Genomic DNA, 118,264 nt, shown 5'->3' with positions numbered 1-118,264 from the left:
TTTGCATAATAGCGACTTTTGTCTATCCCGAAATATACCACTTTTACTTCTTTACATTTTTTGCTATTTTGTATAAAAAATTATGCATATTTCAACATTTTTGATAAGAATCTTATTCAGGATAGCATAAGGAACCTACAGTTGCGACAAGATAAAGGGACAGATAATCCTAACCGGCTTATGTAGGTGAGATTCTTAACGTGAGCTAACTCGGAGTGCATGCAAATTCGATTTGGAGCTGAAGTTGGGAGACGCCATTCAGTTATCTTGAATCAAATTCGTGAAATTATACAAATTTTGTATTTAAACCAAAATATCAAGGATTTGGATGAACTGACAGAAAAGTGTTATACGGGTGAAATGTAGACCAGAATGTTCTCTATAATTTTTCCATAGAACATGATCTCATCGATTACTCAGAAGCCAAGATAATCGAGGTTTTTTGTTTCTTAACTCGTTTTTTCATCCAGAGTGCCCCAAGTAGTCATTTGTTGAGCTTCAACTATTTCAAAGAATTGTTGTATTTTGTGGGACTTTCCATTTAAAACCATATTTTAAGTGTCTTGGTGGAGTAGAGGCAGTCAAATTGGCATCTGAGTGATTTCAAAGCGTTATTATGGGAAAAATCAATTTTTTCACACTTAAACGGCAAAATCGGAGTGATAGCGTAGTCTGAGTGGAAAATGATGTATGGACGAAATGTAGAGACAAATGTGCTCTATAATTATGTTGAAGTAATCATCAAAATCGGTTCAGCGACAGTCGAGATAATTGAGGTTATGTGATATTGAAATTGGTTTTTCGACTGTGGCGCCCCTGGTGTTGGTCCCACGAAGTTCAAATATTCTAGAAAGTTGTAGCATTTGATAAGATCTTTCGTTTAAGCCTTCATTCATCAAAATCGGTCACATAGAACCGGAGATATGATTTTTTGAATTTCGTGAACTTTGACCCCTCATATCTCCGGTTCTATTGAAACCACAGCGCGCATACGCACCATTTTGGAAACGTCCTAGACTGGACTACAACATACTAAAATTTCATTAACTTGCACAATGCCGTTTTTGAGAAAAGTGACTTTGAATTTCGATGAATTTTGATGCTATCACAGCGCCACCTGTGGTGACTTTTTGAACTTCCATCTGAAAGTGCTCATCGAGACGAAACCAAAAAGGTAAAATTTATGTCGCTATGTTAATTAGAACCGGAGATAGAGGCCGGTCAATGTTCAAACTTTGACCCCTTATAGCTCGGGTCAGGGGTTTTAGATCGACTTAAGGTTTTTTTTATTTGATAGGTATAATCAACGGCTACAACATACTAAAATTTCAGCCCGATGCACAATGGAATTTTTGAGTTATTTAACTTATAAGATTTAAAAATTTTCTTTTTAATAATAGCGCCCCTAGCGGTGGTTTTATGAACTTGCGATGTTAGAAGAGGAAGTGGCATTTCACGAGAGCTTTCCAAAAAGCCCTCATTTTTTAAATTCTGACAATTAGAACCAGAGTTATGGCCATTTTAAGAAATTTTTTTTGGACCCTTATAGCTCGGGTCAGGGGGGTCGGGGGACCTAAAGTTGGGTATTGATGGAAAGCTCTAAGGCCCAGCTATAACATACTAAAATTTGAGCCCGCTGAATGCCATAGGGGCGGAGCTATTGAGAAAACAAAAAAAGGGGGGTCTTCAAAATGGCGGAAGGAGGAGTGGGGGGTGGGGGGTCAATGCACCAAGTTGCAATTTTCACCCGATATATAACCTTTGCCGAAAACCGCAAGTCGATATCTTTTTTAGTTTAGGAGCTATTAAGCTCCAAAGAGCGGCCGGCCGGGAACGTAAATTAGCCACATATATATTCGTGATCAGGAAGTGCTGAAACACATTTTGGTCAAATTTGAGGTCGATCGGACGACATGAAATTTTGTTAGGATTATAGTAGGTGAGATTGTTAAGAATCTCACCTAATATTCCCTGAAATTTACGTTTATTTTAAAATTTATTATATTTCTGTATTGTTGATCAATTATAGGCATTAATGCCACAATTTTTTATAAAATAAAGTTATGAGAACTGAGAAATCATGTAATGTAAATAGAGCCTTTAGTGCAGATTTCCAGGCTTTACGTAGAAGAGTTTAGAATAACTAAGATTTTTTTTTGTAAATTATTTTGTTCAAGGAGCATAACCATCAACTCAATAATTTTTTATGATTAAACATACAAATCACGCAAAAACTCGAAAATTTCGAGAAAGAATTGCGATTTCTAGAGAAGATTCTGCCATTGTTCTTATAGTAAAACTGAAATTATTTGCCGCCGTGCCGAAAATAAAGGAACATGTTTAACAAAATTTGAAAATGTAACTGATGTGAGCATTACTGAAAGCCGTAAAAATACCCGGTTTAGAAGTGTTGCCAGACGTACAGAGTTAGTATCCAAGCGAAACCATATCTGTTGTTTGACTTTTGTTAAGAAGGTGTCTACACATTGGGAGCAATTTTCGTCAAAAATTGCGTTTTTGACAGAAATTTGACGTTTCCCCCTACAACGCTGCAGGGAATTTCCTTCAAAAAAGCAATTTTTGACAAAAATTGCTCCCAATGTGTAGAGGCCAGAGCACCCCCCCGAGACTTAGAAGTTTCAGTGTGAGTTCTTCTTTAATCTTATTTCAAATATTTTCGTTATTTTTTAAGTACCTGTAAGGTACCCCCTTATTCATCAGAGATGGCGCTTTAACAGAGTTGTAATTAGGGGTAAAATATTTTTGTATTTAATTTTACTTAATTTTTTTTACTCAGTGTTTTTAGTTTATTAGAATTATGTTAGAATATAACCTAAAATGACTCCATTTTGCTAGGAATATTTTCCCACTTTCTTTGTTTCGTTTAGGATTATTAACCCTCTAACAGTGTTATCTTTAATATGCGAAAAAAAGTTGTAAGGAAATGTTTTCTAGGATATTTATGAGCCAATAAAGTAAAAAAAATCATCCATTCTTTATTATCTCTTTTAGTTTAGACGCTAGGTGAGAAAATATTTTAAAAAAAATGAAACTCTTTTTGCTTTTAAAATTCACATTTTTACTTTTTTCAAAATTTTTCAAATAAAATATACAATGTAGAATGACATATCTTTAACTCTTTCGTCTCCTTCGGGACTATGGGTACCCATGGAAGCAACAATTTTTTTAGACTATCTAGAATCGATAAAAATCTGATTCTTCTGGATAATTACAAACTATAAAGATGTCCAAATCTAGGATATTTTTTGCAGGATCCTAATTAACTCCTGAGCTTAGATATTTTTGGTCAAAAATCGTGAATTTTCGATTTTCTGCTTCCTTGCAGATATTGTGACTTTTTTGATATTTCTAGACCAGAATAAGGAAAAACCTCTCGGGGCCATTAAGTATGATAACTAGCAATTACAGATTGCATAAATTCGAAAAATATTTCTTTCTTAAATTTTCAAAAAACTTGTTCAAACTTTATGGGTACTCTCGTCCACAAAACTCTAGAGGTCAAATGTAAGGTTATCCCGCCAATGCCTGCCATTTGCTTTTTGACACCAACCTTTTATCAAAATTCCAAGCGGGAACTACTTTTTTGCCAATATGGCTGATAATTTTGACATTTGGCAGCGAGGCAGATTGCTTTCGGGGAAGTTTCTCCTATTCTTCCGGATTTTGGTGAATTCTGTTTGTCCAAGAAGTGTTTTTTTGGCTCTTGAGAAAGCTTAATATGTCTACAATAACTTCGTGTTGAAGGAAATGTGTTTTAAAGTGTTATTATGTGAAATATTTTGAGGAATCTGTTGGCAAGCAGAAACTTGGTGTCTTCTTGACCACTTCCTGGACATCCCACAAGATACTGGTCAATAATTCTTCTTGTTTTAGTGATCAACATTGTAAAGGAGTCATTTAACACGCAAAAACAATTCACAAAATTGATATTATTGGCTTTTGGAAAATTGAAGTTTGTCTCCTTTTCGCTCTTTTGGGGACGAGAGTACCCATGAGTTTTCCAATTTCCCAGAGGCGGACAACATTCTTTCTCTACAAAAGTATCATATTTGATCACTAAGACTTACAATAAAGTGAGTTTTACTGAAATTCGTTCGCTGGATATGTTGTGGTTCGGAAAGAGTTAAGTAAAAAATAAATTTATTTTACTCAGATAACTTTAAACCGGTATTTTTCTTGGAATTAGAAATGAGTTTGTTCTGTACAAATATTTTTTGTTGCTTTTCTCTGACGTGTCACACAAAACTGGGGATAGCAACTAAACGAAGTCAAAATGAGATCAAACTTTCAAAAGATGTTAGTATACCGAGGACATTATAGCACTTTTAAATAAATTGTAATCGCAGTAAATGTGATTTTTGTGAAGATCGTCTCGAGAGGTCTTACCAGTTAGAGGGTTAAAGTGGCGATAAATTATTATGGAACGCATATGAAATTACAAAAATAGGGCATTGCTTTTTAACCAAAGTTTAAATATCAGCATGAAGTGTTACGTTTACTGTAATGCTAACGAAGTACAAAATCAGTGATATTATAATCGATAGATAGAATCATAGTTTGTTTATTTATCAAAATACTTACATTTACCCAGAAGTTTTGTCAAATTGCAAAAACCTAGGCGAATCTGAAGCACGAATCATTATGTGGATCCAGCATGACACAGAATTTAAATATTTTGTCAAAAACTTGAAAATTAGGTTTGAGTAGGGTATAAAAGAGACTTTCTAATAGACAGTAAATTTATTTTAAAAATAGATTTTAATAAATACATTGCTTTTTATAATTATTCTGAACAATTGAATGCCTTTCAAGCTTAAGTCCATCTAATAGAATTTGTTTCTATAACACAAATCAGCAAAACACAAATGATATATTCATATGCCTTTTACCAGGATCTCTTATACCGTATGATATTGCATACAATCCATTCTGATGGTCTGTTACCACTTGAAATAAAAAGATGCTGTTCATCGTGACATCTGAGGAAAGAAACGATCACACTTAATTAGTGGTGCGTATTGCTTTCCATCAAAAGATGTGGTACCAATGTATTGTAGTAGGACTGTTGAGCCTAGAGGAGTTGGGGAGAAAGCCCGTCTCGACAAAGACTCTTCTAAGCCAACAGTACCAATCATTGTCCAGTTGGGGTGTAACTTTGAGAGGTGTTGTAACCACAGCTAACTTCAAGTGACGATATCGCTCAGTCGGTCTTCACCAGTGAAGTGGGGAGGACGCCAGATTCGTGGCTCTTTTTGAATGGGCAATGGGGGTTCACTTCCGGAGATTAGCGATGAAGGGTGCTCTAGCATGTTCTGGTGTGGACCCGTAGCAATTTTTGCTGCGGTTTCATACCTGGAAACTTAAGATTGTTTACAATAATTTTCCAATCAGTATCCAAAAATAATGAATTATCCAATTTTCAATTTATTTTTTTTTTTAAATTCAAGTCAATTTAATTTCATCTCATTTCGTCTTTTTACTACCCTTCCCATGCGTCCATCGCCGTCTTAGCGTTTATTCCAGCTTCCAGGACTAAACAACAATGTCATTGTTAAAGCTGCATTGGAAATAAGCCAGACATAATTGAGAGAGAAGAAAAACCACTTCCAAGCCAAATGCTTTTTAGAAAAGTGGCAAAGTTTCCAATGCTGAAAAGCTCGAACTTGTGACTAAGATTCTAATTCCTCAAAAGTACTTTGAGATCATTTACCAGTTTACAACCAACCGATTTATTATGCACCTAGAGTCGCCCAAAAAAAATTACAGAGACACAATACAATTTCGAATAAAATTGTATTATTGGTTATTGGTGGGTATTAGTTATTATTGAGTTATTGGTTCATAACCGGTTTACGTACTACCGATATGTAACCAATTGATACCGGTTTTTTTTGTCAGAAATTGAAAGACTTTCAACGAGCCCTCACATGAACCCCTTTGGTTGGGAAATATGCTCTCTGGAGCCATTTAGACCTTTGATCTTGGAAATCGTCTGAAAAAATGGCCCGCGGGACAGGTTTTTACTTTTCTCTCTGTGGAGTTCGAAAAAGGTGTGTCTAATTGAGGTTCTTAACAATCTCACCTACTATTTCTATATTCGGGAATTCTTAAAAGAGACAAAGCAATCATGTTGAGTGGATAGTTTTCGGAAACAAACCTAAATATATATTGTATGAATTTGAGAAGATTATGGAGTAAAAATTATATCTTCTGTGACGATTGATAGTAATTATTTAAAAAAGCAGGACCGAAAATTTTAACGCTTGTACTTCGAGGGCTTCACTTTAGAGTCACTTTCCTAAATAATATCTTCTGGCCAGACGTCGAGGCTGCATATAGCTTTATTTTTGTTCAAAAGTGAAGCTGAGAGCTTCAGGCGACTTGCTTACACTTCTCGCATCTGAGATCTAAGAGAAAATTTTCAAAAAAAAAAAAAAAAAATCAAAAACTTGTAAAAATCCGGCCTTTTTCTTTATAGTTTCTTTAACCCGAATTGTTTTTATTTCTTGTAATAAAAAATAGGTGTGATTAGAAGGAATCACACCTATTACTAAATATATATTTAGAAATTTACCACTTTAAATGAATGGATATATAAAAAAGTACTCAAACGGTCTATTTTTGACAAATATCAATAACATTGATTTTTAAGAAATAAATTTCAGTAAAAGCGAAATGTTTCTAAAAACTTACTTATCTCACAAAAGAATTAGCAGTCTTGTTTTAAAACTAAAACTCTTCGTTATATATAAACTTAAAGATGAGATCCTGATTGAGAGGGCTCAAAAATCGATATTTTATTGGCCTTACTGATAATAGTTTCCTTTAGAATTGTACATCACAAATTTTAAAGTAATATCTATATATTTTTTCAAAATTACGCTTCTGAGAAACTCAGTATGGCCCTAGAAAAGCTCAAAAGAAAAAAAAACTAATTGATCGATCGAGTTGCTTACAAAACCATTTGAAATACTATAAAAACTCTTCAGTGAATGTGAACTAAAAACATTTAGAAAAAATGTTTTTGTCGATCGATGTTTTTTGTTATATATGAAAAACTAAAAAATTTAATTTTGAGTTAATTAATTTGATCCACATTGAGGCGAATTAATATTATTTAATTTTTTTAATATCTTAGTCCAGTAGTTTTTCTCTAATCACTAAAAACAACACTTTAATTATTTGTGAAGCAGATTTCTGTAAATGATTTTTAATCTTGCTCTTCTAATATTTTGAATATTACAAACTCACGTATAAGGTTTATGAATAAATTTGTAATTTAAGTGGCAAAAGAAAAAAAATTGATTAACGAGGGTTTGAATTGAATTGCTTGCCCCCCCCCCACGCTCCCGACTAAATCGAAGTTACACGTAAGCTGAATAGAAACAAATGAAGAATGTCACAAAATGAATTAAGGAAAGTTTATCACTATTAAAAAATACAACAGACTTCTTGCGACCCCTAATTCGTCTCTGGGCACAAAAAACTTTTTGCCGATTTCGCAAAATTTGACCAAGTTTCCCATGTTCTCTCTCACTATATTTTTTGTGTACATTTACAATTCTTATACCAATAAAAGCCCTATTTATCTGACGTATTATGAGCCAAATCATTAGGGTAAGCACGTATTAATAAAAAACATATTGGCACAATACCTGTGGAATGACACCTCCAGAGAATTTCGCTGGTCGCCGTTGATGCAATTTTTCACAAATACACCTATTTTTTCTCACTTTGCAGCACAAAGAAATATATTCAAGAGTTTTTACACACCTTTTCACTGGGTTTTACGGGACTTTCTTCAATATTTTCCCGATTTTTCCACAAGAACTGCGCAAGTTAATTCGAGGAAATTGCTTCGCGTGGGAACTGTCAGAAGAGGTTTTGATTGTTTTTCCGCCAGATTCGCTAGTAGTTCGCTACTAGTTCTTCGCGCAACCGCTCGCGCCGCCCTCACGCTCGATTTTTGAATTCTCTATAGAGAATTTGCTAAAATAACGACATTGACAGGGGGGTGGGCCAGAGCATATGCAGAAGAACCTGTAATTCTGGAATAATATTCTTTGAACAGATGTACTCCTGTTTAATATCACAGGATATGACATAACAAAATGTTAGATGTCCCAAAAGTCAAGAATTTTGTCCTTGATACATAATTAAGAACGTAAAACTTAGTAGTGATAATTTTAATATAGTATGGGGCTACGTTTTGCGAAGTGGCGTATGGTCTGTATATGGAATAATAGGCAATATAAACCAATATGTTTACAAGGATATCTTTGGACAAGACATGTATTACAAAATCGAAAATGATTTGCTTTTGGTTTTTAAGTTTTAATCAAGCTAATGATCCCAAACACACTTCCAAAAGTTTTTAAAACTGGTTCAATCAGAACAAAATTGACCTTCTGGAATGGGCAGGATGCTCTAAGGACCTCAGTCCTGTTGAATTTAAAGAAAAAGATTGACCACAAGATAAATCTCTCGAATGTGATTAATTTGAGATAGTTTTAAGTAGATATCCACACTACATGAAATACAATCACATTTGAATAGTGTCAAATCCTGATTTCCTTAATGATCCTTTGTTGTCAAGCACTCATTTTTTTCGAAAAGTTACTTAACTAAGTACTAATTAAGCCAAATTTAATTTTCAAATAGAATTCGTAAGTTGTTAGAAGCCGAAAACTATCACTTCTTATAGGGTGTGCTATTTATATTGTCCTCTTTATATGTGCCATTTCAAGAATTTTTTGTTCGTACAGTAGAGTCTCGTTATAAGCCATCGCTCTATACACTAGATCCCGGCATTATGCACATTTTCGGGACCGAAAAAAACGCGCGAAATGGCATTATGCATCGAGAAAATTTGCATACCTACAGGGGTTTTCTTTTGAATAAATTGACCGTTGAACGAATTTCGCGCAGAGTAAAAGTCGGTAAAAGTAGTTCAAACAAAAAGATTCAAATGTTTCAACTAATTCAACAATATAAATGCATTAACAAACAGTACATGCCCAGAGTTTTTCAATAAATGGTTAGAATAATAAAAAAAATACCTTAAAAAAAAGAAATTAAAATTTTGTTCTGAAAAAGTAGCAAAATGTTTTCAAATTTCCCGCGTCGCACCATAGTATGCATTCAGGCGTATTTCAAAAATAATTTCATAAATTGACCCCCGATGGTAGGCAAAATTGCATAATTGTGTGTGCATAATTCCGTCAGGTGCATAATCCCGAAGGACTTCCCACCCGGCAAATTCTGCAGAATTCTGCAGAAATTCGTCAGATTTGAATTACTAACTGCCGAAAAATCTGCAGAATTTCTGCAGAATTTTGTTCTAAGGTGGATCCGATCGTTGTATGAAAATTCTGCAGAATTTTCTGCAGAATTTCTATAGAAAATTTTAAAATTATCGGCAGAATTTCTTTAGAGTATTTAGATGATTTCTACATTTCTTCTACCCTTTCTAATGTTTCTAAACATTATTTGAACTACATAAAAATATGTATTTCAATTTATTTAAAATTCAATTTTTATTCAACAATTTTACGTGAATACTCTCTTTTTTTACAATATTATTATAATGTTATAATACAATATTATTAAATCAGCCATAATAGAAAATACGAAGGGGAAGGAAATGGTTAGAAAACACGAAAGAAATTCGCGATGCTCACGAAGTCGCACGACTATCCCGAAGCCACACGAAGTATCCGATTGAATGACAAGAAACGTTAAAATTTCAAAAGTGCAGAATTGCAGATCGAAGTTTTGCTGGGTTAATGCCGGGACTGAGTGTAGTCCACAATTTATCGACCGTTGATTTCAAAACACTGATTTTAAGTTAGGTTATGTTTTTTAGTATGCGACATGCATAATTATTTTAATATTTTTGGCAAACTTTATTAAGTAGTTGTGATAACTGTGATGCACAACGAAGAGAGCAAGGACAAGTACCACAATCGCAAAGAAAGTGGAAGCCGTCGAGCAATTTCAAAACTAAAAATCGTTGATAATTTTAAAAAATTACATGGACTATAGTGCGACCCAAGTGCCAAATTTGAACCAAATATGGACTATAGCGAGACTCTACTGTACTAAATTTCTTGATAGACCTTTCAGGTTTTTCATATTCAAAATGTATTTATATACAAGTTCATTTATTATTATTACTTTCATCATTTAACTCTTTCGCGTCTTTAGGGTCATATATGACCCGGGGAAAAAAGTTTCTTTTTGGCTATTTACATTAATTGAAATCTAACTGGAGTCTTGAGAAAATGAGCCAAGAATCTTACATCCTTCTATTATGATGTCGTGCACGAACAGATAGATTTCAATTAATGTAAATACCCAAAAAAAAACTTTTTTCCCCGAGTCATGACATTACCCTAAAGACGCGAAAGAGTTAAAAGCATTATTTTTCGAAAAACAAAGCATACATGGCAGTGTCCGAAACTGTGCTATTTATCTTGTCACCACTGTAAAAGTTTGTATCAAAGAAAAAAATATTTGAGAAGTCATTAAATTAAAGCTATTTGAAACTTGAAAGTGTTAAAAAGTGTCCCGAAATACCACACGTTACCCTACTCTCTATGCGTGTAAGTTTGATGAATATAAATAAATATAATGAGTAATGTGACCATGTCGTTCTGAAAGAATTAATTTCTCTTTGCTCATTTTATTACAAATATTTTTGTTGAAGAAACTAAAGAAACATCTTCTGAATTGAGATGAAAAAGATTGAAGACCGTTACTTTGGCGGGAAATCGAGCATGTTTAGAATACGTTTAGAAAATTTGTTATACAAAATAATTTTATAGCACACTTGTCCAGAAAATTATTATTGGTCTGTCATGGATTCTTATCGTATTTTTACGTGAGAGCTGTGCTATTCCCCATCAATTTTTCCAACAAATTAAACGCCTCGTCGTCTTGTCTTTCACCTTCAGTATGTGAAATGCTTCGTGATAAGTCATATCAAGTGATTCCCGTCAATTTCAACTCATCACTCAACTGTTAAATATTGCACTGTGCAAGTTAGTTTTTTTTAGTGGCAATTCTAGTGATAATGAGGTTGTTTTTTGTGATAGTTTTCTTGTCTTTGGGGTTATTCGGTGGGGCTCTTGGTCGGGGCATACCCTTTCTCAAGCAGTCACAATCTCCGGCAGACTACAATGGGTTGTACATGAATACGGATGCTGTGGATGAGTTAATTGGCAAAGAGCAGTTTCGGAATTGGGTCTTCCAGCAAAAGAGAGCATCCTTTGTTGAATTTTACAATTCTTTCTGTGGCTTTTGCCGTCGTTTTGCCCCACATTGGATACAGTTGGGCGAGAAGACAAAATCTTGGAGGGATATTGTGGCAATCTCAGCAATTGACTGTTCATCAGATGAAAACAGTGACGTATGCAGAGATTTTGAGGTAATGTCCTATCCCACGATAAGATACTTTCCGCCCAATTATGAAGAAGGCCCCAAGCAAATCGGAAAATCAGTATTCCGACCAGACCACGATACACTCAAGCAAGTGTTGATAAACTTTTTAATCAATGATGACCAAAAATTGGCTTCGTGGCCAGATCTTGAAGACGTAACAGCAGATAGTGCTGCAGAACTATTTACAAAAGCCCCTCAAAACATCAAAATTGTCTATGTGATCCTGGAAAATGTGCAGGATGCCAATAAAAATACCACAGGAGCTCAAGTGATCCTGGATCTTCATGGACTCCAAGACACTTTAGTCAGAAGAGCGTCATCCTTGGACTTTCTACATCCACAGTCAAGCACTAGACCTGCACTTTTTGCCATCCACCGCGAAGATCTAGCCATTGAAGAACTTTCCGGAAAGGACGGAGAGCCCACAAGGGAGATCCTCAGAAAGAGTATTCTGGCACATTTGCAGAAAAATAATATAGCCATTCCACAGACATCCCCATCAATAAATTTGCAAACTGAAGAGACTGCCATTCGAGACAAGGACATCCCAGATTGGATTAAACACAAGCAAGACAAAGCTATCCAGGACAAAGTGGCCCAAATGAAGGATGTCGTATTTCAAGCAGATCTCGAACAGGCTGTAAGATTTAGTCTCTTTCATGAAATTCCACGATACGGAACCATTAAGGATGAACGACTCCTGGCCCTCAAACGCTTCCTCTCAGTCCTCAGTCGATACTTTCCATTTGGGGACAATGGACGCAAATTCCTCAAAGACCTGGAAACATATGCAGCTCAAAAGGAACACTCAATCTCAGGCGAGGAATTTGAGAATGAGGCAAAAAGGCTTGAGGAGACAAATAGGCCAGTATTCTCGTCATCAAAGTTCGTAGCATGCTACAGCGAAGTAGACGGTCTCAGGAGATACCCATGTAGCCTATGGCTTCTATTTCACCATCTAACAGTAGCAGCAGTAGATCAAAATATCTCAACAGATCCCTTAGAAGTGCTTCATGCCATGCACGGATACATTAAGCACTTTTTCGGATGCACAGACTGCAGCAATCATTTTCAGGTGAGTCAGAAATATATTTTTCAATTGCGTGCCTTTTTCGACTGTTTTCTTTACTGCCCAGGATCTTATTACAAATTGGAGGAAATGAACTTTAAAATTGCTATTTTTGCTGATAAAAATTTCTTGTTAAATTGACGACTTTTTCCAACCATATGCAAAAGTCAATTCGTATACAAGAAAAAAAATACAGTGGGCATCAAAATATAAACGCCAAATTAATTCGGAAAAAAATATCCACGGAGTAGTTATTTTTTTATGCATCTACCAAACGATTTACAATTTAAATTTTAAATTTGTATATAAAATTCTCCCAAAAATTCAATCTTTGCAAATACCTGTCGATCAAGTACGAGCTTAAAACCTTTTAAGGACGAGAAGGTCAAAAATTAAGGGTCAGAAAAAAACAATTTTTTCTAACTTTTTAGAGCAAAATACAGCATTATGATTTTTGGGTCACGGATGACCCAATCGTCCTTAAAGGGTTAACTCCTCACCTTCTAACATAATTTTTTTATTCATATTACACAGAAAAAAGACACAATTGTGGAAACTGCTCCCTTGTGGAGTTCGAGCAGTTAAAAATTTCATAAAAGAGTTTGTAAAAGTTTGTGAATTCCTACTGGAGACCAGGGCAGAGCATTCTCATACATTTTCCGTACAAAAATGTGGTATATTTTTTCTTAAGTGGTTTTTTAGTTTTGGTATAAAACCAAATGCAATCATTTTAAAAATTTTACCAAATGAAAGAGTATCTAATGTTATGTTATTAGCACAAAATTTATAATGATTGCACGAGGATAATAATTCCTAAAACCTTTATGAAAAATACGTAAAATTCGCAATTTTTTGAATTTTTCTGAAAAATTCTCTATCTGTAACACCAGTAAAATTTTAAATTCAATAAAAATATAATCTCTGTATATGTGGCTACCATTTCGTGTTATATTTATTTTTGTGGGATCTAAAGCTTAAAAATTATAAAGAATTTAAGAAAAATGTACCATTTGTGAATTAAAATGTTCCATCCGTTAGTTAATCATCATAATGGATCCTAATGGAGACATACGAAATGCTCGAAAATTCTATAACCCACTAAAATGTTTGTAAAAGTTTGTATTTTTTCACAAACATTGTTCGTAGCATGATCATTTTGCAAGCATTTTTTGTTCTTTTACAAACATTTGGTCGTAAAATTTTGTTTGTCTTGTAAAACTTTACGAACAACTCACAAAACTTTACGAACACGTTTTTGTGTGTTTACGAACATTTACGAAGAAATGTTTGTTAAAAGTACAAAATGAGCTCGTAAACCGATCATGTTATGATCAATGCTTTTGAAAAAAGTTCAAAAATTTACGAACTTTATTAAACGATTACCGAGCATTTCGAAAATCTGCAGTAAGAATTCACAAACATTTACAAAAAATGTTACGAAACATTTTTTTCATAAGTTGTTCTTAAATCCTGGAACTCAAGGATAGGCTAAAGACCGTAAGGGCACTTAAATGTAATCTATAAGATTGTCCTGTAGGGGAATTTTGTATTTTTCGTGGCTTTGTCACGCGTGAGTTCGAAACCTGACAATGCCAATCGAGCTTTTATTTGTCATTTCATATGAGTTCGAAAATGCAATTCATTAATTTTTTAATAAAATCTCTACGTGATGATTTTATGAAAATACAGTACGTCTTGGTTGATTTGATTAACAAAATTCATTGTCATTTGAATTGCCAGAAATCACAAATATGTGACTTCTGACAATGCCACGTGAGCTGAAATGGCAATTTTATGGTTACAGAATCGCATTTTCGAAAAAGCTCTGCTAAGATTCGAACCCAATTTGTCATATGGCGCAGTGCCAGAGCGTTACAGAATTCCCCTCCTGGAGTAATAGAATTAAAGAAAAATGTACCAAGAGCAGGAGTGCGAATACTACCCGTATCTACGAAAATCTTGTCCACCGCAAAAAAAATTCTCAAAAATGTCTCCGAAAATCAAGTTAAAACGGGTGAATTTTTAAAAATAAAATCTAATAAAAATTTTAAAAAATATTGCTCAAAATATTGGTTAGGAGTGTTAACTTTTCTGTCCTTGAAATTAACTTCACTTTGAACACTATATCAGTGAAAATCTCCCTGAATCTATATTCCCTGATATATTCGGGGAAGATTTTCTTCCCCGAATAAATCGAAGTTTACGATATTACCTACGAAATTAAAGTCCCAAAATTGCAATTCCAAAATTTGAATCCGTAATACGACAATTATTGAGAATCGTCATAATAAATATGGTGGGGTCATCACTTGTAAACGTTATAACTTGCACAAATCTTGAATTTTTACGTAAAACCTCACAGTAATACTACGGAGAGAACATTCGAATAAAAACTAATAGCACAGAAATCGTCGTACGCGCGAGTAGATATATAAAAAAATTATGAAGATAGGGTAAGTGTGCCAAATTTCGGCATAGTTGCTTGAAAGCGCAAAAGTCTCAAGTTTTATATGTAATATTCTTAATATAAATTGATTTTTTTTATTTCTTCTTCTTAAGGAGTTTTGCTTAAAACTTGTAGATAGTTTATCGTCTTCATTTTCTCTAAAATAATTCTTAATACATTTTAAAAAGAATGAAAATGTAGACATAACTTCAGTGCCCTATTTCGGCCACCTTCATTCTCATAGTTTCTTGCCCTTCGGGAATTCTTCTAATATCTTTTTCACATCTTTTTGTTTCTCGAAGCTACATTTTTTGTTATTTTTTGCATTGTATAATCTTTAGAGTATGCAAAAACTAAAAATGTATGGAAATCCGAGAAATAAAAAAGGTGACCGAAATTGCAAGCTGGCCGGAATTTGGTACATTTACCCTATCTTTTCTAAACCAGAGATATTGCATACTACGGACGGCCGGCCAGACCCGAAATTGCCGGCTTATGATTTTCGGCATCAGGGATGTTCAAAACATATACACTGTGAATTTCAGCTCGATCGGAGCACTTTGAGAAAATCCGAGGATTACAATAGGTGTGATTAGATGGAATCACACCTAAATCTGTGCCAGTTTTCAAATAAATAATTTTCCTCAATTAAATAAAATGAATATAACCGCCACTTGTTTTTCGGGAGATGCACGCCCTTTTAAATTGACAGATCGTCGGGAAAAAATCGGGAAAGATATTCTCTTCCGTTTGTGAAAGAACATTTTTTTTATAGCGGCCCACGGTGGTTGGACATCTAAAAAGAAAGTTTAAGATGTACTCACTAAAAGAAACCCTGAGATTCGCTGATCATGGAACTCTATTTTTTCACTTCCTTTCAGTGTAATTCATCACTAAACACTATTCAATCCAGTTCTTGTCTAAAAACGTCATCCTCCTGGCCTTAAGAATAGTTCACTAAATTTTATTCACTCTGGAGAAAAATTAAAAAACATATGCATTAAGGAAACTTGATTACATTTCAATTTTTGAAGTCGCTTCACTTTTTCCTTAATAAATGTTTTAGCGTGTACTTTCCGTAAGTTTAGCTCTATGCGTGAAACATATTTCGAAAAATCATAAAATTAGCATTTTGTGGTATGATCTTTGATATGATTTTTCAAACTTTGGAGTAGAATGATAGCTTTTCGAAAAAATGCTATTGCTATTTGTTCAGGTTTAATAAACTTGTTCAGCTGTCCAATTCACAGTTACAGTAATCGCGAGTTTAAACACTACGGAAAGTTCTTTTCTATTGAAGCACATTTTTAGTTAAGTTTATTGAAAAGAGAACCAAGATGACCATCAAAACAGAAAGGGGAAAAATTAGAGGAATTAGAAAAATTCAGAAGATATAAAAATTTACCATAGGGTCATCGATTATCCAAAATCGCTATCTCAAGCCATTTGATTTCTATCCCGAGAAAAGACCATCGCAAAAAATGGTGAAGGAATTTCTTTTGGCGTTAAAGGAGTTCGGTTCGGAGTGAGCTTCATTGCACTTGATTCCACGATAATAATGCATGTCTAGAAATCTCTTTCCGGGAAGATCTAGTTCCTAAATGGAATGTTGTGACAGCATTTTATTATTGTGAAATATTGATGAAGACTTTCCAAATTTCAAAGTTTCAAAATTAGAACAAAAATCAATTTTCTGGAAAATATTGGGTGGGAAAAAATTGTAATTATTTGAAGAAGTCACGCTGATTTGCATTTCAACTGCACACTTATAATTTCTGTTGATAACAAAGTGTTTTCACTGCAAATGATTTGTGGTGATTGGAAAAGTATTACATAAATTTACCCTACTTTCATTTTCTGTTTTTCTTCACAACATTCACTTTCAGTCACAGCTTTTAAGTTTTTTTCCTAATATTTGCTAATCACACAGATAAGAAAATTGAATAATAAACCAATGTCAAGGCTGACATACAACAATTAAAATTATTAAAATATTGATAATTTGGAAAATAATACAAAATTATCTTATCATTTGTGTCTCATTTTGACCTAAAGATTTTCTTCGAAAATCGTTTAAATTATTTGCAAGTTCATGCACAGTGCGTTTATAATGTGACTTAAACTTTTTAATCAAAATATAGCCAAATAAAAAAATATATTTTGCTTTATTTATAGTAAGAGGAATCTTTTTATTACACAAAATACTGATAAAGAAGTTAAAGTTTTAGTCGATGTTTAAAGATCACGTTCGCAACTTACTAATTATATGCTTTTCTAAGTTGAGAGAAACAACTCAGCATTTTTTTCTTTACGTGCTCTTGTCTCTGAAGATTTCTATACGGATATGTGAGACATTTTGAGAGATGGATAAACGTGATACTTTGTGCAAGGAATTGCTAGTTCCTACATTGATATTTGCTAGTTTGAAGCTTTCGTATAACACGTTTAAAAAAAGAAAGGGAAGGATTGACTTAATAACATCCTTTCGACACACTTTAACAAAATGCCTTTTTAGAACGTATGAATTACAAATACTAGTTTCGGAGATATCTCGTGAAATGTGTACGAAAACAGGGAAAAATTTACACAAAAACCAGTCGCATTTTTCAGACCTAATGTCACCCCCCCCCCCCCCCCTGATTTGAAAGATATTTGGGAAGTTAGGGTTAGTGTACCAAATTTCGGCCAGCTTGCAATTTCGGCCACTATTTCTGTTTATCAAATTTCCATGAATTTTCAGTTTTTGCATACTATAAAGATTATATCGCTCCTTGGAAATTACAAGGGGCCAACTAATTTTCGGCCATTTTTCAGGAGACAGCATTGTGTAAATAAGTATCTCAATTTAATGACTGAACAAAAACAATTTATTTCTTTTCTATTTGTATGAGCACTAATAATAAACATCGAAACTTTTATATTTTTACCTTTCAACATATGTTTTTTAATGAGTTAGCTCCTTGTCGTTCTAAATGATGTGCAAATTTTGCTGAAATTAGAATGACAAGCGATCAACTTGCTTGAGCTAGTCCCGTTTCACAAAAATTTGAACGATGAATATATTTTGTGCCCCTTTACTTCAAACAAAATTCTGCAAGTAATCAAAAAGCTTAAAATTTTGAAAAATTTTTCTAATAACGAAATTTAATGACTTATATCATCTGAAAATTTATTAAATTGTCTAAGTGCATTAGAATTTCAAAATCTCAAAAAAAGTGAGTTGACCCTTGTAATTTCCAAGGAGCGATATATATACAATGAAAAAAATAATAAAAAATATTGCTTCGTCGAACGAAATATTGTAAAAAAGACTTTGGATGAATTCCAGAGTCTATGTCTACATTATATTATTCATTTTAAGATGTATTAAGAATGAATTTAGAGAAAATAAAGACGATAGACTGTCCACGGGGTTCCAAGCAACACTCCTTATAAAAAAGTAACAAATAGGGTAAAGTGGTACAAGTTGGACAATTTCGCGGGTACATATTGGACAAGGAATTTTTTTCCTGATAAATAGAGTACTACATTTTAATTTATATTATTTTATGCAATAGTTTTATTATTTGAATCCTTGTGCTGCAAATAAAGTGAAAATCTATTCATATTAATAAGATTTAACGTATAAAATTCTTAGCTCAATTGACAGTGTAACGTTTCAGCATCGAAAAATTTCATCGATCGACCACTTTTTCCAAAGTTACAGAATTTACCCCCAGTAGGGGAATTCTGTAATTTTCGTGGCATTGTTACGCGTGAGTTCGAAATGTGACAATGCCAATCGAGCTTTTTTTGTCATATTATATGAGTTCGAAAATGCAATTCATTGAATTTTTAATGAAATCCCTTTACTTGATGATTTTATGAAAATACAGTACGTCTTGGTTGATTTGTTTAACAAAATTCATTGTCATTTGAATTGCCAGAAATCTCAAATATGTGCTTCTGACAATGCCACGTGAGCTGAAATGGCAATATCACGGTTACAGAAGCGCATTTTCGAAAAAGCTCTTCTAAGATTCGAACCCAATTTGTCATATGGCATTGCCAGAGCGTTACAGAATTCCCCTCCAGAATACACTTGGTTCAGGAGTTTTTTTTGAAGAGACACCCAGAATTAAGCTTTCGTTCACCAGAATCATACACAACCCAAAGAGTTGGTGTTATTACTGAGAACATCACTGAGTGGTTTGAGAAAATTCGTGCATACTTAGAATCCAAAGGTCTTCTGGAACTCCCTCCTTGCTCTCACGAGTGAAGAAATGTTGACGATTAAAGAGGAGAGACAAAAAGAAATCCTGAAGGAAATGGCTGAGAATGAGAAGAAAAAGTCGCTTGAAAAGAAAACTAAAAAAAGAGGCTATGTAAGAAAAAAAAATAATCGGACTTCAGAAAAGAGAAGAACAGAATGAAAGAAAAAGAGGAGAAAAGCAAGAAAATTAAAGTGTCCAAGAAAAGATTTAATAAATAATAAATTTTTAAACCTGAATGTTTTTCTCAAATATATTAATAAAAATGTGTAAAGTAAAATATATTTATGAATGTGTTCAATACGTATTGTCCAAATCAGGGATATGACGTTTCCTATGTTTCCCATATGTTTCTAGCGTGCCAAAAAAAACTTTTGAGTTTATTAACTGTTTTCGGTCATTGTAGATCGAATTAGCAAATAATGCAAATACAAAATAAAAACCAATTTAATATAGAATGGGCAACCGAAAACCCCAAATTGGCAACCTACGCAATTTTGGAGATATCTCGTGAAATGTGTACGAAAACCGGGAAAAATTACACTAAAACTGGATGCATTTTTCAGAGCTAATGTCACCCCCCTGGTCCAAATTATAAAATACTTCTTGTGAAATTTGTACCAACACTGTCCAAATTATATTGTTCTGCACTCACGTTTTTTTTTTTAATTTTAGAATTTTTCAAAACATTTTAAGCATTTCCATGAAATAGTGGTATTCTAGAAGAGTTAAGGAGCAAATTTATTTATGATCTCAGGAGGATAATATATATTCAATGTCTTGAATCTTCTGTCAAAGTTTAAGTCTCTGGAAATTATTCCAAATTATATCACTTTACCCTAAATTCAATTTGTATTAAAAATATTACATTTCAAACTTGAGACTTTCGCGCTTGCATGCAACTACACAGAAAAAAATATTTTGTAAAATTGTTCGTGAATGTTTGTGAAATCCTATGGGGCAGTTACGAAATGCTCGTGAATCGTATAACCCACAAACAAGTTCGTAAAATTTTGTACTTTTTTCACAAACATTGTTCGTAAAATGATCATTTGACGAACATTTTTTGTACTTTTACAAACATTTGTTCGTAAATGTTCTTAAACACACAAAAAAATGTTCGTAAAATTTTGTCATTTGTTCGTATTTGTTCGTAAATTTTTGCCAGACAAACAAAAATTAACGAACAAATACGAACAAATGACAAAATTTTACGAACATTTAGGAACAAATGTTTGTAAAAGTACAAAAAATGTTCGTCAAATGATCATTTTACGAACAATGTTTGTGAAAAAAGTACAAAATTTTACGAACTTGTTTGTGGGGTATATGATTCACGAGCATTTCGCAAGTCCTCCATAGGATTTCACAAACATTTACGAACAATATTACAAAATATTTGTTTCTGTGTATGCCGAAATTTGGCACACTTACCTTATAATGTTTTCATTTAGATTAATCGGGAAGCTTTTTGGAATAAATGAATAACTTGATAACATTTTTTTTTTTTTCAGGAAATGGCCAGGAAAAATCGCATGTTCTCAGTGGCAAGCCAAGACAATGCCATCCTGTGGCTATGGTCTGCCCACAATGAAGTTAATAAGCGACTTTCCGGTGATACCACTGAAGATCCTGCTCATCCCAAAATCCAATTCCCAAGTGCCACTGAATGTCCTCAGTGTCGACGGGGCGATAATGCCTCCCACAATGACGAAAGTGAAATATCGTGGGATCGCACAGAGGTGCTTTTCTTCTTGCGACGCATTCATGCTGTCCAGAACATTAGTCGTCTGGGCGTGGATGATGAATCTGCCCTACCAGCCTCCCTGGATGTCATTCGTGCCAAAAGATACGTGAGTAATGTGTTCTCGGACATTGACATGCGAATGGGTCTCCTGCTGTACGGTTTTTGCATCTGCATGCTCCTAGCGGCAGTTAGATTGTTCCTCAAACGTGGCTATAGGAAGAAGATGTACATTCACGATCTCCTGGGCAAGGTCTAATGGACGAGACTGCGGTCAATTTGTGCGACATTCGCATCTTATCGAGGTCAAATGGATTAACAAATACATACGGAAAGTACATTGACGTAACAATTCCTATTCTCTCATCTCTACAATTTTCTCCCAACACAGATTTTATCTGCATAAATCAATTGATGGCACGTTTTGTAGAGTAATGAGGTACAATGGTTTGGATATGATGACTTAGCCCTCGGTAGCTAATTTACCGTGATTAGCCTTTATTGTACAACATTTCGTTTAACTCTTTTGCATCTTTTGAGACTATGACTACCCAAAGGAAAATATGGATTTTCAGCGATTTTTTTTTGTCTAGAACCGATAAAAATTCAATTTTTGTGGATTATTATAAGAATGTTCAATTCTAGAATTTTTTTCACAGAAACTTGAATAATTACTGGATCAAGATATTTTTGATATAAAAAAAATCGTGAGATTGGGTCATTACGAACCGGAAAGAGTTAAACGAAAGATTTAGGGTAACTGTGCCAAATTCCGGCCAGCTTGCAATTTCGGCCACATTTTTTGTTCCTCGAATTTCAATAAATTTTTAGTTTTTGCATACTATAGAAATTATAGAATGCAGAAAATAACAAAAATGCAGCTTAGACGAACAAGATGATCTGAAAAAGACATTGAAAGAATTCCGGAAGGGCAAGGAACTATGAAAATGAAGGTGGCCGAAATAGGCCACCAATGTTATGTCTACATTTTTATTCATTTTAAAATGTATTAAAAATAAATTTAGAGAAAATAAAGACGATAGACTGTCTACAAAATTCCAAGCAACAATCCTTATAGAAAAGTAACAAATAAATTCAATTTGTATTAAAAATATTACATTTCAAACTTGAGACTTTGGCGCTTGCATGCAACTATGCCGCAATTGGGCACACTTACTCAAGAACTTGTAAAAGTGGAATGGCGCAAATGTAAATCATTACGAATATATATTCAGAGGACACGAACTTTTAACTTTACTGAAAACTCTTTAGAGCAGAAACGAAAAAAAACAATAAAATAATTTAAAATAATCTCCTTTGACTACAGTCCAATTAGTCCAATGGCTCTCCAAATAATATAATTCCATAGCAGAAGTGTCTTTTTGAAATTGAAAATGTCATAGCAGAAATGTCTTTTTCTAATTTAATAAACGCTTTTTTTATTTTTTTGTACAGGAAAACATTCTTTTAACAAACTTTTACATACAGCCTACGAGCTTTTTTCTTTCAGATCAGCAAATACAGTCAAAATTCAAATTGATATACAAAGAATTTTAAACGCGTTTGCCTTATTGGATTGGACACTGTATATTGATTTTAAATTAAATATTTTTCTTAAAAAAAGGAAAAGAAGATTACTTAAGAGACAATATTGTAAAAAACAAAAGAAGTTCAAGGGTTTTCTTTAATTTTTATTCAATTTGGCCTAAGTTTTCAACTGAGAGCTTAAAAATGGATGAAAAAAATGGATGAAATGGATTAAAATGAATAAATTGGTTAAAATGGATGAAATGGTGCAAGTGGCTTTCATTAGAATCCTTGAAAACCTGAGTATGAATCGTATAGGGGAAGGTTTTGAAGGTTCGTATTAAAAAAGGAGTTCAAGATTTAAGATTTTTTTACTGAATGCCACACAAACCGAATCAATTATATCACTATATCAAAAAAATCTCTTACTTATTAGGTTCATAATTCTGCCTCACAAAAATTCCTGGAAGTCCTTGGATTTTCCTCTACAGGAAAATGAAAATGTAGCGGCATTTTTTACGAAGGTACCCTGATTAACTCAGCTTCGTACCACTTTTTCCCACCTCTGTAGGCCTCATTTTCCCCGAAAACATTACACCGGACACAAAAATTTGGGCATCACTACTTAGATGGAACTTTCATCTACTTGTTTTCACCATTTGTAGGAGGTATCACGCATTAAAAATCAATTTTAAGCTTTTTTTTCTAACACATATTTTTTGACACTCGGAAAACCATTTTTTCCCTGCATTCTGACAGTCAGTTAAGAGCTCGGTTAGGTGTGATTCACTTATAATCACACCTGTTATAATCCTCGGATTTTCTCTGACACCTCCAATGGGTCTTACAGAACATATTTCGGATATAACTGATTTCGAAAATGACCAGCCACCAATTTAAAACGAAATGTGGGAAGTTCCACTTTAAAACAAGGAAAATTTTATGAAAAATACTCGAAATACATCGAAGTGGCAATAAAGAATCACATCTACCATAAACAGTCTAGTTTCATCACTGCAGAAATCAGAAACCAGCAATCACACCTATTGTAATCCTCGTATTTTCTCTAATACTTCGAATCTGTCTTACAGAACATTTTTTGAACATTAGTGATTTTTAGAATTACCAGTGATTAATTTAAAGTAAAATGTGAAAAATTCCGCTTGAAAACAAAGCAAATTGGATGAAAAATTCTCAAAACGCACCGCATGGTCAATTAAAGAATCACACCTACCATAAGCAGATTTAGGGCAGAATCACATTGACAGTAAAATGCTCACCGTCACCGTCAAAGCCCTCACCGTATTTCGTTAATTTACGCATTTTCATTGCAATTCTTACGCAAATTTTCCATTACGATATTACCTTGTCTCATACTCGGTGGCACTAGGTGAAAATAGTATAAGAAAATTGAATAAATAAAGCGAAAATGCGATAAACGGTAAGCAAAACAAAAAACTGTAGGATTTTTTTGCTACAGTTTTTCGTACAGTTTTATTGCTCACCGTTTATCGCATTTTCGCTTTATTTATTCAATTTTCTTATACTATTTTCACCTAGTGCCACCGAGTATGAGACAAGGTAATATCGTAATGGAAAATTTGCGTAAGAATTGCAATGAAAATGCGTAAATTAACGAAATACGGTGAGGGCTTTGACGGTGACGGTGAGCATTTTACTGTCAATGTGATTCTGCCCTTAGGCTTAATGTTTGATTTGACAGAAGCGAAACAAAAACATCTGATGAAGTCTCACTTTGCTGTGGAAGTGCGTGTTTTTCTTCGAGATTTTCTTGAAAAATGTTGTAATATTACAATTTTCTTGTCAACTTGTTCAGTGGAATCTCTGGATGGGTCAAAATATCCAGAGCGGCATGCACAGTGTGACCCAAAACAGTTTGGAATTCTCAGAGTTGGTGGTCAATAATTTTGACTGATATTTTTATGAACCTGCAGAGAAGGCAATCTTTGTGAAATTTCCTCCGCCCACAAAAACGACCCCCTTCGAGCGAAAGATTTTCACGGTAAATATTAACCCTGATAAACCCTCTATAACCTGGAACGTTGCTTTTCTTCGAAAAGACTCTTGAAGCGTGAAAAAATGCATAAAATAATGCACATCGGAATTACGATTTTAGGCCCATTTTTTATTTTTGCTTCTAGAACCCAGGAAAAAAGGCCTAGGCTCCCAAGTTTGTCGGGACATGTGAGATATGGGATTAACTATAAGAATATATGACCATGGATGATATTTATTTAGTAACTTGGAAAAAAAATCAACATTTACGAACCTGCGGCGTTACGAAGGTGCAAAACCTTCCCCTATATTATTTTACCGTGTATTTTAACATATGTAAAATTCAGAAACATTTGAGACCATGAAGGGTACCGCTATGGTCGCCTTGGGATGGATTGGCCCCTTAATATAAATCTACAAAACATAGGATTGCGCCATTCCACTATACAAGTTCGGTATTATCATTTGGCTTATCGTAATTAAAAGGAGTCCAGAATGAAGAAAATTTTAAAAATCAGTTTTGATTCATTGAAAAAAAATTAATCGCCTTTAGAATTATGCATTTAAATATAAAATTTCACAAATTTCTTATTGCAGAAATTCATTTTTTTATATTTTATTTTAAATATTTCGTTTCGTCGCTAGGTTATGCAATTGAATAGAAATTCTCACGAATGTACAATCCGTATTTATAATACCTAAAATCTCGTCATGAGATTCTGGTGCAAATTATTCACATTAATCCTCAAATTGCTATTGACCGTGTAAACAGACGGAATTCCCACGGGAATTCCCATGAGATTTTCCATTCCGGATGGGAATTCCGGATGGAAATTCCCATATTGAACTGTCAAATTTTTACCATCCGCTCTATGCGCCTCTGGTGGACTTCAAGCGCAACACAAAAATGCTCCGAAGATTTGAATTTCAAATTTTGTTTTTTCCGAATATAAATAACGGAATGTGTATTTAGAAGATATTTCACGTACTTTATTTTATTAAAGTGGCTTTAATATACCACAATGATATTATTAATAATATCTATTAAATACATTTCATGGAAAATCTTTTAAAATTTCTCGAGAAATGATTAGAAACGTTGTTATAGCGTAAATATCTTGTCAAAAACCCCCAATTAAAGTGGATAAATCAACGACAGGCTTTGGATATCTTTGCTGATAGGACCTATTGATTAATTTTCGTTTAATTGTAGTGCTGATAATTTAAAATTTTATAAAGTGTTGGAAGAAAATGTATAAAATATCCCTGGGTGACCAAGCAGTCAATTCATTCGGAACAGAGATGTTTACAAAAATTAGTTAATTGTATAATAATTGAATACAAATTGTTTTAAAAAACAAGAAGACTGTAAAATATTTTAAAATTTTATTTCCAAAAAAAGTAAACAATAAAAAATATTGAAGTAATATTTTATATCCGAAAAGGCAGTTAGTTTATGGTTTCTGGCTATAATTTTCATCAGTGAACTTCGATAGTTCTTACTATTCTTTGTATTTCCTTATCTACATTATTATTCTTTACATTTTTTAATAATGGGATTTATTGAAAAAGATAAATTTTGAATCTGCCTTTCCAATCATTTAAACCTCTTCTGAAATGTTATTGATGAATATTTAATTTAATCCAGAAACACTAATCCTTTCAAAATTATTATAGTACTATTATTATAGTAAATTATTATAAATAATTATTATAAATAAATATTATAATTATTATAAATTATTATAGTAAATTATTATAGTACTATTCGATTTCAAATTTGCTTTTAAAATCAATGTTTTGATCACTACAGGAGATTTTACATGTTTTTTCATATATTATTTGCTTAAAAACACTCCAAATTAAATTTTCGGAATTCTCCGGAAGCAAAAAGCTATCTCGAGCGAGATAGCTTTTTTCCATTTTAGAAAATTGAATATTTCACCCTCCAACGGAAAATTTCCATTTGAAATTCAAAATATTTCAAGACATTCGGGCAGTTTCGTGCACTTTTGCAGAGGGCGCTTGTATAGCAAATTTACCATTTGCTCGTGGGAATTCCCGTGGAAATTCCGTCTGTTTACACGGTGAAAGAGATCACAGCATTGCTGAATTGATCCAATTGACTGACACACATGTAGGTTATTATCACACGATAAATATAGAGTTGATGTAGAGAAGAACCTGAATTATGGTTATATCAAGGTCAATTTCGAAAAAAATTACCAATTGTCTAAAGACCATTTGACCTTACGATGATATTACAAAGGACATAATTGAATAATCTCACGAGTTTATCAGTCATTTATAGTCATGAATGGAAAGAAATTCCATTAAGGGAAAAAATATTGAATTACCCGATGAAACACAAAGAATAATAAAAGAGTAAAGAGATATCAACATTTTTTTAAAGAAAAAAAACAGTAAAGTAATAATTCAAACATTTTATTGCTCGAACTCAAAGAGAAAACTATATTTTCTCAATTAAACGAATGTCTAACGCAAGAAACTTATATGATTACACGAATTAAACTTAGTAAATATTGCTAATTTGTGTATTTATATCAGCAGTAAAATTTATTTTATTTCTATTGAAAAAAAATCAAGATAACAATTTTGTATACTCAGAGATTGCCCTTATTTTCTTGCTTTCAAACATTAAAAATAAAATCAATAGGTAATTTATTCCAGAAAAAAAGTTAATATATTGTAAAAATAAAACCATAGAAAATTGTAAAAAAAAATGTCATGAAGAATGCCGTGGTTAATTATTAAAAAGTTTATTTTCACGATTTTTATTTATTTGTCTTTGAAAAGGAACAAACACAGAGAATAAAGTAAGTAATATCAATATATTTCACTCCTAAAAGAAAATGGATATTACAATTGAATTAAATGCACTCAGAAATTAAAAGAATCAACTATTGTGAAAATTTTGCACATTCTTTTAGTGTAGTGTAACATTTTTATAATATTGGGAATTTTATTTTTTTTTAATTCATTTTTTTTTTTGAAGAATTTTACAATACAAGATATTTTTGATAATATATAAAGATGTAAAAAAGTGAAAAATCTGAATTAAAGCATATGATTCAATGAAATTTGTAAGCATATCTTTCATGAGTTTTTTTTATTTTTCTTTTTGATAATATTGCACTATTTACGTGTTTTTTTTTCACAGAGATGATTTTGAAACAAAGACGTGCATATTTGATTTTTAAGCAGAAATTCTTCAATTTATCGATGGAATTTGGATCTTTATTTCTATTTCTTACAATGACTTATTTTTTCATTTAATGTAAATTTAATTTTCAAAATATTAAATATCGATAAAATGAAGATTTATGAGAAACTTTACTTGACTCAGCAACAATATTAGATTTCCATGACTTTATTAACCCTTTTAAAACAAGGAATCGAGGAAATAGGATGGAGAATCTGGTTTTGTCGCAAATGAGACAGTGAGGTAAGTGTAAACGTTACCCCAATTTGTAGGATTTTTTTTCAAACAGTAGAACATATTTTATGGTGTTAGGAATTCTCAAATTAGAGAATTAAATTAAAGTGGAAAAGAAGTTTGTGGTTTAACCAAGTTTTAATTAGTAAATTACAAAACCTTATCTGACATCTTTGCCACCCTGTCTCTCTGGAACGGAACTAATCATACATTAAGTAAAGTGTTCTATTTAATTATTTACTTATGGCCTTCTCTCCCGAAGTATACACTTAAGTGTTAATCTCTTTGAAATGATCGAGTTGGGTAAACTTTTATAGTATCACTGGTTTCACTTTATGGAACGGTATTTTTGGATCACTCAGTTTAGAAGGTATGATTGTTCGTCGCTTATTTTGGCTATAATAATCGTCCATTTATGTTCATGCACTATCATCGTTTAGCAAGGTTAGCTAAAATAAAAAAAAATACCGTAGGGCAGACCTGTGCTCGTTAAAAGTCGTGTAATATCGGAAATTTTGTGTTGATAATTTTAATGGAAATTACAGATAGCCATACTGGTAAACTAATCCCGCTCATTCACGGTGGCATGATAAATATTTTTGCGCCAAAAAGACATAACAGACATAAAAACTCATATAGACAGATATTGTCTTCTTGTTATCTTTGTCGGAAGACGGATAGCTGTTCACTACACATCCTTTTACTTGAATCTTGCAGAAATACAAAGAAATTAAATGCAAATATCACTTCAAATGGAAAGTTCTTAAATCGCGCGCAATTCAACAGTGAGAGAGAGATAGAGACACAAATAACTCACTTGACAAACGTCTGGCGGCGCTGCGGTTGCAAAAAATCTCTGAAATGCGGCAAAATATTTTCTTCTCAATTTTATCCTTATTAGCGGGTCGTGTCCCTTCTTGTAATATGTACTTTTGCATTCCTTATTAACCAAAATAGTGTTGTACAAAAGGGGTTTTTCTCAAACCTATCCTGAATTTTGGGACAGCTCAAAAGAATATGAGTCTTCCAGCTCAAAATTTCATCCCAATGTTTTTGTTGTAAAATCGACAATTATTCACAATTAACCCAAATAACTGTATTCAACTAAATTATTAAAAGGATTTTCTTGTGAAAATGACTTAATTCTAAGGAATTCAACAATTTTCACGTTAAAAAACCTCTCATTTTCTCTATGTGAATTTTTGCGGCATTTCGAAGAATGCCAACAGGCACCACCAAATTCACTTCGGCTTTTCTTTTAGCTCAGGCCTGCCGTAGGGAGACATATAATGTCGCGGGGATCTCAGTGCAGTAGCGCAATATGCAAGAGCGTTGGCTTTTCGGCGGATAAATCCCCGGCTTGACTCATTGTTGTTTTAAGTTTGAGTCCCCGTGTGATGCAAAGATCTGAATGTTTCAATTACACTATTTATGCTGTAATAATAACATAATATAATGCATCGCCTTCGCCCAACAACATCGGGAGCTTGGAAGAAGCATCCACATCACAAGAAGGCGCTCCTAGGCGGTCTACAAATGGACTTAGCAGATTCTTTCACTACGGGATACAATAGACTCTCGCTAATTCGGCTCTTTTAAGATCGAACTACTTTTTAATTCGGGCAGCAGTTGAATTTGAAAAAAATGATTACCTTGTCATACGAATATCTCGATACTACGATTAATAATTCAAATAATAATGTCACGAATGTTTCAGCACCGACCGTATCGTATCTGCATTTCTTCTGATACAAAAAAAAACAAAGATATAGAACAACGATTTAACCCAATTTTTTTTTAAGCTGAAAACAAATTCCGGAATTGTGTTTAATGTTGAAAGAAATGTGCAAAACCGATTTATTATGGAAACAAATGTTTAAGTATGACTGAAACCGAAGACGATCCACGCCTTGGTCTTGGACGACCTTGAACTTTTCAAACGAACACAAAACGAGGTCCCCGAAGGTCAAATAATCAGTTAATAAAGTTGAGTCAAAGTCCTGGGTATGAATTCTGAGATCATCAGTTATTCACGTGATAAATTCACCACTCTCTGTGATCTCCTTTTATAAGGACTTTGTAAAGCTTTTGCAAAAACTGTCATATGAATTCTTATTTTCTGTGAGTGTTTCACATGAAACTTTTTGTGAAAGCCTTGCAAACTCCTTGCAAAGGGCAATCTAAAAGCCGTGAATTTCTCACGTGAATAACTCACGCATCTCAGAATTCATACCCTGGTTCCGTTTTGCCATCAAAGGAGGATACAAAGACTCAATTTACGAGAGTAAGTCCTGTATGATTCACTAGGACCAGGGGCCAGTCAAGCCTAATAAAAAGTGAAGATATTTTTGACTTTTCCTTGATAAAATTTTGCAGATATTGCACCGCGACTTAAACAAATTTCCTCGTAGTTCTTGTATTATTTTGGCGAGCATTATGAATTATGTATTTTTAGATAGCTTTTAATGCACAATTTCGAAATATATCAGACTGATAAGTCAATTCTCTTTACGAAAAAACTTGCCAATAGTCTTCAGTGCCTCTATGCAAAAACGTATGAAAAAATGAAATGTCGAGAGGCCCCTGCTAGGACAATGCGCAACCCATTCTGCATTGTTTTTTGCAAAATGTGGTATCTTAGTGATCGACTGTTCACCGTACTGGCTCAACTTATTGTCTCCTATAGCTTTTTAATGGTCGAGTCCGGTAACAAATTGAAAAGTTCGATCATTAGAGAGAACAAATATCTGCTTTTTTTCAATTTATTACCGGGCTAAAAGTAAACAGGTTAAACGGATCGAAATATTAACTTCAGATCTTTGGTGATCCCCAATAAAAAAATATATTTTTAGACCCTTTTCTCCATATTCCCTTCCAGAATCATGTTTTTTGGGTTTTCTGGAAAATTTTTCAAAGACTTTCTTCAATTTTTTGATATTTTTATTAATATCTCAAAATTAAATATGAGCCTTAACTCTTTCGTCTCTTTTAGGACTCTGAGTACCCAAAAGAAAATATGGAAATTTTGAGCAAAAATAATTATTTTAAACTGTTTAGAATCGTAAAAAATCCAATTTTTGTGGAGATTCTAAACTATAGGGATGTTCAAATCAAATATATTTTTTGTAGGACCTCGATGTATTCCTGAGCTAAGATAGTTTTGATCAAAAATCGCGAAATTGGCTTACAGCATATGCTGCGGTCCCAGAAGTTTTAAAGGAAAAGATTTAACTATATTGCAAAAGTGAATGCACAACGGACAAAGGTCAACAATAGATAATTCATATGGAGCGTCGTGAGAATTGAGAATATGCAAAGAGAGCACATTCTAGGTAATTAAAAAATCTTAAAATGTAAGACATAATGAATAAAATGAACTCGAGCCTGAGGACTTTATTGGCACAAGGTTCAAGGGATTTAGGATTATTTCAAGGTTATTTGTTCAAGTCTTTTCTGAACAAGGTACAGTAAGGGCAGAATCACATTGACAATAAAATGCTCGCCGTAGTCTCACCGTATTTCGTTAATTTACGCATTTTCATTGCAATCCTTACGCAAATTTTCCATTACCGTATTACCTTATCTCATACTCGGTGGACATCTAAGTGTAAATAATATAAGAAATTTAAGAAATAAAACGAAAATGCGATAAACGGTGAGCAAAAAAAAACTGTGAGAAAATAATCGTAGTTTTTTTGCTCACCGTTTATCGCATTTTCGTTTTATTTCTTCAATTGTCTTATATTATTTTCACCTAGTGCCACCGAGTATGAGATAAGGTAATACGGTAATTGAGAATTTGCGTAAAAATTGCAATGAAAATGCGTAAATTAACGAAATACGGTGAGCATTTTACTGTCAATGTGATTCTGCCCTAAATTTGAAATATTGTAGAATGTTGCGGAATATCACTATCCCAAGCGTGCGCAACATATTTCCTGCGAAGTTCAGATGGCCTTAAACTCGCTTCATAAAGCGATCATATCTAAATTTCGCAGGGTGTATCTCCTGAATAGTAAGACAATGCACTTCACTTGCACGGATTTCTAATTAAGCTGCCAAATGTAAAAATTAAAACTGGTAAAGTTAAGCTGTTTAAAATTTAGAACACTTTTTATTTCTTTTTAAATATATTTTCAAGTTATTTTTATTTTAAATTGAATTCGAATCATTCAGTTATCATTATGAACTAGTCTCTAATGCAGAAAAAATGGTCCCAAACCCACATAAAAATGTCACTATTTTCTAAATGAAAAACGAAGATGAATAGGTTACCAGAATTTATTTTCTTTTGATTAATTCAGATAAAATTTATGATCATCTTTCCCCTTTATATTTGAGACTGAAAATGAGAATTAGTAATTTATGTATTATGTTCTTGTTGCTGAGTATTTTGTAGTAATATTTTCTCATTTATTTTGTTCTAATTGAAATGAAAAGAAAAAAATGCGTATACGCATAAAGCAGATAAGATAGAAATAGATGCACTTTTATTCACATTCAACACAAAAAATATGTGCACACTGATTTGATTAACTATAATACTAAATAATGCCCATTAATATTGCATCATTTGCAATTCAACAAACATTATATTATAACTTTATACTTTACTGAAATTGAACACAATATTATTGGTAATTTATTTGCACACTTTTCAAATATAGAATTATCATTTTTTTTCTCTTTATTTCCATTTCTTTTTTTTTTAATACACTATAATAGCAAGTTTTGTTTTTTTCCCTACGACAAATTCCCGCTCTTCATAAATGGTATTCAATATTCCTTCTTCTTTCTCTTTCCATTGCAAAAAGGCATATCGACTGAATATCTATATCTAGATGATTTTGGTCTAACAATTCTTCAAAACACAGATTTTTATTTTATATTATTTTAATTTTTTTTTGGCGTGTACTGAAGACCAACAAGATGTGTTTGTCTAAAAATGAATTAATAGCAAAACTTTGTTAAAAAAAAAGTGATTTAGAGATAAAAGTGTTTTTTTCTTTTTAAATTGCTGCTAAGCATAAAAGTGTACACAAAACATTTTCTGGGCATTGATACGAATATTGCAATAAATGATGCTGTGTTAATGACCATGACAAATATACTTAAAGAATTTTGTTAAAGCAGAATTAATATTTAAAAAAAAAACGTGTTTTAGTAATAGGAAAAACCGGATAAACACCAACAATTCACCAATTACTTCTAATGTATGTACATTACATCCCTTTTCTTCTTTGCTTCTTTTTAAAATTTAATTAGTCACACATGTAAGAAGAAATTTAGATACCCAGAAAGCCACAAAACAATGATAAGAAGTATCAATGATGGAAAAATGGCAAAAAGCAATGGGGTGTAAATTGTGGTAATACCTTACTGTTTTAACTGCTCATCTCTGAAATGTCACAATAAAAATGAAGGGAATCAGAGCAGAATTGTTTTTAGCCGGAATGCATGGACTGGAAGAGAGAAGAATTTTTGGACATATTGTTTTTAGACACTCATTACTTCATCCCCTTTCTCGACTCCCCGGCCACTTTCTTTGGCTGATGGTCCAAGAGAATGTTATTGCTCGAATCGAGAAATGTATGCCTAGAACTATCGTATTTTTGACTTACACGTGCAATATCAACTCCAGTAAGACTCTTGACGAGATCCGGCACTTTGTTGACAATCTCAAGCACCTCACCAGTAAGTTTAGATGCCCCAATTTCACCACCACCAGTTGACACCATTGTGATTTTCTTTGCCTGGGACAGTGGAGCAGCAACTTCGGCGGCAACCTAAAGAATAACAGAAAAAAGCCACAAAGAATACATCAATATTGGTCAAATAAAAGTACACAAAACTGACAAATTGTCGTGTTCTCTTATCACCCAAAACAATTCTATCATTCATCAATTGATAAGTTCATTTATAGTGTTAGATATTCGAAAAGAAGTGATTGATAATGATTTTTCAGCAAACTAGAAAGTACACCAAAGTATAACAAAATTATTGTGCAAAAAAATGATTTTTTCGCTACAGTAAAATGGGCATTATTTTGATAAAAATTGTCAAAGTGAAATCGAATTTGGTCCGAAAACAAAATCAAATTAGTAAAAAAAAAATTCTGGCACCAAAATCGTGAGAGTTAAAATCCCGAAAAACAAAATTCTGAATACCCAAAATCCCGAAAGCCAAAATCCCGAATAGAAAAAAATTCGAATAGGTCAAAATCCTGAATGTCGAAAACGCCAAAGCTGTAATTCGAAGAAAGCCAAAATACAGAAATCCAAAATCCGAAAAGCCAAAATTCCGAATGGGTCAAAATTTTGAATGCCGAACACGCCAAAGCCAAAATCCCAAAAGCTAAAATACCGAACGCCAAAATCTCAAACGCCAAAATCTCAAAAGCCCAAATACGGAAAGCCAAAGTCATAAAAGTTAAAATCTCGAAAACCACAATTCTGAAAACCATAATCCTGAATAGCCAAAATCCCGAAAGCTAAAATCCCGAAAAATCCCGATTAGCCAAAATTTCGAATCGGTCAAAATCCTGAATGTCGAAAACGCCAAAGCTGTAATTCCAAGAAAGACAAAATCCTAAAAGCCAAAATCCCGAAATCCAAAATCCGAAAAGCCAAAATCCCAAATAGCTAAAATCCGAAAAGCCAAAATTCCGAATAGATAAAATCCCGAATGGGTCAAAATTTTGGATGCCGAACACGCGAAAGCCAAAATCCCGAAAGCCCAAATACGGAAAGCCAAATTCATTAAATTTAAAATCTCGAAAACCACAATTCTGAAAATCAAAAAACCCGAATAGCCAGAATCCTGAAACCTAAAATCCCGAAAAAAATCCAGATTAGCCAAAATTTCAAATGGGTCAAAATCCCGAATGGTAAAAACGCCAAAGCTGTATAAATCCAAGAAAGCCAAAATCTCAAAAGTCAAAATCTCGAAAAGCCAAAACGTAAAAGTTAATATCCAGAATACCAAAATCCCGAAATCCAAAATGCCAAAATCCCAAATGAGTCAAAATTCCGAGTACCAAACACGTCAAAGCCAAGATCTAAAAAACCAAAATCTCGAAGATCAAAATTCCAAAATCCCGAGCGCCAAAATCCCAAAACTCAAAATCCCAAATTTCTTAAAAGTGTCATAACTACTCCCACGATTGCATCCCCGGTTGGTAGAGGCAGAAGTATTTTTTCTTGTGTTTGGGGAAATTATTTCACATTATCCTCCGTATAATTTCATTTCTTTCAGAATTTTGACCATTCGGTATTTTTGATTTATGGATTTTGGCTTTCAGGATTTTAGTTTTTCGGGATTTTGGTGTTCGGGATTATGGCTTTTCGAGATTTTGGCGTTCGAGATTTTGGTCAGCACCGTTTGGTAGGATTCTTCCCAATAAGCCCTTGTTTCTCTAGTATATAAAATTAAATTCTAATTGTACAAATACTACTAGACTCATTTAAAAAAATCAAGTTTATTATATATCAAAATTTAAAAATATTACTGAACAAATTTGATTTTTGCCGGACCAAATTCGATTTTTTCATAGAACAAAATTAATTTTTAATGGCGCTGATACACCTTATCAATTTAGTGAAATTCAATCAATTAAAATTTTACCTCTTACTCTAAACGAAAAATCTAGATAAAACTCTCTTTCTGTCAAATAAAAATTGTAAATTCAATATCAATTTTAATTTTCATTTGACTGAAAGAGACAATTTATATCTGAATTTTTCCTTTGAAACAGAAAGTAAAATTAAGTCGATTGAATTTCACTAAATTGAAAAGCTTTGCCCGCGCCAGAATCAACAAAATTTGATTTTATTACTGACCAATATTTGATTTTTGACTGATCTAATTCAATTTATTATACTGTATGAATTTGGATTTCTTTCTAACCGAAATTACCATTTTACTAACCATTTCAACAGTTTAACTGCCTAAACCTTTTTTTTTCACTGGAAAATTATCAACATTTTTATTTAGTTAAAAAGTGATTTTTTACTGTGTAATTTCAGTAGTCTTTGATCGAGTTTAGTCTCATAATTCATTTACAATTCTGGCTCTAGAAAAAGATATCTGAACATTTTTTAAACCTACTCACGAAATTTGAAACGGTTTTTTAAAAAACTTTGAACACGAAATTGTGAAAATTCATTGTGCTAAAATTCTATTAAATTCTATACGAGGTAAAAGCTTCTCCGACTTTGACCAAGTTTTTATAAACGCGTTTTTTTTTGTTCTAAAAAACCGACCGGCTTCAATTCTTATTCTAGTTTCACGATTTCGATCGTCTTTATCACAATCTTTAGGAGCATAAAATCGAAAATTTTGTCGAATATCTCGAAATAGCCATTGTCGATTCCTATAATATTTTTAGAAGTTAAGATCTCGAATGCACTCTCCATTGCTTTTTCCCAGAGCTATTTACCTATAAAAGATGTTATCATAATCGAACTGTACCTTCCGTATTTAGTATCGATCGATATCTATAAACTTTTTACCTTCTAATGGTCTCCTATATTAAAGATATTTCAAATAAAAAACCAAAGATAAACAAGAAGATCCTACACTTAAGAGAAATCCGAAAAAGTTAAAATAACTTTCCGGAAATGTTAATTTTACCCTGGAGTATTGATCCAAAATCGGTGTAAATATTACCCTTTTTAGGTGTATTGGGGGTTAAAGTTAACCTTTTTCATGTTAATTTTACCCTTAAAAAGGTGTAAAATTAACATTAAAAAATGTTGATATATTTTTACACCTAAAAAGTGTTAAAGTTCTGAGGAAAAAAAGTTAATCGCACCCTCTTTTTTTCTTAGTGTACTGTCTAATTTAGCTACTATTTCTTCCTTAGTACGCCATCCGATTTGGCCCTAAAATCGAATTTTCAATTATAGAATCAAGGACCCATGAATCAAAAAAGCTTTAAAATTACACCTTATCTTTATGAAATTTTCATTAAAAATCCAAGCAAAATTTTGAATATAAAAAAAATTACATACCTTTGGTAGAGTGTCCATAAGCATATCAACCCTGCAAAATAAATAAAAAACATCCACCGTTTGAGTATCAAATAATGACAACCTATAAAAAAAAGAAACACATTGAAAACTTACATTGCAGCTTCGCGATATTCACGCCAAGCTTCAGCTTTCTTAGCCATTTGCTCAGCTTCTGCTTTAGCTTTGGCAGCAATGGCAAATGATTCGGCTTCACCACGAATGCGAATCGATTCAGATTCAGCTTCTGCTTCGAGAACAACACGATTTTTGTTAGCTTCTGCCAACTTTTCTAGGCGATACTTCTCTGCCTCAGCTGGACGTCGCACCGTAGCCTCTAGTTCCTTTTCACGACGCTGCATTTCCTGATCCTGCACAAGAATCTCCTGACTTCGCTCCACCACTTTAATCTGCATCTGTTCCTCCTTAATGCGCTGTTTCGTCTTAGCTGCTTGCAATTCATATGCCAATTCAGCTTCAGCTTTCTTTGTCTGCACTTCGACATCGTAAGCAGACTTTTTCAATTCAAAGTCACGCTGAGCTTTAGCAATTTCTGTGTCATTGAGGAAGCGAGATGCCATCCTGAGATAATACTCAATTAGCCAACCAAATCGAGATTATCTTTTTTTTTTTTTGAGATTTACCTCTGTTCTTCAGCAATGGCTTCCTTTATTTGGGCATCACATCTTGCCTCAGCTTCTCCAATACGTGCATCTCTCTTCACTTCGGCTGTCCTTGCCATTCCCAAGCTTCGCAAATATCCCTAAAAATTATTACAACATCTCTTACATCCCTCTTTTCGCAATCACATTCAAATTGCTTCTCGATTAAAATTAAACTAATTCTAATTTATTTATAATTTTATTGAATTCATCAAAATCTATCTATTCAAAATATTGCAGTATTGCCTATGCTTAAAATTTCATAAATAGTTACCTGTATTAAACAGCTAACGCATAGAACTATTTAATTGCAAAAGATGCATATTACTTGCGCAAAAAAATTTTAAAATAAGCCACAAAAATTCTATTTACAATCTAGACAAAAACAAACTCAAAAAATTTCAAGTCTCTGCAGACATTACATTTTAAATATCATTAAACATACCTTAGCACCCTTTTTAGTAGGCAACAAATTAAGGAAAGAAGTAATTTCAAAACGAATTATTGGAGATTAATATATTATCTAAATTTTTCTAAAATAAAAATTATGCCACTAATTGGACAATTTATTACACAAATTAGAAAAAAAATTGAAAAGGAATTATCATGACAAACTATGCAACAAGGTAGCTTCATAGATCAAAAATTTTGTATAAAATTTGAAAAAAAAAAAACAAAATATATTTTCGCAGAACACAACTTTCTCGGCATTTTAATAAAATTAAAATTTTATTAAAATGCCGTGTTTGTTTACCATAATTAAGTTTTTGACATGGTATAATATATTAATTGAATCTTCAGTAATGTTCTATAACCTGAATAAAAGATCATCAACACGATCTTCATTTCCTTAACTCTGTGTTTTATCACAAAACCTCGAAAAAATGGCGATGTTTCTATTGTTTGCAATTATTTTAATACCCCTTTGGCTCATAATTTAGAAAAAAAACTTACAATCAAGTTAGTGATAACAACATTTGAAACCGGTTAAATTGTGTGTAAACCGGTACGCATTCAAAAACCGTGATGAAGGAAAATCATCATCTGTTTATTTTGCCCATACACACAGAAAATGGAAAATTCTTAAATAGAAACACCTAGAAATTTAATTTCAAATCCGATCCAATGAATGCCAATGCCCTAATCCTAAATCTTTGATCATTTACTTTTAATCGTAATTTGCAAATCTCAAGACATTTTTCATTTTTCAGCTAATGCTGAACTTAAACCTCCGATCTTTTAACATCAAAGAGATAAGAATTTCAGTCCATTTCATTGGCAAAGAGCTTCTGAAGTTAAACGCCTCAAGGATTCACGTCCAATTTAAGTTCCCGAAGTCTTATAATATTCTTAAATTTAGAGTCAAAATTTTTCTGTGTGTATAGTAGTTTTAACGCCTTAAGGGGTTACGTGGGCCACGATGACTAAAGAACTGCATATAATTTCTTTAAATTTTTCTTTCAACATAATAAAAAATCTTTATTTGAAGCTCTTAAGCATATAAAATTATAATATTCCAATATTTGAACTATATTTTCTGATATCTTCCTTTAAAAAAATTAAAATTCCGTCGTTGGGACCTAACTTTTTAAAGACGGTTTTTGAAAAACCTTTCCTTTGCGATCGACAAGATTATATTCTAAATAAATTCATCTGAAGTCAAAAAACTAAGTATATTCTGATAACTGATTAGTTCAACTCGTATCATCACAACTTATTTTACAAGGTGAAACGTGCAAAATACACCGAAAGTGGTATTTTTTGTACAAAAATCTCCGAAAAAACTAAATTTCATTACTTTTTCAAAAATTCACTTTTCAAGTACGAGTTTAACTCAGAAAATATTTAGTTTTTTGATTTCGTATGAAACGACTTTGGGAAATCTTGTCCACCGCAGAGCAAGTTTTTTTTAGCAACGTCTCTGGAAATCAAGTCCCAATGGCTGAATTTTTAGGATTTTTAAATGAAAATTTCACAAGATATAGTTTTAAGTGTTGCACTTTTACATCTTTAATGGCCTCTACACACTAGACGAATTTATGTCCATATTAAAGCAAATTTGTTACGCTCTTGTAAGAAAAACACTTCAATATGGACATCAATTTCTCTAGTGTGTAGAGGCCATAAGAGCTTGAATTAAATATTTTTATGTTGAAAAAAAAATAGAGAAAATGTTTTTAAGGTGCTATACTAATTTAGAACTTTTTTAGAACTTTATTGTTCTCAAGTGCATCTGCATTATCGACATTTCTTTGTGTTGGTTCCTGTTTGAACTATTTTCCTGAGTCCTAACCATATTCTAAAACCATTAAAAAGTCATAACAGGAACAAATACAAAGAATAGTCGGTTTTGTAGAAGAACCTGAGCATAATAAAGTGCGAAAAAATGTCAATTTTTCATTGGATTAGCATCATGATTGCGTCTTTTTGACCTACGTAAGCCCTTATGGCCTCTACACACTGACACTAGTGGAGCAATTTATGTCCATATTGTAGTAAATTCTCTAGCTTTTGTCGGAAAAACTCTTCAATATGGACATAATTTTTTTTAGTGTGTAGAGGTCATTAGAGACGAGGGTCTCAAAAATAGGAGATCAGAAAGAAAAACATTTTAGAGAAAATTTATATTTAGATGGCCGTTTTTTTCATTTTATAGGTCACCCAAGCGTCCTTAAAGAGATAAAGAGCTTTTAGAAATCCCAGACTAATAAGACAAGAAGTTAAAAAAAGGGAAAATTTACAAGAAATCCGGTAGGAAAATAAATCAGTTAGTGATTAATTTCTGTTGTATGCAGAATAGTTTACACATTGTTCAACTTTTTTCGGAAAACTGTCGTAATGATTAAGAAATCTGCGCAAATTTGTTATAAACTTGGCATAACATTCAAATTTGAAGATTTTACATTAAATAACAAAACGTACTATTATAAATACTATTGTAGAATTTTTAATAAATATATCAAAATTAATTTTAGCAACAAATTATTTAATTTGTAATTTACTCACGATTCTTTCGCTAGTACCAATCTAAAAAAGAACCCAAAATTTATAGAAAAAATTATTTTTTTATCGTGATTTTGACCATCAGTTCGGATTAGAATTTATGAGTGTTAGAAAGCAGTATTTTAGTACCCAAAGGAGAACAACATAACATATTTTCTCACTTTTCAGTTTATTCAAAAGAAGGTTGCAATAACTAATGATTATTTTATTAACCTTTAAACCTATTTTACTACAAAACATGCTTAATATTTTGAATCTGAAACTTTAAGAAATAAAACATTCTAATTTTTCTTTTAATATCAACTTCTCATGGCCTATGTCTGAGTTAGAATATTTGGAGATTTATAATATTTAGTAGATGATTAGTAGATCATAATATTAATCAACAGACAGACGAATTTGGGTAATATATTTTGGAGCAATTGCTAAAAAGGCTAAAAATGTTGCGTTGAACGGATTCTAGGTTAATTTTATGGCCATGTCACATATAAGATTAATATTAAGATTAATACTTTCTGAACTGCGAGAATGGCAAAAAAAGATAGCAATTGTTTTATCTTGCCTCTCTCTCGCATTTCCCCTCTGCGTACAATGTTGGCAGCACTATATAGCTCGAAAACTGACCGAATCACAGTTGGCACGTGTAGGTTTTTTTCTCCAAGTAATCTGTCAAACAAAAATGGAAAAAGTAGCGTGGACTATTGAAATGGAGAAGATGGTGATTGAAGAATTCCGCAACTTACACAGAAGGCGTATACTCCCACTCCAATCACGGCTAGAGCCCACAAATTTACTATATCATCATCTATTGCACTCTGTTTTGCATAACACCAAGACCATAGACAATCGAAAAGTGCACGAAGTGCTAGAATTAATATGTTTCAGACGATTCAGAAAACTATTAATACGAACAGTAATATCTTACTCATCGTATTAATTCACTAGAGTGTACTCTTTCTAACACACATGATATTCCGTTTGAATTTCGAAAACTATATAGCTCTCTTTCCGGCTTTTCTTAATATTAATATTAATCTTATATGTGACACCACGGTTACTCCATCATGCCATCAGGCCATTGGTCTCAATTCTGAGACCAAGATCATGATCAAAATTTCAAGCTGTCAAATATTTCCAATATCAAGATTTCATATTCTGACGTGAAACATTAATGGAACTTAAAATGTCTTAGCTAAAAGAACCAAGATTTCAAGATTTTCCACACTTAACGACACGTCACTTCTGACAAATATCTTCATTTCTTTGCCGAATTTGTTGAAATTTCGCCATATAAATTAGAAAAATTAATTATATGTTGTATTAAATAATATAATACAGTCGATAATCGGGAATAAAAGAAGTGCAAACAAAACTTGTAACATGTGATGAATCCTAAAATGCTTATTCAAGATGTCATTCTTTTGCAGGTATTTTCAGGGTGTTGTACTTCTAAACGTACATCTAGAAATATGTACCATTATGATTAAATTACAAGATCAAATATAGCATTTTTCATAGTCATTTTCTCTTTTTGTATCATCTTTTATAGAAATATTCCTCATCAAAAACAATTTCCGTATGAAACTCGTAAAATTGTTAATATTTTGAAAATGCCAAGCACCTCCGAGAGGTTCTTGGAATTATTTCAAGAAAACAAGAAATTTGATGTCTTGAAATCTTGAAATATTGGTTCTAGAATTTCAAATCTTGATATCCACACGGTTTGTGTCTTGGATTTCAAAATTCCAAGACATTTGACAGATTTGGACATCTTGATCTTGATTTTTTGATTTCAGAATACCAAAATCTTGAAATTTTCTTGATCTTGATTTTGATCATGGTCACAGAATTGAGGCCGTTTTTTGTTCTTTTACAAATATTTGTTCGTACAATTTTGTTTTTAAAAGCTTTACAAATTTTACAAATTTTTAATGAGTAGGTAATACGATTTAGGAACATTTCGTAAGTTCTTAGTAGGAATTCATAAACATTTATGAACTATTTTACAAATATTATATATTTTTCAGTGTATGAATATTTCATGCATAAACTCCAATGAGCTTTGCTCGTAACATTAATATTGTACTCTGTCTGTTCCAAAAAAAGTCGTACATTCTTTCATAAAAAATGCACTAGAAAACGTACGACTCTTCGGGACGGAGGGAGTACTAATGTAATAAAAACAAGGTATTCTGTAAGTTATTTAATTAACAAAAAAATCCCGTATTTAGAACCAAAATTAAATATTTCTAATTTAATTTTAGAAAATTTGAAAATGGAGTTCCTCGGATATTTACGTTTGAGATTTTTTTTCATTTTTTATATTTTGTAGTTTATTGTTTCCCAAAGAATTTTTGAAATATCTCTCTCAATTTTTTTTTCTAGTGTACGGTCAAACACCTTAATTTAGAACCTACACCAAATGGGAATATTTTTAAATAAAACTTATTGAATTGAATAAATTTTAGATTTATCTGGTGCACAAAAAAATCAAATAAGATAGTAATGAATATTTAACATTAAAATTTAGCACATTGTTTTTTAAAGAAAAATTCTGTATTCACATAGGGAGCAAGTTCTGAATTAGGCTATTTTACCCTATTCATGCAAATAATTTTTTATGAGTCATTTATGACGCATATGACCCATGGGGGATGTTAATCGATGAACTATGACGTAACATAATACTATCGGTCATTAAACCAGTATATAATTCCCGAAAATAATGATAATAAAGTTTTTGGCCGAAATAGAGTAGTGCTGACTTGGGGAATAAATAGCCTTGATTACAATTAAAAAGGTCAATTTTTAGTGGTTCGCAGAAATAATTCTTGCTATTCCCCTGAATCAACACGCTTTGGAAAATTCTTTTGAATTAAATATTTTGCGAATCTTGTTGCATAGTCAATTAGTAATTAAAATAGTGAAAAATAAAAGATCTATTAGACATGACTAGAATGAAAATGAGGAGAAGAATGCAGCGAATAAGAAACAGAGCAGATAGAGAAGAGGAATGTGTAAATAAAACATTGCCACATAAATAAAAATTTTGGGCGAAAGTACCTCTTCGTCGCGGATATCTTTGAGAGTGTATGAGACAACGGTGATGCCCATGTTGACTAAATCTGACGATGCCACTTCAAACACTTGCTTGCTGAACTTCTTTCTATCCTTGTAGATTTCCTCAACAGTCATAGAACCCATGATTGCCCTCTGATGACCCTCGAGAGTCACCAGAGCAATGTGCTGAATCTCAGATTCTGGCTTCCCCAGAAATTGTTCACATGCTGTCAACAGCATATCCTCATTCTGTCCCTGAATCTTCACCTGGGCAATTCCGGTCACAGAAATCGGAACGCCCTGACTCGTGTACACGCAAGGACTCTCAACCTGGAGAGTCATCGTGTTGAGAGATATTCTAGGGTGCAGTAAAATAACACAATCAATCCCATTATTCTCTGTTTCAATAGCTGTGAATTTTCTATAGAACTCCCATCCCTCCAATAAATAAAATCAAAATGACCCCATTTAAATGTCAGGGAGTGTTTGTGCGTAGTTGCACTACTAAATAAATGAGAATTAGGTCATCGCGGAGGGTGAGGAATTGTGTGGACCACCCCCAATCGATTCAATGATGACTTATTAGAAGCACACTCACCTCTGAACCCGCTGGACCGATGGCCAGACAAATGCTCGGCCGCCTGGAACCAGCAGTGGTTTCATGTAGCAACATCCTTTTGGTGGAAAGAGGAAACAAAACAAAAATCGATAAATTTCGGTGCCGGAAAGACTGAAGGGGGATGAGAACACAATTGCTGGAAAATTGGGCAGTCGTGGGGGAACGATCAATTCCCATTAACACTCTCGAGTGGTCTTATCACACAAGCTTTTGGGAATTGCTAAAAATAAAAGCAACATTTCCCAATCCACCGCATAAGCCAATTCGCGGGCAAATTCATATGATTTTTATTGCGAAAACATTCCCTGCTGAATCACCCTTTATCAGTGTCAATTGTTTTTCACGACGCTCCCATTTTTCCAAAATACTTTTCCAGACAATTTCCACATTTCCTTATTACCTGACACCACAAGTGCCTCATTGGGGCCACAAGTAACAAATCCCCACGTCATTTTACAACTTTTTCACACGATTTTCCACTGAAAATTACAGAATATCGGGAGAGCACTTTTCCGCAGCCACTTCGTTTAACAAATATTTTGTTTTTAGTAAAAACTTCTGCGTGCTTCCTTGATTTGAATATGGCAACTCTATGAAATTCAATGTCTGACAGTCAAATTTAAATTCTTAAAGAATTGTAACGATAAGCCGAACTTATGAATTTTATTTTATTCCCAAATTATTTTAAAAATAATAAATTCATCAATCTACTTTCTGCAAGAGATCTAGGAGTAGGTAATTTATTTGCTATGAAAGAATGGCGTATGTTAAATTAGTAAGAATAGGGAAATTTCCTTTCTTGTTTATTTTAGATTTGAATGCTTTCTGTACCCTTTCTCTATTATTTGTGATCTTTTATTTTCTCTATTTTATTAGTTACCATACTATGAAAAAATCTAATTTAAAATCATATTTATCTATCTATCTAAATATGTATTATTTATTATTAATTATTAGCCTATGCCCAGTAGCAAGTACCATGATAAGGGATATGTACCAATGATCGTCAGTGTACCTCGGATCGGAAGGTTGTCCCGCGTATCGGAACCCCAAAATAAAATGTATTTTTAATAATTATTCGCTGTATTTTAGCAATGATCTTTAACTAAATCTATTATATTGGTTCATATTTAGGGGAATGTAGGCAGCCTTCGCACATTTTTTTGTGCTTCATATTCAGGACTTTTTTCTGACTAAACTGTAAAATGAGCTGTGAATTGCACTACACCAAAAAGTTCTCTGATCTTTTAGGTTTCTATGCATGCCTAGTTTACTATCACAGAATTGTTTGTTTTTCCTGGACAGGAAATTGAAAAAAAATATGACGATTTGTGCGATTCTTGCCCCTGGGGACAGCGTTCACACGATGGGGGTTTAGGTTCGTCATTGCTTTTTTTCTCGAAATAAATTTTACCCACAATTAAAAAATATTTTCCGATTGTTATACTGTACCCCCGTGAACTCGTGGAAACTATCACTGCACTAAAAGAAGATCTTTAAAACACCTTTTTTCAAATTTTCTGGAGCATTGTTTTTTCTTCCAAATGAATATCGAAAAATCGGCTATGAACATGTTCACACGGTTCATACTGTCAATAACCGTAATCTCATGGAGATGGGAAGGAGACCATACGCCTGTCGAACAGGATATGACTACGAATGTCTCACTGTGGCTTATGAGGCTTTAGTGAGGTTATGATTTTCAAGCTGGAGTTGTCTGATGGATGGGCGAACGCTCACACATTCAATGTTTGAAACCACACACAGTGCAGTACTTGCGAATTTTCCGCCACCGTGAATTAATTTCTCTCCGATGCAAAAAATTATTACGTAAATATCATCTCAAGTATACTCTTCATTCACTGTGTAAGTGATTTTTTTTAGAAATGAGTTTAACTATGAGAATCAAATGAAATGTGCGCCATCAAAATTACCCATTTTGGGCCAATTATCTATTTATGATCCTACCACCTAGGAAAGTAGGGCTTGACTGCCGAAGATAAAGTTCATAACTTAACTTATGGCTAAGAAATGCGGAACCAACTCTTTGGAAATAAAGAGAAAATTCATATCGTTCGAAAGCTCACATGTGCGAAGCCTGCCTACATTCCCCTAATCTCTAGAACCAATTTTCTCGTCGAGTTTCTAACAAAATTATTATTATTTACCTCAATTATTGAATCACTGCATCAGAGTCTTATGGCCTCTACACACTAGAGAAGTTTATGTCCATATTGAGGCTAATTCTCTACACTTGTGTAGAAAAACTCTTCAATATGGACAAAATTTCTCTAGTGTGTAGAAGCCATTAGCCAGAAATCCGCCATTCATCACTTTCTTAATATTTTACACGAGAATTTGTCTGACATTAAAGCAGATGAATCCTCATCAAAAACGTCTGACGATCCGTGGCTCACCCCTTCCGATCCGTGGAACACCTGATTAAGTATACTTATATTATTAATTTCCATAAATAGCAAAACAATAAAAACACGAAATAGTTTAATAGATCTCTAATATACCTATTGGGATATAAAAAAGTACCAAATAGTGTTTTGTGAGGCTCATATTTTCAGCTAAATATGGATTACGTTTCTTAACATTCCGATCCGTGGTACAGTTCCCTTACCATGAATGAAAATATCATTGCTAATGATTTGACTCATTGGATTTCTTTTCTTATGGTGTCTATACACACTAGAAGCAGTTTTCGTCAAAAATTGTCTTTTTTTTAATTTTTGACGTTTCTGCCTACAAAGGGGAAATTTTCTTTAAAAAAAGCATTTTTTTTTAAAGAAATTGCTCCTAGTGTGTAGAAGATTTTAGGGTCTCTACACATCGGGTAGAGTCAGCCCTTTTGGCCATGTAAGCGCTTTTGGCCACCTAAAGTAAAATCACATTGTAAGGCAATTATGAGTTTATTTAGAACAGGAAAATGGGTCTTATTTCGTGAGTTCTAATCTAACGAATCAGAAAACCATATTTGATTTTGTATCGAGATGATTAATTCTAAGTTATTGAAAGAAATTCTCGACAAAGTAAACAATCACTCAAAAAACATGGAATTCTCAAGAAACTTGTTATTGTTAAGAGAAATTGTTTTGCATTATTTCATATTTTTCATGAAAATATTTGATGTTATTCAATGAAAGTCCATTTCTTAATTAACTAAATTTTATTGTGATATCATCCTTAATAAGATTTTCTAACAAATTAACTGAAAATCGGATGTTTCTAAAAGAGCTTACTTTTTTCGGCTGTGTAAGTACTTTTGGCCATTCATCTTCCCATCCATTTTACACGTGGCGCACCTCGCGAATTTCAGTAAAACCAATCGTGACTTTGACTGATTTTTACATCAAATAGAAAATGTGTAAAAAGTCGTTTAAAATACTCTAATAATCACATAAAATTGGTGTTAAATAAGAATAGGACTTGTGCTGTGTATTTGTGAAAGTTTTCGAAAGCTATTTCTTCTGTTATTTTATTAAAATTCTATTGGAAACAAGTGACCAAAAGTGCTTACACACAATGGCCAAAAGTGCTTACAAAGTGGCCAAAAGTACTGAAACATGCATAGTTGCATAAGAGGCATTTTTCACAAAAATATCCAAAAAGGGCTTTAAGGTATCTTTGTATAAAATTTCATTTTATTTAAATAAAGATTATAAAAATTACAAGCACAAGAAACCTTAACTGCGTTATTACACTTGCACATTAAAATTTTAATGTGATTCACATTAATTGTCGCTGGTGAGAGTCCAAATGTGTAATTTGTGTGTTTGAATCATTTTATATTCAGAATTTGATCTGTTTGTTGATAAAAAGGTAGACTTTTCACTTTAATTTTTTAATGTGAAAAACATTTATGCTTTAGGTAAATTTAAACTTATTTTTTCAGGCCAAGTCCACTTCTTTATCAATAAATAGAAAAACCCCAAATATTAAGTGACTCAAAGCCAAAAATAACATATTTTGGACGCTCACAAGCGACAATTAATGTGATACGCATTAAAATTTTAATGTCAAGTGTGATAATGCAGTAAAGAGGCCAAAAATACTTACTCCACCCTATATATATTTTTTTTGATTAAAAGCTTGTAATATTTCTAATTATTATCACAATAAGAAACCGCACTATAAAACAATATTTAAAAAAAATTAAAATACACTAAAATGGAAGAAAACTTGAAAAAAAACAGATAAGGATAAAATAATTTTTTAAGAGATTTGGCAGTTATTAATACTATTTTTAAAATTGACTGTCATCGGCCATTGGCTACGGTGTCTACCGTCTACCCACCGGGGGACTACCGGTTGACGAAAGTAAAAAATTTGAGGTTAAGTTAAAAACGTGCTGCTTCAACTCGGCTTTTGTTTTTGTTTATTCTACAAAATAATAATCCAAAAAAATGTACTTGATGTACTATTTGAATGAAAAGGGAGAGCGTGTTTACACACTAAAGGTATACTTGTTCTCTGGGATACCAGGAAGCCCTAGTTTATTAATTTTTTGCGCATATTTTTTTTACAGAAAGCTTCTCCAACAACCCACCCAACGCTTTCCGCTCATCCTGCCCGCTTCTCTCCGGAGGATCAGTATTCCCGACATAGGCTAATTATCAAGAAAAGATTTGGTTTACTTCTGACACAGCAACCAGAGCGAGTTTATTAATAAATTGACTATGGATAAAATTATGTGAACTTTCTCTTCAGTCCGGCTGTATAGTCGAATAGCTTGGCATTGGGGAAGCTACCTCTCTTGTCCAGAATATAGTAGAAAGCTCGGTTTTTCACTTTCAGGGGCAGCTGGACACGAGCGGCTTGTCGGGACTCCTGAGCTGATACGCTCGACAGCGGTACATCCATAATTCTATTGTTGATTCCAAAAGGTGTGTAGGTCACAAACGACACACTCTCACCACCTTTCCTTAGGACCAGGAATCTCACAGATCTCAGGGTAAACATCCATCCAAGAGCCAAAACACCGTAGCCGATGGAAAAACAAAGGATTGTAAGGGTGTACCGGTATTTGTTGTCTCCAAGATTGAGTCTGCGCCAAAAGGGCAAATCTTCTGAGGTATTTCTATCCACGGGGGCATCACGGAGGGTGGTAAATGCAAAGTGAGATAGGTAATTCCAAAAGAAGAACTGACACAGAGCAAAAATATTGAGGTATCTGAAAAACTTTGGGTTATCATATTTGAAGATTATAACATCCTTGGCCACATTGGTGTTCAAGTCATAGGGTCTGGTGGTGCAGAGGCGATTCGGATTGACAATCCCTCTACTCAGAGTTCTTTGTATCACATTTCTGCACTTTGCAACTGTGTTTAACAGGAAAATCATGATCCAAGAGCACTAAGTGAGGTTAGATGTACTCACGGCTGGAGTTCACAACCTTTTTCACAATAATCTCGTGGTCTTGGCTCGTGTACACTGTTAAATTTACAAACTCTGAGGACTTTTACGAGATTTTTGGTACTTTACTATACCTACAGCGCCACGTACTTCCTGTGTCGAGCTCAGAAACTTCACGCTACTACCCCGAGTGCCCTGTGTAGTCTTTCAGAGGTCCAACGGGTTTGACCGTATTTTTCACCTCACCGTTTCTACCAGTGTAGTTGGTCAATGCTTCTGTCGAGTTCAACCATTTCGGGGCTCATCATAATTCCATTATTTCTCAATTTTATTGCCAAATTAAGTAGTTTTGAGGTGTAAAAAGGTATTGAGATGTTAAAGTGAGTTGCCATATTCAACTCCCCAACGTGTTGCCAGATACTCAGGATACCCCCGCCCGAGCGACATTCTACCGAGAGGCGTCGGGTTTGGTGTTTGGTTTCAGGTGAGTTCCAAACAAAACTTACACTTTCCCCCCAAAATACCCTGTCTTTGACCCTAAAAATTACCCAAATCTCCCAATTAAAGATCCATTAAATGATTTAGAGTAGAAATTTCACAGCGGAATGGGTTTTTCTTAGGAATATCGCGAATTGTAATTATTTTTGACATTTCATTCATGAGTTTCACAGTATTCTCCAAATTTACTCTATTTACGGACCAAAACTCCGTGGTATCTCCCTAAATCTCATCCAGAGATTCCAACATTGCATATTCCAAAATAATTTCATTAAATTCTTTGTAATTTTATCCTTAAAAATGGAATAATATTGTTGCATAGAATGGGAGCAAAAGAAGCAATCCAAAAGTTGTTCGGACGTGTTCGGCTATTGTCGGCTACCATTGATTTTATTCTACGAAATATCACAATTTTTACAATTTCTTTTTACACCAATCACCAAAATAGGTTTTTTTTCTATGCATTTTCTGAATGCAAAGCTTCTGATAGGGTCATTGCCCTACTGGATATTAATAATTTCTATTCCTGAAAATTAATACAAATTTTAATCGGAAAATTAGATAAGTCGTATGTTGCTTTGGTGACGTAACAATTAGCAATTTAGAAAGACAAAACCCGAAAAAATACTTTAAAACTCGGAAATATATTTTCGTCACACTTACACAGCTTGACCTCATTTTACCGAGTTTAACTTGATTGCATAAAAATACTCCACGCCAACTTGTCCATTATGTACAAGTATAGGTTATGCTCTTATCTAAGGTGGAAGACAAAAGAACATCGGTTTCGTTCGCAAAATCCTAAAAACCCCAAAAACCTACCAACAAATCCAAACAAAAGAATTAAGAGAAATATTGAATTGGTGTGTTTTATAAAAATCACGTAAATCGACATCATAGCGTCATCTCAGTAGGCGCATTTTGCTCCCTATATATTCATTGAGCAATACGATCGTACCTTGTCCCGAGTAATTCCGATCAATCTCGACAGATAAGAGTGATACAAAAAATATTTTGATGAAAAAAATAAGCAATTTACGGGATTTTTTTTATTAAGTAGAAGAAAAAAACTCGCTTTCATGCATTTAAGAATTGGCAGAAGGTGTCAATGACCCTATTGACCACGGAGATTTTCTCCCACATTCCCATAAATCTTGTCTGCGAACCTTTATCGATTTACTTCAAATCCCTAAAATCGGGCTTAGAGCTTTGGAAGCACACCTTTAATTTCCAAAATGTTAGTATATTTTGGGATATTTCGTTGTTGTTATTGGCAAGTTTTCTGCCTGTTTATAGTGTCAACAGCGATTGTTTGAGAGAAACTGCAGAAAAAGTAGTAGTGTAAAATCAATTTTGCGAGAGTGTTAAGGAGTTAGTCTACGCGCAAAATGATGTCAACGCTCGAGGCATCTCAAGACATTCGCACTCTGCCCGGTGATATGCAGGACATTGTGGATAAATCCTTTTCCCTTGAGAATCACAAAGATTTCAAGGATGATGACTCCATTGAGACCACACCTCAAGGTCAGTGGAAAATCAATGATTCCCTCTTTTTTTTTAATATTCTTAAGAATAAACAAAAATAATTTAGATCCATCAGGAGATTCAAATCTAGAAGCAGCACCTGAAGACCCATCAGAGGTAGATAAATCAGCAGAGGAGGATCCGGGTGAAGTGGAAAATGTAGAAAGTGAGGTTAGGTTGAGTGATGACAAAACCCCGGCAGATAGTCCGGAAAATTGTGAAAATGTTTTAGATGGGCTTCAGCCCCTAAGTAATGGAAGTGGTGTTGAAAGTGAGTGTTTAGATACCCCAAAAGACAGTGTAGGGAGTGTAAGTGATGTAAATGACGGTGACTCACAAGAAGTTACTGAGATGCCCCTTGTAGCAGAGGATAGCACACAGGATGATGTGGATGAAGACAAAAATGTGGATTTGGGTATTGAGGATGAAAAAGAAGGCCATGAAAATTCGGAAATGCCAAACAATCTTCCGGACGACACTGCGGACATGTCTGCTGAAATGTCCGTGGACGTGTCCCCTGATATTGATGCTCAAATAGATGAATCCATCCCGGAGCCTACTACACCTAAAGCTTCTGAATTAGAGGATATTAATCCAGAATCTGATGGTCCAATTGCTCTTCCGGACGACATAACCCCATATGAGGATGATGCTGTTAAACCTTCGGAATCCGAAGATGTCAGTCTCAGTGAAGAAAGTACCCTCAAGAATCCCAATTCTGAGGATGTAGATATGAAAGAAAATGACGCGGAAGAGGATGAAGATGTAGCTCTGGAGGAAAAATCTCCCTCAGATGACATTATTAACCTCGATGATATGCTGAAGGAAATAGGAGTTGATAACACAGAAACTACTCAAGAATCGAGTTTAGAAAATAAAAAACAGGACACTGTGTCCGAAAATATTCCCGTTGTGGAAGATAAAAAACAAGAAATCGAAGATGATGATGTGTTAATGATGGATCTCGATGAAGCAACAGAACCGGAAAGTAATGTTCAGGACAAAGTAGCTGATAAAGATGATGATGCTGTGCCTGAATCAAAGTCAACTGATATCAAGGAATCAATCAAGGAACAAGATGATGACATTGGAGCAGATCTTTGCAATGATATCTTAAATGAATGTGACGAATTGCTAAAGTCAATTGATGATGACAAGGGCTCTGATGAAAATCCTACAATATCCCTAGATGAGGACAGTTCAGATATTCTTGCCAAGGATGAAGTTCCCGAAAAGAAACTCCCGGATTCAAATGACACCGAAAAGGCAGATGAAAGTGAAGAAAAAGAGTCAGAAACTGTCCTTCAAGAAGAAAAAGTCGAACCGGAAGTTGGTGAAACGGAATCCCAGGCAGAAGAAGTAGCTAAAATTTCAGAGAAGGAAGATGCTGAACATGTTGAACCAGACCCAGAAATAGCTGATAAATCTCAAGGTGACTTGGGAAATAGCAGTGATGATGTTTTAATAATTGACGATGAATCACAGTCTCAGGATGTAAAAAAATCCACAGAGGATTCTGTGCAGAAGGACACGGAGAAAACTGCCCCGGAGAATCAGTCGGAAAATGAAAAGACTGATGAGATTTTAAAAGCCACGGAGATGGATATTGAAGAGGAGACAAGTACAGCTGAAGCAGAAGCAACAAAGGACAGTGAAGAACCACCAAAGAATCATCTGTCCGAAGAACCAATTCCTATCGATGATGATGATTTATCCATGGACGATAAGGGTGAGTGGAATGGTCAAAATTTGCTACCCCATCATGTCATTTACAATCAATGTTATCTGCTTCATATTGTGCTATATTTGTGCTAATTACAAAAATAAACAATCGCATCTCATGCATGTATACCCCAATTATTTTTCTTTTTTGCTCATCACTATTTCATTGTCCATTTATAACCACCATTTTTTTTTAGTAATCATGAATCCTTAATAAAAATCGCTTTAAAAATATCTGCTATTCTTTCATAATGCAATTTTTTTTGTACTAAAAATCAGTAAATAGTGGAACATGTAATAATAAATTCCGCTTTGTAAATATTTTTCTCTAATACTGTATATAATAGCCAGAGCACAATAACTTTTGTTTTGTAAACATGTTTTTGACATTTCAATGAGAGTGAGCGAGATCTAGATCTAGTCATCTCGCTCACACTTATATAAAATTTTGAAAACATGTTTACAAACAAAAGTTATTGTGCGGTGGTCATAAAAATCAAATAAATGGAAATTTCGCTTATTGTGCTAGATTAGAGAAATACATACAGTAGGTGTCAAAAGTTTGTTGCCTCATATATGTTCGGGAAACCAAGTGGAAAAAATGATAGAAAAAATTACTTTTTCGAATTTTTCTTTATGCAAATTTTTTGCCTGTAATCCTTAGATCTTATTTATTTATTTCGAAAAAAAATTTCATTTTATTAGATATAAAAAATAATTGTTTTCCAAAAGTTGTTCATTTTTCATACTCAAAAGTTTGTTGCCTCATTTGAAAAGTTACTAAAAACGAGTCAAAAACATGCAACTAACTTAAAATAAACCGACTATAATTTGATTTTATGTCATTTGAGAGGCCAATAGTGGGTTTGGACATTTCTAAAGTTGTCTATGGTAAATTGATGTGTATAAGAGTAATGATAAATAACAAGAAATAATCTGTTTTTTTTTATATATATCATAATTTAGGTTAAAATGAAAAGTTAGAAGCAGTTAAATGGTGAGAAATCGTCCAGAGATACTGCCGGAATGAATCTGTGTCGTTAATCAAAAATGATCAACTTTTAGAAAGAAACAATAATTTCTTTCTTAATTTCTTTTAGAAAGAAACAAAAGAATAATTTTTTATATGATATAAAATTAATTATTTTTTTCGAAATACATAAATAAGATCTACTGATTACAGGGAATTTATTTGCATAAAGAAAAAATTGAAAAAGTATTTTTTTCTATCATTTTTTGCACCTGGTTTCCCGATCACACATGAGGCAACAAACTTTTGACTCCTACTGTAACATTTAGTTTCTTGACAATAAAATACGATATTTATTAACAATGCACCTATTGTCTACTACTACAAAACTAAAAAAATCTAATAGAAATAATCATTTCATAAAAATGCGCACAGTTTCTTTTTATGCCCAAAGCACAATTACTTTTATTATGTAAATAGGTGTGAAAAAGCGTTCCAGGCTTTGCGAAGTGTTCGAACTAGTAACTTAGATACTATATGTTTCAAAAGTACTTTCACATTATTTACTATTTACCAGTTCTCATCTGATTTAAACCGATTCATAAATTACTCAAAATATCCCCCAAAATAGTTTTAAGAGTAATGCAATTGACATATGGACAAAAATTACTTATCGGGTCATAACCGGTTTATTACCGGTTCACAAACGATTTGAACCTATTTATAAATCACTCAAAAGATTACCCAAAATACACTTCAGGATTAACACTAAATCTACCAAGACCCGGTCAAATTGTCCGGTGTAAAATTAACACATATTTAAACGGTACAATCTCACTATCAAACTTTAAGAATTTCTTAAAATGTGCATGTAATAGGGTAAAGGCTCATAATTTGGGACAGTCTGCGTATAAGCATAGATGTTCCAAGTTTGAAGTGTGATATTTTCAATACTAATTGACATTTCTTGTTACTCTCTTTTCAGAATGGTTGTTTAGAAACTTGGCAATGGTTTATTGTCTTTGTTTTTACTAAAATTAGTCTTAATACGTTAAAAAATGAATTGATATGTAGAGATGAAAATGACTCGAATTTTGGACAACTTGGTTATTAATTTGGACAACTTGGTTGTAAATTTGGACAGCTAATCCGCCTCAACAGGATGCACATTGTTCTTCATTTGATGAACCAATCTTACCAAGTCCTCTTCCTGTTCATGTAAGGGAAACGTAGAATGTCACAGAAGCCCGGAAACTTTCCATATCATTCATTAAAGTGAGTTGACTTCGGTACTCCAAGTACGTGCGGATTCGCTCATTCCCTGACCTTTCCGGGAGCCTTTCAAGGCATTTCTCGCTACATCTCTTTCATAGAGATGATGCTCCTTTGTTTCTCCAGGCATTTGTCCAACCTAGTCATCACAAAAGCTAAAACTTCACGAAATTTCGTGAGAAAAACTCACTGAATTTTCAACAAAGCAATTTTAACTCAAATCATATTCAAAATTTAACGTATTTAGTGTCAAAAATCTTCCAAAAAGAACAAATATTTAGATAGAATTCATTATTCATCAAATATGGGAATAAAAATTCATCATTTTAATCAATTTATTTTTAGTGTCCAATGTTATCCTCAAAGTGTCCAAAATAAGAAACTGGACAAAATTATGAGCCTTTCCCCTATATCCGATGAAACACAATAAGATTTTATCGTAACTTCCATCGTTTATAAAGCCATAACTTTCAATGTATGGAGATCTTGGAAGTTACGACAATTTTCTAAAATGCATTATATCAATTTGAATGACTCTAGTGATAATAAGCGCCTTTATTTGACTAAAGTAATCAATTAAACTCTTATTCCTGTCCCTAAAAGCTTTTATTTCATAAATTTTATTGGATAAATTTTGCGCGCCGTGTCGCTTGTTTTGTTTTGAATTAATGACAGATGGGTAGGGAATTTTCTTACATTTTTCTCAAAAATATTGAATTAAAATGAGTTAATGTTGCATTATTCGCACTGTCTTTGGATACGTGTAAGTGTTTGTGAACGTTTTATTGAGAAATATTACATTTTTGCTGCAAAAATGAGTTACGACAAATGCTGATTAGAGAAAATTTTGTATGAAAATTTGTCGTAACTTGCCCAAAAATGGAAGTTACGACAGATTCTGATAAATTTTTCTTAATTAAAGGCACTTACGATAATTTTTGTTTAAAATAATTTTTAATGGGCTTATAAAAGTTTCTTTTTCTCAAGTCCGTTTAATAAACAAAATTACGCTGATTCTAAATATGTATGTAAAAATCGCAAAAATGAAGTTACGACAATTGCTGATTTAACTGATTAGTTCTCATCTGATTTTAACCGATTCATAAATTGCTCAAAATATCCCCCAAAATAGTTTTAAGAGTAACGCAATTGATATATGGACAAAAATTACTTATTGGTTTATAACCGGTTCATTTCCGGTTCACAAATGATTTAAACCTACATATTTATGAATCACTCAAAAGATTACCCAAACTACATTTCAAGATTAATATACAGTAGGTGTCAAAAGTTTGTTGCCTCATGTATGTTCGGGAAACCAGGTGCAAAAAACGATAGAGAAAAGTATTTTTTTTATTTTTCTTTTTGCGAATTAGTTACCTTTAATATACCTTTAATATTACCTTTTATATAACCTTTCATGAGTTTCCATAAAATTTGGCAATTAACGACGAAGATTCATTCCGGCAGTATCTCTGGACGATTTCCCACCTTTTAACTCCTTATAATTTGCCATTTTAACCTAAATTATGAATTATCAAAAAAACAGATTATTTCTAGTTATTTATCATCACTTTTATACACATGTATTTACCATTGACAACTTTGGAAATGTCCAAACCCACCACTGGCCTCTCAAATGATATAAACTTAAAATATAGACGGGTTTCTTTAAGTTCGTTGCATGTTTTTGACCATTTGGAGTAACTTTTCAAATGAGGCAACAAACTTTTGACGCACGAATAATGAACAAATTTTGGAAAACAATTATTTTTTATATGACATAAAATCAAATATTTTTTTCGAAATACATAAAAAAGATCTACGGATTACTAGCAACTAATTTGCAAAAAGAAAAATTCGAAAAAGTAACTTTTTCTATCATTTTTTGTACCTGGTTTCGCGAACATACATGAGGCAACAAACTTTCGATACCTACTGTAAGTGAAGTGAATTCCAAAACAAAAATAATTATCGGTCATGAACCGGTTCAAAACTGATTGGAATCGATTGGAACTGGTTCAGTTTTATCGGAAATTCCAAGACCTTTCCAACGAGTCCAAATATGATACCATTCGATTGAGAAATACACTCTCTAGAGTCTTTTTAACCTTTCACCTTGAAAACCCGTTATTAAGAATTATTCAGCTGTTATAAAAACGAACTGTATTAATATGGGCCACTCAATGGGTCAAGTAGTAGAGTACTCGCTTTATGATTCAATATTTAACGTATTTAGTGCTAAAATCTTCCAAAAAGAACAAATATTTAGATAGAATTCATTATTCATCAAATATTGGAATAAAAATCCATAATTTTAATCAATTTATTTTTAGTGTCCAATTTTATCCTCAAAGTGTCCAAAATAAAAAACTGGTCAAAATTATGAGCCTTTCCCCTATGTTTCCAGCTGAATTGAATTCGGTTAGCATTTTATTCTCGCTGGGGAATAAAAAAATTCAATTTCAAATAATAAAAAAATCGGTTAATCTGCAACTGGTTCAAACTTGTCTAGGATTACAAAACTTTTCTAAGCAAGTTAAAGCTAAGCAAGTTTTCATTTGCAATTATGGATTTGCCTGCAGGTATTTATTATGCCAGAAGGAATGATTCGAATGCTTCTTGGTATACGGAACGAATTTTCACCTAGATAACATTTAAATCTGAAATTTGATCTAGTTTATAGTTCTCGAAAATATTGAAGCGAATAATGACAGATAATTTTTGTTATTTTTATTCCCTTTATCAAAGGTTCCACAAAGAAATGAACATCTCATTGGATTATTTTGATATTAAATTCATTTATTTATTTTAACGAGGAATGTGCTCTTTAAATAAAATTTCAATTTAGATTCTTTATCTGTTTGACATCTGACTCCGTTTTAAACTCGTTTTGAATTTCAATTACCTTAAAAGTTTATTCCATTTTTATTGAGTCAAATCAGAAGTGAAATAAGGTTCCTGTATAGTTGGACCTTAGTAAATGAAATGAACATAAAAAATATTTATTCTATTATTAAATGATTTAATTTAAATAGATTTTAGATGAGAATCAAAGTATGCTTCAAGCTTTTGCATAAAATTTAATTGCTTTCTACATTTTCCATTTTTTCTCTATACTTTGCATAAGAATTTATGTGGTTTTGTGATTGATAATCGGTTTGCTTTACCTCGTACTGCATGGAGTGCCTTTAAAAAACGGCTTGTATAAAAGAAGAATTGCACAAATTTATTATCACAGAGGCGAATGCGGATATTTTGCATATGCACATGCTTTGCTTAATGTTTGTTTTTGAAGTGCTATCTACGTTTTTCGATTTGCAGTAACTGAAAATCCCTTCACAGATGATTCAATGGATAAAATGGGGTCAGAGTTATCTAAAAAACGTCCATCAAATTCATTTGTGTACGAGGAAAAATCGAAGCGAATGAAGTTATCTGATGAATCGGAGAAAGATACAGACACCAACAGCCAGAGCTCTGTTCAGAGTAAGAAGGATGTGGATGTGAATGATAGTTTGAGCAGGCAGAGTGAGAGGGAGAATGAGAACAGTGGTGATTCTCTGAAAATGACACTGAGACTGAAGAGGGACAAGGGGAAGCTAGAGGTTGAAAAGATATCTCAGGCTGAGAAAGATGTAGGAAGTCTCCTAACACCATTGCCCAAGAAGACTTCCATGGAATTTATGACGAGGTTCAAAAAGCCCTTCCAGGACATGTCACACTCGGACCTTGAGGACTTTGTACTGCAGAAAATTGCTGAATTGATTACGCATAAGTCTGAGTACAGTGAGATGAGGAAGAAGTTGGATAAGCAAGAAGAGATGATTAGCTTCTATCGCTCGAAACTGACTGAGCTGAGTAAGAATTTTCATGATTTGGAAGTAGTGTACAAGCGTGTTCAGCAGGATTTGGATAATCGAAATTCAGGATATGTCCAGATACCTAAGATAACACGTGCTGTTGGTTTGCAAGTTTCTGTCTCGAGTCATCGCAATAAGCACTCCCAGAACACTTCTCAGACAGATCACAGTAGAACTGAGATAGTTACTAGAGCTTCGGCATCTGCCCAGGAGGCGGCCAAGAAGATGAAGCCCATCCAGAGGTTTACACCAATGCGACCACCAATGTCAGAGGCCGAACAGAGAAATTTGGATGCCCAGGAACAAAAGCAGCGACAAGAGATGCAGCAACAAGTTCAGCAGAAACTAGCTCTCAATGCTGTTAATACTACAAGTGGCACAACAACCATCGCTCAAAGGTAAGATTTTGATAGGTTAACTGAGATTCTTTTACAATCTCAGCTTCTGTTGAGCCAGATGAAATCCTCCGAATTTGCCAGATCGGGCTCAAACTTTGCACACTGAGAAAAACAGAGGGTGCGATTAACTTTTTTTCCTCATAACTTTAACACTTTTTGAGCGCCCACAGATCTGGGGTAAGTGTAAATAGCCGAGACAGCGATAACCATTTTTTTACACTTCGTGTCTCGGATATGACCATTTTTTTGGTAATTACAGTAGAGTTCCTCAAATTTGAACATTTGGGGGGTATAGATGACATTTCTCACTCCTCAAATTTGAACGATATTTTCAAAAACGTAACGGAATTCATGTGAAATGCACTTTTCGTAAATTAAGATAAACAACTTTAGAGAATATATCAATGTAATTTATTGTAAAATAAATGTTATTTGTTGTGGAAGTTAATATAAAACTATAATATTGAGGAAATACCAGAGAAAAATGGCACTCCACGCAAAACTTTCTTCACATAACCTCAAATTTTACATTTTGAACTCAACTGTCGTTCAAATTTGAGGAGTTCAAATTTGGGGAACTCGACTGTACTGAGGAATTATCATTTTTCATTCCGAAAGCTCCTGGCACTCCAAACATTTTTATTCGCGACAATTGTATGAATGACCGTTTATTCTTAAATCATTAAATCGCCAAATTGAAGATCTAAGTACATCGAAAATTGTTCATTGATTGAAAATTCTTCCAGTAATGATAAAATATGCTGAGTTTGCTATAAATTAAATCTTGGTAATATCAAAATTGTTGACAATTTTCGTGATTCTAAAATTAACACTCTGATTGATTGTTATTATTTGATAACAAATAATAAACTTAATCATTAAACCAATATTTTATTTATTAATTTAATTATTTACATATTTATTCCTTATTATCCTTAAATTAATATTTGCACTTTGTCAGGTAATAATTAAAAAAATATTCTTTTTTCTGTTAATAAGCTTTAAAATATATTTAAAAATTTTGAAGGGTAATATCAAAAATCTACGGTAATCGAAAAATACCGTAGACATTTTTTAATAAGTTGAGGAACTTTTTTAAAAATAAATAATAAAATAATAAAAAATAAAATAAATAATGAATAAAAAAAATTTAAAAAATGTAAATTAAATAAATAAATAAATAATAGTAATTTTTATTTTATAGGTATATTTTTAAATAATACACAATATCTTTACTAATACTAATCAAATGATAACACAGGTATACAATGAAAAAAATTCTTAAGAAGTATTAGTTGATTATTATGCTATTGGGTGTACTGATTTAGAAAATAACTTTAATTTTTTTTATCACATCACAATTCTGAGAATTTATTTTTTTTGCCTTTTGGCTGTTTTGTTTAACTTTATTTATTATATCTCCGGTTCTAGTGAACGGAATTAAAATTTTAGATATCCATTGGAATGGTGAAGAGTTGTCCTACAACTTTGTTTAATACATGAAATCCGTAAAACCACCCCTTGAGAGTGAAATAATTAGGTTTTCCTAAGAAATCCCCAAAAAATGCTTTGGATTGAGATTAAAAAAAAAATCATATATAACAAACTAAACCAGATATTTAGGTGCTCTCTATGGGAGTCTATAAATATGCTCCATTCCTCTTTATCGTAAGTGATATTAAATTTACACATAGTTTGATGATTTTAAGAGAACATTATGTTTTCCAAACAAATTTAAGCAATCTATTGCGAAAGAATTAATTTCCCGGTTCTAAAGAATCGAATCTCAAAAATCCCTAGAACAATTTGCTGTAAGATAGAATTTTTGTATTTTCAAAAATGTTTAAGATCAATAAATGAGACATTTAGAGAATTCACAGGAGGTGTCTCTATTGGTCAAATATATACCCCCAAGGACCCTCTATGCTCTCCCATAGAGAGCACCTAAATATCTGGTTTAGTTTGTTATATATGAGTTTTTTAAAACCTCAGTCAAAAGCATTTTTTGGAGATATTTTAGGAAAACCTCATTATTTCACCCTCAAGGGGTGGTTTTACAGATTTCATGTATTAAACAAAGTTGTAGGGCAACTCTTCACCATTCCAACGGATATATAGAATTTTAATTCCGTTCACTAGAACCGGAGATATAATAAATAAAGTTAAACAAAACAACCAAAAGGCAATAAAAATAAATTCTCAGAATTGTTATATGATTAAAAAAAAATTAAAGTCATTTTCTAAATCAGTACACCCAATAGCATAATAATCAACTAATACTTCTTAAGAATTTTTTTAAAAAGTAAATTTTGTAGACCTGTGTAATAAGTAAATAAATAAAAATAAAAAATTAAAGAAAAACATGATTAAAATTTTGATATTTTACGCGGATTATTGCTTAAATTTCAAGGAAGCAGTCTGATATTTTATATAAAACTTAACTTTCAATTCATTCCGGAGGTTAATATCGACGCTAAGATAGCGTAAATTTAAAAATTTTACAGAAGAATATTTTATAAAAGTATTTGAAAATTCATATTGGCATTTTATGTTTCTCTGTGTTTTCGGTTGCAGACTTTTTGTTTATTTATTAATGAAACCTTTTTAGAATCAAATCGATTTTCTTTGATCCGAAAGAGAATATAATTGTAATACTAATGAAAATTTAGATCAGTTACATAAGCTGTCCCAGCTACCCGCTTGAGTTCGAACAATATTAAAAAGTGGACAAGACAACTTATTTGGAATTTCATGATTCTCGCTAGGGTTGAAAGTTTGTAAACGATACCAATAGACTTATGAAAGCCGCAAATCGAAAAAATAGTGAGGAATACTTGGAAATTCCCACTAGTTTTTGTTTGTTTATATTTTCCCCGCACTGGCAGAGACATCAGCTGATTTTCTATTCCGAAAAAGCACAGACACCAGCGCCATCTTTTCTTCAACATTCGTAGTGAATATGGATAACCATTTTTTTTGGTTATCGATGCTTTCGCAAAATGGTTTCAGAAAGCTCGGGTAAAAATTTCTCCTGGCTCTGTGGGCAGCACTTTAGGTGTAAAAATATGTCAACATTTTTTAATGTTAATTTTACACCTTTTTAAGGGTAAAATTAACATGAAAAAGGGTAACTTTAACCCCCAATACACCTAAAAAGGGTAATATTTACACCGATTTCGGATCAATACTGCAGGGTAAAATTAACATTTCCGGATTGTTATTTTAACTTTTTCGGATTTCTCTCAGTGAATAATAAAGGAAAAGTTGACTATCGGAGTCAATTTGGGTCTCAGTTGACTCTATCGGAGTCCATAGAGTAAAACAAAATAGCTGTTGACTCTATTGGAGATTGATTCTATCGAGGTCCCACTGTATTTCGAATAAATAATAAGTAGATAATTCGAATAGATAATAAAGCCCAGATAAGTTTATGGTAGCTGGAAATCTCAGAATGTAAATTCTACTGAGTATATGAATCGCGTGGACCCAACTTTATCCATCCATAAACTTTTTGCCATTTTTGTTATGAGGTCTTTTTTGGTAAGACGGCGGCAGTCTTAATCAAGCATGAAGAGTAATAAAATCCAATTTAATTCACTTATTTTAAGCCATACAGAATATTATTGTGGGAAGCTAATTTCTCTCTATGACGTACAGTGGATACAGTCAATCAATTATTTTGTGACTGTTTGCAGGAATTCAAATATAGTTGTGCTGAAACATACACCTAAGCCACCGCAAACGAAGATCATCTCACCTCAGCCGTATGTGGTGAAGAGAACAGCTGTAAGGACGTCCACAATAACGTCCACCGTTGTCACTAAGACTGTGTCACCAGCTGGTCAGACACAGCAACGTGTTATTCTGACGCCATCGAGTGCAGCTCAACAGCATGCTCAGCAATCACAGTCGATACATAAAGTGACAATGGCGCCACAGCAGAGATCTCCGACTGTGGTGAGTCCGCCGAAGAAACAAGTCGTAGTCGATCTCACGGATGAGGATGACAGCAACAAGGCCAAAGCTGTGCTGCAGCAGACGAAGAGTTCGGTGTCACAGACATTGATCAATGGTGGTATTCCCGCCCTCGTGGCCATTCCCAGCAGCGCCAGCAGCAGTAAACCTTCGAGCACCAAGTATGTGATGGTGCAACAGATGCAGGCTACAAATGGACAACTCGCCAAAACCATGCCGAATAAGTATGGTAATAGGATCAAAAGTAATTTAAATTTTTTTATTTCGCATATTTGCTTATGCCCTCAGTCATAACATCTTAATCTTTTATTTAAAAGTTTTAGCTTAGATTCCTTACAATCGCAGCTTGTGTGGTTGATCCAAGTTTCTGTGAAACCTGACCCCGTCTGTATCTGTTTAAGCTGTCCAAGAACACATTTCAACCCTTCATAAATCGTAATAAAAATTGATTTTTCAGTAAGTCCGTCCATGCGTCCGGCCGTTTCTGTGGTGTAGAAACGATTCTGGAGAGATAACGGAAAAAGATATCGACTTGTGGTTTTCAGGAATGGTTAAATATCGATGACAAATCTTAAAGATCGTGGTTACAAATTCCGTGCCATTTTAAAATTACTTTTATTGACAAAAAATTGCAAGGAAATATCATGTTGGCGTACTTTTAACAAGATCCAATTAGATGCTGCTGACTTGACGAAACTTTTTCATATTTAATATGAGAAAACATCCTTTTGACAAACTTTTAACAAAAGTGACAAGACTTATCACAGTGGCTTCCAAAATTAAATTTTTAAATGGCTGTGACTCCTGTTCTAGAGGTCTCTATACACTAGGAGCAATTAAAAAAAACTAAAAAAAATCTATCATTAGGGGAAAGTGCCCATGCGTGATACCATTGGAAGCTTCGTAATGACTAACCTTTTCCTATGTTTCTCAATAAACGTGACTCCGCAATATATTTTAAAAACTAGCGACTTTCCTATACTTTTAAAAAAATGGTTGCGATGAGTCACATACATATTGTGGAAACATAGAAAATTTAGTCATTACGAAGCTTCCAATGGTATCAAGCATAGGCACTTTCCCCTATAGGTAGAAACGTCCATTTTTTAAGAGCCATTTTTGACGAAAATTTCTTCTAGTGTATAGACATCATAAATTTTCGAACTTGATCACCTATGGCGCAAATTAATTATCTCGTGAAATTCAACGAGTCTCCAGAACGTCATAAGTTTGTATAATCGAAAAATTATCTTTTAAAATTTAGATGTCGAATATCTCATAATCCTCATTTTCGAATTCTTTAAATTTCATTTTCAGCAGAAAAATATTGAGATTGTACCTCTCATGTTTATTAACTGCTTTTGATGGGCTTTTTTTTCTTCAGTAACGGGAACCGGAACACTATTTAGAGTAAACACCTCCCTTCGAATTCATTCTAATATTTATCATCAGTATAATTCAAACAATTTTTTTACAGACTATACTTAACCTACTTTTACTGAGAAATTGGATGAAAAATGCATGAAAGTGTCTTAAAATCTTTAAAGTCGATTATCTCGGAAACTATGTGAGATAGATTCCTGAAATTATTCATACATTTAGAGCCTCCTTCAGGCTTGATATGTGCAAAATTTAACTTGAAAATTAAGAAAATTGGATGAGAAATGCATAAAAGTGTCTGAAAATCTTTAAAGTCGATCATCTCGGAAACTATGAGAGATAGAGGCATCAATTTTACATCCGTTTAGAACCTCTGTCAGCGACTCCTGAGAATCCGCGAAGATATTCATTACCCACGAAAAACACGCACCCCGCGAAAATCCGCGAAAAAATTCACGCCCGTGAAAATCCGCGAAAAATACGTGCTCAGCGAAAATCCGCGAAATAATTCGCGACCCGCCAAAAATTCGCGAGAAAATACGCTCCCCACGAAAATCCGTGAAAAATTCTCGCCCCGCGACAATCCGCGAAAACTACACGCCCCACGAAAATCCGCGAAAAAAATCGTGCTAAGCGAAAATCCGCGGAAATTTTCGGACCCTGCGAATATCCATGAAAAAATACGCGCCCCTCGAAAATCCACGAAAAAATACGCGCCCCTCGAAAATCCACGAAAAAATACACTCCCCACGAAAATCCGTGAAAAATTCTCGCCCCGCGAGAATCCGCGAAAACTACACGCCCCACGAAAATCCGCGAAAAAAATCGTGCTAAGCGAAAATCCGCGGAAATTTTCGGACCCTGCGAATATCCGTGAAAAAATACGCGCCCCTCGAAAATCCACGAAAAAATACGCGCCCCGCGAAAATCCGTGAAAAAATTTGCGCCCCGCGAAGATCCGCGAAGAAATTCGCGTCTCCCGAAGATCCGCGAAAAAATCGCGGATTGCTAATTGTATATGTCACCTTACAAATCTTCAAATATAGGCTCACTATGTAGAGAAAAAGAGAAAGAGAGAGAGTGCTATATGGGAAAAGCTTGTTCGACACCGCTTCTCCCGCTTTTTTTCCCGCCTGACGCTAATAGGAAATTTTCTTAAAATTGAAATCTTTAAAGTGAAATATCTCGAGAACCGCTCGACGAATGTCTTAATTTTTTCTTAAATTGGTCTAAATTTTCTGGATTACAACATAAACATAAAATTTTCAAAATCGCATGCTTAGATTTCGAGATAAACTACAAAACGTGATTTTTAACCAATTTAAAACCGGTTTTTCATAAAACTAATAGCACAGAAATTGCCGGCTTATGATTTTCGGCATCAGGGATGTTCAAAACATATACACTGTGAATTTCAGCTCGATCTGGGCACTTTGAGAAAATCTGAGGATTACAATAGGTGTGATTAGAAGGACTCACACCTAATTCAAATTACGCATTTAGAAGCTACAGTAGAGTCTCGCTATAGGCCATCGCTCTATAGTCCACAATTTATCGACCGTTGATTTCAAAACACTGATTTTAAGTTAGGTTATGTTTTTTAGTATGCGACATGCATAATTATTTTAATATTTTTGGCAAACTTTATTGAGTAGTTGTGATAATTGTGATCCACAATGAAGAGAGCAAGGACAAGTACCACAATCGCAAAGAAAGTGGAAGCCGTCGAGCAATTTCAATACTAAAAATCGTTGATAATTTTAAAAAAATACATGGACTATAGTGCGACCCAAGTGTCAAATTTGAAACCAAATATGGACTATAGCGAGACTCTACTGTACCTTGAAAAATATTCAGCCGCCATAGTGGAACTGTACTAATTTCCGGACTGCTTGTAATTTAGGACAATTTATATATTTTTTTAAATTCATTTTTTAAACATTTTTCTAGAGGTTTCACAAGGCGTAAGATACGTAGCCTCTGCGAACAAGATGCTGTGGAAAATTTCGTTAAGCCTTGTGTCCGATATTTCACACAAATCAATAAATTATATTTTTATTTATTTTAAAATTTTATTGGGGAGTATTTAAATGAGGACAAAAAGGATAAACTACTCTTCAAGGTTCACACAACACTCCTGAAAAGGAATTAATAGAAAATTTCAATTTGTACTAAAAATATGATGTTACAAACTCAGAACATTGATGATTAGGGCAAGTTTGCCAAATTTTGGCATAGTTGCATATAAACACCGAAGTCCTAAGTTTGAAATGCAATATTTTTAATTCATATTGATATTTTTTGTTACTTCCTTTTCAGGAGGGTTGTGTGGAATCTTGACAACTAGTTTATCGTCTTTGTTTTCTTTAAATCACTTCCTGATATATTGAAAAATTAATAATATGGACATTGCTTTGGGTAGTATTCCGGCCACTTTGAGTGAAATACCGGCCAACTTGTTTGTGACCACCTTTTGTGAAGCAACGGATAGAAAATTTCAAAACGTCAAATGGAACGAGTTTAATATTTAGTTTAATACGTTTATATGACCTACAAGGCCTGAGATCTTCCGTGTAATTTGTTCTGAAGACCTGAAGAGTAGCATCTCAAATTTACGCGCAGATTCCCGTAGCAATTTGTCCTTCCTGAACTCTTTCAAGGCCTTTTCCACAGCATCTTTTTCATAGAAGCGATGTTTTTTTTCTGTACATTGTAGAACTCAAAAATTGAAAAAAAAAACACAAAATGAATAAGAAATTTAGGAAAGCAAAAGATGTTGCCGGAATAGGCAACACTACCTCACCGGAGAGACGCTCACAAAGTATATACTTTTTTACGCGAAATACAGGATCCAGCTGGGAAATTTCACCCGAAATTTAAAGATTGATGCACTATTAACATAAACAGAAACAATCTTTAATGAAAACTAATCAATTTTCATGAAAAACTCCGAAGGAAAACCTTCGGCATTTCACCAGAAATCGTAAGACTGCTAGAAACACAATCGATCTGTCAACTTTTTTTGTGAGATTCTTTACACACTGAGTTTTTACAACGCAATTTAAATTCAAACTATACTTAAAATTTAACGGTCTTTGTGCTAATGCATCCTAAAATAAATAAATATTTAAAAGCAAAATTAATTCATCGACTATTCGAAGATAAAATACATAATTTTAATTAATTTATTTCCATGGCCGAAATTACACTCAAAGTGGCCGAAATTAGAAGCTCGCCGAAATTTGGCACACTTCCCCTATACGTAACCTACCCCAAATTTCGTACAGTTCCCCTTAGCCTTTTTGGCCTTATTGTTTTATCTTATTTTAAAATCAGAATTGAACTGATTAATTTTATACAACTACTTCTTCTTTTACCAATTCCTTTTCTATAGGGTAAGTGTGCCAAATTTCAGCATAGGGTAAAGTGTATAATTTGGAATTAGTGTTACAAGTTGGACAATTCGCCGGTACAAGTTGGACATGGCTTTTTTCTTGATAAATACAGTACAAAGTTTGTTTTTAAGCACAAGGAACCAAATAATAAAACTAAAGCATTAAAAATATACAAATAAAAATGAAGTACTAAATTTATCAAGACGAAAAGCCCTGTCAAAATTGTACCATTGTCCAACTTGTACCACTGTCCAACTTGTACCACTTTACCCTAGTTGCATGCAAGCGACAAAGTCTCAAGTTTAAAATGTAATATTTTTAATAAAAATTAAACATTTTTGTTACTCTGTTATAAGGAGTGTTGCTTGGAACCTTGCACGCAGTTTATCATCTTTATTTTCTCCAAAATCATTCTTAATACATTTTAAAATGAATAAAAATGTAGAAATAGCATTGGTGGCCTATTTAGGCCACCTTAATTCTCATAGTTCCTTGCCCTTCCGGAATTCTTCCAATGCCTTTTTCAGATCATCTTGCTCGTCGAAGCGACATTTTTTGTTATTTTTTTTTTTGCGTTGTATTATTTTTAGAGTATGCAAAAACTAAAAATTCATGGAAATTAGAGGAACAAAAAATATGGCCGAAATTGCAAACTGGCCGGAATTTGGCACACTTACCCTATTTTGTTTTCAGTTGCAATTTTATTCATATTTTGTTGAAGTTATAAGGGCATTATAATCCTATAACATTTTCGCTTCTTGCATTATTCCCTTGTCGCTAGGAATATGTTTTGATGGATGAAACACTTTCCATCCTTTTTTTAGTGGCTATAGCACCCAAGCCGTCTTCTGAGCAGCCAATGCGAACTGTAGTGACTCCACAGCAGACTGTCGTGAGGCGTCCTCCAATGGCTACGACAATCGTGGCGAGTGGTTCGGGACAGATGCGTCCCACCGTGAAGATTATGAATCCACAGCGTACACATCCAGCACCGCTGCCACCGTTCCAGAATCAACCGTCGCAGTACGGAATGAAACGTATCCCAACACGTCCGGTGATTAGGATTAAGAATGACGAGAAGCAGGGTATTGTAATTTCGTGGACAATGGACGATCTGACGGATGATCATGAGGAGATTCGGGATTATCAGATTTATGCGTATCAGGAAACATCAGCACCACCAAGCACAGAGAATTGGCGCCTCGTGGGTGACGTCAAGTCCATGATGTTGCCTATGGCTGTGACCCTGTCACAATTCCAGGAGGGACAGAGATATTGGTTTGCCGTACGAGCACGGGATATTCATGAACGATGCGGAATGTTTAGTGTTCCCAGAACATGGTAAGTTCGATTGGGTCAGCAGCACAATTATTATAGACTATTATTGATGGGAAATTTTTAATGCGTGAACAAATGGCATACATAATTCTGCAATTTCAAAAAAAAAAACATCCACATTTGATGATGAGAAAATTTCGTCATAGTAAATAGAATTAAGAAAATTTGAAAAGAAAATCTCTCTTAAATAATAATTTGTGTTTCTTCAATAAAATATGCATTTTTCGTTTCATTAAAATTATATCAAATTGTAGTATAAAGTATTTCTAGTACTATATTTAGTTTATTAAAAAAAAATTTAGTCGTATGAAACAAATACAGCTATTATACTCTATCAATGTATTTTTATTCAACACATTTATTTGGTCAATATGGTGCTTTTCTTGTCGAATGATATCGGGAATTCAATACCAATATTCATGCTTGAAATGGGAGAATGGTAAGAATTTTGAGTGTTGTGAGATATTATCTATCTATTCACATTTTAATAGAAAGTATTGTAAAATAGAGTAATGTTAAAAAATTAGCTCATGCATGTACTAAAATACCTATGACAAATTTACGATTTTCAGTAAATAATTATTTAAAAATATTAAATAAAAAGGTAATCACAATAATGTAACTTTTTTAATGTACGAACTACAAATTCAAGGACAGTGTAACATAATTATTATCGATTTTAGCAACAGGATATCAACTTAACACCCTGAAGGAATCACATAACCGTTGTATTTTCCATTTGAAAGATTCGATGTCACTTTGTCATTCTTATCCTTGGATCCACTTTCGTGAAAAGATTTATCACGACGCTAATCGGTAGGAGATAATACTTTGGGTATTCTACACTGAGAAAAAAAGAGGGTGTGATTAACATTTTTTCTTCATAAATTTAACACTTTTTAGGTGTAGAAATATATCAACATTTTTTTATGTTAATTTTACACCTTATTAAGTGTAAAATTAACATGAAAAAGGGTACATTTTACCCCTAATTCACCTAAAAAGGGTAATATTAACACCGATTTTGGATCAATATTGCAGGGTAAAATTAACATTTCCGGAATGTTATTTTAACTTTTTCGGATTTCTCTCACTCAGTGTAGGACCAAACAAACGAATTCAATTTATTTATCAAAAATCAAATACAGCAGACTCTGCTTTGTACGAAGATATTCACTAGAATTTAATATACAGAATTAAAGGAGTAGTTCATGGTAGACACAAATCTGAGGATTAGCTCCCTCTTTTGATTACAAGGTAGGGTAGAGGAACCACTTAATGCCATCCCTAATAAATTAGTATTGTTTTTTTTTTTTAATTAGGGTAAATGTCCTAATTCAAAACCATTTCCAGACGCTTTAACTTTGACAGAAGATTCAACATATCGCTCCTTGGAAATTACAAGGGGCCAACTCAATCTGAGCCATTTTTCAGGAGACAGCATGAAAGATTAAACTTTGTATAAATAATTATCTCATTTATGTATGTTATTAAAAGCAATTTAATTCTTTTCTATTTGTATGAGCATTATTATAAATATCGAAACATGCATATTTTTACCTTTCAAAATATGTGTTTTAATGAGTTAGCTCTTTGTCATTCTAAATGATGCGTAAATTTTCATGAAATTAGAATGACAAGGGATCAACTTGCTTGAGTTAGTCCCTTGTTTCACAAAAATTTGAACGATAAATTTATTTTGTGCCCCTTGACTTCAAACAAAACCGCGCAAGCAATCATAAAGAGTAAAATTTTGAAAAACTTTTGTAATAACGAAATTTATTGACTCATATCATCTGAAATTTTATTAAATTCTCTGTCTGAGTGTATTAAAACCTCAAAATCGCCAAAAAGTGAGTTGGCCCCTTGTAATTTCCAAGGAGCGATATTAAGTTCAATTTTTTTCTAAAGAAAATTACATAAATTTGCTCCTTGACTCTTCTAGAATGTTACTGTTTAGTGAAAATTCTTTAGATATAATTTGAAAACTTCTTAAATACAAGAAAAATACGCGAGCGTAAAATGCTTCTATTGGAAACATATTAATCCAAATGGAGACAAGGGAAAGTTTCTAATTGGAGACTAACAGTGTAAGTGAAACCGCGACGAAAGGTTTCCAAAACCTTGTTGAGTTGCTCCTGAATGCAGGATTTGTTCTTATTCCTGGTCTTTTCTCCTTTCTTATCTAAAACACTAAGAAAATCACTCCAAAAAAAATCATATTTCCGGGGTTTCCTATTGAAGCATTTGCAGACACTTCAGAAAAACCCTTTTTGTTCACGAAATAGGTAATTATTTCATTTGAAAACTTCACGTATCGTTAACAATGAAAATTAGCACTTAATATAACTAAAATTAGCCCGAAATATGACATAAATGTTAAACAAAACGAATAAACAGTCACCTTATTGTGTTTTTCATCGGAAGACATGGTCAATCAATGAAAATTTCGATGGTGAAAAGGTACATTTTTAATTTTTCTGAGAAATTAACAAATTAAAATTTATGAATATGAATGGATTTTCGCTTTATTTGGAGCAAAATTAATTAAATAATGAAACTGTGGTATAGAAAATATAATAATTTAGTACTGTATTTATCATGAAAACAGTGACGTTTCCATTTGGAATACCGAAAAGTTTCCACTTGGAGCAGGTTTTGAATTAGCTTAATTTACCCTATTGCGGGATTTTAAAAGTGCATTACAAAAGCTAGTGTTAAGCCTAGATTAGCTTATTGTAGGTGAGATTTTAAAGTGAGCTAACTCGGAATGCATGTAAATTCGATTTAGAGCTGAAGTTGGGGGACGCCATTCAGTTATCTTGAATCAAATTCGTGAAATTATACAAATTTTGTATTTAAACCAAAATATCAAAGATTTGGATGGACTGACAGAAAAGTGATATATATGTAGACCAGAATGCTCTCTATAATTTTGCAGTAGAACATGATCTCATAGATTACTCAGAAGCCGAGATAATCGAGGTTGTTTGTTTCTGAACTCGTCTTTTCGCCCAGAGCGCCCCCAGTGTTCATTTGATGAACTTCAACTATATGAAAGAATTGTTGTATTTTGTGAGACTTTCCATTTAAAACCCTATTTTAAGTGTCTTGGTCGAGTAGAGGCAGTCAAATTGGCATCTAAGTGGTTTCAAAGCGTCATTATGGGAAAAGTCAATTTTTTCACGCTTAAACGGCAAAATCGGACAGATCCCATTATCTGATCAAAAAATGATGTATGGACGAAATATAAACACAAATGTCCTCTACAATTATGTCGTAGTAATCATCAAGATCGGTTAAGCACGTGTCGAGATAATTGAGGTTATGTGATATTGAAATTGGTTTTTCGACTGTGGCGCTCCTGGTGTTGGTCTCACGAAGTTAAAATGTTCTAGAAAGTTGTAGCATTTTGTGAGATATTTCATTTGAGCCCTCACTCATTAAAATCTGTCAAATAGAACAGGAGATATGATTTTTTGAATTTCGTGAACTTAGACCCCTCATATCTCCGGTTCTATTATAACCACGGCGACCTACACCACTTTTTGTAAACTTCATAGCTTAGATTACAACATTCTAAAATTTGATTAACTTTCACTATGGCATTTTTGAGAAAAATGAGTTTGAATTTTGATGAATTTTGACGCTATCGCAGCGCCACCTGTGGTGATTTTGAACTTTCATCTGAAAGTGCTCATCCAGACGAAAGCAAAAACACAAAATTTAGCTCAAAATGTTAATTAGAACCGGAGATAGAGGTCGGTCAATTTTCGAACTTTGACCACTTATAGCTCGGGTCAGAGGTTATCGATCGACTTAAGTATTAGGTGAGATTCTTAACAAAATCTCACCTACTATAATCCTAACAAAATTTCATGTCGTCCGATCGACCTCAAATTTGGCCAAAATGTGTTTCGCCACTTCCTGATTCCGAATATATATGTGGCTAAGTTACGTTCCCGGCCGGCCGGCCGGCCGGCCGCTCTTTGGAGCTTAATAGCTCCTAAACTAAAAAAGATATCGACTTGCGGTTTTCGGCAAAGGTTATATATCGGGTGAAAATTGCAACTTGGTGCATAGACCCCCCACCCCCCACCCCTCCTTCCGCCATTTTGAAGACCCACCTTTTTTTGTTTTCTCAATAGCTCCGCCCCTATGGCATTCAGCGGACTCAAATTTTAGTATGTTATAGCTGGGCCTTAGAGCTTTCCATCAATACCAAACTTAAGGTCCCCCGACCCCCCTGACCCGAGCTATAAGGGTCCAAAAAAAATTTCTTAAAATGGCCATAACTCCGGTTCTAATTGTCAGAATTTAAAAAGTGAGGGCTTTTTGGAAAGCTCTCGTGAAATGCCACTTCCCCTTCTAACATCGCAAGTTCATAAAACCACCGCTAGGGGCGCTTTTTTAAAAAGAAAATTTTTAAATCTTAAAAGTTAAATAACTCAAAAATTCCATTGTGCATCGGGCTGAAAATTTAGTATGTTGTAGCCGTTGATTATACCTATCAAACAAAAAAAACCTTAAGTCAATCTAAAACCCCTGACCCGAGCTATAAGGGGTCAAAGTTCGAACATTGACCGGCCTCTATCTCCGGTTCTAATTAACATAGCGACCTAAATTTTACCTTTTTGGTTTCATGTCGATGAGCACTTTCAGATGGAAGTTCAAAAAGTCACCACAGGTGGCGCTGTGATAGCGTCAAAATTCATCGAAATTCAAAGTCACTTTTCTCAAAAACGGCATTGTGCAAGTTAATGAAATTTTAGTATGTTGTAGTCCAGTCTAGGACGTTTCCAAAATGGTGCGTATGCGCGCTGTGGTTAAAACAAAACCGGAGATATGAGGGGTCAAAGTTCACAAAGTTCAAAAAATCATATCTCCGGTTCTATGTGACCGATTTTGATGAATGAGGGCTTAAACGAAAGATCTCACCAAATGCTACAACTTTCTAGAATATTTGAACTTCGTGGGACCAACACCAGGGGCGCCACAGTCGAAAAACCAATTTCAATATCACATAACCTCAATTATCTCGACTGTCGCTGAACCGATTTTGATGATTACTTCAACATAATTGTAGAGGACATTTGTCTCTACATTTCGTCCATACATCATTTTCCGCTCAGACTACGCTATCACTCCGATTTTGCCGTTTAAGTGTGAAAAAATTATATTTTTCTTATAATAACGCTTTGAAATCGCTCAGATGCCAATTTGACTGCCTCTACTCCACCAAGCCACTTAAAATAGGGTTTTAAATGGAAAGTCCCACAAAATACAATAATTCTTTGAAATAGTTGAAGCTCAACAAATGACTACTTGGGGCACTCTGGATGAAAAAACGAGTTAAGAAACAAAAAACCTCGCTTATCTTGGCTTCTGAGTAATCGATGAGATCAATGTTCTATGGGAAAATTATAGAGAACATTCTGGTCTACATTTCACCCATATATCACTTTTCTGCCAGTTCATCCAAATCCTTGATATTTTGGTTTAAATACAAAATTTGCATAATTTCACGAATTTGATTCAAGATGACTGAATGGCGTCTCCCAACTTCAGCTCTAAATCGAATTTGCATGTACTCCGAGCTAGCTCACGTTAAGAATCTCACCTACATAAGCCGGTTAGGATTATCTGTCCCTTTTTTTTTCTGATAGGTATAATCTGTGGCTACAACATACTGAAATTTCAGCCCAATGCACAATGGAATTTTTGAGTTATTTAACTTAGAAAATTGAAAAAACTTCTTTTTAAAAATAGCGCCCCTAGCGGTGGTTTTATGAACTTGCGATGTTAGAAGGGGAAGTGGCATTTCCCGAGAGCTTTCCAAAATGCTCTCTTTTTAAATCCTGATAATTAGAACGGGAACTAAAGAAAAAAAGTCAATTTCACTTTTAGTCATTGTATTACACAATTTTGTTTTATAAATCGTCCTTTCGTCTGAATCATTCACTACTGCGAGGTTCTTGACCACCCTCAGTACGGATTGATATTCCCCACAGTTCTCCCAGACACTGGGATCAGTGTCTAGGAAACTATGAGGAATATCAAGAATGTGGAAATTGGTAACTATTGCTTGTAAGCAAGCATGACATGCCAGTCCCAATTCTCCACATTCTTCCGCACTGTTTTTCGGTCTTACAATATTAGATTGTGAGTGAGGGAGAGCCTTTTCTCCCTCATATTTCTAATGAAAAGTTGCTTTTCTGTGGGAGGTACTCGGTACTCTCTCGTCAAAAAAAGCTAATGGTACCAGAACCTCACTCGAGTATCAAAGGTGCCCCGATAACTTATGCAGTACGGCTTTGGAACCTCCTTCATCTACTGACCTGTAGAGAATGAGGTCCTCTACCAACAGCATATCGTTTACCAGGGCGCCAGAGAAGTCGGGTGCCCCGGTAAACGATATGCATACATTTGAGAAGGTAAACTCTTACGACAAAAATATTGACCTTTAGGAGACCCGACTCCTCTCTCTGTGACAACTTGAGCGAGGTTTTGAATAAGCAGATCTTCAGGCTATAGCCCTTGACATCCATCTAGCTCGATTTATGCTTCCTGGAGCACTGAATTTAATTCCCTTTGGGGAAACCCCTCCCCCAAAAATATAATGGCAAGATTTAGAAGCTCCAAGTAGTCATCACGAGGCTGTCTCGCCTGGAAGAGGAAAAAATCAGGAGGTAGATATTATAGTTGAAAAATTGTTTAAACCACTTCAAGCACTTCCTATTCCTACACTTGTATGGAAAGGACTTCCACACTTCCGGAAGTGCCATAGATGACTTTCAGCACTTCCTGTATTTCTAAGCACTCCTTGTATTTGAATTTAAGACTAAAATCTAACACGATTTTGGTATACCGAGCGGTTTATGTAATTTTAAATATCTTCTAAAAGATTGTCTTCAATAGCTTGATTAATATTTGACTTATTTGATTTATTTTTTATTGGATTTTAGCAATATCATTTGTATTATACGTTTTTTATGAGAAAATTATAATTCAAATGTAAAATTAACATGTTTAAATAGAATTTAAACAAGTAGAATTTAGACATTTGAATAAATATTATTATTATTTTCATATTTCCTTTTAATTGATTTTTTAATGATCATTGATTTTTTTAAATTTTTTTGCAAATCTACGACTAATTATTTATTAATATTTAGAAAAGTGACCATAATTTCACTAACAAAAAAAATAATTGCAAAACTTTAAAGAATAAAAAAAAACATTTTGTAAAAATCATTTGTTAAATTTTATATTAAACGATGCGACAACCCAATTTGTCATTAAAACATTATTGAAAAATCAAATGAAATAGAAAAGTTTCTAACCTGAATTTGCTCCATGGCGAATTTTAAGATATCATGGTCATACCCAATGGCCTGGAGCACTTCTGGTCTCGCTGGTGCAAATTTTTTCCTATCCATAGAGCCCCACATCTGTCGAAATCGCTTAAAATATAGCACGTCACGTGCAGATGAAGGGCCCATATGATAGGAAAAAATACTCTCTAGGAGTAATTCGAAAATATGGTGGCGACAAGCTAAGTGCAGCATTGGCCACCCCAACCTTAACCTTTTTTCCAGGACCTTACAAACTCCATTGTTCGCCCCTAAAATAAAATGAATTAAAATTAGAATTGTTTTTGAAATTAGTGCGTGATAGCAACGAACACATTTCAAATTTGAGATACTTAAAAGACTCTCTAAATCTAAATCTAAATAGTATTAGGGGGAAGTGGGGCACCTTTGAAATTGTGATTTTTCACCTATGTTTAAGTGGAACTGAGCCATATCATTATGTAATTTAGCTTCTCAACCTGTTTGTGCAGCTAAATTATATCACGATAAGGCTCAATCTTATTTAAAGATAGCTGAAAAATCCCAATTTCAAAGGTGCCCCACTTTTAAAGGTGCCCCACTTCTCCCTATGACTCTTAAGAGAGAAACCTGCCACTATTTAAGAAAAATCACTCTAAAAATAGGGTAAATTTTGCTCCAAGAAAGTTATTTTCTTTTATTTAGTAATGTTTCTCAAATTTCTGAAAATGACACTAGGGGGAAGTGGGGCACCTTTGAATGTGGGGTAGCTTTGAAATTGAGATTTTTCTCCTACGTTTAAATGGAACAGCCATAACATAATGTTATTTAGCTTCTCAATCTGTTTGTGCAGCTAAATTACATTATAATATGGCTCAATTCAATTTAAATATAGGAGAAAAATCGCAATTTCAAAGGTGCCCCACATTCCCCTATGTGTTGCGCATGCAAATAAGTAATTTATGTAACTTACCAGTGTTGACGGAAGTAGTGTCGAATGAGAAGGCTTGAGCAATGCTAGATGATAATTTTGGTACACCTAACAACTGGTCTGTAGTTTCACCAGTGATTACCACTGCAATACGTTCCACGGTGTTTTCCCTACTAAGCCTGGCAAGGTGTTCCCATCCCAATGTAGTGTAATTTGTGGATCCGCTTTGAATTTTTCTCTTAATTCAGCAGCAAACCGAAGACGGTTTTGTTTTCTTTTTCTGTGTACGGTACTTCGAGATAGTTTGTACTCCTTCACAACCTCCCCAAGGCAGTCACTTGTTGTTGCCACAACATTGACTGCTCCTCTGCCGTTGTTCAAGTCCAAAGTTGTCACACATTTTAGACAATTCTTCTTTAAAGCAGAGGTGTGCAAGAACCGTTTGAAACCGAACAAACGTTAAATGAAAATTGTACGTCAGTCAAAACGCTACCTGAGCAAATTTATTTTGACGTTTATTCGGTTTCAAACTGTTCTTGCACACTCCTGTTTTAAAGACTACTTTTCGGGCTTTTCTTTATGGCTCTAGTTTAAAGGATGCATCAGAATCCTCTAAGGACGATGACGATGATCCTTATACACTCTCCGTCTCCGTTATCTCTGAAGATACTATATAATACGAATTAAGTAAGTATAAAAAATCTATAGCCCACTAGAAAGAGAATAATAAATAAAATAATCTTTGAACAATATGCGTGCGTGCTGAGCGCAGTCGTAGGATATACGATATTAACAAAATGGGCGAAGAAAGTTTTTGATGAAAAGTAAAATTATAAAAGGAAAAGGGACAGATAATCCTAACCGGCTTATGTAGGTGAGATTCTTAACGTGAGCTAACTCGGAGTGCATGCAAATTCGATTTGATGCTGAAGTAGGGAGACGCCATTCAGTTATCTTGAACCAAATTCGTGAAATTATACAAGTTTTGTATTTGAACCAAAATGTCAAGGATTTGGATGAACTGACAGAAAAGTGTTATATGGGTGAAATGTAGACCAGAATGTACTCTATAATTTTGCCGTAGAACTTGAACTCATCGATTACTCAGAAGCCAAGATAAGCGAGGTTTTTTGTTTCTTAACTCGTTTTTTCATCCAGAGTGCCCCAAGTGTTCATTTGTTGAACTTCAACTAAATCAAAGAATTGTTGTATTTTGCGGGACTTTCCATTTAAAACCATATTTTAAGTGTCTTGGTGGAGTAGAGGCAGTCAAATTGGCATCTGAGTGATTTCAAAGCGTTATTATGGGAAAAATCAATTTTTTCACACTTAAATGGCAAAATCGGAGTGATAGCGTAGTCTGAGTGGAAAATGATGTATGGACGAAATGTAGAGACAAATGTGCTCTACAATTATGTTGAAGTAATCATCAAAATCGGTTCAGCGACAGTCGAGATAATTGAGGTTATGTGATATTGAAATTGGTTTTTCGACTGTGGCGCCCCTGGTGTTGGTCCCACGAAGTTCAAACATTCTAGAAAGTTGTAGCATTTGGTGAGATCTTTCGTTTAAGCCCTCATTCATCAAAATCGGTCACATAGAACCGGAGATATGATTTTTTGAATTTCGTGAACTTTGACCCCTCATATCTCCGGTTCTATTGAAACCACAGCGCGCATACGCACCATTTTGGAAACGTCCTAGACTGGACTACAACATACTAAAATTTCATTAACTTGCACAATGCCGTTTTTGAGAAAAGTGACTTTGAATTTCTATGAATTTTGACGCTATCACAGCGCCACCTGTGGTGACTTTTTGAACTTCCATCTGAAAGTGCTCATCGAGACGAAACCAAAAAGGTAAAATTTAGGTCGCTATGTTAATTAGAACCGGAGATAGAGGCCGGTCAATGTTCGAACTTTGACCCCTTATAGCTCGGGTCAGGGGTTATGGATCGACCTAAGGTTTTTTTTGTTTGATAGGTATAATCAACGGCTAAAACATACTAAAATTTCAGCCCGATGCACAATGGAATTTTTGAGTTATTTAACTTTTAAGATTTAAAAATTTTCTTTTTAAAAAAAGCGCCCCTAGCGGTGGTTTTATGAACTTGCGATGTTAGAAGGGGAAGTGGCATTTCACGAGAGCTTTCCAAAAAGCCCTCACTTTTTAAATTCTGACAATTAGAACCGGAGTTATGGCCATTTTAAGAAATTTTTTTTGGACCCTTATAGCTCGGGTCAGGGGGGTCGGGGGACCTTAAGTTTGGTATTGATGGAAAGCTCTAAGGCCCAGCTATAACATACTAAAATTTGAGTCCGCTGAATGCCATAGGGGCGGAGCTATTGAGAAAACAAAAAAAGGGGGGTCTTCAAAATGGCGGAAGGAGGGGTGGGGGGTGGGGGGTCTATGCACCAAGTTGCAATTTTCACCCGATATATAACCTTTGCCGAAAACCGCAAGTCGATATCTTTTTTAGTTTAGGAGCTATTAAGCTCCAAAGAGCGGCCGGTCGGCCGGCCGGCCGGGAACGTAAATTAGCCACATATATATTCGTGATCAGGAAGTGCTGAAACACATTTTGGCCAAATTTGAGGTCGATCGGACGACATGAAATTTTGTTAGGATTATAGTAGGTGAGATTGTTAAGAATCTCACCTAATATTAGCGTTAAATATTGTCATTAAACTAATATATACTCAGAGACTATGTTAAAAATAATTCACCAAGAGCTCTATCACATTATTTCGAGCATTCTGCAAAGCTGGGATGCTTTTACATCTCTTTTTTTTTTTTGTCTTTTTAAGTTTACTGGTTCACAATCGATAAAAGACTTAAAACATTGCCCAAAATAGCTTAAGAGAAATACAATTGAATTTTGGATAAAAATTAATTATCGGTCATGAACCGGCTTATTACCGCTTCAAAACCGATTGGAACCGCTTCAGTTTTATCGGAAATTCCTATAACTTTTCCGACGATCCCAAACAAGCTTTAGTGATAGTGAGAAATGTGTCGAAAAGTAGCGCATTTTCTGCCAATTGTTCTGACGCCTGTTCTTCCAAAAGCTTTAATGCACTGAAGAAGATCCCATCCAGGATCGAAAAGTTGGCAGAATCAGGTAAAAATCGTATAACAGAAAATAAGACTGAAACTCCCGGAAACTCCCAGTGCAACTTTAACTATGATAAAACCTTCTAAACCGAAATAGAAAAAGCTAACTTTAAACTTAGCACAAATATTTAAAGTCAAAATAGTTAATGTGACCCAAAAGTCAAGTTGTCTGAAATGCGTTAATTATAAAAATATTCTGTCAATGCTTTATTAATATCACATTTTCGAACGCAAAATTAGTATTTTGTATTCCTCATGGTTTGATAACAAAATTGTGTACTTCGATTATGTTAATGTAAATCATGAGTCAAAAAACCGGCCAATAAAAATATATTTTTGTATATAATATTTTTTATTATATAAAATATTTTGTGAGAGTTTTCATTATAGAATCAATTAGATCAGATACAATCGAAGATCTGACGTTTGAACTTCCTGAACATTTTGCAATAATTTCATTTCATTTATGCTGAAGAGAGTACATTATTATTTAGTTTTGTTTAGTTTATATGATTTTTCAAAATTTACCGCTCTATAAGGTAATTTTTGAGAATTTTTAGTTACATTTTGTTTTTTGCCATAAAGGATTTTTTTGCAAATACTACATAATTTTTTAGTTGAAGTACAACTACTTACCTTTCTAACGGATGTCCATTTATTAAGTTCTGTAGACTAGAACCGGAGGAATAATTGATAATATGAGACAAAACGACAAAACAGTCATAAATTTTATTCCTAAGTAAACTTTAAAATTTTTAAATATCGGCACTTTTGAGGTGAGCGTGAGCCATTGTCTTTCATTTAAGGGAAGGGGTAAAAAAATGGGGTCCCGGTCAAAATCCCGAACGCCAAAATCTCGAAAGGGCCAAAATCCCGAATTCTTAAAAGTGTCATAGCTACTCCCATGATTGCTCCCGCGCTTGCTGGAGGCAAAGGGAAATCTTCTGTGTCTTGGGAAATTATTCTGAACATTTTCCTCCATATAACTTTATCCCTTTCACGATTATGAACATTCGGGATTTTGGCTTTCGGGATTCTGGCCTTTTCGGGGATTTTGGCGTTCGGGATTGTGGCTTTAGGGATTTTGGCTTTCGGGATTTTGGCTGCCACCGAAAAAATGTACCTACAGAAAAAGCGATCGCAGCGCCACAAAGAATGCAATACAGAAAACTGAGTCTTTACGGGACTATTTAGATCTAAAGACAATGGGTGAGCATAAAGCATAAAATCCTGAACCAGAAAATAAAATATTTAATTTCAACCATAAATATTCTCAAGATAAACGAATATGACGGAAATTTCCATAAATTTTCAACTAAATGACACCATTAAATATGTATGATTTATATTTTCTTTGCAGTATATAAATTAGATGTAAATACCAAGGAGCTGAAGGTGTGAATAGTAATAGAACAGACTAAGGAAATAAACCATTTTGCTTTAATTTTTTTTAAGAAAATAAGAAACTTGAAAATCTTTGAGAGGCTCATGAATTTTATTAACATTAATTTACTATTTTTAAATCACTAACTTAACATTAAAAAAAAGTGATTTATTTGGATCCTACACATTTAAAGTATATACAGTGGTGGAAATAAGTATAATTCCACGCCATAAACCTTATGGAAATTCAACAAAAAAAGAAATGTCGAAAAAATTCATACGTAGACCATAACGTCCTCTCATGCCAATATAAAAAATCGACATTTTGATTTTTTATTCTAAGTTTTTTTTTTGAAATATAATAGAATTTTGTTTTTTAGGCTGGAAATAAGTATAATTCCACTCAATAAATTGAGCGCCAGGGTATTTATTTTTGACCAAACTTAGGTTAATATCTTTTAATAATTTAATTTTTAAACATAATTAAAAAGGGACAGATAATCCTAACCGGCTTATGTAGGTGAGATTCTTAACGTGAGCTAACTCGAAATGTACGCAAATTCGATTTAGAGCTGAAGTTGGGGGACGCCATTCAGTTATTTTGAATCAAATTCGTGAAATTATACAAATTTTGTATTTAAACCAAAATATCAAGGATTTGGATGAACTGACAGAAAAGTGTTATATGGGTGAAATGTAGACCAGAATGTTCTCTATAATTTTGCCGTAGAACTTAAACTCATCGACTACTCAGAAGCCAAGATAAGCGAGGTTTTTTGTTTCTTAACTCGTTTTTTCATCCAGAGTGCCCCAAGTAGTCATTTGTTGAACTTCAACTATATCAAAGAATTGTTGTATTTTGCGGGACTTTCCATTTAAACCCCTATTTTAAGTGTCTTGGTGGAGTAGAGGCAGTCAAATTGGCATCTGAGTGATTTCAAAGCGTTATTATGGGAAAAATCAATTTTTTCACACTTAAACGGCAAAATCGGAGTGATAGCGTAGTCTGAGTGGAAAATGATGTATGGACGAAATGTAGAGACAAATGTGCTCTACAATTATGTTGAAGTAATCATCAAAATCGGTTCAGCGACAGTCGAGATAATTGAGGTTATGTGATATTGAAATTGGTTTTTCGACTGTGGCGCCCCTGGTGTTGGTCCCACGAAGTTCAAATATTCTAGAAAGTTGTAGCATTTGGTGAGATCTTTCGTTTAAGCTCTCATTCATCAAAATCGGTCACATAGAACCGGAGATATGATTTTTTGAATTTCGTGAACTTTGACCCCTCATATCTCCGGTTCTATTGAAACCACAGCGCGCATACGCACCATTTTGGAAATGTCCTAGACTGGACTACAACATACTAAAATTTCATTAACTTGCACAATGCCGTTTTTGAGAAAAGTGACTTTGAATTTCGATGAATTTTGACGCTATCACAGCGCCACCTATGGTGACTTTTTGAACTTCCATCTGAAAGTGCTCATCGAGACGAAACCATAAAGGTAAAATTTAGGCCGCTATGTTAATTAGAACCGGAGATAGAGGCCGGTCAATGTTCGAACTTTGACCCCTTATAGCTCGGGTCAGGGGTTATGGATCGACTTAAGGTTTTTTTTGTTTGATAGGTATAATCAACGGCTACAACATACTAAATTTTCAGCCCGATGCACAATGGAATTTTTGAGTTATTTAACTTTTAAGATTTAAAAATTTTCTTTTTAAAAAAAGCGCCCCTAGCGGTGGTTTTATGAACTTGTGATGTTAGAAGGGGAGGTGGCATTTCACGAGATCTTTCCAAAAAGCCCTCACTTTTTAAATTCTGACAATTAGAACCGGAGTTATGGCCATTTTAAGAAATTTTTTTTGGACCCTTATAGCTCGGGTCAGGGGGGTCGGGGGACCTTAAGTTTGGTATTGATGGAAAGCTCTAAGGCCCAGCTATAACATACTAAAATTTGAGCCCGCTGAATGCCATAGGGGCGGAGCTATTGAGAAAACAAAAAAAGGGGGGTCTTCAAAATGGCGGAAGGAGGGGTGGGGGGTGGGGGGTCTATGCACCAAGTTGCAATTTTCACCCGATATATAACCTTTGCCGAAAACCGCAAGTCGATATCTTTTTTAGTTTAGGAGCTATTAAGCTCCAAAGAGCGGCCGGCCGGCCGGCCGGCCGGGAACGTAAATTAGCCACATATATATTCGTGATCAGGAAGTGCTGAAACACATTTTGGCCAAATTTGAGGTCGATCGGACGACATGAAATTTTGTTAGGATTATAGTAGGTGAGATTGTTAAGAATCTCACCTAAAATAAGTTCCATTTTCTTAAGTTTTGCATTAATTTTTGTTGAAATATGGTGGGGAAATGTTTAACGAACAAAAATATAGGAAAAGTTAAAGTTTTAGTGGTTTAATAATTTAATAATTTAATTTTTAAACATAATTAAAAAAATAAGTTCCATTTTCTTAAGTTTTGCATTAATTTTTGTTGAAATATGGTGGGGAAATGTTTAACGAACAAAAATAAAGGAAAAATTAAAGTTTTAGTGGCGATGGATCTTAGAAATGAAGAAAAATGACTATAATAATAATAATAATAATAATAATGTTTTATTCAAACTCTACTTATCCCACCCTCCCATGCGTCTGCCGCCGTCTTAGCGTTGATGACCAGCCTCCGAAGCCAAACGGCAGAAATGCTTCTTCATTGGCTGTGTAATCTTTCAAATATTTGATGTTACAAAATTCATTTTAAATATTACAATGGCAGAAACCTAGCGCAAAGGCACAAGGATGTAGAGTGCGTTTTTTTTGTAGAGTTAGCGCATAGCCAAAAGCTGTTCGCGCTCTCTAAATGGAGATGTGATCTCCGAGAAGTTAAAAAAAAAAATTAGAGATAGATAATTAGACAAAATAAAAAAATAAAATAAATAGATAATTAGACAAAATAAAATGCAAAGAAAAATTAAAAAAAAAAAAGCAAGGCTAAACCATATCTCTTTTATTATTAATTGGCGTCATTGAAATTGAAATCCGAACGGACCCCCGCCAGACGGAGCCCCAAACAAGTAACGGCAGGCGACTTCAAACCAGACAAAGAACGACGCCCCCCCGGACATCCCCCCACCCTCACAGACCACGCCCCGGCACCCGAGCGTCCCTCCCCCAGAGAGTCGCGGGTCCGCTCATCACATTAGGAGGAAAAAGAGAAAACCAGTTAAGCTGGAAAAAAGAAACCTCAAAAAACAGAACCGCGCAAACCCAGGGAGAACGGTCAGACTCCTGGGGCGCCCGGCACCGCTCAACCCTTCAGGCGGCCCCGCAAGGATAAAAGGCGGAAAGACACACGGGCGACGCCGAGCCATACCAAGTCAAAGCCCCCAAACCGCCGACGGGAGCGGTCCGTATAAACGGGAGACCATTCGGAAAAAGAAATCAGCCAAACAAGCCTCATTAAGCTTCTGATATGTCAAAAAAAAGAAGGAAACACTCCATTAGTAAAAAAAAAGAAACAAATAGATTAATAAAAAATAGCAATAATAATAATAATCTAAACATTGCAAAAGAAAAGAAAAAAAATAGAAAAAGGTTATTTGGAAAAGTGAACCTCTTAGACACTCAAATGGTACAGAGAACAGACATAAAGAAGAACAAGAAACATCGCCTCAACAAGTGTATACATGGCCATCGAATCTTGAGCATAGCACCCCCAGTAGTTTACGTCTATCAAAATCTCGTACACGAGATTTGATTGCACCCATAGACAGAGGTATACCTTCTCTATATAAATTATTTATAGTTATGGGAGACTTAAAATTTAGGGACCTCTTGAACCACTCATATCTAGGTCTAGGAACGGGTACTAAATCGCCTGATCTTGAGATGTCATTAGCTAGAAGGAAGGAATTTAAATTATTATATTTGAAAAAATTATTAGAAAGAGCAACTATTAAAAGTGCATAAAAGGACAAAATATTCCACTTAGAAAAAAGATGAGCGGTATGATCAAATCTACCAGAGTGTGAAATTATTCTCATGATTTTCTTCTGTAAAACCAAAATTGGACTCAAAATAGAGCTACAAGAGCATCCCCAGAAAGGCAACCCATATCTCAACCTAGATTCTACCATGGCATAATAGTAGGACCGCAATATACCATCAGTACCCAACTTGCGAATCATATAACAGTATCTCAGAAGATTTCTAAGGTCCTGTGAGAGATGAGTGATGTGTTTGCGCCAATTCAGTCGATAATCTAACCATACTCCTAGGTATCTAAACTCATTGACCCTATAAATTGGAACACACCCCCGAATACACGGCCCACTCCTTGGTCTATCGCAATGCCCAGAATGACACACTGTATGAACCCTTGAGCCCAACATACGACTCCCAGGATGGAACACCATTACTCTGGATTTTTCACTAAGAACCATTCGCTGGCTGTCAAACCAACATCTCAACAGGCTCAGGTCCCGATCAATATCACCCCAAACACCCTCCTCCGAAACACCCGCGTAAGCAACGGCTATGTCGTCCGCATATGCTATACTTCTCCCAGTTAAACCCAAGTCAAAAATATCATTGAAATAAATGTTGAAAAGGAGAGGTCCCAAAATCGATCCCTGTGGAACACCACAAATGGATATCTCAGCTTCACTAACAACCTCCATGCCAATTCTGACCCTCTGCAGCCTCTCACAGAGATACGATTCCAGCAGATCCAGGGGGGTACCACGAATACCACAAGACCTCGCTTTACTAAGCAAAAGCCGATGATCCACTGTGTCAAACGCTTTTATCAGAACATAATCAGACTAAACAGAAAGCATCGTTTTACAATCAAATTTCGGTGGAAAAGTCCCTTTTTTCCATTGAAAAGCAACACTGTTAGAGGCAAAAAAGCTCTTTTGGCCTCTAACAACAGAAGATTTTTGACCCTTGAGGTACATTAAGAGGCATGTATGGCAGATATATTGACAAATTTGATAATTTATCAGATAGAACCTAGTCATTTTTCTTCGTTTCTAAGATCCATCGACAGAAGACTTTATTTTTTCCTTTATTTTTGTTTGTTAAACATTTCCCCACGATATTTCAACAAAAATTAATGCAAAACTTTTGGAAATGGAACATAATTTATTAATTATAGTTAAAAATGAAATTATTAAAAGATATTAACCTAAATTTTGTCAAAAATAAATACCCTAGCGCTCAATTTATTGAGTGGAATTATACTTATTTCCAGCCTAAAAAACAAAATTCTATTATATTTCTAAAAAAAAACTTAGAATAAAAAATCAAAATGTCGATTTTTTATGTTGGCATGCAAGGACGTTATGGTCTACGTATGAATTGTTTTCGACATTTCACTTTTTGTTGAGGTGCCTTAAGGTTTATGGCGTGGAATTATACTTATTTCCACCACTGTATTGTTGATGATCCATTCTTTTTATCATCTTAAATTCATTTAATAGTTCTATAACTTTGCAAAATTATTTCGTTCACTCTCAAAAGAAGATTAAACGATGGAAAAGTTGTATTTTTGCAAACAAGGGTTCAAGATATTTTCCACGGCCAATAAATGCTGTGGGGTGGGATAAATAAGAAGGGTAATTGAGGAAATATGTATAGTGTTCGTTTTATGTACCCCAAATATTGACTGAATTTGTAAGCATGAGGAAAAATTTTGGGGTTGTGAAAGTACAGGCAACCCCTAAAAATAACTTCAAAGTCGTATTTTCCTTCGAAACTACCACCAAAACTTTAGTATGACTCTACCTTCTGTGTCGTGCGGATGGTTTGTGTTCACCAGCTTAACCCACCCCTTCCTCTGTGTCTTTAGGATTTTAGAAAAGTACATATCCTATTATTAATTATATTAGTTATTCTGTTTAACTACAAAAGTGCAATTTTTCAAAATGGATAAAGCCAATTGTAAGGTAAATAATAAACTAAATTGAAGTTTTTTTTTACATTTTGTGCTTAAAACTACCCTTCTGATGTGAATTAGATTCTTCCGATATTGCTTCCCTCAATAAATTCATACAATCCCCCCTTTATGAGATTCGTGACGTTGAACGGATCGCGTGCTTTTTGCCGATACACCTCGACAGAAAAAAAAATATGTGTGAGAGTGGCTGTTCATTGTGCTACCGCACGATTTGAGGGACAAGGATTTTATTGAACCAAGGGAAAATCTCCAGTGTTTTTGGGATATGAAAAATTAATGCACTATCAGACATCGTGGCCGCATTTTTGGTTGTTCTGACTTCTCTCAACTAAACGCCAATTATAGGTCATTATGAGACTAAATATTTTAAAAAGATGATTGGGGTTTACATTTAAAAAACTTGTAAAGCCCACAATGGATTGAATGTCCAATGGGTCTAATGTAAGTTTTCCTGTTTCCCCAAGGGGGAGAATTTGGGTCGGAAGTGGTGTACCAGCTGAAAATGAAGTGATTGGAAGTCTTTGGAAGTGGAAGTATCCGAAAATAAAGTCTTCTCTGTCTAATTCCAAATTTTGCAGACTATACCCTACTTTTAGCTCAGATTTTTAATTCGAGCGGCAGTATAATTTGAAAAAAAAGTTTGTTGACATTTTACAAGTTCGGTTATGATAATAAAATGACTAGGAAACCTAGACAGATATTGTAGTGAGACTACTTCCACGCTGGACAACGGGCTTGAACCTTCGGAGACTGTACGGAGATGTAGGGAAGCATGAAAGAGCTTGTCTTGAGATTATCGGCCTCTAGGACAGGTTCGAAGTACACCCTGACCTGTGGCCAGTTCTTTAGAAGCGAATATTGAGAAAAGAATTGACTGGGTTGTCGGTTTTGATGAGATAGTAGATACTAAATTAATGCTCGTATTGATGATATAAAAATTGAAAAATCCCATTTTTTGATTTTGGTGGTTGCGATATATGCTGGTCCGAACTTAAAATAACGAAAAGGAGTTGTTAAAGGGCTAGATTTGTTGATACCCAACTGCGAAAAACCTTACGCCAATCTGGTGGATAGGTTAAATGTTGCAATATCAAGGTTAGAACCTTTAGCTGGAACCTTGTATCGAAAGACAGGTGTGTGATTTCTGATTGATGTTAGAGTCCAATGCTACTAAAATAAGACTGTTCATTAAATCAACAACTTCTTCCAAGAAGTAAATCTAACTCGACGCACAAGAAAGAATAAAATCCAAAGTACAAGATAATATGCAGTGGTAGCGATTGCCCTCCTGATAAATATGTTGCGATAAAGAACTTTTCTGGATTGATTTGTGACAAATGTTGAGAAATGATCTAATACAACAACAGCGGAAAAGGTCTTGGAAAAAATAGGCAGTGTTTATGCAAATTTTATGGAATTCCAGGGAAATAATTTGGGCTCTTCCCATTCCCATGCCATCAATAAGCACTGTGATTCATTCATTAGATTCAATGGACTTATTTAATGAAAAACGTCCGATTTTGGACGAAAGAAAGGGCATATTCCTACAAGATAAGGCGACAACACTAAATCATGCGTCAAACAATAGACGCTGCCAAAATGTCGGAAGTTGCAATGGAAAATTCTCCAAAACCTAGAATATTTTTCAGGTATTGACCCTTCAGACTATCATTTGCTTCAATCTCTATAAAATAATTTGCGGTACGCAAAAATATAGACCCCTTGAAAGCTGTCTAAAACCAGAAAAACTCTCCAAGACAGTTTCAATGAAATTAGAAACAACAATACATTTTTTTTAGAGACTCTCTTTTCCAAAAGTAATTCCACTAATGTCTTAGAATATCCATAGAAAGAAATTCTGTTGATCGTAAACTACAGATAGGGTAGAGTAAGTACTTTTCGCCACCTTAAGGTTTGACACCCTTATAATTCTTACACTTTTTGTTGAAATAAAATGAAATTTTGTGTACAAGTGTTTTGAAGCATTGCCTATTTATTGAACCAGGAGACTTTCCGGGAACTTTTGAGTATCTGGTTGAAAAAGTACATTTCCTGCAACAATGCATGTTTCAGTACTTTTCGCCACCTTGTAAACACTTTTTCGCCATTCTGTAAGCACTTTTTCGCCACTTGTTTTCAATTGATTTTTAAGAAACAGCAGCTTTCGAAAACCTCAAAAAGCACACGACACAGTACTTTTCTTATTTAACACCGTTATTAAACAATTATTAGAATATTTCGAATGATTTTTTGCACATTTTTTATTTGCGACAAAAATTTGTTGAAAATTACGCCTGTTTCAACTAAATTCAGCGAGGTGCGCCACTTGTAAAATGCTTGGAAAAATGAGTGGCGAAAAGTACTTACACAATCAAAAAAAGTAAGCCCTATTTCACTACATCCGTATTTCTATATTTTTTTGGAAAACATTATTAAAAAATGATATTAGAACAAAGCTTAGTTAATAACGGATTGACTTTCAGTGAAAAAATATCGAATACTGTACTGAAAAAACATAAAATAATGCAAGACAATTTGTCTGAGCGTTGACAAGTTTATTAAGAACTCCATATTTTTTTGGAGAATGTTCACCTTGTCGACAATTTCTTTAATTAACTTGCAAATAATCTAGTCGGAGGTGCATCTGATATGGTTTTCTGATTCATTTGGCTATAGGTCACGAAATAACACTCGTTTCGTAGTTTCACGAACTCATAATTTTCTTAAAATGTGATCAGGTGTGATTCCTTCTAATCACACCTATTGTAATCCTCGGATTTTCTAAAAGTGCTCCGATCGAGCTCAAATTCACAGGGTATATGTTTTGAACATCCCTGATTCCGAGAATCATAAGCCGGCAATTTCGGGTCGGGCTGCCGTCCGGCCGGCCGTCCGGCCGTCCGTAGTACGCAATATCTCTGGATTGGATAGAGATATCTTCATAATTTTTTTTTTAATATATCTACGCGCGCGTACGATGATTTCTGTCCTATTAGTTTTTTGAAAAACCGGTTCTAAATCGGTTAAAAATCACGTTTTGTTGTTTATCTCGAAATCCTATTATGCAATTTTGAATTTTTTATGTTTATGTTGCAGCCCAGAAAATTTAGACCAATTTAAAAAAAAATTAAGGACATTCGTGTAGCGGTTCTCGAGATATTTCATTTTGAAGATTTCAATTTTAAGAAAATTTGCTATTAGCGTCAGGCGGAAAAAAAAGCGGGAGAAGCGGCGTCGAACAAGCTTTCCCCATATATATATATATATATATATAGCACGTCTCACTCTCCCTTTCTCTCTCTATATTCGAAGATTTGTAAGGTGGCATATATAATTCACGATCCGCGATGTCTTTCGCGGATCTTCGCGAGGCGCGAATTTTTTTTTCGCGGATTTTCGCGGGTCGCGTAATTTTTCGCGGAATTTCGCGGGTCGCGTAATTTTTCGCGGAATTTCGCGGGTCGCGTAATTTTTCGCGAATTTTCGCGATCTATCTATCCCATATTCTCTTACCACCAAGTTATTGCCATCTCACCCAGAATTTATAGATCTTCAGATACTTTTATGCATTTCTCATACAATTTTATGTATAAATATCGTTCGAGTTTGCCACAATCCGAATTTGCAACGAAGGAATCACACCTCTATAAGCTGATCTAGGCTTATCGCTGGCTTTTAATTTATGTGGCGAAAAAGTGCTTAGTGGCGAAAAAGTACTGACTTTACCCTAATATTAAAATATCGTTTTCCTAATTGAATTTTTCATAATTACTAAATAAGTCATTGATTCCTAAGTATGAGAAGTGCATGGAAGTGCAAGAAGTTCTGGAAGTATTGCAGCATTTTCGGGAGTTTTCTGAAATGCTGGAAGTGTAAAGGGCTCTTCCATACAAATTGTGGAAGTGTTTGGAAGTGGTGTACACATTTCCTCTTTTATATATCTCCCCCTTGTGTTTCCCAAAAAAGAACCGTTGAAATATGAATTTGCGCGCCAACTTCAGACTTGCATCTCAGCGATTTTTCGCTGAGAGAGCGCGACATGAAGTCGGCGAGAGAGTGAGAGAGAGAGCAGCGAAGGTGAGTATTTTTTTTTTACTTAATTTCCAAGATGGCGTTTAGCAATTGTGTCAGACAAAATATTTGCTGCAGACTTTTTCCCAATTATTCCACTTTTCCAAGAGTTTAGCACAGGTGTTTTCAATTAAAGTGACTTCCCTTGTGATCTTTGGTGTGTGCAACGTGAAAATTAGTGCTCAAGGGTGTGGTATTTGTGGCCAGAAGGCAGGGAAATTGTTTTTTTTTTGCACAAAGTGAAAACAGAATTCATTGTAGAAAAATTTGTGTTGATTTTTGATGTCATCTTCGGTGTCTGAAGCGAAATCACTGTGTTTTGCATTGAAACTTGTGCCAAGATAGAAAACTTTTACGTGCTATTGCTGTGTTGAAATCGTGCGGGAAGATATTGACCAGAAGAAAAAAGATTTTTGCTTCTTTGGAGACTGCCAGACAGAGACATCCACATCCAGCCATCTCGCTTGCATCTTTTTTTTTTCACACCTTGATACCTTTTTTTGCCAGGTGAATTTTATCTTTTGAGTTCCTTTTCTTGAAGCTTCCCACAAGAAAATTTGCATGATTCCAAAGACACGAATCTCACGGTGAGATAATTTGCCCAGAGAGAAAAGTATTGTTTTTTGTTTTTTTTTTGTCTCGTTTCTAATTTTCAAATATTTCGTAAATATTATTAGCATAATTAGATATTCTGCTTCACTCAATTTTTTGTTGTTGTCTTATCCAGCGATATTTAATTAACTTGGATGATTGTACTTGAAACTTTCAGATTTTCCCCTTTTTCTCGCTCCGTTCAAACACAAAAAAAATTAATTTATTAATAAGTTGTTCACGGTTTTTGCATTTTAATTTCAGCAGCATTTGTGTGACATTTGTTGTTTATTTTCTGTCTCCTCCACTGAATTACAATTTTCTTGGACGAAGGCTTTAATTCGAAAAAATGTATAAACTTTTGCAATTCTAAAGAGTGCCGGACTCCTCTTGCTCTCGGTTTGAAAAACAAGAAATTTCTCAAAATGTAATAGAAGCAAGTAAGAAACAAATTAGTCGAAGAGACACTATTTTAATAGTTTTTTTTCTAATTATTGTACATGTAATACACTTATTATTTATCGTAATGCCAAGGTCATTCCAATACAAAAACCATTTTGATATTTCCCCTCCAATACACACACTCAGCTCAATCGATCGTCTCTAAACAATTTCTTATTAAGTTTGGAGAGATAGAAGAACTTCTTTTTTTTATCATGCATAACATAGAACCAGAAGAAAACCTTCCAAATTTCGCGAAACAGTGATAATTGTTCAAAAGAGGCTGTGGCATAATACGAAATGTAAATACAGCAGAAGGCTGATAACAGACAAGAAGGAATTAACGACTGAAGTAGCAAAAAACAGCGTCTTGTAGAGCACCGTAAGACAATATATAGTTCTTATGAAAAGCATCATGAGACTTCTATAAGTTTGCTCGTGACGCTCGAATTGACTCATTCTTCACACGCAGCAGTCGAAAAACTCGGATTTGGGTGGAATAATTCAGTGCTGAGTGCTCAAACACTCGGAAAATACATATCTCCTCAGCAACTCACAGATCTCTGTGTAATGTTCTAATCTAAGATATAATTCTTTCTGAATTCTGTGTCGTGAAATGGATAAAACTGCGACGGTGAATCCGGAGAAAAATCAGATATTTAAGTAATGATAATTCAATTAACACTTTATGAGACAATAGTGAATCTGTGTATACTACTTAGTGTAGAAGATAAATTATTAAGTACAGAATTTCTCAAGAATAATTTTCTATGTGCTACTTTCTAAACATAAATAAATGAAATCACATTAAATTTGCACTTGACATTCTTATAAAGATTGCAATAATTTCCTAATGATTGTTTACAATTTCACTTGACTTTTTAGTTATCAGTTAATATAATTTAGCATTTCATAATTCATAGCAGCTTTCGTGATAACAAAGTTTAAAAATCAATTTCCTCACTAGAATATATCGCTCATTGTTAATTACAGGAGACCAACACGATTTTTCTGCGATCTTGAGATTTTGATGTAGGGGGAAGTGGAGCACCTTTGAATGTGCGGTAGCTTTGAAATTGAGATTTTTCTCCTACGTTTAAATAGAACTGAGCCATAACATAATGTTATTTAGCTTCTCAATCTGTTTGTGCAGCTAAATTACATTATTATATGGCTCAATTCCATTTAAATATAGGAGAAAAATCGCAATTTCAAAGGTGCCCCACTTTCAAAGGTGTCCCACTTCCCCCTACTTAAAAAAAAGTGAATTTGATAAATTATTAGATAGGGGTGACTGGGGCAAAAAGTCACAAAACGGATATTTTATTTTTTTACAAGCTACTCGAGCGCTTCAAAAATTTATAATTAGCGCAGTTTTATAGGAAATTTACTGCTCTACAACTTTGTGAAAGTAATTTTCCTCTATTTTGTAAGGAAATACGTTTATCGAGCCAATTTCTAAAAGGAAATTTTGTGACTATTCTCAAAAATGCTGGGGCAAATAGTACCAGACATTGGGTATTATTATATTTTGATTCGCTTCATTACGGGCTTCCGTAAATTTGAAAAAATACCTAGAGGACATATTTTCATAGAAAATTTATTCATCTACACCTTTGTAAAACACCGTTTTCTCTGCGAGAAAGTGAGAAAACGAGAAAAGCGCTTTTCAAGCTATTTTAGAAAAAACACACAATAGACTGCAAATCGTTTGACCAATGCAAACAATACGCGGCGAGACATGATAATGACGTTTCTTTTCGCCGTGAGACATCAGAAATTACTTCGCTTTTTTGTTACTTTTTGCTCTATACCTTTTGTTACTTTTTACCCCAAGTGACCATTTTTAATAAAAGGATTTCTGGAGAAAAGAACTTTTGTGAAATTCTAAAATAGATAGCGGATTCGTATTCAAAAAATCCAAATTATTTAGAAAATATTCACCAGTGCATCAATTTTGGAAAATAAGTAGGTAATAATTGTTATCTTCTGCAAGGGAAATATTTCAAAAACAGGGCTAAAAATTCAATATTTTTTATTTTCTAAATTCCTTGTTCGAATTCTAAGAAACTTACGACATTGAAGAAGATCTATGGAGGTTATCTATAGAAAAAAATTTGAGCCGCTATCTTCTTTATCTTGGAAGATATTGAATTTTGAATTTTTCGATTTGTGACTTTTTGCCCCAGTCTGCCCTATTCAATGCAATTAAATTACTTTTTTGCGCTTCCAGCTGACCTTTTAGATCAGGAAATTTCGTGAAATCAAACGTATGTTATTTATGTTTGTTAGAATTATTTTTCACAATGCAACTCATACTTACTTGCATAATTATTTTGATGCAAAGAGACATGAAATCGGTAATCAACTCATTATCACTTGGTATTCTCTATTTCAAATGAATTGAAAATATGAGGTCAGAGTTCGCTTAATTTTTATACGGGAAGGGTCAGGTCACAGTACACTAAAGTGAATTGGGAAAAGGTGCGACCTATCATCAAAATGTCCTCCCCGAAATCACTTCATATACACCGAAAAAACAGTCCGACATAATCAACTTGTAAGCGTTTATCGACATTGAAAATTTACCAAAAACCGCTTGTCGATATTTGTCTCCATTTTTTTCCAGGGACCAATATATCGGACCAATTTGGGCCAGGAGGGGAATTCTGTAATGCTATGGCAATGCCATATGGCAAATTGGGTTCGAATCTTAGGAGAGCTTTTTCGAAAATGCGATTCTGTAGCCGTGAGATTGCCATTTCAGCTCACGTGGCATTGTCAGAAGTCATATATTTGAGATTTCTGGCAATTCAAATGACAATGAATTTTGTTAAACAAATCAAACAAGACGTACTGTATTTTCATAAAATCATCAAGTAAAGGGATTTCATTAAAAATTCAATGAATTGCTTTCTCAAACTCATATGATATAACAAAAAAAGCTCTAATGGCATTGTCAGGTTTCGAACTCACGCGTGACAATGCCACGAAAATTACAGAATTCCCCTACAGATCTGATAAGGGCGAATTTCGCCTTTACAAAAGCTATAAAGAATCTCAGCTAAAAAACTGCAACTGAGAAATTGGTCTAAACCTGTAGTCTTAAGACCGTATATGGACAGTAAACTGTTCTTCAGACTAAAGGTTTAGAAAGACTAAAGGTTCCTAGTAGTTTTAGATAACAAAAGGAGAAAACAATGAAAAAGTACCCTTGAAAGTAAAGTTTTGTACTTCTTTGTGGTTTACTTTTTCTTTTTGACTATCTGAAACAATGAGAAAATCTTGAAATTCCAAAATAGACATTATTCCAAATTAACCCATCTTATACGGGCTTCAGACCTAAGGCTTATCCATATGGCTTAACTACTCTAATTTCTTATCAATCAAGATTTTTTGGAAAATTATCACTTAAGAGTAGACAACATAGACGAGTGATCCATTAAATTTTGAAAAAGCAATAAAATTGATTGCTATATTGAATTTCGAGATCATCCGGAACTGGGCTAAACCTTAGATATGAAGCCGGTCTTACCCTATCGAAGGTTCCAAATCCTAAATAGCTACCAATTTTATTAGTTTTTCAAAATCTAATAGATTATATACTTTTAATAATTTAATCCTAACCCGAAATTTTCCAACAAATCTCGACTGATAAGAAATTAGAGAAGAGACAAAAGGTCGTATGGGTAAGCCTTAAGTCTGAAGCCTGTATAAGTTTAAACGGCCCAAAACCAATTAGTAGCTGATGGCTAATATAATGATTATCGGGAAATGTTAATCAAGCCTATTTTAATATGAATTTCGGTAGTATTAATAACACACAATGTAAATTCTTTAATATTGTAAACGCCTATTTTTAAATTAGAGCTCCGGAATGTAAATCTGAATTTCAACACTGTAATAAATCAGATTTTTTGAAGCTTTGACACAAAACCATAAGGTTTTATGAAACTTTTTTAGTTTATTAAATGACCAAGAATTTATAGGTTTAAGTAAATAAAAAAATAACTGTAAAAGTAACAAACATGACTAGTAATTCTTAGTAATTCTTAAAAACAAGTATTGTTATACAAGAAATATATTATTTATATCTTAAACATTTTTTTTATTTTTATGTACTTTTCTTTTAGACTCTAAAATAGTGTAAAATGACTCAATAATGTAAATATCTCTGCGAATTAAAAGACAAATGATAAATTTTCAATCAAATCATATTTTTGTTAGAATTGATCAAAGACATATTTGTTCTTGAATCTGAATTTATAAAGAAAAATGAAGGGTTAAGTTTATTAACATATGCGTATAGTCTTTATTACACATTCATAAATTGAAATAAAATCCTTGGGGTTGTTTTTGCTATAACACAAAATACTAATAAAGACGATATTAAAAATTACGACGCAGAATACATGAAGATCACGTCAATGATCCAAAAATTGATTTATATAGTCAAATTTGCAAATTGTGATTCAGTGTAGGAATGGGAATATCTAAGAATTTTGTACGTGTTCCTTTCTTTGTTAAAGTTTGAATTGCTAAAGGATAATTGAAATATGATATAGATACGGTTTTTCCTGGTTTAAAAAAAAGCGTCCAATTTAGAGATTATTTGATACAAACTTTATCAAACTTCTATACGTTACCATCTCAAATAGGATTAACATGGTTAAGGAAACAGATAAGAGTGGAATGGTCTCATTTTTAATGGTATCCGTACAGCATAAATATTTCTTGTCAAGAAAAGATATGACAAAAGTTTATTTTCATAAGCTTTAAAAGTTTTTATATATTCTCAAATTTTCATAGTTTCCCCATAGACATAAAAACAAATGATAAGATCTGATAAGCTTATAGTAGATGTGATACTTTAAAAGCAAAACTCTGAATTGAAAGAAAATAATCCGATGGTTTAATTGATTAAAATATCTTGATAAGATTCTTTATTCCTAAAATTCAACTGATACATGATTTTTTTTACGCATTACGAGTGTATTATCCCACTTATAAAGATTTCAACAGGGCTTTTAGAGTGATTTGACTAGTAGTATGAGTAGGGGAAACTGGGGAATCACCGAATATGGGGTAACAACGAATACTGATTACTTCTAAACTACTTTTGGACTATGACGATCATTTCTTCAGTGGACAAGCATCTCTATAGTATCTGTGAGTTCATACAGGACTCGTCCACTTAAGTGTAATATCTAATTGAAAATTAGTTATTGTAAATTAGTGTTCGGTGCTACCTCATGTTCGGTGGTTCCAAATAACAATAATAATTGTGGCAACATTCCATAGAAGAACTTTGGCCTTCCTGCAAGGGGAGTTCGGAACATCCATTATTATTTTTTTTCTTGCATGGGATGAGATTGTCAGTCCCATGCCACGTGAAATCAAGTGCAGTGAAGCTCCCTGAATGCAATTCGAACACCTTTAACGCCAGAAAAATTCCTGGTGATCTAAAGGGATTCGAACCCGGGACACTTGCATCATAGAGAGAGTGCTCTACCACTTGACCCATTGAGTGGTTCCAAAGTTTCCCTTAAAAATATTTTTCTAATAAATTCCAGACGTTTCAGTTGAGAACTAAGTAAATAAAGTAATTTTTTAAACCAACAAATATTATATTAGTTAGATATAAAAAAAATCATAAAATTTTGGCACAGTTGTAAAACGTTTTCAGTTGAAATTTAATTAGAATAGAAATATCCAATACCTTGGTTCTATGATATATTGGAGATATTGGGAAAACAAATCTTAAGAGTAGAGGAGACTGGGGCAAAAAGTCACAAAACGGATATTTTATTTTTTTTACAAGCTACTCGAGCGCTTCAAAAATTTCTAATTAGTGCAGTTTTATAGGAAATTTACCGCTCTACAACTTTGTGAAAGTAATTTTCCTCTATTTTGTAAGGAAATACGTTTATCGAGCCAATTTTTAAAAGATAATTTTGTGACTATTCTCAAAAATGCTGGGGCAAATAGTACCAGACATTGGGTATATTATCATATTTTGATTCGCTTTCATTACGGGCTTCCGTAAATTTGAAAAAATATCTAGAGGACATATTTTCATAGAAAATTTATTCATCTACACCTTTGTAAAACACCGTTTTTTCTGCGAGAAAAGTGAGAAAACGAGAAAAGCGCTTTTCAAGCTATTTTAGAAAAAACACACAATAGACTGCAAATCGTTTGACCAATCCAAACAACAAGCGGCGAGACACGATAATGGCGTTTCTTTTCGCCGTGAGACATCAGAAATTGCTTCGCTTTTTTGTTACTTTTTGCTCTATACCTTTTGTTACTTTTTACCCTAAGTGGCCATTTTTAATAAAAGGATTTCTGGAGAAAAGAACTTTTGTGAAATTCTAAAATAGATAGCGGATTCATGTTCAGAAAATCCAAATTATTTAGTATACATAAATTTTGGAAAATAAGTAGGTAATAATTGTTATCTTCTGCAAGGAAAATATTTCAAAAATAGAGCTAAAGAATTTCGATATTTTTTATTTTCTAAATTCCTTGTTCGAATTCTAAGAAACTTTCGATATTGAAGAAGGTCTATGGAGGCTATCTAAAAAAAATGAGCCGCTATCTTTTTTACCTTGGAAGATATTGAATTTTAATTTTTTAGATTTGTGACTTTTTGCCCCAGTCTCCCCTATTACCTACATAAAATGCTATTGAGGGGAGAATTTTCAAAATTTGATCCATATAGAAGCTATGATACTCTTCGTAAATGATGTTGTTGTTAAGTAGGAGAAGTCCTGCATGTTTCAGACGCGCATAGTTTGAGACCCGATTGATTATTCTTTGATTATTTAAACTCATGTGACAAAAACACAAATCAAGTTATTTCAATACATTGTCTAATTAGTTAGTACAACTAATTGTTATACAAAATTTTAAGATAATTCCCCGAGTTTTGAAAATAATGCTAAAGTCAAAACATAAAAGTGTTTCAAACATGCAGGATCTCTCCTACATGTACGTCACGTGTAATGTGAATTTAAAAAGTACACAACGTTGGTGATATATTTAATATTTAAAATTCGTATGTAGTTGTGTGTAGGTTGAATAAAAATTTATTAAAGATCTTACCTAAAATACTACGCTTTGTGATGGTGCGATACTAGTCTTACGAGTTTTAGTTAGTCTATTGAGTTGTTTTATTTTTACTACAAAAATATTTTTTATCTTCGAATTTTCCATCCGACAACGAAATGAGTCACAAAAGGCTAATGAAATCAAACCTGAAATGTTTTTAGTTAAAACCAATAGTCCAAAACCGTCTTACTCATGTAGCGTGATTGATAGATTGAAATGTACTTCAAAGTCCATTTTCTCTCACTTTCATAAGAACTCTATAGCTTTTTTTATATAGATTTTACTGAGATTTCGGATATCTTAAATTAAAATCACATCTAATAAAAACAATTGAGATTACGGATATCCTATATGTATTGTGATTTAATACGGAAAAATTATTTATTATACAAGTTTTTCGTATGTTTTATTTCTTCTATGGACAAGTTTTGGCTATAAAGTATTTTAGAACTTTTCTTTACAAATTACTATTTGGACTTGAATAATTGACCTTGTGTAGCACGTTGAAAAATGTGAAGTTTTAATGGCAAGTGTTTTTTTTTCTACCAAAGTGTCCATAAAATGTCTATTGGTCTATTTAATTGGTCGTTTAAAACCATGTGTTGAGGTATTTGAAATGTTAGTCAACCCATATAAAAAAAGCGAATATACACAATTCATCAAACGAAATTTATTTTCAAATTTACGTTTTTCCTTTTTCACTGTTCTCTACAATTTTTTTTATAAGGCTTTTTTCTGACAACAAAAACTCTTTCCTTGCAGATCCGGAAAACTCACGCAGAGCGAAACTTCACATACAACAATTTGGAGATAATTGAGGAAAAATGGTAAATAAAATATATATGTAAAAAAAAATATATATAACTCTATAGAATGTCTTAGAATTGAATTAAACTCACAGATATTGAGACAATGAGCAGACACTGTGGCATTTTCAGTTGCTTTTGTATATCTCTATTTTAAGACTAAGGAGTAAATGTTTATGATATTATTTAGCCAGAAAGTGTTCAATGTTAATGTTGGTGGTTGAGAGAGTAAAAAAATAAATAATAACACACACTGAGGGAGATTCTTATCCTATGAAACAACTAACCACAATATTTAACTTTTAATTAACCAAATTTGCATTCACTTCTTCTTACCTTTTTCTTGCAAATTATGTTGTACCATTCCATGCTTGGTATGGTTTTGATATTTATTAAATCATACAGTGAGTTGAAAAATGGAAGAGACACATAATTTAAAGTCATAATTTAAAACATACTATTAAGTACACGTACCACAAATATTTTTGGTACGATTGATAACAATTTTTTTAATCTTAAAATTTGTAAAAGTGAGTTAAGCAAAATGTTCTAATTTCTAGTAAAAGATGAAACCTGATTCCATAAGAATCTGCATTAAACCTTCTTCAGAGCTGTGTAATTATTCCAGTAGATTAAAATAGAAAAAAAATAGGTCAATTAGTTTGATTTCTTATTTCATTCTTATCGATAGCGAAAATTAATCATTTATGATTATTGCAAGTCAAATCCTATCAGAAATTTTTATCACTAGGGGAAGTGCTTATAATTTTGGACAGTCTGCTTATAAGCATCGAAGTTCCAAGTTTGAAGTGCGATATTTTCTATACTAATTGACATTTCTTGTTACTCTCTTTTCAGAAGGGTTGTTTAGAAACTTAGCAAGCTATTTATCGTCTTATTTTTATTAAAATTAGTTTTAATACGTTTAAAAATGAATTGATAAGTAGAGGTGACCTTGGCTCTTATTTTGGACAACTTGTTTATTAATTTGTCCAACTTGGCTGTAAATTTGGACAGCTAATCCGCCTCAATAGGATGCCCATTGTTCTTCATTTGATGAACCAATCTTACCAAGTCCTCTTCCTGTTCATGTAAGGGAAACGTAGAATGTCACAAGAAGCCCGGAAACTTTCCATATCATTCATTAAAGTGAGTTGACTTCGGTACTCCAAGTACGTGCGGATTCGCTCATTCCCTGACCTTTCCGGGAGCCTTTCAAGGCATTTCTCGCTACATCTCTTTCGTAGAGATGATGCTCCTTTGTTTCTCCAGGCATTTGTCCAACCTAGTCATCACAAAAGCTAAAACTTCACGAAATTTTGTGAGGAAAACACCTGTCCAAAATAAGAATCATCACCTCACTGGTGAATGTCTTAAAAAATTTCCCATTTTTCACACGAAAAATATAATTCACAAGGCAAATCTCACTTCAGGTCAAATATACAAATCATCAGTAACGTGAATCAACACAATATTCAATGAATAATCAATAATATCACTCAAAAACAGCGAACAAACTTTGTTAGTACTTCACCAAAACTAAATAAGACTGAAGTAAGCCACGAAGTTCTGTCATATTTCTCGTAAGCTATTGCTCACACTGAATTTTCAACAAAGCAATTTCAACTCAAATCATATTCAAATTTTAACGTATTTAGTGTTAAGATCTTCCAAAAAGAACAAATATTTAGATAGAATTCATTATTCATCAAATATTGGAATAAAAATCCATAATTTTAATCAATTTATTTTTAGTGTCCAATGTTATCCTCAAAGTGTCCAAAATAAGAAACTGGACAAAATTATGAGCATTTCCCCTATACTATTGTGTTTGAAAATGTTTATTAAGCGTTCCGCTTTTGATTTCTGTGTTTTAATAAAAGTATGTTTGTTTTACTTCATTCACTTTATGGCGATAAGTGAGGTAAAAGCTTCAATAATTTTTTTTTTGAAAATTCTAGAAAATTATTGCAAAATTTTATTTAAATAAAACTATTAAACGAGAGTAAATGCAATAATAAACATTTTATATACAAAAAATATAAGGCAGATAAATTATGTAATTCTCTTTTATATTTTATATGCTTTTTTTTTAAATGTTTTAATAACCACATTTTTTACAATATTTTACAAATTACAGTGGGTAACTGAAAAATGCTTCGCAGAATTTTCAAACGCGGGATATCGATTTTATGACTAAATTTCGGTTCTAATATAATATTTATATGTAGAATTTAGTCATTGCTGATCTTTGTTGATTTTTCGGTTAAAAAACGATTTTATAATTGGTCGACAACAATTTTTTTATTCGGTCCGATATTAGGCAAAAGTCAAAGATGTTTTTAATGAATCCAGTCTTGCTTCAGTTCATTAATAAATGCGTTCTGCGGATGGGGTTTTACATATAACCTTGAAAAGCACATTAGAAGGAATGATCCAATATTTTCACATATGGACGATATGTGCACTTAAAATGAAGAAGTTGTAAAAAAATTAACATAGTCCTTGAAAAAGAATCGAGGGCTTCATTTTTGAGATATGAAGTATGGAGAAAGGCAAAGCTTGCAAAAAAGTCTATATTTTTTAAAAGAAACTTTAAGGATTTTTATACTTTTTAAGTGAAAATAATTTTTGTCCGAATCGGTTGAGGAGTTATCATTATCAGTTAGCTTTTTACTTTGGAAACTCCCAAAATGGAATGCACCTGGATTTCTTGCAAAAAAAAAATGATAAAACTATTACAATCAATTTCGAAATACTGAACAAGGCTTCTAAATGTACTTAGGAAGACTTTGATCGCGAATTTGACTTTACGTCCTCTTTCTTTATATTCTCACAAACCGAGATATTTTGTAAAGGGTTTCCTCCTTGTATAGAAATTATTGGAAACGACTTTGTGACAAAGATCATTCGACTAATTTTTGAACACCGACAGTTGATGGAAATGTTCAGTGTAAGAAAGCGTGTTTAGTGAAACATTTCGCCCATATTTTCTTAAAAAACTATTTCTTATTAACAATGCAAAAATAACCACTTCGTCGCCATTTTTCACCACTTTTTGCCCGTTTTGTAACCACTTCTCGCCACCCACTTGAAAAAGTCCAAACGCGATTATTTTAGGCAATGTTATAAAAAGAATACATTCAGCATTTCTTTTTCCTCATAATCACATTATTATTACTCACTTTAAACGATTTTTCTTCACTTTTGTTTGAAAAATCAAATTATAGGTCTATTGCAGAAAGTAAACAATGCAAATTTGACAATTGACAATCTGTGAAGTGAAGTTAGCTTCGCCTATTGAAAAGAGATGGCGACAGGTGGTAAAATCATTCCAAAATATTACCACTTTTCGCCATGTCTCATTGTTATATAAAAATAATATAAAATGAAATATTAATTAACTAAATACAATTTTTATGTATTCCACAAGTGTAATTAAATGTTCAATGGACAAATTATTGATCCAAAAAGGTATTTTTTGCTTCATGAAAATTTGATGACACTTAGTATTTTTGGTAAGAAATATTGGATTCGATGCACTTGCTAAAAATATTACTCTAAAAAATGCTCAAAATCGTAAATCCAAAACGAATAATTATTATTTTTCGACTCTATACGTAGCAGCAGTAAAAATACAAAGAACCTTGCGGCTCATTTATTTCATAAACCGCGAAAAATAGCGATTTCAATATAAGTGGCGAAAAGTGGGGCACTGGCGAGAAGTAGTGATTCCACCCTATTACCGATTCGTTAATATCGATAAATTATCGTTTTTCTTGAATATTGGCTATTAGAAAATATACACCATATTGTCCATGCAGTAATTTATTATCCAAAAATTTTATATTTTCTAAAGTCGTGCATATCTGAAATTGCTCCAATCTCCCCTAATATAACTCATAATCGACGAGGTATTTTACTTTATTTTCCTTTTGATTTTAGACAATTAAAACTGTCTTTTAGTTTTGATTTAAATGATAAAAATATGTCCATCCTTTAATTGATTAGTTTATGTTCTATTTTGGAATAGGCTTTTATTAAATGGAATAATCAATTTAAACGGCAGGTGTTTGATTCATTTAAAAGACTTATAGTATATTCCATATTTTACTTGTGTGCTCTGTTATTTTTCTCTCTCACTGTATGAATTAAATTTGAATACTGTTGCCATTCCATTGTTGTTATTACTTTAAAATGTCTTTTTTTTATTTTCCATTTAAGAGTACATATATATACCAAGTGTTGTTGTTACATCCTAAAAATAAGTTGATAATTTGAGAGACAACTTTATGACCTGTCCAAGTAATTTCATTGCGATTGTTGTTATTTCTTCACTGGTTTGTATTTTTTTTTGTTCTTCTTTAATTCATTTTCAGGCATCCAAAGAAGAAGTAATTTTTCGCGACTGCGTGGCCCTCATTCACACTAGTTTAGCTGCCACTTCAGCGACAGTGAATGCTGAAGCCGATAGCCTTGATGGAGAAAATGCTGCCCCTGCGAACGGCACCGCCGGAATTTTCCGGGCAGTTGTATGATGTGCAAGTGGAGAGTGATGTGGTAGATAAGAGAGAATCGTACGATGGTGGTAAATTTGATGCTGAGGACAATTTGAGTATATTTTTTGGTGGTGGACACAGTGATAAGTGGGTGAGTGAGAGGAGGAAGTGTGTGAAAGAGACATCACTGTCGAAGAAAGTGCAAGGAACTGAGGAACATTTTTTTTCGGCTGCCGAAGACGGTGGCGACGATACATTTGATATTATTGGTGAAAACTGCATGAAGAGCTCATGCGAGGAGACGACCAGCACGCTTTTTGCACCCAGCAGCTTTTCCACAAATTGGCCACACGCGCTCAGTGGCAGCAATAGCAGTGATTTATCGAATAATGCTCAGGACATTGCTTTTCCACGGTCTATATTTAGCAAGAAGGGCATCAACTGCTTCAGCGACGTCTCCATAGCTAAGAAGCAACTGTATTTAGTAAATAACAGTGTCAATAGAGAGGCAGAGAAACCTCTGCTCAATTGCACTGAAGACATCACCCAAGACTACACCACAGAAGATTTATCTGAACAATCTTCTGTTGGATCTTTTGAGGATCTCCAGGAGGAAATTGTGCAATTTCGCCAGAAGATCCAGACAACAAGTCGTAAACTTCATCAGGAAAATCGTCGTAGTTTGCAACTTCATTTATTTTCCGATGGGAATAGTAGTGAACAAAAGCAACACAGTAGACATTCGTGGTACGCACCCACAAAAAGCTATGATACTCTTTTCGAGGACACTGAACAGGAAGTGAAAGAGAGTTTTCTGCATCACAATCTGGCGGCACATCGTCAACATATTAATAGTGAGACGCGTGATTCGACTGCGTTGCTTGAGCGGGTAAGTCTGCTTATTCTATTCTATCTTATTTGGATATAATATATATCGTCGCTTGCATCTCTTGGCATCGAATCGGTTTATTTTAGCAAGACATTCTCAAAATGGGGGATGCTTGAATCGGTGCATCGAATCCTTTTATAAAAAATCCAATCCTGCACAAATTTTAATTCTAGCTTCTCAGAAGGATAAGAGGTGATTTTTTAAAAGGTTTTTGTTCCGTCAATTAAATACTAAATTAAAAAATTTAGGGCAGAAACACATTGACAGTAAAATGCTCACTGTATTTCGTTAATTTATGTTTCAATGCAATTCTTACGCAAATTCTCGATTACCGTATTACCTCATCGCATACTCGGTGGCACTTTTCTTACATTATATTTATCTAGTGCCATCAAGAATGAGATAAGGTAATACGGTAATGAAAAATTTACGCAAGAATTGCAATGAAAATGCGTAAAATAAAGAAATACGGCCCCATAGCAAAAGAAAGCGGAATAGGAATAACAAGCGAAAAATTCCTTGTGATTTTTCCACTATTTTCCTTAAAAAATTCCATAGGAATTTTCCATAATACGTTCCAAGGAAAATTAATGGCTTTATGCTGGATTTTTTATATAGAATACATCCATGGAAATGCTCGTGGAATTTATGTGGATTTTTCCACCAAAATAAAATGGAGAAAAAATGAAGCTGTCACATGCACCTCGTGATTTTCCTTCCGAATATTAAAGAAATAGCAAAGATTACGAGGATTGTAATATGTTTTACTAAACCAGCAATAACGAATTAACACTTTGAGCAATAAAAAAATATTTTATAAAAAAATAATTTTTCCTAAAATATATATTAAATGACATAAAAACAGTATTATTTTAGGTTGGCGGCCTATTTAATGTAATCACTTCACTATTATCTACACGAAACGCAGTGTCGCCTAATTAATTATATTATAATTCGTCGCAGGAGTCACTAAAAATGTTTGGCGGAAGGTTTGGAAATAAATTATCCACGTTGTCACAACACCATTTTATTTGTTTGACATTCGAGAAAAAATGTGGAAAAAACCATATAAAACCCTATGGAAAGATAGTGGAAATTTCCATACGATTTTTCCAGCTTATCCCGCGGACGTTTCACATGTGACTTTCCATATAAATCTTCTACGGAACTCCGCGGAATTTAACGTCGAAATTCCAGTGGTTCGTATTTGAAATTCCATGGAGAGCTAAGATTCCAATGGAATTACCGGTTCCAAATTCCATAGGAAAACTTAGTGGAATTTTTCCGTCAAATTCCGGCGAATTTTGCAATTGGGACGCAAGTTTTCCCTGGAATTTCCGCGGAATTTTGCTATGGGGGGTGAGGCTACGGCGATCATTTTATTGTCAATGTGATTCTGCCCTTAACCTATTCACGTCTATCGCATTATATAAGTTGCCAAAATACCGAAAACCAAAATCCAGAATGTTAAAAATCCTGAAGGGGATGAAATTATATCGACGGCTCAGAATAATAAACGAATAAGTCACGAATGCCCAACTTTGCAGGAGAGCGATTTCAAGTGTAAATTTTACATGCTGAGTACAGTAAGGGCCTTGAAAGACCTGAGGATTAGCCGAGAGACGGCTTAGCGTGGTTATATTAGAAATAATGGTTAAACAACATTTCCATCATTTTCCGCTAAGTCGTCTCTCGGATTAAGTCGTAAGTGTGTCTAGGGCATAAGTATGCCAAATTCCGGCCAGCTTGCAATTTCGGCCACCTTTTTTGTTCCTCGAATATCCATGAATTTTTAGATTTTACGTACTCTAGAGATTATACAATTCAAAAGAATAACAAAAAATGTAGCTTCGACAAACGAGATGACGTAAAAAAGATATTGGAAGAATTCCCGAAGGGCAAGGAACTATGAGAATGAAGGTGGCCGAAATAGGGCACCAAAGCTATGTCTATATTTTTATTCATTTTAAAATGTATTAAGAATGACTTTAGAGTATAAATAAAGACGGTATTATCACTGGAGTAAATGAAATTGATATAATGCATTTTTGAAAATTGTCGTAACTTCCAAGATCTCCATACATTGCAAGTTACGGCTTTATAAACGATGGAAGTTACGATAAAATATTATTGTGTTACTTCTAACATATATCTCAATATTTCAGCTTTTAAATCAGTTTATAAAGATTTTTTAGAGTTAACTTACAGTTTATTAGTGCCACTTTCATTATTTTGACTCAAAAGTATCGCATTCGTGGCTCATTTTTAAGAAAAATAATGCTGAACAGAAAATTTCGTCTCCTGAAAAGTTGTCAAAAGGAAGTTACGACAAATGCTGATTTAACTGACAAATTGTAGTTTCCTTTTCCAAAACGGTTTTGTTTAAAAAAACTGGAAGTATAAAAAATAATTAAAATTAATTTTCAATATGAGAATTTAAAAATTTGTCATTTTTGAGCTTAAATATTTATCATACAGCAAATATGTGGAGACTTCCAAAAAATATCTTTCTTCTATATAATATTAATCTATTATAATATCAATCTTCTACTTTGCAATTACGTATAAACATAAGAAAAAAAATAACTTTAGGTAGTCAGGAAAAATTATTTTCTTTATGGGACACCGGTGTCCCAATCGTCCTTAAAGGGTTAAGGGAAGGGGTATAAAAATGTGCCTTCAGAAAAAGCGATCGCAACGCCATAAAGGTTAGAATACAGAAAATTGAGATTTTACGGGACTATTTAGATCCAAAAACAGTATTACTATCTAACAATTCTTTCTTATCTCGTATTCCGAATAAAATTAATGAGCTGGTGCATTTTTCAAAATAAAAAATATTTGAACTTGGTGCTATGATTGATTTCTATGTTAAAAAGATTATGTAAACTGCTCCCTCTTGGAGTTTGAGCAGTTAAAAATTCTTGAAGGCAATGAAAATTCATTCGAACACTAAGGGCATTTCCTGTTTCAAAATTAATTCTTGGCAGTTGGCCCCTTGAGATTCAAGATGATCAGCAAGAACTAAAATGTTACATAAAGTAAATCCATGTTATTGAGCATCTCAAGTTTGCCTACGAGTTAAATTATTTATTATCATAAGCACTACAAATTTCGGAAGAAATTCCCAGTGGTTTTTTTTTGTATTTTCTAAATCATGAAGAATTTCAACTGTGGAAAACATTTTGCAGCAGATGAAATTCTGAAATACAGTGAGCGAAATTCACTGTATTCCGTAAATTCATACGGGGACGGTCCTACACAGAAAAAAATATTTTGTGAAAATGTTCGTAAATGTTTGTGAATTCCTATGGCAAACTCACGAAATGCTCGTGAATCATATAACCCACAAAAAAGTTCGTAAAATGTTGGACTTTTTTCACAAACATTGTTCGTAACATTATCACTTGACAAGCATTTTTTGTACTTTTACAAACATTTGTTCGTAAATGTTCGTAAACACACAAAAAATATTCGTAAAATTTTGTCATTTGTTGGTATTTGTTCGTAAATTTTTGTTTGTCTGGCAAAATTTTATGAACAAATGACAAAATTTTACGAACAAATGAAAATATTACTGGTACGATTTTTCGAAGTCTATAGTAGTAATGTCATCTTCCAGCAGAATATTAGATGAATGTTGGCATGGTTCGCACAGAGTGAACCTTCAAACAACGCGAATTTTCTCTTTGCTTGCAAAGAGCTAATTCGTCATTTCTTAGCCATAAGATAAATAATTATTAAGTTCATGAGACGAGATGAGAATTGGTAAGTCAGCTCTTTGCAAACAAAGAAAAAATTCGCATCGTTTGAAGGTTCACTCTGTGCGAACCATGCCTACATTCCCGTACGGGAATTCATAAAACAAGGCTTATAGTGGAGTGGTTCCAGGAGAAAGAACTCCAAATTTTGGATTGTCCAGTAATTTCTGCTGGGCTAAATCTCAATGAAAATCTGTGAGGCATCATTTCTTAATCATCATTTTTTAAAATATAATTTATAATTTTCAAAATGCCTACAACACTTGTCGATGATAGCGACGGTGCGAGCAAAAGTATTTGCACCTCAGTTTGTGTGATTTAACTTATTTGCATACTGAGAAAAACAAACAAAAATCTACCAAAATGGCAAGTTCCGAGTGGATTTCTGATGGCGCACCATATTATATTATGAGGATATTTATCTTGAAAATGGGGAGACGGAAAATTTAACAGACTTATTCAGATGATTAAACATATTAAGAACATCACTAGTGTCATTTAAGTTTTTTCTGCTAATGGATATTTTATTGAACTTTGCATATAAATTAAGATGATTTAATCTTCATAAGAAAAATATATATTTCGGAGCAAAATGTGATCTGACGAAACAGTCTGGTTAAAACTGGGTTAAAACCGGGTTAATTAACTGATAAGCAACAGGATTAGTCTGAGAATTATCTAAATATAATAAAGTATATCATAAAATTTACAATATTGTACCCATATTATTATCAATTGTATTTCATGTTTCTCGCGTTTAATTTTAAGTAATTCTAAACAAGTCATTAATTGTATATAATGTTAGAGGGAAGTGGGTTACTTTTGAGATACAATGTTTTTATCCTATTTTCCAATGAAACTGAGCCTTATCATAATCTAATTTAGTATCGCAATTGGTTTGTGGAGCTAAATTATATCATGATAAGTTCCTGTTTCATCCATAAATGGGAGAAATCAACTCTATTTCAAAAGTGTACCATTGTTTCCTATGGGCAAGGAATAAGAATTGGGTCATACTTAAACTTGGGTTTGTTTCTTCTATTTTTAAAGGGAAAATAGCCTTACACTGAGAAAAAACGGGGGTGCGATTAACTTTTTTTCCTCATAACTTTAACACTTTTTAGGTGTAAAAATATATCAACATTTTTTAATGTTAATTTTACACCTTTTTAAGGGTAAAATTAACATGAAAAAGGGAGACATTAACCCATAATATACCTAAAAAGCATAATACTTACACCGATTTCGGATCAATACTGCAGGGTAAAATAAACATTTCCGGAATGTTATTTTGACTTTTTCGGATTTCTCTCAGTGTACATCGAATTTGAGCAAATTTGCTTCAAAATGAAACGTGAAAACTGTCAACAAAATTTTTCGCCCGATTTAAAAAGAGCCGATTGAGCGAGAGTCTACTGTAAATTATGTGAAGGTAGTTTTGTAATAGGGGAAAGTGCCTATGCTTGACACCATTGGAAGCTTCATAATGACTAAATTTTCTATGTTTCACATTATATATGTGACTCATCGCAAACATATTTTAAAAACTATGGAAAAGTGGCCAGTTTCTAAAATATATTGCGGAGTCACATTTATTGAGAAACATAGGACAAATTTAGTATTTACGAAGCTTCCAATGGTATCAAGCATGGGCACTTTCCCCTATAGCATCAAAGTCATTAGTTTGGGACGCTTGACAATTTCTTTATAATTCTTTGTAATGTTGATGCATTTTGAAGATATATGGTATAAAACTGTAAAAACATATTTCTACGATTATTGTTGTAAAATTCAATAAGTAAGGTTCAATAAATTCGTAAAAGTCCTGTTACTCTAACGTAAAATAAAAGAAGAATAAGGAGAGTTCAATCATTGAAAAAAGGAACTCTTTGTTGCTATTAGTATTAATTTTATTACACACAATAATCCTCGTAGTTTGTTTACAATGGAAGATTTTTATGATTATCGTCTCAATTTTGAGAAGTCAACTACAGAAATTTTAACTAATTTTTACTGTAGTGATATTAGGTATATCTTAGCTCTATGATCCATTTGATGAAAACTTCAATACATTGGTAATTTTTATTTGTATTTGAGAATTGCAATATGAAATGTTGTTCAAATATTTTGATTGTGCAACTCTTAAATGTCGAGATATTGAAAAAAATAAATTAATATTCAAGTTGATATTAAATGAGGCATATCACTAAGTTATCTCACTACTTTAATGTATGACTTCTTCAAATTCAATACAATTTAAGTTTGTGCTTCCTTTAGGAGATAAGTGTAATGAAAATCGATTTTTTGTATTTTTTTAATATTTAATTAAAAATATTCGAATATTCTAATGCATAGACTACTATCTAAAAGATATTTCAAACCATTTTTATGAACTTTTGAGAAGTGATAGGTAAAATAAAGGTAATGTTTTTTGAAAGTGAAGGATAAAGAGGAAAATTACTGCAACCGTATTCCCGTGAAAGGTGTATCTCCAAATTTATAAATATAAATTCTGATAAATTCAAATTAAAATCGAAATTGTCTATATTCCTAATTACTACACTCAGAAAAATAAACGTGTAAAACTTACTCGAATAGATGTTAAATTAAGTCTTTTTCGTTGTGATTTTCGATTAAGTATATTTTAGAATTGATTTTACTTTTATTTAGGTGTAATATTCGAAAGAGTTGTTTTAACTTTTTGTCCTAAAATTTACATGACAAAAGGGTGTAAATAACTCTTTTTAAGACTGAAAATAACTCGTAAGTGTTAAAATAACTCGTTTAAAGAGTTAAAAAAATAGACTTAAAATATCTCTTTCAAATTCCAAATTGGATAGATTTTGCAATTTTATTTTTTTTTATTTTATTATTTTCTTTATTAATATTTTCTTGACCTCAAGCTCCTTATGTTCCGAGCGAAATAATCACATTTATCGTTTACCGGTTCACAACCTATTTGAAAGAATTTTCAAATTAGGGTAAAGTGATATAATTTGGAATTAGTGTTACAAGTTGGACAATTCGCCGGTACAAGTTGAACATGGCTTTTTTCTTGATAAATACAGTACAAAATTTGTACTAAATTTATCAAGACAAAAAGCCCTGTCCAAATTGTACCATTGTCCAACTTGTACCACTTTACCCTACTCAAAAGATCTGATTTTAGGATAAAAATAAGTTATCGGTTATGTTTTATCAGAAATTCTAGTACCTTAACAACAAGTTCAAAAATGATACCATTCGGTTGAGAAATACGTTTTCAATCTGCGTCTTGTATTACCATTTCAACATTTGACCTTGAAAAGTCGTTATTAGGTATGATCCAACGGTATTTTCGTATAATCGTAATCTTATAATTTCGTAATCTCCTAAAACATGTCCAAAAACGAAAAAAATCGTACGACGCGTTATCGTGTAATCACCAAAAGACATGGTTTTGGAGGGGTAGGCGAAAATGAGGGGCATGTTGTTATTGTCGTAAGATTGACTTATGGGAGGGGGGGGTCCCTCGATAGTCCCAGGTCTCTATCTCTAACCGTTTGGGCTCTAGGCGTGGGTACACTGAGAAAAAAAATAGGGTGCGAATAACTTTTTTTCCTCGTAACTTTAACACTTTTTAGGTGTAAAAATATATCAGTTTTACACCATTAATTTTACACCATTTTGAGTGCATTGGTAAAATTGATTGATTTAAGAAATATTGATTTTGACGGATTTTATAGTATAAAACATGTTAAAATGTGGCTGAAAATGATCATTTTTTTTCGAAAGAAGATGTGCCAAAAAAAACGAAAAAATATTTAAAAAAAAAACCGAGCCATATTCATATCCTAAAAGAAAATATTAGTTTTATGGATTTAAGATGAAGCTGCTAGAAAAAGAAAAACGTGACAACGGAAAAAAATGAGGGTGTGATCATACCATTTCTCAACGGTTCAATTTTGAAAATTTTCCAGTGAAATTATCTGCCAAGGCCTACTCTATCAGATAGACTAAAATGTGAATTTACGAAATTTTATACTTCAAAAATAATAAATGGAAAAATCTATTTTTTTTTCCTCACTGAGAGAAAAACGGGGGTGCGATTAACATTTTTTCGTCATACTTTTTAGGTGTAAAAATATATCAATATTTTTTAGTGTTAATTTTACACCATTTTAAGTGTAAAATTAACATGAAGGGTAACTTTAACCCATAATACATCCAAAAAAGCATAATATTAACACCAATTCCGGATCAATAATACAGGGTAAAATTAACATTTCCGGAATGTTATTTTAACTTTTTCGGATTTCTCTCAGTGTAACGGACAAACGCACATACGGATAAACAACGTGACATTATCTCTCAGAAATCGTCTGAAACTTGAAGATATGTTGAGAAAAGTGGTTCCTAGAGGGTGGAAAGTGGAAATTTGGTAGGGTGAGAAAATAAGAAGATTTATACTGCTTCCTAAATTTAAGCAGTAAAAATCATAGTTTATAGGAGTTTCAGTGTGGTTAATTTCTACTTAGATTTTTTAAACTACTTTACTCCAAAAGATTTCACACTCGCCATGTGAGGCTTTAACAGTTCATTTTTTTTTCTTCTAAATAATGGTGCAGGAAGAAAAAATAACTATAAATTAATATTGATCAATTCAATTGTTTTTCAAAAGAAGAAATTTGCCTTTAGACAAAAAGAACATTGAAATAATTGAAATTTAGCATATCGTGGAAACCTTGTACATTTGCTCTGTCTTTTTTGACCGTTCAAATTAAAAGGTGAGGGAAATGTAAAAATGCCCAAATAAAAAAAGAAGAGTTGATTCATCAGGGGATTTTACATTGGCACCATGAAAGATCACCGAATAAATTTACCTTGATTGTATATTAAGTCAAATTATTCAACTTTATAATTAACATATTAGATGCACATTTTGCCAAGATTCTTTTTTTTACATTTTTATATGTTTTAAAGGTCAGAATTTTGTAATTCTTTCCTATTTTATTTTTTTTTTACTTGGGGATATTTTGTGTGCAGACGCTGCATCATACACCTGGTCGTGGGGGCAGATCAAGGATAAGTGCATCCTCGACGACAATTCAGGAGCTCCAGAGTGGCCCCCATGTCGCGAATTCGGCAAATGCGACATCACTTGGGGGCCCACCAGCGCCGCGAATGCGACGTTTTGAGCAATTGCTGAAGAATCTCGTGGGCAAGAAGACTAGTTCGTCTGCAGGAGGGGGGGCTGGGGGTGGTGGTGGTGGGGTTTGTGAGTCAACGGGACGTCTTACACAGCCCCAATTGCAGATTGATAAAAGTCCCTCGGAGTATGATCTCACGCGTGAAAAAACAAAACGTATTGGAGGCTCAACGTCCTCACTCAACAGTGTCCAGCAGAGGCTGTGGACGGTGGTGCCACTGCTCAAAAGGGACACTGGAGGCAGTTGTTCGAGTCTGGACAAAACGCCACCTACACGTGGCACTTCGTGTGCAACTGGGAGGCAGGAGAATAATGCGGTGAATATGCGGAAGTGTGAGACGTACTTGACACTGGCTCAGCCCCAATTGGAACCCCTGAAGCCACTCAATCGGCTACGGAACTCTGCCTCAATCGCCACCTGCTCACGGTGCTCTAGTCTTCTGTCCTTGGCAGCTGCCGACTCACGCTACTCACTCAATGTCTCCGGGGGTGGCTTTGTGCCAATTGATGGTGGAGCCATTGGCGGCAGTGGCAATGTTAGTGATTCCTCATGCTATTCATCTTCCGTCCAAGTGTCCTCGCACCGTGACAGCAGTTCAGCAGCCATCATGATAATTCCATGCAAACTCTGCCTCTGTGAGGTCAATCGACATCAATTGACCAAGATTCGACAGTGTGGATGCTCCTTTTGCACTGAGGTGAGTCAATAATACTATGTCAATAAAAATCATAAATTGTTGATAATCTACCGTCCTGTACTTGCGACAATATGTGGTGGTGCTCTGCTGGCGTCATCCGCAGTGAACTTTAATTGGATTTTTAATTACAATGGAAAGATACTGTCGTTCAGAAAAATATCATAACATTTTTTTTTTGTAAAGGGAGCTGGTAATTTAATTCTCTCTACACACAACTTACTTTGCCCGTGGTACTTGCGTCAACGCAATTTACAACTTTGAAATACATTTTTTTTTCGTGAAGTTTTCTTTGTAATTTTGATATGATCTTTTAGAGTCCATTTGATTGATAAAATTTGTGAAACTTAAAAGACAGTGAAAGAGAAAAATAAATCTGATAAAAAATATCATTGAGTACGAATTTCAGGATTCCTTCCTCATAAAATTCTACTCCTATATTCTTGATAGGAAGAATTTATCCGTAAAGAAGTTTTTTAGTATAAACTTTTTAGGGCTTTTTATTTATTTATTTCTATTGGAGCGGAGAAGCATAAAATCCACTGAAATTTTAACTTGAAAAAGAAAAAAAGTTTTTTAACTTCAGTAATAAAAAAAATTAGATGAATTAATAAACTTTAAACTTCTGTTAGGGTAAAGGGAATTATACGATAGAGTTTAATTTATTATTTAGAAAATTCCAAAGCAATCAAATTTCAACAAAGTTGTAGAGAAATAAATTTCCTATAAAATAATAATATCAATAGATTCTTTTATTTTCGAAAGTCCGTTATAGGGTAAATGTCCTAAATGAGACGCTCAGAGCAGAAGAGGTCTCCTTTGTATGCATTTCCCTTTTAAAAGAGTCCACTTCTGCTCTGAGCGTTTCAATTCAAAATCATTTCCAGACGCTTTAACTTTGGCAGAAGATTCAACATATTGAGTTCATATTTTTTCTGAAGAGAATTACATAAAGGACAATGGGCAAAATGGTCCAGCCTTTCGCCACGAATGAGACCTATACCATCGAATAGGTATTGGCAAAGGTAACAACTTTTGTTCCGGGACCAACCCCAAAAGTATGTAGAAAAAGCACTAAAGCATAAAACATATGTACAAAAATTGTAATGATTTTTTTGCAAAACTCCTTTTTACAATAACGGTTAATCGTATATGGATCATTTTTCAGAATAATTTGCAAAGGATTAAAAGAAAATTTTCCTAGAGCAAACCATATCTTTATCTCTTCATTTTCCCTCCAATTTTCGAGATCTTATAAATCTTTTACCTGTTGGGAAAAATCTTTTATTCCTCCCTTCTATTCCCTCCGTTCCTTCCTTCCTTCAGGTCCCACGTTCGGGGCAAGGACTATGTCCCACACTCCCCTGTGTTCTCCGGTGAGAACACTCCCACGGAGGTTGAGATGGGAATTTGGGAGAGGTGGATGTGGCAGAGGTTACTCCGGAAAGCTCAGCATTGGGCTTGGTGTTCTTG

The 118,264-nt window shown here is 33.6% G+C and overlaps 5 protein-coding genes and 1 long non-coding RNA gene across 14 annotated transcripts in view; 3 read left to right on the top strand and 3 right to left on the bottom strand.

The window, feature by feature from the left end:
- Positions 1-4,747: 4,747 nt before the first annotated feature.
- Positions 4,748-7,975, bottom strand: LOC129801345 (uncharacterized). Its single transcript, XR_008751689.1, has 3 exons — positions 7,677-7,975; positions 5,066-5,380; positions 4,748-5,000 (listed from the first exon to the last, which is right to left on the bottom strand). It is a non-coding gene; the product is annotated as an uncharacterized LOC129801345 (long non-coding RNA).
- A 2,891-nt stretch (positions 7,976-10,866) lies between these two features.
- Positions 10,867-21,321, top strand: LOC129801331 (sulfhydryl oxidase 2). The gene is made up of 2 exons (XM_055846259.1): positions 10,867-12,538; positions 20,743-21,321. The coding sequence occupies exons 1-2, from the start codon at positions 11,096-11,098 to the stop codon at positions 21,229-21,231; spliced, it is 1,932 nt and encodes a 643-aa protein (XP_055702234.1). The 5' UTR covers positions 10,867-11,095; the 3' UTR covers positions 21,232-21,321.
- Positions 21,322-32,634: 11,313 nt separating this feature from the next.
- LOC129801337 (flotillin-1) lies at positions 32,635-44,907 on the bottom strand. 5 transcript variants are annotated; one of them, XR_008751687.1, is made up of 10 exons: positions 44,725-44,907; positions 44,304-44,379; positions 43,709-44,063; positions 40,649-40,669; positions 37,625-37,743; positions 37,098-37,562; positions 36,984-37,014; positions 33,594-33,758; positions 33,348-33,434; positions 32,635-32,911 (listed from the first exon to the last, which is right to left on the bottom strand). XR_008751687.1 is itself a non-coding variant. In XM_055846275.1 (9 exons), exons 1-9 carry the CDS (start codon positions 44,774-44,776, stop codon positions 33,417-33,419), a joined length of 1,302 nt encoding a protein of 433 aa, XP_055702250.1. In that variant the 5' UTR covers positions 44,777-44,874; the 3' UTR covers positions 32,635-33,416. The 5 variants fall into 5 exon arrangements, 3 of the variants coding, with proteins under 3 accessions (XP_055702250.1, XP_055702249.1, XP_055702248.1); XR_008751688.1 differs by lacking the exon at positions 40,649-40,669; XM_055846275.1 differs by having other exon boundaries at positions 32,635-33,434; positions 44,725-44,874.
- Positions 44,908-48,962: 4,055 nt separating this feature from the next.
- Positions 48,963-49,889, bottom strand: LOC129801343 (transmembrane protein 223). The gene has a single exon (XM_055846282.1). It carries the CDS (start codon positions 49,671-49,673, stop codon positions 49,020-49,022), a length of 654 nt encoding a protein of 217 aa, XP_055702257.1. The 5' UTR covers positions 49,674-49,889; the 3' UTR covers positions 48,963-49,019.
- Positions 49,872-70,354, top strand: LOC129801327 (activating transcription factor 7-interacting protein 1). Of its 5 annotated transcripts, none has more exons than XM_055846242.1 (6): positions 49,872-50,169; positions 51,480-51,707; positions 51,775-53,436; positions 58,996-59,932; positions 63,628-64,136; positions 69,507-70,354. In XM_055846242.1, exons 2-6 carry the CDS (start codon positions 51,572-51,574, stop codon positions 70,025-70,027), a joined length of 3,765 nt encoding a protein of 1,254 aa, XP_055702217.1. In that variant the 5' UTR covers positions 49,872-50,169; positions 51,480-51,571; the 3' UTR covers positions 70,028-70,354. The 5 variants fall into 5 exon arrangements, with proteins under 5 accessions (XP_055702217.1, XP_055702216.1, XP_055702219.1 ...); XM_055846241.1 differs by having other exon boundaries at positions 49,873-50,169; positions 51,784-53,436; positions 63,628-64,151; XM_055846244.1 differs by having other exon boundaries at positions 49,873-50,169; positions 59,017-59,932.
- A 22,474-nt stretch (positions 70,355-92,828) lies between these two features.
- LOC129801330 (uncharacterized) overlaps positions 92,829-118,264 on the top strand; it is a 48,041-nt gene continuing 22,605 nt past the window's right edge. The window contains exons 1-4 of the mRNA XM_055846258.1: positions 92,829-93,315; positions 101,716-101,780; positions 106,139-107,147; positions 115,934-116,794. Coding sequence (XP_055702233.1) covers positions 106,218-107,147; positions 115,934-116,794 — 1,791 coding nt within the window. The 5' untranslated portion in view covers positions 92,829-93,315; positions 101,716-101,780; positions 106,139-106,217. The remainder of the gene's footprint in view (positions 93,316-101,715; positions 101,781-106,138; positions 107,148-115,933; positions 116,795-118,264) is intronic.

Source organism: Phlebotomus papatasi, chromosome 2, assembly GCF_024763615.1.
Source record: "Phlebotomus papatasi isolate M1 chromosome 2, Ppap_2.1, whole genome shotgun sequence".
Lineage (NCBI taxonomy): Eukaryota > Metazoa > Arthropoda > Insecta > Diptera > Psychodidae > Phlebotomus > Phlebotomus papatasi.
Note: the sequence above shows the minus strand (reverse complement) of the source record. Positions and strands in the feature narration are given on the sequence as shown.

Bases quoted from the DNA above. Each gene is read 5' to 3' on its own strand.
- LOC129801331 (XM_055846259.1), top strand. From the start codon at position 11,096: ATGAGGTTGTTTTTTGTGATAGTTTTCTTGTCTTTGGGGTTATTCGGT. The intron at 12,539-20,742 runs GTGAGTCAGAAA...TTTTTTTTTCAG, and splicing joins ACTGCAGCAATCATTTTCAG to GAAATGGCCAGGAAAAATCG.
- LOC129801337 (XM_055846273.1), bottom strand. From the start codon at position 44,776: ATGACGTGGGGATTTGTTACTTGTGGCCCCAATGAGGCACTTGTGGTG. The intron at 37,744-40,648 runs GTGAGTAAATTA...AATAATTTTTAG, and splicing joins TTGGTACTAGCGAAAGAATC to GGATATTTGCGAAGCTTGGG. The intron at 37,563-37,624 runs GTAAATCTCAAA...GTATTATCTCAG, and splicing joins GCCATTGCTGAAGAACAGAG to GATGGCATCTCGCTTCCTCA.
- LOC129801343 (XM_055846282.1), bottom strand. From the start codon at position 49,673: ATGATTTTCCTGTTAAACACAGTTGCAAAGTGCAGAAATGTGATACAA.
- LOC129801327 (XM_055846239.1), top strand. From the start codon at position 51,572: ATGATGTCAACGCTCGAGGCATCTCAAGACATTCGCACTCTGCCCGGT. The intron at 53,437-58,995 runs GTGAGTGGAATG...TTCGATTTGCAG, and splicing joins TTTATCCATGGACGATAAGG to TAACTGAAAATCCCTTCACA. The intron at 59,933-63,627 runs GTAAGATTTTGA...GACTGTTTGCAG, and splicing joins ACAACAACCATCGCTCAAAG to GAATTCAAATATAGTTGTGC.